This window comes from Phoenix dactylifera, chromosome 11, assembly GCF_009389715.1.
Source record: "Phoenix dactylifera cultivar Barhee BC4 chromosome 11, palm_55x_up_171113_PBpolish2nd_filt_p, whole genome shotgun sequence".
Lineage (NCBI taxonomy): Eukaryota > Viridiplantae > Streptophyta > Magnoliopsida > Arecales > Arecaceae > Phoenix > Phoenix dactylifera.
Window position 1 is genome coordinate 28,307,143 of NC_052402.1, and position 144,179 is coordinate 28,451,321.

The 144,179-nt window shown below is 39.8% G+C and overlaps 2 protein-coding genes and 2 non-coding genes across 9 annotated transcripts; 2 read left to right on the plus strand and 2 right to left on the minus strand.

Moving 5' to 3' along the window:
* Window positions 1-5,414: 5,414 nt before the first annotated feature.
* Window positions 5,415-71,252, minus strand: LOC103719076 (probable pre-mRNA-splicing factor ATP-dependent RNA helicase DEAH4). 6 transcript variants are annotated; one of them, XM_008808148.3, is made up of 16 exons: window positions 70,884-71,248; window positions 69,421-69,513; window positions 69,212-69,316; window positions 66,577-66,794; window positions 58,493-58,545; window positions 57,837-57,953; window positions 52,605-52,696; window positions 50,545-50,631; window positions 37,406-37,620; window positions 37,080-37,172; window positions 35,155-35,278; window positions 15,465-15,612; window positions 9,064-9,133; window positions 7,714-7,874; window positions 6,039-6,214; window positions 5,415-5,821 (listed from the first exon to the last, which is right to left on the minus strand). In XM_008808148.3, the coding sequence occupies exons 1-16, from the start codon at window positions 71,081-71,083 to the stop codon at window positions 5,665-5,667; spliced, it is 2,109 nt and encodes a 702-aa protein (XP_008806370.1). In that variant the 5' UTR covers window positions 71,084-71,248; the 3' UTR covers window positions 5,415-5,664. The 6 variants fall into 6 exon arrangements, 5 of the variants coding, with proteins under 5 accessions (XP_008806370.1, XP_008806369.1, XP_026665051.1 ...); XM_008808147.3 differs by having other exon boundaries at window positions 69,212-69,340; XR_003387888.2 differs by having other exon boundaries at window positions 5,569-5,821; window positions 7,714-7,795; window positions 69,212-69,340; window positions 70,884-71,252.
* Window positions 71,253-103,294: 32,042 nt separating this feature from the next.
* Window positions 103,295-103,400, plus strand: LOC120112682. Its single transcript, XR_005514254.1, has one exon. It is a non-coding gene; the product is annotated as a small nucleolar RNA R71 (small nucleolar RNA).
* A 24,563-nt stretch (window positions 103,401-127,963) lies between these two features.
* On the minus strand, window positions 127,964-128,552 carry LOC120112605. Its single transcript, XM_039132187.1, has 2 exons — window positions 128,349-128,552; window positions 127,964-128,280 (listed from the first exon to the last, which is right to left on the minus strand). The coding sequence occupies exons 1-2, from the start codon at window positions 128,509-128,511 to the stop codon at window positions 128,024-128,026; spliced, it is 420 nt and encodes a 139-aa protein (XP_038988115.1). The 5' UTR covers window positions 128,512-128,552; the 3' UTR covers window positions 127,964-128,023.
* Window positions 128,553-136,916: 8,364 nt separating this feature from the next.
* On the plus strand, window positions 136,917-137,023 carry LOC120112683. Its single transcript, XR_005514255.1, has one exon. It is a non-coding gene; the product is annotated as a small nucleolar RNA R71 (small nucleolar RNA).
* Window positions 137,024-144,179: the final 7,156 nt, after the last annotated feature.

The window sequence follows — 144,179 nt, forward strand, 5'->3', positions numbered from 1 at the left end:
TCGGTAGGCCAACTCTTATTTTTCTCTATTTCAGTTGTTCCCGCCGCCAGTGTGCGTTGTTGGAGTCTTCCCTTGACTCCCCGCAGTTAAGACCCGAGACCCGACCCGCGTAGAACCGATCCGACCTAAATTTTAGGACCCGAGACCCGACCCGCGTAGAACCAATCCGACCTGAATTTTAGGACCCGAGACCCAACCCGCGTAGAACCGATCCGATCTGAATTTTAGGATCCGTGGGTCCGGGTCGGATCCTAAAATTGGATCCGAATCATTTTCTGGGTCGGGTCTGGGTTCACCGAACGGATCCGATCTGACCCGAATAAACCTGAAGAGAGAGAGAGAGAGAGGAAAAGCAAAAGGGAGTCTCTTCTTTTTTTGTGTGTGTGGGTCGTGGTACTATTGGTGGTTTTTAAGTGAATTTTTGGCTGGTTTTCAACGCAGACAGGAAGGAGATAGGTTTCTTAGGAGCTTGTTAGCTTGCTCTCATGGCCTTATTATTCTCTAAGGGATGGGAAATGCCAGCCAATGAGGAGGGAAAGCTTTGTACTAAAATTAATATATATAAAAAAAAAAAAGAAGAAAGGAGTAAAAGCCCTAAGGAGAGTAGGGTTCAAGCGTGGAAGGATAGCAACAAGCATAGGTTCACAGAATCCAAAGGAACCTCGGCCCGTCAGGATTCTCTCTCGATCTATTACACTGTTGATACCTCTAGTGTCTCGGTAGCTGGCTTTTTTTTTTTTCCTTCTGTTTCTTGGTTTTTGTTTCTTTTAACTTTTGAAGCGAAAAGGTGAGGGAACACTGAACTGAATATGGGTCATGCGCCAGTTTTCTGCAATGGAATTGGATTTTGGAAGAAGGTCTGGGATTTTTTTTGTTCTCGTGAGAGGGGAGCTGGGAGACACCAAGTTCCGTCCAATCAGTCATATAGATAAAAAATAGTGTGATATGAAATTTGGCTTGTAGACCGACTTAGTTGGTAAGTCATGGGTCATTTGTTCTGACTGGAGGTCAATTGCAAGCCTTTCAAGTCATGGGTCACCCAGCACCTCATAATTATGATATGACCAAATTAGATTTGCCCAAATTCTTTCCCAAAAGCATAAAGGAAGGGAAAACATTTGATCCGGATCCGACTCGAACCTGACCCGACCCGATCCGATCTTCAACCAGACAGGATCTGGGTCCAAAATTAGGACCCGAACAAAAAACCGGATTGGGTCGGGGTCACTCAGGACCCAACCCGACCCAACCCATTTGCACCCCTACCCGTAGTGATTAGAAGTGATGGTCGGAGTCCCAGCTGCCGGGCCATCTCGATTTCATGGGTTAAGAAGGGTGGAACTCCTATTTTAGGAGAATTTTTCCTCACCACCGGCCGCCAGTTGCCGTTGGCCACTATCCACAGGGGGCGACCATAGGTCCCCTAACCCCAGGCACCACTACAACCATTTTTTTTCTTTCTCTCTTTCTTGGCTAAAGAGAGACTCTATTTCTCCTCTCTCTTGTTTCCTGTCTCTTTTCCTCACATTTCTCTCTCTTATTTCTCTCTACCCAAACTTTCTCTCTACTCTCTCTAGAGATGTTAAGTCTAGTAAGGTATTTCTCCCAGTGATTTTGGATCAATCCTAGTGAAGGGCCCTAATCCATAGTCATCGAGCAGCATGCAACCCCTACCTTGGTCCTTTCTGAATACTGTTAGAAATGGTTATCTCCGATCTCAATTGAACAATTTTTACTCAAGTTTGAGCATGATGAGATGAATTTTATTTTGATCGGGTCAACCGGGATATTGGGTACTCCCGCAAGATTTGCCATATGAGGGTGTTAGAGTTGGAGTTTTATTTTTCAAATAATCATGATAAATTCTAATGAGTATAATTTTTAAATATCAGGATCTAAGGTGGATTCTGAAAATTGATTGAACTGATAGTGTTGATTCGCTCACAAGGTAAGTAATGTTTCACTTTTTCTAAATTAATCGGCAATTATAAAATTATTATATTCATAACTTTTGAATAGTATTATTCATGATGCATGGATTTGATGAGAATTATAATATTACTGAATATGTTTATTTTGGAATATTATGATGACATATAATCTTATTATGGATATGATTGATTGATTTCGATATTGCATGATTTTTGGTATTTTTATCGAATTGAAATATGAAGTCCTAAAGCTATTGAATTTAGACGTGGCTATGTTAAGGACTCCACCAATGGAGGCTAATATGTTGGCATTGATTTATCCTGAAGGTTGTGTCACAAGAAGATACACAATGTTATGACCTTGCCACAGAAAAAATATAGTCAGAACTTAGAGTTGATAAGATAAATTAAATATTTAAAAGAATTAGAATCTATGAAGAAAAATTTAAGTTTTTTAGAAAAATTTGATTTGTATGTTAATACTACATATATGGTTATTTTCTACAAATTATTATTTATTGATTGTGGGCTACCTAGCTCATTAAACTGATCATTGCTTACTGAGATGCCTTGCATGCTTGTGGAAAGAGTTTTCTATGAGTATATGACGGTTGCCATGATCTCCAACTTGCGAACTCGTGTCGGGGCATGGTAGCTTAGCTAACCGAGCTCGAGCTGCTAATGGGTGGCTAGGTTCATTTGCAGTCTTAGCAACATTCATGCATGAACTACTAAAGTACAAATCATTGTACAATTTTTATTGTCATGCCCTTTACCAAAAATCATGAGCCAGAAACATGGCAACTGCCACATACTCATAGGGTACTTTTCTTGTAAGTATACAAGGCTTCCATCATGATATCGATACATAGCGAAATAAAAACAACTAAAATCCAAATTTTAATAATTAATGAATCCAACTTCAAGAGATAACTAGAATTTTATTTATAGGAGTCTTACAACTATTATTCTTCAACTGTTTATTAAAATAAACTTTAATAGCAATTCTAGTTCTAAGCTATATCGGTATGATTAGTTCTCGCTTCTAATGACATGTCCACAATAGTACCCCATTAGCAACTAATCCTCAGAATTTATGAAAAAAAGAAACCAGATAATGAGCTTAACTGCTTAATAAGTAATGAACACCTTAACTAGATAATTTATGTAAAAATATAAATAAGTATATTTACCAAAGATAATCATAAACCCAGAATATTCAGTATTACTCAAATATTGATATTTGTATCATAATTCATGCAATAGCTATTCTTTACAAAAAAAAAAAGCATAAATAAAATTCTTTCACTTAAGCACAAATTCAAAATATCCAGTAATACTAAAATATTCATATTTATATTCATATTCATAAGACTGATTTCAAAACATCATGTTCAACTTTGCATCCTTTAACTATGAGCACACTTGTACCCTATGTCCAAGCTAGAGAACCAGACTTATACCCTGCAAAGCAAGTCAAAGTACCATATTTATACCACATGGCAAGGCTAAAATAATGAGCTAAAAAATAATCGAAGCGCCAATACATAACCCCCAATTGGTAGGGTACAAAACATAGTTTGGCTAAGAGTCCAAATCCGATACATATCAAAGCTCTTTTTACATAATATCAGATATACCATAATTCAATCAAAGTATCCATATTCCATATAAGATCGATAAACAATATAATTATATTGCATAAAATATTATATCGAAATCACATGTTCATCTTCCATTCAAAACACAATTTCACAAAATTTATAAATCACATATAAAATGATTTAAACTTATAATATTATTTAAATTAAAGAAATATAGAAAAGATGAATTATTACTTATCTTGTGAGAACAATTCATAGACAAATCTAACTAATTCTGATAGTTCTCTTTCAAAACCTATTATCCAAAATTATATGTTTATCAAAATATAGCCATTACAAATTTGAAAATAGAACCCTAAGTCTCGACACTTCCGCACAGAATCAAACCCAATAATTAGAGAATATTGCAATAGAAATCAAGGCTTATGGTGGAAAAATATGAGGAAAAGGTGCAGAAAAGATAGGGCCACTAAGACGTTTTAGAATTCTTTTACCAAGATCGATTGAGGTCATAGGGAAGAGACCCTCTAGGGTCCACCCAATATCAAAGGAAGAGTGAGAAAGAGAGAAGAGAGAGAAAGAGAGATAACGAGAGACAGAGGGCAACTGAAATAGGGTCAGGCCACTACTAGGCTGGTCGGCCAATGGACTAAGCTAGGCCACATTGCCGAGCAATGGGCCAGGCCTCACATTTATTTAATAGATGGATTCTCACAAAGTTTTACACCATGTTCATTTCTTTGGCGGTGCCAATTGAACGGTGGCCATCATAGATAAGCCTTGTTCATCGACCACCAAATCTAGCAAGCAAACCATATCCATGGTAATATCCAGATGGGAGATAGTCATTAGTGACAAAGAAATCAATTCTAATCACAACAGATATTGTTGCCTCCAAAACTGGGCTGAGGTCGGAGCATAGCTCAAACAATCCAGGGATCGGCTGGAAACGAGTTAAATAGGCTGACTAAGATGTAGAGAGTGATTCTCCTCCATGCGTGGCCTGCAAAAAATCCGCTTGCTTAAGAATTTCCAACGGAAGACCCTCCAATGCCTAAAAATCGAGAGCCAATGATGTGGAAGGAACAAAAAATTAGTAGAGTGTAAACTCTATGAGTAACATTGCATGCGGGCTGCTCCTTTATATAGAAAAACCTATTTTATCGTTATGCCAGATAATGTAGCATCCATTGATCGTTAGACAACAATCAGTAGTACAGTCAAAGCATGGGTGCCAATTCGCGTAGATGGGCAACAACACAATATGGTGCAGATTGTGGTGCTACTGCAACTGCAGACTGCCAGAACTATCAGTCCTTATCAACACATGTTGATTATTCTTCTCGATTGATAACTTTTCGATTAGAGTCGAGGTCCCTCACTTCAAATGATCCATTGCTCGACTGGGGCTAAGGTCATTTTTCTTGAGGTCCCTCACTTCAAATGATCCATTGCTCGACTGGGGCTAAGGTCATTTTTCTTGATTGACATCCGAAGTCGAGGAGACAAGTCTGGCCCAAGATTGAAGTATCCAATATTTCCCCCAACAGACAGTCCTTCAACCGTTAAGTTCCATGAATGTTCAGAAACTCAAAAACATGTCAATTGGGCGGCTATGATCATGCAAAGAACCACTAAATAGGCACTAGACTGATTGTTGCTCATTTATCCCCATTTAATAGAGATACTAAAGCAAGGTTCCACATATTTGCCATGAGGCCAATCAGCGTGCAGACTGGTTGGCAAAATGCTAGATCCAGGCGACCCTCATAGAGTATGGGATGCTGATCCACAAGATGGCCAAGGTCCATTTGGGGATCTTTCACTTTTTTTATCATCAAAAAATAAAAAATAAATGCAGACGTTACCATTTAAGAGGGATTCCCAATATTGAAAAGAATATTACTGTCCATTATAAACTTGGTTCAGTTTTACAAACGTATGATTGCTTAGTGCATTGAAATTAAGGTTATTAACTGTGAATTTCTCCTATAACTTCAATATAAACATTCTCACTTTCTCGCAAAAAAAAATGAATGCAACTATTTTTAGCACCTTAAAAGTAATAAAAGAAAATACAGAATTATAAAAAAACAAAAGGTTTCCTTTTGCCAAGAAGGATACAGTTGCTATTTCTTTGCTTTTCGAGCAAGATATCGCTCACGAGCTGCCCGAATTTTACTATCCACAGAGTCAGGTTTTTTGCTATCATTTGCCTCTTTCGTGGATGAGTTCATTAGTTTTTCCTTCATGGGTTCACACACCTTTGAAACGCCAGCACCACCACTGGATCATTCAAACATTATCAATGTTAAAAAATGTTGGCATTGGTTTGTCAAGGTAGTTTATCTCCAAAAAGGTGCAAGATATTGATGCAAATAAATCAATCTTACTCTGCTTAGAAAACAAGTTAACAGGCTGAATAACAGAACAAGGAATATTAGATGTAAATAGTTAGTCCCCAAATCTCCATTTCTATTCTAGGATTTTCAGTTTTCATTACCTTAGTCTGTTGGTGTCCATTTTCTCTAGTTTCTTTAACATGGGCAGAACCCATGACATTTCAACTGCACATACATTTCTCATGAAAGGGCGCGAGGTATTTATGAGTTCATGGTACACGACATAGTCTGGCAACTGCCCATCTTCATCAGCTTCTAGAACTGAGGATGGATGTACCTGCAAGATTGTGTAAAAGCCCCTACAGGTAAAATTTCTCTCACTTCATAGATGTAGCCATGTGGTGCAAAGTGGATGCTGAAAATTTGTCCATGTAAAGTGGTAATACATAAAACCAAGACTTTGAAGTGGTAACCATGTTATTCGAAGGACATAAGCTAAAAGCAAAAACCTACAAAAGGATTAACCACAGCATGAGCTCAATTTGTTGGAGAATGAAGTAAACAATCTTGTGAATATGAACATGAAGTGGACATATTTTTTGCCAAAGAAATTTCAAAGGTTTAACTCCCAATTTTATCTCTGATAAATTGCCAAGATGTGATAAGATCCTCAATAAGATTCTATCAGTGTCTGGTAAATGTTTAGCGAATCATCATCCTTCTTAGGTCACAAACACGAACTAGATTACTCAAGATCTGGTATGAAACTAAGGTAGGAGTGGAGGTCTCAAATGCTTGGATTATGTGGAAGTAACATCTAACAGGATGACGCTTGGTCCAGTTTTGAACAGACCAATTGCCAGCTTGACTGGCTAGGCACTGGCTATTTTATATGTCTAGATATCATAACCAAGTTCAACTATAGAGGAAATACTTTTAGTCCTCACCACAAGGTCTGACCCAGAAAATATTTCCTTTTTATATATTAATAGAAGTTGGAAAAACCAGAAAATTGGTGCTGATAAGTTTATTATCACATCCATCACCAAAGCAGCATCTTATTTTGCTCCTCAAGTAATTTTTCTTCCTCTAACTAAATATCCAATAAAAATTAAAAAAAAGGATTTAGCTTTGAATCTGGCCTATATAATGTCACTTTGTTTGGAATCAATTAGTTGAACTCAAATTCTACTGGTTGAGCATAGCTTTAAATAAACCATCCCACACGACTCAAATCGAATTACAGATATGTTCATATACATATAGAATAGGAGGGGCAACTAGAGCTTCTGTACATTTTCGCGAATCCATGAACTAGATATGTGAGGGTGTGTGTGTGTGTGGAGACAGTCGAAAGGGATCGGTAACCACTGGTACTCCCTTGTGCATGTTATTTGAAGATATACATACTGGTTTATGAAATAACAGAAGAAATGATCATCATATTTGAGTTATAAAAGGAAGTTCTTGAGAACTGTTTTAAAAAATAGCCAAAGAAAACCAAAATAACAAGCATAACATGAGGTAATGTGGAGAGAGGGGAAGAGACAGCTAATACAAGGACATCCGAAAGCAAATCTTTTGCACTATCCCTCTTGTAATATTTATAGAATGCGGAGAGAGATAAGGGACATCTCAAACAAGATAATCTCTTCCGCATTAAATCGAGATGCACCTGTTTGATATAGTATTCATCAAACAATTGATAAGTCTTCCTAAGAATTAAGGTAATCTTTTGTTACAAAAACATGTATATTGAATCTATTTAGTGTATTTTTCACCTATGCATGGTATAAATATGATGGCTCAATTCATGTGCTGGAGAGAAAATAATACCTGCACAAGTTGTGACCTGTAACCAAGTGTATGGTAGCCATTGTGATGCAACATTCGCTCAGCCAGCTGATTCCCATAGCCCCTGCATAAAGCTCTCCTCAATTTTTGGTAGTCTTTTTCGCCCTTTTTATATTTTAAGCTTGATTGTACATCCACTGGCCCTAAAATTTGCAAAACCAAAAGTCAAGAAATAAAAACATCCTAACATTATCTTCTAGGTAAATTACAACTAGTACTTTCAAACTAGAGGTTGGCACAACGGTAAGATTGCCCCATTGTGACCTAAATGTCACAAGTTTGAAACACGAAAATAGCATCCCTGCACACCAAGATAAGGCTACATATGTCTAACCCTCCCTAGAGCCCACTATGGAGGTTGCATCGTGCACCGGGCAGCCTATTTTTTATTTTGGATTTTCAATCATATATAGTTGAACTATACTCATTAAAGTTCTTGGGCATATCCATATGTAAACATTGTACATGAGGGCTTATGGAATTTTGAAATGGAAATGTATGCAAATCTTCCAAAGGAGGATTTATTTGTGCCATTTCAACTCTTCACTTTCTTGTCATGTCACATGTAACTGCTCACATGACGAGCAACCAAGCCCTTCTTGGAAACTTCACAAACTTGACATGCAAGATAAGACTCCGTATTGCAAATATATAATGTTGGAACAAAAATTTGAATCACATTTGAGGCACTTCCTCAACATCCTCATCTCACAAGCAGGCTATTAGATCCATCAAAAATTCACCAAAAGAGCTAAATGTTCTCATAAGCTGGTCAAGCCTGTTTCAGCATAAGGGAGTCTTGTATACAAGTAGAACTTGTAATTTGACATTGGTGTATGTTAATCTGATGGGATCATTCCCATGTGATTTAATCAACAGGCAGTTGCAATGGTTGCATTTAACTTTTAGTTTCCCTTATTGGTTGACATGCTACAAGCGTTGCTAACATCATCTTGTGCCCTCTAATACTTGATGCAATATTCTGAAAATCCATTCTCACTATTGGAGCTTGTTGGCATCAGTTCTCCATGCACAAAAAGCATATGAAGTTAATTGGAACGAGTAACCTTTACCTATATAAATCTGCAATATATATTTTAGGATCTTGGAAACACAGGTGTCTAGTTGATTAGGTGATAATTCATATCCTGGTAGAGTAAGTGGATTCTTGAACTTATACATTACAGATTAAATCTATCCAAACATGCCAACAGGCACAGCTGTTAAGTCATAGGCTATTTAATGATAGAAGAAAAGAGATTCTTTTCTGTGAAGGTAATACGTGCATAAAATATTTTCCAGTTAGAAAGCCGTAACAGATTGAATCCTGACCTTTGGCAATCTTCTGTATTATCTGAGATAATTGCTTCCTAACATCCTTGCAGAACTTCATGCTTCGTATCTGCAAAAGAGTCCATACAAAGTTGAATAGCATCTTTTACTATTGGGAAAAAACAACCCACAAAGTCAAAAATATAATGTTAAATGCATATATATGCTGATTCTAACTAATTGAATGGCCTAGCAATTTTTTTTGACTGTAAAAATAAGGGAACTTATAAATAACATTTATTTAAAATTAATACATAATGCTATTTAAAAACTACAAGAATATGAATCAAGGTATACCAAACCGAGCCGTACCGTCCGGTTCAGGTAGAACCAAACCGACCCGGTGCCAAACCAAATAGATTCACTATATAAAAATGGTTCCGGCCCCCTACGGGCTGGAACCTCAATGGCACCGGCCAGAACCGGTCTTTTTGGGCCGAAACCAGCCGAAACCGGACGAAACTGGACAAAACCATCCAGATCGATGCGAACCAGTCGGTTCGCACTGAGTCAAGCAGTGTGGCATTATTGCCACAACGCCTGCATTGGCTTTAAAAGTAGAATGCCAGTAAAGGGAAAGGCCTAAGAAAGCCTTTTCAATGGTCAGTCCATACAGAACCAAGGCTTCCTCATTTCAAAAAATCCATAAACCATCGATTCAGGCTATCAGAAGTAAGAGCAAAGGCTAAATAAGTTGTATTTTTTTTCTCCTATCTTCTTCCTTTTTTGGGAGGGATCGTGAAAAAATACCTCAAAAATTGCAAAATAAGAGATGATATGCCAATTTTTTTGATTTGGGCTTGATTTTTTTATATGTTGTAAATCTATAGACGATGTATATGCTGATATAAAATTTTTTAATTTTTGAATTATATATAATTTTTAAAAATTTAAAATATATTTTTGAATTAAAAAAAGATAAATTTTTAAAAATAAAAACAAAAAACTGTAAAATTAGAAACATATTTAGAGGCATGCAAGCTACTCTTTATAAAAATTTGGTGTCCATGCAATCATACGCAGTAGCCTAAGCTTACATTTGAAAAAAATTAAAAAATAAATAGCCTTTATGCATGCCCGAGGGCCTATAAAAATATGTGTAGCATCCAATGTTGGATTTTATATAGATCTGAGCTGAAATTTATTTTTTAAAATATTAATATCTAAAAGTTATTTTTAAATTTAAAAAATAATTGAAAATAAATAATTAATACAAAAAATTAGTAGTACGTATTACCTACTTCAGAAGTAATTTCTGAGGTAGAAATCATATTTTTCTGAATTTACGATATATAAACATTTTATGAAATTAAAAATTATTAAAAATATATAATTAATACAAAAAATTACAAAAAATTAGTAGTACGTATTACATAATTCAGAAATAATTTCGGAGGTAGAAATTATATTTTTCTGAATTTACGATATATAAATATTTTTTGAAATTAAAAATTGTTAAAAATATATAATTAATATAAAAAATTATGAAAAATTAGTAGTACTTATTACATAATTAATGAGATAAACATACAAGACTACAACGCCGCTTGGCTAGAAAGGTGGGTTGATGTGCCTCTTAATTATATTGATCCGGATATCTACAAGAAGCATCGCCACTCGATCCGATTTTAGATATCAATATGTATGTTGGATTTTAAAAGTATGTAATTAATTGTGTCTTGATTTAAAAATATTTTATGTTGTTCATTTTATAATTTGTATCATTTTAAAACAATAAGATGCATCATCTAGGATAAACCGGATTCATAGAAACATCAAAAAAAATCAAAAAAAATCAAAAAAAAAATCACATTAGACTTAAATTCATAGAAATAGTTTGAAAAAAGAGAGAACTACAAAAAAAGGACATGTCGGTCCGTACTGATTCGGTCGGTTCGGTTCAGCCAAATCGGTACCGAACCGTACCAAGTGTTGACCGGTACCGATTCAGCAAACCTTGATATGAAGTCTACAGTTATGTATATAAAAAATGCATTAATAAAGGATAAGTGAAAAAGGCATGAAGCAAAAGATAAACATATCATTTTATATATTTTGAGACTTGAGGATGTTAAATACAATGGAGCTGACTAGCTTCTTTAGAAGCGCCCAACTCAAGACTACGGAACTAAATCTCAAGCCCAGCCAATATAAAGAGAAAATCCTAGAAGGGCTTCTTGATAGATTGCAGTCTTGCCTACTAATGACTACTTATCAGCAAAAATTTGCATTAGAAACCAAAATAAAACGTAAATAGGGTAGAAAGAAATCCTTACACAGGCAAAAGAAGCCTTACATCGCTTCGAACCACTGTCTGATACTGATGAGTACCTCAGCCCCAACTCCTTATCATTGTCCATTTAGATTCGAGAAGTTCTAGTTATCATATCCCAGATCATGGGAGGTTGTTCGGGAGGCCTGGAGGGTGCCAGTGTGGGAGGAAGCTATGTACGGGGTATCCCGCAAGCTGGAGATTACCAAGCGACAGCTGCGGCAGTGGAATCGGGAGGTGGGGAATATCTTTAGGAAGGTGGCAGTTGAGGAGGTCATAGCTGAGCTGCAACACTAGGACTAGAGGGGGGGATTGACGGAAGTGGAGTTGGGGGAGCTCAGAAGCCAGTTATCTCTGCATGATTCTCTTCTCCGACAGTATGAGGTCCTATGGAAGCAGAAGTCCAGGATACAGTGGATCAGGGAGGGGGACCGGAGCAACAGATTCTTCCATCAGTCGACGATCATCCGGTGGCAGAGGAACAGGATCAGTCGCCGGGGGAGCTAATGGTCAGTGTCTGGAGGACCTGGACGCCATCAGGTGGATCTTTAAGCAGTTCTATTGTGCTAGATAGACGAATTGGGTGAGCAGTGGGAGCCCGCAGGTTGTGCAGCCCCCAACGACCAGGGTCTCAGAGGAGAATGCATCGCTGACTAGGCCGATCATGGCTGAGGAAATTCAAAAGGCGTTTTGGTCCCCTAGATGAGTATAAGGCCCCGAGACTAGATTTTTCCCTCTATCTTCTTCAGTAGGTACTAGCCACTGATCAGACAGAATGTGGGTGAGGCTATTCAGCAGTTCTTTAGCACAACTGCAATGCCAGCATACTAGAAAAGGACGTTCGTCACCCCGATTTCGAAGAGATAGGATGCCACAGAGCCGAGTCACTACCGACCTATTAGTCTGTGCACCACTCTGTACAAAGCCATGGCGAAGGTACTAGTGACCAGATTGAGATGTATCCTGCCAAGACTCATCAGCCCGGAGCAGGAAGCCTTCGTTGGGGGTCGGAGCATCTCCGACAATATTCTCATAGCACAGGAATTTATGCATGATCTCCAAAAAGCCCCAAGCTGGAGCAGCCTCATAGGGATCAAGCTGGACATGGAAAGGGCCTATGACAAGATGTGCTAGAATTTTTTGCAGTGCTCGCTGGTGAGTTTTGGATTTCACGAGGACTAGATTGGCTGGGTAATAAAGTGTGTTAGGTCTCCTTCCTTCGCCATATTGGTTAACGGCTCGCCTACAAACTTTTTTGAGTCTTCTATCAGGCTGCGGCAAGGGTGCCACTCTCTCCACTGCTCTTCATCGTGTTCAGACGCGTTGTCCAAAGCTCTTCGGCATGCTGCAGAGACCTAAGCCCTGGAGGCGTACAGCCTGGGTGCGGCGTCTACTGAGATATCACATCTACTATTTGCTAATGATTGTTTACTTCTAACGCAGGCCACAAGGCAGGCGCGAGAGCTATACGGAGAATTTTAGAAAAGTATTGTGCAGCATCTGGTCAGCAGGTTAACCTAGCCAAGTCGGCGAACAGCTTTAGCCCGAAGACCAAGCCGCAGGTGAAGGCATCTATCAAGAAGATATTGGGAGTGGGAGAATAGAAGGGCACTATGAGGTACTTAGGAGTTTTCATTACAGGTCCACACCTTCGAGGTGGTGATTGTGCTGATGTTGAGCTCAGCATCAGACAGGCTTGAGGGGTGGCAGATGGAAGCACTGTCGATGATGGGCAGGGTAACTTTGGTGCGGTCGGTTCTTAGCTCGATCTTGGTCGATCTGTTAGCGAACCCCATTATGCTAGTATCGCTCTTAAGGTCTATGGAGCAGCAGTTCAAAAAATTTATTTGAGGCAGACAGGAGGGTAGAAGAGGCATTCACTTGATGGCATGGGAGGTGGTCTGCCAGCCGGTTTGTCAGGATGGCCTAGGGATCCGGTCCTTGGTGGCGAGGCGGAAGGCGCCGGTAGCGAGACTATTGGAGCCCGATAGCCTGCGGAGTGCCCTACTAAGAGCCAAGTATGGAGTGCACACAGTGGCGGCGGATTTTCAGGTTAGGCATCGATGCTCCTTCATTTGGAGAGAGATCTGTTCCTATGCACTAATAGTGCTCGCTGCTATCAATGGGCGGTTGGTGATGGGGATCCATTGGTGTCCTGGAGGATAGCTGAGTATTTGAGTAGCAGCTTTGTCGAGTACCGACCCTAGTTGATTCAGCGAGGTTGGAGGGCAGCATAATTAGCGATCTGATCGTCCCGGGTCGAAGCAGGTGGCATGAGTCCCTGATTAGGGAGGTCGTCGGGGAGCAGTTGGCTGAGAGGGTTTTGGCCATTCCATTACCCATAGGGGAGGTGTCGAACAGTTTGGTCTGGGCAGCCACAGGCAGATCCAGGGTGCGTGCCATGGATTTATTGGAGGTGATGAGAGGGGTTGCTACTAGGCAGATAGATGGTAGATGAATTTGGAGGATGCGTGTTTATCCCCGTGTGGCCCTGTTTCTATGAAAAGTGGCATGGGGATGTCTACCAACCAAAAGTGTGTTGGCGAAAAGGGGCGTTAGAATCACTCCATGTTGTGGTTGGCGTTCGAAAGTGGAGAAATCCATCAGTTATGTTTTGCTTGAATGCTCGCGGGCTGCATAGATCTGAAGCAGGGATGTCTTTTCCTGGCCTTAGGCCATCCGATCTGTTGACGACCTCCTACGCTAGATAAGGGAGGCCATGTAGAGCCCGAGGATGGAGTGGGGGAGTGGGGGATCACATGTGCCTACTTGGCATATCACATATAGTTGGACAGGAACATTCAAGTCTTCAAAGACAGGCGGGAGCCATTGAGAAGCGTTGTGGAGAGAGCCTTCCTTCAAGTTGCTGAGATTACCAGGGCCACTGCGGCGACTTCATCTGGCATGGCCAGAGATATCTGGAACCTCCGCTCTGCTGATATAGTACCCAGGCTCGTCCTTGTTTCTTGGGAGCCCCCACCCCCCTACCATCCTAAAGTGAACTTCAATTGTAGTGCTACCAGTGATGGAAACAGAGTAGATGTGGGTTTTGTGATCAAGGGTCATGACTCACAAATGATTGTTGCGGGCGAGCGAAGCATCGATAGATTGACAACTATAAGGAAGGAGCTCAGGGTAGCATGGGAAGGCATCTCCCATGCGAGACGGAGGTTGAGGGCGAGGCGCATCATCCTCGAGAGGGACGGCCACAATGATCGATTGAATACGAAAGGAGGGGCGGAGAGAATGGGAGTCCTCTACTTTACAACATTTGTCGGATGATGAGAGATTGCAGCGCCTTTCAGGCAGTGCATGTATATCGGAAGACGGACAGGGCCCCAAACAGTACCAGGACATATTAGGAGGTCCCTCATTCACCGTTGTACCAGATTGTCACTCTTGATTCTGCTGGCTATACCTACATTAGAGTAGGATGAGCAGCCATTGTACCAAAAAAAAAGGGGGAGGCATATATATGATACTTGGAAAGTTAACATGACAAAAATTGAATCCTTCTCCTTGGCTAAAAGAATAAAAAGGAGCTGCTAGAAGTAGTGTTAATCAACACAGCTATACGAAACATAGGTGGTCATTGGTAGGGAAGGATTACAATGCAGTTGTAGTTGTGCAAGAAATATGTAGTTCAAATTGTGGCAGTGTGAAGAAAAGGACGAGAGAAGAGCATAGTGATTGTTTCAAGTTTTGAGATATATTGTCCATATAAAATTTAAAACCTAAAGAGAATCCATGAATAACTATGGATCAATATCATGTGCAATTAGTCCTGATAATTTTGTTTGCGAAATAGGTATTTAGATGAACTACAAGCTTCAACAGTAAACTGAAACACCTAATTTCACAACCAGGCCACCTGAGACAGACTATCCAGCATCAGCTCTGCTATCAGATACTGATGGTCAAAAGGCAGCAAAACTGATAAATACAGCATCATCATGACTTACTGATCCTAATACCTTCAAATCATGATTTTCATTGTTTTCCATTTCTTATTTTAAATTGCAATATGATTTTGGTAGGAAATCAACTAAAAATTAGTATGGAAATTAAAAAGAGTTATTTGTTTAAACTGTGAGTTTGAACTCTGTGAAACAATAAGCTATAGTGATACCTGCAAGTCATTATCCATACACCAATTCAGATCATAGTCAGCTTGATCCCAGCTCTCATATATTTGAAGCAACTGAATGTGATCACCCCAGCCAGAACCATCAGGAAGGTTTGAGAATGGCTGCTTCCTCTTCCTCTCCTTGGCCTTACTGCATATGTAGTATTTGGTGTAAGAAACATATGTTCGTATGATGTCCATGTGGATGTATTATCAGATAACAAGGAGCCCCATAAATTTCAGAAATGCATGCTATTTTCCAATCCAATGTTATACCATGCATTTCTTCTTATGAGCAAGAAAAGAAAAATATTAAGTGCAGAATGACAGTTTCAATTATTGCAGCTTGTGACATTTAGAGACTCTTTCAAATTCAACAGACAATACAATCCTAACATTGTCAAGCACTCGAACAAAATATACACAACCATTTAAGGAATAGATGCAATATAGCCACAGTCAATCTGGTATTTTCACACTAATAAAATATACATTATCTGTGTTTATCAGCATTACATATTTAAGAATTTAGGTAATATAATGAACTCATTTATACAGCTCTTGCATTGTAAATCATTTTGAAAACGAACTTTCTCTTTTTGGGCTAAAATTTTCAACAAGAATGTTGCTACTGATAAACATAGCATGCATGATAGGACACCCATCACCTAGACATTAACAAATCAAAAATATGATGCATAAATAAGCAGACAAGTTCTTCAAAGTAAAAGTGTCTTCATATCATATGTCAGTATGCAACAAAAGCTCACTTTTGTCCCTATTTGAGTGACCCTCCAATGCAAAGATAGAGATGAGGCAAGGCTAGCTTGAGGCTCATCAAGCCAATTTGGCCAAGGCTTTTCAACCAACATTTTTACATATTTTGGGCAGGTCAAGCCAAAGAACTAAGACCCTAAGGATTTTTAAACCAGGTCTGGCAGCTCATGGCCTGACTTAAGCTCAACAAGAAGCCTGAATACTTACCAGCATCGTCAAAGAAGCTTTTGGCACTGATCTAGGCACTCAACCAAGGCAAGGAAGCCCTTGAGCGCCTCAACAATCCCAGGTGAGACAAGTTTACCAAGGCAATGTCTAGCCTAGCCTGGGACAAACAAGAGGTATTTGGGCAAGCACCTCTCCAATGTCCAGCAGTTTCTTTCCATCCCCTTTTTGCACATTCTTTTAAAAATTTGTTAGTTTTATGTAAAGGGTTATTTTGGTCTAATAGGAGTTCTCATAAAAAAGGGTTATTTTAGAAACATCAGAAATGTTTTGGGAAGTGATATCTTGCTATCATGTTTTAATTTTGAAGCTACTAAAAGATGTCCAATGGTTTATTTTTATTGACTTTTGTTTAAAAATATGATATGGGAAAGACATGAAACATGACATCAAATGTTCAAGGCAATTATGATTTTTAATGTTGAAACTTGAATAACTAACGTTAAAATACTTGCAATATTTTCAGATGCATATAGTAGTTATTTCTAATTTATTGAACTTTTACTATGCTAGCTCCTTGCTTTCTTCAAGTGAGCATCTTTTTGGTGCGCAGAACCTCATGCAATACAGAGGCCCTATTGCCTTAAAGGCACCTTTTTACAACTATGACATTGTTGTTGTTGTTGCTGCTATTAATATTTTTATTATTGAGGGAGACTAGGATCGGATTGACCAGTTTAGAAGTCGGTTCCAAATAGATGAAATCGGAAGACACGGCCTGACATCAATAATTTGGAATAATGACGGTTTACTATCCATAAACTGCCTCCACACCAAAGATCATGTATCTTGGAGATCCCTAGCCTATGAATTAAGTCGTTATAAATGAACAGTTTTAAATAACATGATATAATGCTCATTTGTGACCACTACGGCATAGCCTACGAGTCTCCAAAATACATGATTTTTGATTTTATAGACAGTTTGGATATAGTAGATCGCATTCAAGGGTTTGGATCATTAGTGTTGAACCCACATCTTCTGGTTTCACCTGACTGAATCCAACTTCTAATTCAGTTGACCGAAGCCCAATTCATCTCTATATATTATACTTAGAGGTAATATGTTCTCTATTTTATTTTATTTTATTTTTTCTAGCTATCCAATTGCATCAATGGATGGGTAAGATCAATATCTTTACTAAAATCAAAAGTCAAAAACCCCAATTTGTCTCCCCTCATCCCATTTCGCACCTAATGACTCCCAATTCCTCCAATCCTCTTTATACGTCAATAATTGAAAAGAAAAGGCTTTAGTTAATGACAGTAGTTTATATAACATGTCAATTAGGCTCAGTCATGGAAAGCCATATGGACCACAACATTTTGAAGCTTGGAGAAACATAAAAGAGTTAATTACTCCATTCCCTCCTAATACTATATGATTGATAAATAGTGTTACTTCTCTATCACAACTTTCTAGCAGATGAAAAGGCAACGTACCTTGCAAAGCTTTACTATCATGCAAAGCAAATTATTATCTACTATAATAGGGTCACCTATCTCACCTCATCACCAGCAAACCGGAAAAGGTACTATTCTAAGGAAGGACTAATGACCTCTACACCCATGAAGGCAAGCAATTACCAAGTAGAACCACAAATATTGTACCCAGCCCAAACGTAATTTGCAGCATCAAACTTGATAGGACAGTAGAAGCCATGGTATGCCGAACCGCCCTGAACCGAAGCGGAACCGGGACATTTGGCTCTAATTTTTGAGAAATGTGGAGAACCGCTCCAAACCACCCGGTTCCACCCTAAGTTTCGAGAAATGAGGAAACCTGCTCCGAACGCCTAATTTTCCATAAATGAGGAAAACCGCTCCGAACTGGACAATTTGTAGGGGAAGTGGTGCAAACCACTCGTTTCACATAGATATGAACCTATCTTCCCCCCCCCCCCCCCCCCCTCCGGCTTTCCAATAATAGAGAGGCTTGAGAAGGCCTCCCGAGCCTTCTTATTTTTTTTCCAAAAACCCCTCCTTTCTGCCAAAAAATATGTGGTTTCAACGATTAAAGGCCAGATCCACCACAAACAAGGTAAGGTAGCTCTCCCCCACCTCATTTCTTCCTTTTTTTTTTCTTTTTAATGTTGAAGAATGCTGAAGAAATTGAAAAATAAGAGGTTCAATTTTGGCATAATTTTATGATATGTCATAGATCTAATCCACCCAATGAGACTAAAATCTTTAACTTTCATTAAACCTATAATTTTTTAAGTTCAAAAATATATCTCAGATTAAAAAATTAAAATAAAATAAAATAAAATACAATAAGGGTAAAATTAGAATTTTATTTAAGAGCATGCAAGCTACTCTCGACTTAAATTTGGTGTACATTAGTTCAAGGTTGGAAGCTGATGGAAAAAATATTAGACAACTCGACCTCAGACCGAGCCGACCTCGGTATAAACCAAGGCGAACTTCGGCCCCAGCCAAGGAGCCGACCGAAACGTGCCGACAAGGACTAACAATCCTGGCAATGGGCCATCGTGACAGCGACTGGCCATTCCAACATCTCTGCATTCGACGCATGGTCAGTACCATACGCCGCCCACGTGAACTGGCTCCTCTGCCATGATTGTACTACCGACCGTTGCGAGGCCATCATTGTGCGTCACATTAGCCCAGGTAAACGACAAAACAAGCTCCCCCATATAAAAGGGCAGTCTGGAAGACCTCAGGTACGCATGCAATATTACTCACTGAGACCACACTCTGCTAAAACTCTCCATTTCTACTGTTGCCTCTCTGTCCAGACTTAAGCATTAGAGGGTCTTCCGTCGGAAACTCTCCAACAAGCGGACTTTTGTAGGCCATCTCTGAAAGAGATCAACTTCCACACGTCATCCACCTCGATCTTGCTGATCTCAAGGCCATCCAAGCTGCGCTCCGACCTCAGTCCAGGACTCGGCAGCAACACAAGCGATTATAGCTTTCTACTCCCACACCTATATAAAGAGGGCCAAAGCACCGCAAAAAAAGGGACTCTTGTAGCCAGAGCTCTCGTAACCAGGAGCTCTCATAGCTATGGGCTCCCATAGCTCAAAGCTCTTATGATAAAAGGCCATCAAGCCATTATCCATTATTCTACTCTTTTTTTTGGCAGGTTAGCAGATCTATGAGCCACCAAAGACCAAGGTGAAACCCAAGGCTGAGGTAAAACCCAAGGCCAAGGTGAAGTCCAAGGCGTAGGTGAAGTCCAAGGCCGAGGTGAAACCCAAGGCCAAGGTGAAGTCCAAGCCCGAGATGAAATCCTAGACCGAGGTGAAAAGGCCAAGATCAGCATTTCTCTGCAGATAGACTGGCACCCTCCAAACCTCCATAGTCAGACCGGATTATGTGGCAATAGATTGGCGCTAGAGGAAGGGCCATGCCCCAGCTACAGCAGTATCAAACGAAGGGAGGAATTGTCGGCATGAGGCCACAGAGCACATAGATTGGAGCAACTCGATAGCACTCTGATCCCACATTCGTATCTATTATCAGTAACGCTCGTTGTAGTCCAGACTTATTTTCAAGAAAAAACCTCTTGTTGTATTTGTCTTTCAGATCGAACGACTATGGCAACCGTATTCAACTTGGGGCACCCCAAGGACACCTAGGTCCCCAATAAAGGAGACCCCCGAGGAAACTTAGGGCCTCCCTCAAGCCGAGCTCACTTGGAATCAAGGGAACCTACTGAAGCTCCTCAAGCTGAATCAAAGGAGCCCACGGAAGCTCCTCAAGCCAAGCTCACTCAGAATCAAAGGAGCCCACTGAAGCTCCTCAAGCCAAGTCAAAGGAGCCCACTGAAGCTCCTCAAGCCGAGCTCATTCGAAATCAAAGGAGCCCACTAAAGCTCCTCAAGCCAAGTCAAAGGAGCCCATTGAAGCTCCTCAAGTCAAGCTCACTCGGAATCAAAGGAGCCCACTGAAGCTCCTCAAGCCAAATCAAAGGAGACTACTGAAGCTCAAGCCAAATCAAAGGAGCCCATTAAAGCTCCTCAAGCCGAGCTCACTCGAAATCAAAGGATCTCACTGAAGCTCCTCAAGCCAAGTCAAAGGAGCCCACTGAAGCTCCTCAAGCCGAGCTCACTTGGAAACAAAGGAGCCCACTGAAGCTGCTCAAGTCGAGCCCACTCAGATTTTCTTTAGAAGCCAACCCCAGAAATGCCTCTAAGAGCATACTCCAGAGATGAGAAGGCCGATCACCGCGCAGAAGGCTTGGCGAGTCAACCAACCTCTTCAGGTTGAAAATGGCCCGAGCAGGAAAACTGGCCGCCACGCCGAAGGCTTGGCGAGTCAACCGACCTCTTCAAGTCGAAAATGGCCTGAGCAAGAGAACCGGCCGCCAGGCCAAAGGCTCGGCGAGTCAACCAACCTCTTTAGGTCAAAAATGGCCCGAGCAGAAAAATCAACCGCCGTGCCGAAGGCTTGGCGTGCCAACCGACCTCTTTAGGTCAAAAACGGCCCAAGCAGAAGACCGAGCCTACTCGAATTTTTTCTGGAAGCCAAACCCATAGATGCCTCCAGAAGTATACTCCAGAGATGCCCTTGGAGCAAGACTCCAAGGATGACCAACAAAAAAGGGACCGACCACCCTCCGTTGAGCTCACTCAGAATTCCTCAAGAGCCAAACTTTGGAAAGATCGACCGAGAAGCCCAAGACAAGCCGAAGCCCCCCAAGGGGAAGAGCTCGGCGCAACAACCCAAGCTCAGATTGAGAAGTGGTCAAACACAAGTAAAGGTCGAAGTCAAGTACTTTGAGAATTCCTTTACTTACATTATCTTTTGGTATATATATTGAGCTCAATAGAGCCTGAACGAAAGGAACTACACAAAGGATCAAAGCTTGGGGCAACGACCTGAACTCAAGCAAAAGTAATAGAAAGGATGAAAACGAAAGTCAGATACTTCAAAAAATTTCTTTATTTTCATTGTCTTTCTGCATATGCATTTGACCTTGACAAAAACCGAACAAAAAGAGCAGTAACAAAAGGTCGAAGCTTGGAACGACGACCTGAACTCAAACACAAAAAGCAAACAACAAAGACAAATACCGAAATCGGGTACTTGGAAAATTCTTTGTTTTCATTAAGTTGAGAACTTTCACATTGACCTCCACATAGTACAGGCAAAATAAAAGGTACAATGAGCTCAATTTACCCGAGCAAAAAGAAAAAGGACTTCATTCTTCACCGCCATCATCATCATCGCCTTCGTCACCGACGCATTAAAGGCTCCCTGACAAAAGCTCCGTCCTCGGTCGAAATGACGACATTACTTCCGCCACCCAAACTGGAATGCAATTCGTCCTCGGAAGTGGGAGGCAAGTGAACGCCTCGACCTTGGACCGAACCGACCTCAGTATAAACTGAGGTGAACAACTCATCCCCAAACGAGGAGCCGATCAAAACATGCCGAAAAGGACTGACAGTCCTGGCAATGGGCCGTCGTGACAGCAACTCGCCGTTCCGACAACTCTGCATTGGACGCATGGTCAGTATCGTATGCCGCCCACGCGAACTGGCTTCTCCGCCGTGGTCGTACTACCGACCGTTGCCTGGCCTCATTGTGCGTCACGTCAGCCCAGGTAAACGACAAAACAAGCTCCCCTATATAAAAGGGCAGCCTGGGAGACCTCAGATACGCATGCAATTTTACTCATAGAGACCACACTCTGCTAAAATTCTTCCTTTCTATTGTTGCCTTTATTCGGACTTAGGCATCGAAGCGTCTTCCGCGGAAAACTCTCCGGCAAGCAGACTTCTTGTAGGCCATCTCCGAAGAAGATCAACTTCCAACACCTCGTCTAGCTCAGTTCTTGCTGACCTCAAGACCATCCAAGCTGCGCTCCGACCTCAGTCCAGAACAGCGGCAACATAGGCGATTACAATTTTCTACTCCCACACCTATATAAAGAGGGCCAAAGCACCCCAAAAAAAGAGACTCTAAAAGACAGAGCGGTTTGACCGACGAGCTACGTGGAAAATACGAGATCTAGGCAAGCCGCTACATGTTCTCCCCTTGCCCTTGAACGATGGATAGAAGAACTACTTATCTTCTCTTAGATAGCGGTCGATCGGTTCGCATCTCAATAGGTCTGCGGATCTATTTTCTTCTATACGAAAAATCGCCATCTCGTAGCACCACCACGACACTGACCAGTTAGAAACAAAAATAAATAAGAACATAGTTCCAATAAAGGGAACCCAAGGACCATATTCTTCTCCAATCTGAGTTTTGCATTGTCTAACCATCATTGTGCATCACGCAGCCCGGGTAAAAGACAAAACAAGCTTTCCAATATAAAGGGGCACTCTAGGGAACCTCAGGTACGCATGCAATGTTACTCACAGAGACCATACTACTGAAAGTTTCTTCCTTCCATATTGTTGCTTCTCTTCCTGACTTAGACATTGGAGGGTCCCCCGCTGGAAACTCTCTAACAAGCAAATTTCTTATAGACCATCTTCGAAGGACATCAACTTCCCACACCTCGTCCACCTCGGTTCTTACTGACCTCAAGGCCATTCGAGTTGCGCTCCGACCTCAGTCGGGGACTCAATGGCAACACAGGCGGTTACAGCTTTCTACTCCCACGCTTATATAAAGACGGCCAAAGGACCCCAAAAAAAGAGGCTCTCGTAGCTAGGAGCTCTCGTAACCAAGAGCTCTTGTAGGGCTCCCATAGCTCAAAGCTCTGATGATAAGAGGCTCTCAACCCCTTGTCCATTATTCAACCCTTTTTCGTATTAGCAGGTTAGTAGGTCTATGAGCCGCCAAAGACCGAGGTGAAACCTAAGGGCAAGGTAAAGCCCAAGGCGGAGATGAAATCCAAGGCCGAGGTGAAGTCTAAGGTCGAGATGAAGTCCAAGGCTGAGGTGAAATCCAAGACCGAGGTAAAATCCAAGGCTGAGGTAAAACCCAAGGCCGAGATCAAAATCTATGTGCTGATGATTGGCACCCTCCAAACCTCCATAGTCGGACCGAATTCTGTGGCAACAGACGCACTCATGACAGTGGCCTAAGCAAAAATTTGAATAACATTAAGAAATAAGTAGCCTTTAATACATGCCCACAGGCTAAAATATATATATGTGGCATCTATGATAGGATTATACATGGATGAGCTAAAATTAATTTTCTAAAATTTTTATATTTTAAAATTATTTATTTAATTTAAAAATTAATAAAAATACATAATCAATACAAAAAATAAAAAAAGTTATACAACATATTAGATAATTCAGAAGTATTTTTTGAAGTATAAAATATATTTTTATTAAAATAAAATTTTGCCATCTTTAAATAATTAATAAATAGGCATGTGCCTAATAAACCTGCAGGAATGGATCTGAGGAAAAAAGACCTAGAGCATGATATTAGTTGAGATCTGGAGTTGCAACTGGTGCGACAGTTCGAGAGGTAACCAGATTGAAGCAGCAACTAACGGATGGTTATTCTGATGAATCTATATGCCAGAAATGAACACAGAAGGTATGACAGCCGATGAAGAAGCACTTCATTGATTTCAGAGCAACGGAGGCTTGCCCAGAAGAAAGCAGAGATAGACTGCCGAGCAGTAGAACCACATTTTTATCACTCTAAAGTCAGAGAAGGCTTCCATTCCAGATGAGGAGGCACAGATCCAGGCTGCCATTCAGATGAGCCTGGATGATCAGTGGAAGCAGGATGAGATGGCTAGTCATAACTCATAAGACTCGATTTGGGCCCTCACACTACAAGTCAGGCTCTAGTTCGGGGACCGATGAAGCAAGCCTGGATGATCAGTTGCAGCAGGATGAGATGGTCAGTCATAGGGCTCGATTTGGGCCCTCACACTACGAGTCAAACTCTAGCTTCGAGACTGATAGGGCAGATCCAGAGTTTAGGAGGATCTCCGTCAAGGATGCCGTCAATGGAGGCAATGGCCGTATTGCATCTATGTTGGAGGCTTTTGGTAGCAGTAAAAAGTCATCCAAAGAGATTCCACTAGGAGCCACCATTTCTGATCTAGATCCACATACCTTCCTCAGTAGGGACTCAAAGCAGTAGAGGGTTGACACTATGTTGAAAGATAAGAAGAAGGATATGTGGCAAACTATTGGATCATAGTTCCACTTCAGTCATATCCCGACTAATGCACAAGCAACACGTACTATAGGTCTGCAATTTTATCTATACATGTTGCCGATCTGGATGTAGATTCTCCAAGATCGAAGGACATCTATGATGAGCTTCTTGATAACAATAACAAAAAGGAGCTATAAAAATGGATTACCTCATACTAAAGCAAGTGACCCACATATGGACTGACGGTGATGTGCAATGGTTGGATTGGTCCTACCAGATGTCATCAACTTCTTGACATACTGTGACACGAAGACATTCTTCCAAAAATCAGTTGATGCTTTTGATCAAGTGCGCAACGCCATGTACATCCTCAAATTAATAGAGATGATTGATCAGGTAGGAGAGAAAAATACCGTGCAGGTCATCACTAATAAAAGGCGACACTATAAGGCTGCCGAGAAGATTTGATGGAGCAGTGACTATATTTTTTAGACCCCATATGCTGCATATTATATCGACCTCATATTGATGGAAATGAAAAAGATTCATAGAATGCAGCAGACAGTGGAGATAGCCCAGTCCATCAACAGATTTATTTATAACCACATATGGGTCCTCGCTGATGAGAAAGTACACAGGAGGAAGATCTTGAGACCAGCTGTAACACAGTTTGCTACTACCTACATTGCAATTGTTGGGAATTGTATCCTAAATGTCAATTGTCAGCATGTTGATGATTGAATTTTGTAAATGAATTGACATATTAATAAAGTGTTATTTGGCATTATTCATCATCTCATCTTCAAATGAACTCTTATATGATGAAGTCCTTAGAAATTATGTTATGATAAAGGAGGATTTATGTTGGAGTCCTTAACTTGTTCGCGACCAAATGATATGTTGTTACTAGGACGACAGCATTATCGAGATTAGGTCGTTGTGTGACATATACGTTGGTTGTCCTCTTAACCAAGGAATGTGGAGACACTGGTATGCCACACAGGTGAAGTATAAGAGTACATTTCACTGAACGTAACCAATTTCGGAACGCTCTACTGTCAAGAGATGTTCCGAGTGAATATGGGTATAAGTTTGGCCCTCTGACCTGAGACCACAACCTGTGACTAGCAAGCAACTCACTGTACTTTGGTACCGGACTACCTGAATTTCTAATTCAGTGACGGAAGGTCACTGGGTGCAGTCAAGTACTTGCGTAGTCAGTTGTGAGTCGAGATGGTTGACCCATCCTGAAAACAGGAGATAATATCTTGTGATTAATTTAGCAAAACCTTGGCCAGGGTAATCCCAGTGAGGAGTTACGGAATATCTAAAGTTAATCACATAATGAATGTACTAATTATAAGGTTGACAGTGAGCTCTAAGTCATCCTGGCATTTGGAGTTAAAGGGATTGAATTATACAGTAACCATAATCAAGGTTCCAGAATATTTGCTTCGCATATATTCGGCCTATCCGGACGTCGGGTACCATTGCTAGATGGTCACATCGATTAGTGTAGGAAGACGTTCCTATACTACCGGCTTAGATTCGAACCTATGAGGTCACACGCATAGAAGTTTCCTGATTGATCAAGATGGCTGATAGATGATTGAGAATCATTCAGGAGTAATTTGGTCAATTCGATTGGCAAATTATCCTATAAAATAATTAAAGTAATTATTGGAGGATTAATTAGTAATTAGATTACTAATAAACTCAATTTGATTCAGTAATTGGACTAAAGATGAGCCAAATTGAATTGGATTCAATTTTGGGCTCAATCAGGATTTTTGACCTGATTGGATTAGGTCTGAATCAAGAGGACTTAGGTTGACCAAATTAAATTAGATTAAATTTGTGCTTAATTAGGGATTGACCTAATTGGATTAGGTTCAACCCAAGGTAATTGGACCATCCTAATTGTTAGGATTTAATTTAATTAAATGGGTTTGATCTGAAACTGTTCGGATCTTAAAATCCACATGTCACATATCCATGCATGGCGCCATAAATTGATTTTTTAATATGATTAAAAATTAATTTAATTTATTTAATGGCGCCATGGGACATGTGGCACACATCAGAGACCTCCTTCATCATCAGATGGGATGACATGGAGAGATAAATTCATGAAAAGAATTGGATAAGATCAAATTCTCTCTCTTTATGGCATACGTCATCTTTATCTTTATCTTACTTCTAATTAAGTTTAAATTTCGAATTTAAACACCACAAAATCACCACATGACTCTCTAATCTGGTTGTGGGCACGGAAATTCGAAATTGAAAGAGAGAAGTGACGACATGATGAATGGTTTAGATTAGATCAAGCTTCATCATGTGATGGTGCATGAACTTGAATTTTGAATTCAAAATTCAAAACCCTACTAAATCCTCCCCAAATATGGGATGGTTGGCGTGAAGTTAGAGGGGAGAGCAACATTAAAAGGACCTCCATCAGCCGGTGGTCGAATTCAAGGAAAAAAGAAAGAAAAAAAAAGAAAAAAAAGGGAAGAAGCCTAATGCATGAAAAGAAAAATCAGCCTTCCACTCGCCATTAGTTCATCTACTAAGTTCATGTTGCCATAGCTGTTAGGGATCCCTGATACGAGTCTTTAGATCAGATCTAAGTCCTCTTCAATCCATCTAAACCTTTCCTCCAAGTTCTTCCAAGAAGGCGGATCAAAAGTTGATAGCGTTGGGAAGATCAAATTTCAGCCTCAAGAAATTCTGCGCAAGCTAGCACTTCCGTAGGATTGGATCTCTCCAGAAACTTCACGTGTACTTCTCGTAGAGGCTATTCGTGTGCGTGGCTGCGAAGTCAAGGATCAGATCCACAAGTTTCATCCATCATAAAAGGTATTAATCCCACATCAATCTTTTATTTTGGTGTCAGGATCTAGGTCTGATTCTCCGAGGTTTTATCCTCCTTTGGGGCTCCTCACGGAGTTATCTCCAGAAACCATTCGATGGATATTCGGAGATTAATCGGAATAGAGTGTTTAACTTTTAGATCTGATAGTGAATCATGCATAAAGTTTTAGCATAATTGTTTAAACGATTCCGGCATAATCCTATGTATTCTTACAGTGCTGATTTCTAAATTTGATCTTATAAGCATGCACGAATTAAATTGTTTGATTCGATTTTTCCGCTGCGTTCTTGAAACTTAAAAAGAACTACGTATGGCTTGATCCCCCTTATGAAGGAATACGTAGGCAACCCGATCAGGTTCAGCCATGGTTTAAAAAAAAAAAAAATTCAGCATGCTTAACACCGAAGAACCTAGGATTCACTGTCAACAATTGATAGCCTCTTTAGAAGAAAAGCAAGCCTGCGTCAGATATTTGTCAGTGCCAGGTGGCAAGAGAGCAGATTTGCAGAGGTCGACATTGAGGGGAGCTATGTAGAGAACTTAGAGACGAGGCAAACATTCTAACAACAAATTGAGAAGATAGTGAAGACTATCAAGCCACTACATGAATGTTTCAAGCCATGGACAGTGAGAGCTACCCCCAGATGGGCTTCCAATATCATATGATGAAGGCAACAAATTAGATTAGAAAGGCAGATCTGAAACATGCCCAAGAGTACATCAATATCATTGAGCAAAGGTGGGACTACCAGATAGATAGAAAATTGAATCTAGTAAACAAGCAAGAATATTGAAAATTTGACCGCTCTTGTACTTGCAAAATTTTACTAAAACAATTACAAAGTAAGGATCGCCAAACCGGTCCGGTGGCCGACCGGTTCGGTATCGATTCGGATCGATTCGAACCGATACCAAACCGATACCACTGGTTCGGCCTCTAAAAGTCCAAAAAAAAAAGGGCCTAGCCGACGCGGGCCGGTTCAGACTGATTCGGACTGATTCGGGCCAATACCATTTTTTAACGCCGAACCAAACCAGTCAGAGACTGGACCAGTCCGGTACGGGCTGAACCAGCCAGTACGGGCCGGTTCAGCATTCCTTGTTACAAACTCTATTAGCAACTAACTACCTGAATCCGAAATTCCAATACATCGTACCTAAGATTGATATGGACGAGAAACTTCTGGCAGCTCTACGTAATATGATCTACAAGATGGAGCTTAATCTAGAAGTCGCGGCCCTGTGTCTATAAGAGAAAAGTAAACTTAAGTGACATGCGAAAGTTAACTCATGTCTTCAATCATTAACATATTAAAACACACCTCTTTTTCACAGATAAAAATATTTAGGGAGGGCACTGACAGTTTTGAAGTTTCAACAGTTGTCGTAAGAAAATAATAACTATTATTTGATGTTCTATAGTTACTAATATGCTACTATCTTACATGTAATTTTCTTTAATGCTTTTACAGCTGAATAGTAGATTCATTTTGGTCTATCGATGAGACATCTTAAGTGGCTAGCCATTCCGATCATCTTTTGAACGGTCTTCTCGAGTGGTTATAAGCACAACTAGTCTACTGTCGCTCTTAACCACAGCAAGCAGAGGAACCATCTGACACAGAGGCACCTCAACGATCTCATATATATCCACTATAATCTGAGATTGAGACTGAAGTGCATTCATTAGGAAGTATAACTAAAATACATAAATCCAATCTACAATACTTTTGTTCAAGATAAGGAGATCCCATGATCGGATGACTTGTGAGCTCGATGAGCTAGGATCACCTCTACAATTAGAGACTTTCATAGCGAGGCAGGCTAGAATGGATGCAAAGCAATGGGCAGATCGCAGCATTCCATGCATGCTTCCAACGAATCAGCCACAACAACAGGGGTCGGTGAGGAGCCAAAATCACATGACTAAATATCCAAGACATCCTCGCAAAGATATTGTTGGGATACCATGCATGCCGCAGAAAATTAAAACTGAAATCTACGTTCCTAGAACGTTCATGAGATGAACAACACCGCGCGTCTTTCCGCTGCGATCGTCGCAACGCATGCGGAGGTAATCCGACAGTGGTATCAGAGCTACGTTTAAGGGATTTAGATTAAGATTAATAGGCATGATTAGGATTTAATTTAGATCTGAAATTTTTATATGCTTGCTGAAATTTTAGCATGCAGATTTTTCGTTATAAAATCTTGATCTTGCATGTTGTTCTAATTAAAACAATGAGATTGCAAATAATTAAAACATGTCTTGCATGATCACAATTTCAGTTGATAGCATATCTAAATTTTTCAGATCGAAAATTAGATGCATGAGATGCATTTAATAGAATCAAATTCAGAATTCACGTGAGAAGAGTCGACCCCAAGCATGCTCGAGTCGACTCCAATCCTTTTCGAGTCGACCCCAAGCATACTTGGGTCGACTCCAAGACTAGCCGAGCGACCGAAACACACTGAGTCGACTCCGAGACTAGTCGGGTCGACCCCAAGCATGCTCGAGTCAACTCCAATTATATTCGAGTCAACTCCAATTCTATTCGAGTCGACCTCAAGTATACACGAGTCAACTCTAAGAGACTCAGGAGCTCTCGGATTAACTGAATCCACCCGAGTCGACTCCATGTCAACTCGAGTCGACTCAAGGTTAACTCGAGTCGACTCCAAGCATACATGAGTCGACCCCTGATTGAGGATGTGTTTAAAATGTATGCATGAGATGTATGTATTAGTTAAACAGAATTTATCTGCATAAAACGTAAAAAAAATCCTTAAACAATAGGACATTTACATAAGATGTAAACTGAAACAATTGTCATTTATATAAGATGTAATCACATAATATATGAAAGAGTTTCATATTTACATAGGATGTAAACTTGAACCAATGTGATATTTGCATAAGATGTAATTATATAACATTTGGTTTGGGATAAATTGTTACATTAGATGTAAATCCTTTGAGACCTAAAACCTCCTCAATCAGTCGAGAGTGAACGATACATTAAGCTAGCCATATTTGATTAATTGATCTAATTGGTATCTAGGAAAGCATTAAAGGTGGTTAATTAGGACATTACTCTCTGAGTAAGAGGAGCCTCTCACCTGCTTATCTGGCCAATTGATCTATTACCTCCTATGAATAGCTCAAAGTTGGAATCACTAAGACTAGATTACCCCATAGTCTAGAGATCTTCCACCGTAGTAGAGTTGCTAAGGTATTTCCGACGTTAATTTGTCTCGGCTGGACACATTGGGCAAATTGCATCGGGGGGCTGGACCTCTCTATTAGCATGAGATGTTGTGGGGTAGAGCTGAGGTTGGGTACCAATAACTGTTAGGTGAGGGCCCAATGACGACTTTACTTCTGCGGAAAATACGATGGATCTAACTTAACCAAGGAACGGGACCAATAACTGTTAGGTGAGGTTCTTATGACTTGGAGACCAAGTAGGCTACAACTTGCTTGAGAAGCATTGGTGGGACCGTAGCACCCCACTTGAAACCTAGAGTCGCAGGTTTCTGTTTCTCTACTAGAGTGTAAAAGATCCAAAAAAATAGTGGGAGATGTTTGTTTTAAAAGTTCCTAAAACAAAGAAATTCAAATTCAAGTACAAAACTCTAACTAGAATCTTTACTCTCTGCAGATAAAAATATCAGCCTCTAATCCCTTGACCCGCATCCTTGAGAACAACCGATTGACCGGACCCAATTATAAGGATTGGCTCCGCAACTTGAAAATTATCTTAAGTTGTGAGAAATTAGGGCATGTACTGGACCATGACGCCCCAGTGTTACCAAATCGTCCGAGTGCCAAGCAGCGTGAGACGCATGCTAGGTGGATGGATGAAGACAATAAATTTAGGTGCTATATTTTAGCATCAATGTCCAATGAACTACAATGCCAGCATGAGAACATAAGGACTGCCAGGGACATTGCATCACCTGCAAGAGTTGTATGGTGAGCATAGTCGCACAGCTCGGTTTGAAGTGTCCAAGAGGCTCTTCAAGGCCAAAATATGCGAAGGGCAGTCTGTCCATGATCATGGTCTGACCATGATAAAGAACTTGGAAGAGCTTGAGAAGCTCGGCATGAACATGCATAATGAATTGCAAACTGATTTGATCCTGCAATCCCTTCCTTCATATGGGCAGTTTATTGTAAACTACCACATGAACAAGATTGAATGCACCAAACTGGAATTGTTAAATATGTTGTTAACAACTGAGGGAGCCTTGAAGAGTTCAAGGGGCACAGTTCTCGCTGCCGAGTTGATATCTACTTCCAAGAGAAAGTCTACCTGGAAGAAGCCTGCAAAGAAGCAGAAGACCGAGAAGAAGCCAAAGGATGTTCCAAAGAAAAAGGCTGCAGACAAGGGAAAGTGTTTCCATTGCAACGAAGACGGCCATTAGAAGAACTGTCCAATCTACATGGGGAGCATAAAAGGCAAGGGTGACACGCTTTCTGAAGGTATGTCAGATATGCTCGTAATTGAAACTAATCTAACGGTTTCTTCTACTTCCAGTTGGGTTATAGATTCTGGTTCTAGTGCTCACTTATGCACTACTATGCAGGGTCTAAAGGAAAGTAGAAGACTTACAGAAGGTGCGATAACCCTCCGGGTTGGCAATGGAGCAAAAGTTGCTACTGTTGCTATGGGCACCTACCCTCTGCGATTGCCGTCTGGATTTAGTTTGATATCTAGAGACTGTTATTATGTACCTGCTGCTAACAAAGATGGATCCTATTACCTGCAACTATGGGCAACTTGTACCCATATGGATATGGATATGGTGCGTCAGAGGCATCGTCTTCCAGTGGTACTATCTTACAAAGTCTGAAGCATCTTACAAATCGAATTTTGCTAAAGCAAATTCGAATGACCCCCTCCACAACCATATTATCAACTACATAGCACCTCCCAGAGCCAGAGCTTCAATAAGAGATCCGAAACCAGTTATAACCAAGAGTGCATATCTTATTGGATCAACGTACAGGACTACAATGCTACTTAGAAATGTGGGTTGATGTGTCCTCTGATTATGCTAATGATCATGATATCTGCAAGAGACATCGCCACTCGACAAGATTTTAGATGTCAATATGTATGTTACACTTTAAATACATCTAATTAATTGCAATATTGTCTGTTTTTTATTTCACTAATTGATTTTAGGTGTTTCATGTTGCTTCTTCTGGCATGTGAAGCCAGGATCGCTGGTTTTTTCCTTTCACATTTTGGTTTCGGACTGATGCTCACGCAAAATGTATAGCTGGAGGCAGTAAACCCAATGACATATTTGCCAGTTTTGCCCCTCCAAAGTAGCATTTTTTTCAAAGCAATGCAACAACAATGCAGAAAAATCACTCGAAAACATCAACAAGCATCATTTAAGTTGTACCGAATGATAAAAGCATCAAAAGACATCAAGAAACATTAAATTAGACCTAAAATCATTCAAAAGAATGATTACTTTTTATTAAATCTTCAAAAAATGAAAAACAAAAAAATGGCATGCCGATTTGGAACTAGTATGCCACATTGTACCATATGTTGGTACAATACAAAACTGACACCGTGCCGATAGCCAACCGGTATGGGGCACGGTACTAATTCGACTAACCTTGGCAAAAGCCACTTAGCATTAAGGCTGCAAATGGGTCGGGTCGAGTCGACCCGTGACCCGACCCGACCCGACCCCCGAATTTTAGGACCCGCGGGTTCGGGTCGGGTCCTATAATTGGACCCGAATCATTTTCTAGGTTGGGTCTGGATTTATCGAACGAACCCGACTCGACCCGACTAGACCCGAAGAGAGAGGGGAAAAGCAAAAAAGAGTCTTTCCTTTTCTTTTTTTTCGGTATGTGGGTCGTGATATTATTAGTCATTTTTAAGTGAATTAATGGCGGGTTTTCAAGGCAGATAGGAAGGAGATATAGGTTTCTTAGGAGCTTGTTAGCTTGCTCGCTAAGGGATGGGAAATGCCAGCCAATGAGGAGGGAAAGCTTTGTACCAAAAAAAAAATAAAGAGGAGGAAAAGCCCTAAGGGGAGTAGGGTTCAAGCGTGGAAGGATAGCAACAAGCATAGGTTCACAGAATCCAAAGGAACCTTGGCCCATCAGGATTCTCTCTCGATCTATTAGACTGTTGATACCTCTGGTGTCTCGGTAGCTGGCTTTTTTTTTCCTTCTGTTTTTTGGTTTTTGTTTCTTTTAACTTTTGAAGAGAGAAAGTGAGGGAACACTGAACTGAATATGGGTCATATGCCAGTTTTCTGCAATGGAATTGGATTTTGGAAGGTTTGGGATTTTTTTGTCCTCGTGAGGGGGGAGGGCTGGGAGACACCAAGTTTCGTCCAATCAGTCATATAGATAAAAAGTAGTGTGATATGAAATTTGGCTTGCAGACCGACTTAGTAAGTCATGGGTCATCTGTTTTGACTGGAGGTCAATTGCAAGTCTTTCAAGTCATGGGTCACCTAGCACCTCATAATTATGATATGACCAAATTAGATTTGCCCAAATTCCTTTCCAAAAGCACAAAGAAAGTGGACCCGATTCAGACCCAAACCCGACCCGACCCAGACCCGACCCGACCCAGACCCAAGCCCAACCCGGACCCGATCCGACCCGATCTTCAACCGGGTCGGGTCTGGGTCCAAAATTATGACCCGAACAAAAAACCGGATCAGATCGGGGTCACTCAGAACCCGACCCGGCCCGACCCATTTGCACCCCTACTCAGCATTGATGGATGCTGCTTTAGAAATTTCTAAAAGACAAAGGCGAGTTACACTTTAAGAAACTCTAGTAACAGTCTCATGGAAGCCGGAGCTATTAGTATTCCTAGAATCATTTTTCTCCAAATGGCCCAATAGGTCAAGAACATGAGATTAATGCAACAAGGACCAGTGAAGTCCATCCTGAAGTAGGACAAGCAAATCCTGCATTTGTTATGTTATGCAACTACGTATCATTTGAGTTTTACTATCTCATCAAATTTGCACACTTGAGTTGTGTGGAATGCTAGCTTTCTTCATCCAAGGTGTTCCTATTTCAATTTTTGGACAAATCATTCCCGACCTCTGAAGTGAATGGTTTGTTCAAATTTCAGTCTTTTTTCCAAATATTTTGTGATATAAATATTACTACACATAAGATTATTACAGTTTAGAATAGTTCCTAAAAAAGTTTGGAAATTTTGTTTAAATGATAAAATGATTGGAAATCAAACATAGTTTATATATTAAGCCAGAAAGAAACAACACAACTATTTGGCTTTTTTATTCCAAACATATGAAAATAAAATTAATAGAAAGTATATCTTATAATTGGATCTTTGATATTTGGACAAAATAGCTTCAACTATTCCTCAATCATCCAGCATAATTTGAAAACTTAACAAGAAGACTAGCATTGGCAATGGCACTACAACCATGCGTACCATGTATTAGTAGCAAAACTGATAAGGCATATGGAAATATGGAAGATATTTTGTTGCTCTAAAACCATATTTTAACTGCTTCTAAGGTCAAAATTGACAATGAAATGCATTAGTCAATATGATATTGCATTTTTTCCAGGATTGTTCATATTATAAAATCTAAAATGAGTTTCAGAGTCCAGAAATGAAGACTTATTTTACTGATTTTTCAGCATACGCCAGCAAAAGGATAGAATACAAAGAATTAACAATGGCCCAAGAATAGTCTCAAGAACAAGAACAAGAACATGAAGCCACCTTCTAGTAGGACGAATTGTAATTTCTGCTGATAGAATTGCTGCAACGGTCAAAGCCTGAGACAAACATCCCAGCTCATTTGCCTCAATCAAAGTCCTTGAAAGTGAAGGCTCCAGTGGAAGCTCTGGACAAAATGTACATTAACGGGAACCGCGGTTAGTAATACGAGAATGAACAAAATGGGCAGTTATCAGTTTCAGAATGCAAAAAAAAAAAAAATCTTTTTTTTCTTTCTCTTAGGGGTGGGGGGGAAGGGGAGCAATGGCTTTAAGAAAACACTTCATAGCAATGTATTAATCACAACTTAATATTTTCAATTGCCACCATTCATAAATACAAATCTCTAAATATTTAGTTTTTCATTAGTAATTTATTTTTTTTGAACATATGATTGCACTTTATGTTTTAACCAAGCGTCGATAACCACTTAATGATTTCAGTTTTCAGCAAGCTTCGGATTTCTTACTTTAGGCAGTAGTAGACTAGAAATCAGGACCAGTCCAAAAAAACTCAAGAAAAGATTCCAAAAAGAAAAAAAGAAAAAAAGAAAAGTAACAAAGAAAAGTTATTAAACAATTTTGGAGAATATTGTGCTATATAGGTTCCCAATTGCTATATTGCTCATAGGTTTAGGCGCAGTTAAAAGTAGAATGCATGAAGCAAGTACAAAATCACAACAATTACCAACCAAATATAGTTCCAAAATAAACTATATTGAGACATAAATGCATGCCTATTTTATTATCCTTTCGTTTCATAATATATACCAACAATACACGGTGCCAATACAAACTTTGTCGACACATAATCAAGTCTTCTTTCTGACTATCGTTTCAATTTCATAATATACACATCCAGTGACGAGAGACTTTTATTGAGCATAATTGCGAGTAGACTTTGCAAGGATCTTAAAATTTGGCCATGTTCTTCTCAAATTTGGGATTATGTGGCCACTTAGCTAAATGCATGTAAACATAAAGCATTATACTTTTACATATAAACATTCTTGTTATTGTTTTGATGATCTTTTGCATTTAGTTGTTCATATTGCTCTGTAATATGCACCTCTATGGAGACTGAGGCTTGTTGAGGGATCTTGGCCAGTTTTGATCAAAATTATGGGCCACTTTCAGTAAGCTTCTTTTAATGCAACTGCAAGAAGCAATGCACATTTCATGGGGGTGTCCTTTATCCATTATGATTTACAAGTGACTCTAATTTCTTAGGTCGCACATATAGGTTATGGTTAGTTAAGTTGGATCCATAGGTTTAGCAATGCTAACAGTAACCAAACCCCCCTTGGAAGCTGTTCACTGTCATGACTTACATAACTTCCAACTTGAGTACCATGGAAACAGACGCTAACTAAAACCAAAGAAAACAGCTAAAAACTTTAAATCAAAGGGCTGATAGCTCCGTAATGGCCAAAATAGATCATTTTCAATCAAAATATTAGACCTTAACCCACCATATATTTGCTTCAATTAATTAATCAAATAAATGACCAAAACCATTCAGTATTGTAGTAGATAGACTCAATATGCACAATTAAGAAGACTTATCTTGCGAGCTCTTTTATACATCTACAATTCTGGATCATTATATATTTTATATGTGTACATACATATACATGCATACATAAACATATATTCTAAATAAAAGAAGTCTTTTAATATCGGCATGTTTTGGCTAATCGCATGGAACAAAATGAAATATTTGAAACATTTCAGCCTTAAGTTGGGCCAAAATGTCCTCTGAAACCAAACAAAATGAAATATCTGAAACATTTCAGCCCTTGGTTGGGGCAAAATGTCCTCTGAAACCAAAAGCTAAATCCTTATTATCCAATACTAAAAAAAGAATCTGAAAAAGCATCAAAATATAATTTTCTAAAAAAAGTGAATAAATATATATGAGAATGTTACCAGCCATAGTTCGTCCAATATGAGTTATCTGTCCATTTTCATCAATTGCATCAATGAGGTATAACTGCCTTAAAGCATCTTCTAGCGATTCACCTGTAGAAACATTATGCAGCCTTGGTTATCATGCTGGAATTGTCTGACAGAAATCCAATGCAATATGAAACATCATCTGCGATTTTTTTTAACTAAAAATGATAACATGAAAATATGTAGAAGTACACAGGGTATTCTGGGTTATGTACAACTAGAAGTATCTACTATTGTGTAGCTATTGAAGCAAACAGCCTCATAGAAAATAAATAAAACAAGAATGAAGCTTCTCTTACGTGATGGTGGATCAAGAAAATCAAACTTCAAAATATCAATGTCAGGAAGATCTAGGGATTTCAGGTAGAGAACACTTCCAGCAAGAGATGATCGCTGGATTTCCGGCACTGTTGCATCAAGAAACTCTTCCTGGTAGACAGAGGCAGGGTATAATCGATAGCACTTGCCAGGACGAGTTCTTCCAGCTCGTCCAGCACGCTGATTGGCTTGTACTCTGTAATCATTCACATCAGCAATTCTAACTCATTAGCAATTGAGCTTCAACAACCACATAAACTGATCTCAGAAAGAGTCACAGGGTACAAAAATTTGTCATAGATAACACCTCCAAACACAAACATGAATTAAAATAATATGGATACTCATAATTATATTATATACTCAAAAAAGCATATTGTAGAGAAATCAGAATATCAGGTTCCATCATAATATACTAAAAGTAAAAGATAACAACATTTAACGCCAAAGAAATAGTATACCTACTACTAGACACATCTCTCACATGTGATTTTCTTAATCTCTACACAGAAAGCTATTATGAGTTCCCAATGATTCACATGTATATCTCTAATGAGATTAAAGCACAAAAAATATACAATACGTAATCACCTCCATTGCCATTTATGTGCATAAGTATTTCTGAATCTGTTTGCAGTATACAGCTGATATACAAGGACATAGTATATGGTTCATTATTTCATGTGATCTCACCTTCAACATCATAGGATTCTTGAGAACATGCTAACCAATGGTAATGAATAAGAATACCAGCAATAACATATAATAACCAACACATATCTCACTATGTTTTATGCACATTACAATACCAAGTAGATGCATCCAAACACTTAATTAGTTGCAGAACGACAAAGCCAGTAAAACTAGTGCTCATAAATATGCACATTAGGTGCAACAAAAGAAGAGATAGAACCGTAAGATGCCTAAGAATAGCACCATAAAATTGTTACACTTGCATAAAATGCGCTACAAAAATATATTGTTGAAGGAAAATGGAAATTTTAAATCTCTACCTGCTAAAATGTGCAATCAGATTAAGATTATAACAATAGAGTTGGTAAATGATTTCTTAAGAATCTATAGGTAAGCAGCACATATCTAAAGAAACTTGTCAGTTAAATTTAAGTTTCATGAGTGCATAACCATGTTGACGTCAATGAACAAAAAATATAGTAAGGCTAAGAAACATGTCAGACCAAGGTTTCAAAAAGCACATGGATGAAGGCAGTCAAGGTATATGCAGCCACTTATGTCGGCACCTATGCAATTTGTATTTTAAAACATTACAAAATCAATAAATCCATAGTAATAGATAAAAGAGAAGAAATATAATAAACAGCTCAATAAAAACTAAGAAATATAAAAAAAAATTACAGAAGAGATGGACTGTCACATATTCAAGGCTTGGGATTATGCAAGAAACTTGGGCATAAACCATGCAGTCCATCAAAATCGTAGTTTGAACTTTGAACTGATCACATCATGGGTACCGAGGCATACTAAGTATGTACAGCATCCTGTACTGAGATGTATTGATGAACCCTGAGAAGACAAAGGAGTGTCCTCCAGTACATACAATACTGGTATGCCCCTGCATGCAATATTTCAAACCTTGCACCAAATAAGAGGTGCAGCAAGCTAAAGCCTTTACAGGGTGGTCAGAGAAGTTGGGGGGGCACACATGTGATAAGACAACTGAAGCAATGCAACTAGTATGCCTATCTACATGATAATATTTATGGTAAGATTTTTCTTGAGAGAACAAATTAGCTACGATAAGGATAGGCAAACTAAAGATATAAATAGGGAAGATGAATTAGTATTTTTGTTGAATTTAGATGATTACATTAAGGAAAACTCTTGAATAAAATGGAATTCTATTCTGAGGCAAATAAAATAAAATAAGGTACGAAACACAAGTGGAATTGGCTTGATTTAATTGTGCAGCTTGTTCAGTTTGATCCTAGAAATTTCAAGGAATGGTACACAGTTGCAGAGTTATGACAGATTATAGGAATTAAAGTAATCAAATGAGTTTTTTTTAAATCAAATAGACTATTGAATTAAAAATTTTAGCCATGTGTAGTTATGGAAGAAGATGATGGAATATTGGTTGAAAAAATCAATAAAAACATAAAAAATCTTAAGTAGAATGTTTATATTTCCAATATGACCAACAATACTGTTTTGAACCAAAGTTCGTTGAAACGGTATCGGGACCTATACCGGTCAGCAATCGACACAGTATGGTACGGTCCATACCATGCTGTTTCGGGGTGAACCGTATTTCTTTTTTGAATTTTTCAAATTGCCGTAGGCAACAATACAAAACAAGATCCCCTATTACGAAATGAAATAGAGGATCCTTGTTACAATTAGGGCTTCCGAGCCCTCCCTCCCTCTCTCTCGGCCTCTCTCTCCCCCTCCCTCTCCCTCTGCCTTCCTCCCTCCCTCTCCCTCTCTCTTTTCCTCTCTCCTTCTCCCTCTCCCTCCTTTCAAACCAAGGTAATGAACTGTGCCGATAACCAGCCGTTCCAATTCAATACACCCTAATCGCCCGATTTGGCATGGTTCAACAAACCATGCTTCAGATAAAATATCAGGCAATGAGGTCTAGAAACATAACACGAGCACCACAAAGACGAGAGCAAAGATTGGCCTGTTATAAACTGAGAAGAATGTCTCTTTTCTTTTCTTAGATTGTTATTTCCAGTGGTAAAACCAACATCCCCTTCAGCAGAGTAGAGAGGACTTGGTTCTCCATATGGGGTGGAATCATAACCATGGAGAGAGATAGAGAAAGAGACAATGAACAGACTAAAAAACAGGTTTTAAGAATTGAGGAAACCTGGCATAGGACAGAACCAACACACTATCAATTCCACACATGCCCACCATCATAGACTTTCGATGAAACATGACAAAATGGCCCACCAAAACACATGAGAGGGCATGTGCACTGGTTGGACTTGCATTCGGTCCACCCAAGGACCTGATGGATGAAACTCGAGAGCAATACATGCCCTAATGATCCCAGAGTCCAAGTAACAGACCAATCCAATTCTAGATATAACATATCTGAACATCGCAACATCAACAATCAACTACTGGAGGGACCTGAGAAGGATATAATGCAAACCCAACCTCAATGTTTTGAAAAGGCAGCTATATATGCAGGAAATCAAGGGGTTACATGCACAGGCGCCTATAAGATTAGAATTTTAAAAATAAATAAAATATACTAAATACAACACTAATAGCAATATTATTTACAAATAATAGCAATAATAATAAGAATAACATCTAGTAATTGGTGCTTGCTTCTTACTATTTAATTCTTAGTGGTAATATCTTGAGCAATGATCTATAGTAATAATAAAGATAGCATAATTATTATATTGACATTGTTAATACACATGTATCCAACCTGTTTGAAACCCACATACAACAAATCATTAGCTAGAACCTGTCCCGTTCATATAGGCCTGCACAAGACTGGACAGATATATGGTTGCACAATGCTAAAAGGCCCACATATGCGGTTGCACAATGACAAACAGACGGCATATGCCACTGCAAAATATTAAACCTGGTGTATATGTCCTCAAATGCTATGCAAACTGTGTTTTTGGACCATAATAACCAAAGATTGCACTAAGGCCTATCTAAGCAACACTTTGAGGCTCTCGAGCAAGCAGCAAACTATAACTTAAGCCATAGATAACTAAAACTCTAGGAGACCAACTAGGCCTGGGAGCCTACCTAAGGCTTACATCTGGCTTGGACTCTTTTAAGTTTCAATACCAATAGCTGTAGTGGTATGGCACAATGATTAGGATTAACGTTACAGTTGATATGAAAATTAAAAACACATAACATGATGATGCTATTGCTACTAAAATCATATATATGAAATAATTTTGCGAGCAATAAATGCATTAGTATTGGTATCTAGCATTAATATTATAAAAGAAATAATAAAGCTAGAGGGTTTTATCGCAAAACCAAACCAAAATAAACAAGTACAAAACTCATGAACATGCAACCAAATCCATGAGAATTATTTTAAATGACATACAATTCATCAAAATAATCATATGAAAAATATCAATGTTTCAACTAAGTGGTAACTTCAAAGTAAGGTATTTCATCCACATTATGCCACTGGATTAATGTTGATATAAATTAGACATCCGTGCAGGAATTACTCAAACAGCACTTAAAGGGACCCACTCAAATGTGCTATTCAACTTACTAGTTAAGCTCAATTTGGATTATTCCTGATCACCATCATAAACAATAACTAACCTTTCAATTATCCTGCTAAATTTATAATGAATTCTAATGAAAGCAACTCATTAGGATTAAAAGAAAACTATTAGAACTCCTAATAAAACTTAAGTACTTCAACAGGACTTTTTATTGCATTTACATAACCATTTCAAGGTTCTATGATGCACTCCACCTACAAGCTAAAATTTGGTGACTCCACAAATACCTCATAATCAAGGTTAGCTAAATCGGTACCATGACCCATACAAGTCTCGTATCGGGTCGGGAACGAAAGCTTTCTAATGTGGGTAGAGACTTTAGGCTATCGTTTCAACATGGTATCAGTTTGGTACCGTATCGACACGCAAAAAAAAAATCAATTTTTAATATTTAATGAAAAGTAATAATTTTTTTTGTTTTTTGAATGATTTTAAGTCTTATTTGATATTTCTTAATGTCTTTTGATGTTTTATCGTACATCTTAAGTAATGCTTCTTAATATTTTGGAGTGATTTTTCTGTTTTGAAAAAAAAAACTATCTTAGAGAGGCAAAAACTGGCAAATCTGTGTCATTGGGTTTGTTACCCCAGTTATACATTTTTCATGCCAAAACTAAAATGTAAAGAAAAAAGCTAGTGATCCTAACTTCGCACACCAGGAGAAGCAACATGAAATACCTAAAATCAACTAGTTAAATAAAAAACATATAACGATACAATCAATTAGATATATTTAAAGTATAACATACATATCAATTTCTAAAATCTCATTGAGTAGCGATATCTCTTGTAGATATCGAGATCATTTGAATAATCAGGCGGCACATCAGCCCACCCTTCTAACCAAGCAGCATTGTAATCCTGTGCGTTCATCTCATAAGGTATACACTCTGGGTTATAACTGGTCTCGAATTACTCACTGAAGCTTTGACTCTGAAAGGTATCCTCTAGTTGATAATACAGTCATGGAAAGGCTCATCTGAATATGCCGACAGCAAAATTCGACTTGTAAGGTGCTTTATGCTACGTAGGATAGTAGCCACTGAAAGACAATACCTTAAACGTACCGTATCCATATCTGTATGCATCATAGATTGCCTATAGTTGTAGGTAATATGATCCAACTACGACTCAAAACCTGATACGTCTACAAATTTTACTCCACAAGCGAGGTCATACACAGTTGCATCATGTCCTCTGAACGACCTTACGGAACCCATCTCCTATATGCAATCATATGCTCACGGCCTCTACCATCTCGTGCACCATAATCCTTATCCTGCATAGTATGTGTAAATTAGAACTCACCGGTGAATAGAAAACCGTCATACAACTGTCTCATAAATGGTGGTCTCATATCCTCCACTCTCCTTGACCACCGAATCTATAATCACCAGAACTGTCATCACTGCTCTCCCTGATCTCTAAGTTTGAGTAAACTAACTCATTCACTCTCTCCATTGGAGTTGGAACTGCCTCTCTTTTCTTTCCGACTACGCTGAGCATCCACCTGCTTTTCCTTCGTGTCTCTCTCTGTCCGGCTATGCTAGGAGGATGAATGTCGCTCTCCTAATTGAGTCGACTGGATAGTGTGGTAGCCTCATCTAAGCAAACTCTCGGTCATATATCTCTACAAGGATGTCTTAAATATGGAGTCATATAATGATCGGCTCCCTACTAACCTCTATGGCTGTAATTGATCAATTGGAAGCATGCGAAGAATGTTGCAATCTGCCCATTACTCTACATCCATCCTAGCCTCGATGGTTGTGCAAGTGGCTGTTCGTGGAGGTAATTCTAGCTCATCGAGCTCCAACTCATGTTGCTAGCCCACAAGCCATCCGATCATGGGTCATCCTTATGTTGAATGAAAGTATTGTGGATTGGATCCATGTACTTCAACTCCATTTCCTTCTGAATGCACTTCAGCCTCAACCTCAAATTGTAGCGGACATATACAAGCTCATTGAGACACCTCTATGTCAGATGATTTCTCTGCTTGCTATAGATGAGGACGAATGTGGACTAGTTGTGGTCACAGCCACTCGAGGAAACCGTTTGGAAAAGAATTTGAATGGCTAGCTATTTAACATATCTCGCCAACAGATCAACATGAGTCCACCCTTTAGTTGCAAAAGCATGGAAAAAAATTACATATAAGATATTATTAACTCTAAAACGTCAAGTAATAGTTATTGTTGATATCTAATATACCTAAATTCATAGTTTTTTTACTTACAATAGCCGTAGAGACTCCAAAGCTGTTAGTGCCCACCTAAATATTTTCATCTATGAAAAAAAGACATGTTATAATATGTTAATGTTTGAAGACACGAGTTAACTTATGCATGCCGCTTAAACTAACTTACCTTTTATAGACAAAGGGCCGCGACTTCTAAATCCGACTCCATCTTATAGATCATATTACGCAGGATTACTAAAAAGTTCTCATTCATATCAATCCTAAGTACGGTGTACTAGAACCTCAGGTTCAGGTAGTTAGCTGCCAATAGAATTTGTAATTATTTTAGTAAAATTTTATAAGTATAGAAGCAGTCAAATTTTAAATATTCTTGCTTACCTGCTAGATGCAACTCTCCACCCATGTGGTAGTCCTGCCTCTACTAAATGATATTGTTGTACTCTTGAACATGCTTCGAATCTGCTTCCCTGATCTAATTCTCTGCCTTCTCCATCATATAATATAGGAAGCCCATCTGGAGCTACTTCTCACTGTCCACATTCATTAATGGCTCGATAGCCTTCACTATCTTCTCGATCCACTGCCAAAATGTTTGCCTTATAACGAAGTTCTCCACATGGCTCCCCTTAGTGCAAACCCTCACAAATCTTCTCTCATGTCACTCAGCACTGACAAACATCTGACACAAGCCTATTTTCCTCTCAAGGAGGCTATCAAGTTCAATATAGTTAGTAGCAAGCTGTCACAGTTGGCCTCAAGATCTCCTCCTGCATACCTCCTCATCAGTGATAGAACTCGTGTGGTTATAAATAAATCCGATGATGGATTGGCCTGTCTCTATTGTCTGTTGCACCCTATGGATCTTTCCAATCTCCATCAACATGAAATCGATACGATATATAGCAAATGAGAGCCAAAAAATGTGGCTAGTGCTCCATCAAAATCAACACAGTGGCCTTAAATTGTGGCATGTTATCAGTGATGACCTGCAAAACATTCTCCTCTCCTACCTGATCAATCACCTCTTCCATCAATATGAGGATATACATAGCATTGTGCACCTAATCGAAACATCAACTTCTGGAAGAAAGTCTTCGTATCATAGCATATCAAGAAGATGATGCTCCGCCTGATAGAACCGGTCCAACCATCACACATCACCGTCAGTCCATATGTGGATCACTTGCTATAATATGAGAAAATCCACTTCTATAGCTCCTTGTTATTGTTAAGAAGCTCACCATAGATGTCATTCAGTCCTAAAGGATCTACACCCGACCCAGCATCTTGTATAGAGGAACTACAAACCTATAATACGTGTTGTTTGTCGCATTCGCTGGGATATGGCTGAAGTGGAACTAAGATCCAATAGCTCGCCTCATATCCTTCTTCTTGTCCTTCAGCAAGGTGTCAACCCTCTACTGCTTCAAATTTCTATTAAGGAAGACGTGGATTTTGATCATAGATGGTGGCTCCTAACAAAATCTTTGGAGAACTTCTTCCTGTTGCCAAAAGCCCTTAGTATAGATGCAATACGGCCACTGCCTCTACTAACGGCTTTTCTAATTGAGGAGGTCCTCCTAAACTCTGGATCTGCCTCGCCGATCCCAGAACCAGCGCTTGATTCAGAGTGAGCCCAAATTGAGCTTTATGCCTGGCCACCTCATCCTGATGCCACTAATCATCTAGGCTCGTCTGAATAGCAGCTTGAATCTATGCCTCCGCATCATATAGTTATCTTTCCTCTCTTGAACTCTGTCGCACCAATTATACCTCCAATGGTGCCGATCCAAGAGCATTTGCTCATGATCCCAGCCAATTAGCAAGCACATATCAATTATTAATAGTGAAACTTTGTTATAATGAAAAAATGTTTCTACTTCATAAAATACTTCTAAATTATCTAATACATAGAACTAATATTTCATATTTCTAGTATTATTTATGTATTTTTAATAATTTTTAAATTAAAAAATAATTTTAAATAACAAAAATTCAGAAAATTTTATTTTCTACTTCAAAAAATACTTCAACATATAAAAATAATTTTTTATTTTTATTGAATAGATATTTTTAATAATTTTTAAATTAAAAATAATTTTAAAATATAAAAATTCTAAAAAAATTAATTTAAGCTCAGATCCATGTAGAACCCTATCTTGAATGCCACATATATTTTTCTCAGCTCGCAGGCATGCATCAAAAGCGGCTTATTTTTCAATTTTATTCAAATTTGGGCCTAAGCCATTGTGTGGATGATCACATCTAAATTAAAAAAAGGGCACCAAATTTAGGTTGAGAGTAGGCTGCATGCCCCTAAAAAAGCTTCTAATTACACAATTACTTTTGGAGTTTATTTTATTTTTTAATTTATAATCCAAATATATATTTTTAATGTATAAAATTGCAAATTTAACAAAAATTTAAAATTTTGGTCCTATTGTGTAGATCATCCATAGATCTATAACATATCATAAAATCATGCCAAAATCAAAAATTTTGGCATGACCTTCCTTATTTTCTAATTTTTTTGGTATTTTTTGATGTTATAAAAAAAAGTAGAAGAAATGAAGTGGAAGAGAACCACCTTACCTTGTTTTGGTTTGGATCTAGTGTTTAATCGTTGAAATCAGTCATTTTTTGGTGAAGTAGAGGAGGTTGAAAACAATGAGAAGGCCTAAGAAGGCTCGTGAGGCCATCCTAGGCCACTCTCTACTATTGGAAAGAGAGGGGCCAAACCGGTTCGTCCGATGCAAATTGAGCAATCCGCACCGGTTCTACTCAAAACCATCCAGTTCAAAGAAATTCTCTTTATTTTTCAAAAAATAGGGCCGAGTCGTCCCGATTCCTCCCTAATTCGATTCAATACGCTCCGAATCGAACGGTTTGGGGCTATTCGGCATACCATGCTCGTAATCCTATGTAGCATTTAAGAACAAAATAATTTAAAAAGGACTACCAATTTGTTATTCAAAATCAAATTATGAAGTTAAAACTTCATATACTAAGCCAAATGACCACAAAGTTTATATGTAAAGGCACCTCAAATAGAGACAACTAGTTGAACATTACTTCAAGCCACGATCTAGTGAACCATGTCAATTAGCTGGTTTGAGGCATGCCGAACCACCTAACCAGATCAGTCAAGTACCAGCATGGTTCTGGGGCTCGCTTTGAAATGATAACATTAGGGCTGAAAGTGGGTCGAATTATATCCGACCGTATCCGTTTTCGTATCCGATTTGGGCCAGATTCTGATACTCCGAATACATATTCGGATAGTCAGTTCAAAAATCCCCCAAATACGGATAAGGATGCAGATATACCTGATTTTTTTAGATTCAGATCCGGGTCTAGATATCCGTATATAAGGGTGCAAATGGATCGGGTCGAATCTTAAGTGACCCTGACCCAACCCAGTTTCTTGTTCAGGTCCTAATTTTGGACCCAGACCCAACCCAAATAAAGATTGGGTCAAGTCGGGTCGAGTCTACGGCTACAATTTTTGACCCATCAAGTCATTCGGGTCGGGTCGGGTCCATGTGTAACCCAAACCCGACCCAAAAAATTCGAGTCCAGGTCGGGTCCGGGTCTGTGTCGGGTCCGGGTCCAGAAATTCATCAGGTCCATTCTTACCTCGAGTAAATAATGCCAGCTCCATAGTCAACTTTTTGAGAGGTTTTATTGAAAGGTCCCATCCTACTTTTTGTCCTCTGCTGCAGGCCCCCGTCAAACTTTTTTTAGAGGTTTAATTGAAAGGTTCCATCCTACCTTTTGTCCTCTACTACAGGCCGCCCACCCCCCTCTCTCTGTATTCCCTTCGCAAGGAGGCACTGCAAATAGACAACAGATAGTGAGAGAGCGAGAGCGAGCGAACTCCCAGGGAGAAAGGGACTCAAAGAGAAGAGAGTGAGAGAAAGAGGAGGTATGGGAACGGGATGGGGGAGAGCATTCTGCACATTGATCCGTCGAGATCCGGATACGGCGGCGGTGGAAAGGAGCCCTGACCCCAACCCCCGAAGCTGTGCGAAGTTGAGCTTCTCTGGCAGCGGCAGCGGTAGCAATTCACCGATGCCAAGGTAGCGCAGCCTCCAGTGCCGCACCAAGTCGACACATCCGGAGAGCCCAAAGCTGCAATCCAAGACCGCGATGATGGTAAGCTCGCACACGTCGCCACCACCAACCAGCTCGAAGCGGAGCCCCACTTTCCTCCGCCGAGGTTCCTCCAACACGTCTTCACCCAGATCCCCTTCTGCGTTCGCCATCTTCAAGGCCGCCCTTCACCACTCTAGGTATGCATTTCGTCTGCACAATTCCGGCAAAGGTTCCTCCAACACATCTTTTTTTTTCCTTCATTCCGGATGAAAATACATATTTTCCTCACTCCTCAATCCTCACGGAAAACCGACTGTCGGAGGCTCGGAGCGATTTTTCCTGCGGGCTGCAGCTGCGGCCTGTGGGCCTACGGTCTGTGGCTGCGGCCTATGGGCCTGCGGCCCTAAATGGGTAATCCAGGTTTGGGTCGGGTCGGATCGGATCGTTGGATAAACGATCCAAAATTGACCAAAAAAATGGATCGAGTCAGGTCCGGGTCGGATTGAGATTCAGTAAACCCAGACCCAACACAAAAAACAGAATGGATCCAAATTTAGAGCCCGACCCGAACCCACGGATCCTCTAAAACGGATCGGGTCGGGTCGGGCCATGGGTCAACCCGACCCATTTGCAACATTATCCGTATAGCAAGGGTAAGTGAAAAGAAGTTTAAGTTAAATTACGAAACCAATTAAATGATTAAGCAAACCTAAACTATAAAAAAATCTAGATATCGGATGACCGTCACTTAAGTAACCCGAATATGGAATACCTGATTCGAATAAAATCCTTTAAATCACCCCGCACGCCTGAAAGGCTTAAACCTCTTGTTCGTCTGTTTTGTCCCTCTTTCCTCTTCGTCATCTTCAAGCAACTAGAGTTTCGAAGATCCCGTCCACTTCTTAGTTTCATCCGACAATTGCAATCGCGACAGCCATGTGATACCTTGGAGGCGCCATAAATCCCATCTAGTTCGGTGACGAGCAACCTTGAGCAGTATACCTTTTATTAAATTGTTATTTTTTTATTGATAAATGCTTGTTAAAATTATATTTTTTTAATTGAATCTTTTCTTTATGATTATATCTTTATTGCTAGTTTTCATCATCGAATTTTGCTCAAATTTGATTAATATCCGAAAAAGTATGCGATTTATATCCGTATTCGGATCAAGAAAATATGGATATCTTTAATATCTGATTCGTATTTGTATCCATTTATAACAAATATGAATATACTTAATATCCGATTTGTATCGGTATCCGTTTAGAATAAATATGGATATTAATTTTGATATCCATTTAATATCCATATCCATATTCATTGAAAAATATAGATACAAATATGGATATATCAATATCCGATCCGTTTTCAGCCCTAGATAACCTCCTCCCCCTCCCCATGCATCGAACACTCCCTCACCTCTCTCTCCCCCTCCCACCTCCAACCTCTCTCTCAAGGTTCGCTTGAAGCCCTCATCGCCAAATCCAGCCTCTCTTGTCGCGAAGCCCTCGAAGCACGTCGAAGCCCTCCTCCAAATTCAGTCTCTCCCTCGTCATGAAGACCTTAAAGCCTTCCTCCAAAATCCAACCTCTCTTGTTGTGAAGCCCTCAAAGCCCATCCAAACCCATCGAAGCTCAAGCTAGGTGAGTCCCCTCTCTCCCCCCTTTCTCTCTCCCCCTCCCTCTCCTTCTTCCTCTCCCTCCTATCCCTCTCCTTCTTCCTCTCTAGGCCCCTCTCTCTCCCCCTCCCCGTGGTTCCAATATACCGCAGTTCGGTATGGTACGAACCGTACCGTACCATACTGGTCACCTGTCGTAATCTATTCTGCTTACCTTGCTCTAAGATAGATCACTTCAACATCTAGACACTCAAGGGAAAGAGTTTAAGAATATGTGATCGTCTAAGTATTTTCTGCTATCATAGGCAACTTTTCAACTCTTCTTTATTTTTTAAGTATTCGGCCCATGTTCACGGATTTTCTTATGCTTAAAACTAGAGAGACCTATTTGAGAGACTACCACTTAAGAGAGGCATTACAGTAATTTATCCCTAGTACAATTGCCTTGTTATACATAATATTATGTGGACAAAATAGATAGCCCTTCCAATTTATTCCTTCCCTAATTGCTTTCTCTCGTTCCCTTCCTCTATCTCCCTATCATCCATTTTTATTCTCTTCCACAGCAAAGGCCTGCATGACCAAAAAACAAAAGAAGAGCCCTTTACGGAAGCATTAGTTTATTCTCAATACAAATGCCCTTAAAACTTGATCCTGACATCCATTACATTTAAAATGACTAGGAATTGATTTTTGATGACCAGCTATTGCATTACAGGTGGTCTGTAGTACTTGCAGTTAATAGTCAAGGAAGGACCCACTACATGTCACTTAATTATTTTTTTTATGCAAGTTGCAAGCACACCGGTGCAACATTAGCAATTTTATTTATTATTAAATCATTGTAAACAAGCGAAACACATATACAAAGGAATAAACAAGTAGTCTAGCAAGTACTAATTTATAATTTATAAGGTATATATTATATACCTGCTAATTTGCACAATATCAAGAGAATACATTCCAGTTGATGGGTTGTACTGACGTTGTTTCACATAACCACAATCGATAACATATCTAGCATGAGCATAGAAAGAATGAGATTAAGAAAAATAAAGCAGTAAATGAATACAAAAAGTAGATAAAATGATAGATCCAACAAGAAATAAAGGTGATGACAAGGTTCGCAATCTCGATACCTTATCCCATATCGATAACATCTTGGCACAGTGTCAGTATGCCTAGTATAGGGATCAATTCGGCGTACCAACACTTGGTACACTCCCTGTACCACGTACTGATTTAGTTATGGTACAGTATGGTATGCACCAATACAGAGTAGTACGGCATACCATGGGTGTCAAGTTACGTAATAGTGGTCCATAGATAACATTGATTTTTAAGAGCACCACTGAGTTTGGAAGCCCCAAATTTATGGCGAATTATTTAACTTTTTGTCTTTTTGATTCATTATTTCCAATCAAAGACACCATCATCTACCAATTCAAGCATCTTCAAATCCGTTTGTAACTACAATCGCCCAGAGTTCCTAAGTCTTCCCATGGTATGCCACTAAAATGAATCCCTATAATCAGTCCTATGCGGATAATCATTTCACATTATCATATAATACATTTTAGTACATTACTAGTCACAATTTAAGCTCATGGAACCAAATAGCAACCCTCTGAAATTCTCCTAGACTTTTAAAGCCTAGATAATGGAGGATAACAAGGTTCAATGTAGAAAGCTATCATGCTAAAATCTAAAAGATAAGCTAAGACCAAAGGAAAAATGAAATTAAATATTGTATGTAAATACCTTTCAGAATAACCTTGGATGTACATGCGATTTCTTTTATTCTTTGATGGATTGCGTTCTTGATCAGATATAACATTTTCTTTTATTTTTGGAACATTTGTCAGCAGTTTTTGTAGCAAGGTTTAACTGGGTGGCCCACTTTATAATGAATTAATATGTGAGTTACAAATGGCCTCTGTTGTCAATATCTTGTGATACCAGGAAAGATAGTACGATCTAGATGTCCTGAATTGGGATATGCTAAAAGCATAAGATCTGTATCAACATTATGGATAGTAAGATCTAATTAGATCATGTTATTTACATGTTAACCATGTAGAAAGTCCAATTTATATTACAAGAAATACCATTAAATTATATATAATTGACAAAGTAAAGTTTATTTGGATAGGTTTCTCTTTCTCTAGAATAATTTATATTTCTTTCTAGCAGAAAGTAGGCATGCTTTGAACTTTTAAGCATAAATCTTGATCCCAATAAACATTTTAGCTTCTTAAATCACATAAAAATGAAGATGAAAACTAAAATGTCCTAAGCGTGCACATATTTTACAATATAAGCAAGCAAAAAGAAATTAACAGCAATCATACAGAAAGAATGTGTTGGTTTATATCTCTTATGCAGTATCATAAATTCCCTGAGCAATATCACCTTCAATTCTCCATCAAAAATAGTAACACTTGCTAAAAGCTTAAAGTTTTATTGAACAATTATGTCATTTGTTTTATCTTCATCAATTAAAAGGAGGCCTAGTGCATGAGGCTCCTACCACTGTGGGATTTGAGAAGGGTCAGATGTACGCAATCTTAATTCCACTTTTGGAGAGGTTGTTTCCATGTTTCGTACCCGTGACACTCAAGTCAAGGCTCACCCTCTAAATCAATTAATAATCCCAAATATAGATATTGATAGCACAACCAACATTCACGGCACCGCTGCATGCTGCTCCTACTGGACATACTATACTATACCTAGTATTGAAGTAATACACAATCATACCGAATCGGTTCCTATACCGAGCGTGCCAATATTGTACCAAGATGGTACCAGTATGGGGATCGGTATCGAGATCATGAAGCTTGGCATAATCATACTAGAAAAGGAAAAAAATCCAAGCAGTTGGCACAAGCTATCAACCATAAATTAATTTTAAAATTAAAGAGGCAAAGATAAACATGGAATGAAATGAAATCTAAACCAAGAACAACTGCAAAGCCTAGTTTCCTTACACAACACCATCAACAGTCAAAGAAGTTTCAGCTATATTCGTCGCAACAATAAAGCGCCTACAATTTGGTGGTGCAGGACTGAATACACGTACCTATTTTGAAAAGAAAACAAAAATTCAAAGTATCAGCATAATATTCTATATGATAATTCCTCAGCCTAAATAAAAAATCATGATGCACCAAGCTTGATAACTTGAAAAAAAAAACAAAATTTATAATTAATTATTGGTTTAACTTCATATGATTATAATCATGTATGTGCTACAGTAATGACAGTACATATTTAATGAAAAGGAAAGTAGGGAAGATTAAGAATCTAATGCATAGAGTAAATTGAACAATCAACAAGGAAAAGAATAGGTCCCGCTGAACTCAGTGTCATTCTTAAGCTAAAAGCAGTAATAAAGATAGCAATCAAACAACTGTTTTACTAATACAGCTTGCAGAAACTGCAAATCATGTCCAGAAAAGATGGATGTCACTGGAAAACTAGTCTTCATTCCACAGGAATAGCCCAAGATCTATTTCTTCTTAGACACTGAAGAAAAGTAAGACATGTTTAGAGTACCCACCATATTCTTCTAGGTTGATTGTACAAGTAATTAAGCTTATACTATTGCAACATCATTTTGCGCCATATACCTGTGGTATACACATTGTTAGCTTGACTGATGCAAGAACATTCAAGCGCAGGTTTTGGGAGTTGTAGTCTATAATTTTAGGGGTCATTCAAAGGTCTATGCATTTATCTTAGCTAGTAACAAAGAGTTCCAAGTCCCACATACAGAAGCAATCATCAATTGAAACAAGTAATCCCATTTAAATAAGATTAGTTTGACTTAAGGTGCAGAGTTGAAGCAACCATGCAAAAAGCTTCTGAATTGAATGTAATAATTGCCGGAAAATATGCATGAATGTGAACTAAAAGCTGCTTATTTTTAAGTTTAGATACATAATTCATGATCAGGAATCTTAAGAGGGCCTCTAAACACCTGGAGAATGGAGAGCTACCACTCTTATCACCTTGATGACCCATCAGCATCTTGACAGGATACATCAACCATACAGAACATGGATATCCAGTGCAATTCTCTTTTTCAGAAATGACTTTGTAGCAAAAAAAAAAGTTAGAATAGTAGGAATTCCATTATTTTAACGGTATAAGAGTTCTTTTTCTTCATATTAAGGTCCTAGTAAAAGGTTTGCGAGGCTTTAAGTTTTGGCAGGAATTAATTGCATTCACCAAGATCCAACAAGAATTTGACCATTGATTTTGGGGGTTTAATCAGTTTTGGTTGCTTTTGCAATTTGCAGAAACTGAAATTGATTTATGCAAGCCTTATATGACTCATTTTGGATCCATTCTTATTTCCCTTCTCCATATTGACAAAATGTAAGCTTATATTGGTAGTAGATTGTGAGACTGAACAATGATTTTGTAGGTCGTAAATAAAGTTTCTCAGAGAATTAAGAGAGTTTTTTTTATTTTATTTCCCTAAATTTAGTAGTCAAATAAGTCTTGCATATGTTTATTGGATTCTAAATTCAGGAAACCCTTTTTATAAACTAATTAAGGAAAAAAATTAGGTTATGGATTTCTTTCATGAAATATTCTGAGAACTCGTGAGGTACATATATAGCAACATTTAGACTGTATGATCTTGTTACTTGTCAAAAAAAAATAAATAAATAACAGTATTGTAAAAAATCAATAAAATACTTCACAACTTTTTGTCTCAATGAAAAATTAAATAATTAGAGATATCTTATATCTCAACATGAAACATCTTCAATACTAGTCCCAGACCTGAACGGAAAAGGTAGGAGGGTTGACATTAGATGGACAGTTCGTGGTAAAAGGCATGCAGTTTTTCTCTGATATCTGGTTATAAGAAATGGCCAAACAAGCCATAGGGTACAGTCTTGGGCCTCCTCTCTGCCTCAGCCTCATTTGGCCAAGCAGCTGTGTGAGGCAGGCCTATTGACCAACTTTCTAGTCCAAAGACACAAAACCAAAGAACTACATACCCAAGTTACATCTGAAGCCCACCCAATGTAATATAGTACACCATTAATATAAAAAAGACAACACAATCAAAAAGTTCATCATGAGGGGACGCCAACATCCTGCACCATCCAACACCACCTCTCCTACATCCCCATCATCCAACAATGCCTGAGGGGTTCAGAAAATCCTGCATAATCGGCACTAACCACAAGATATCCATACAAATTGCCCAAAACACAGTCCATCTTGGGGAAGACCTAATGGTTATGTATGATTAGGGTTATATATCAACCATGGGTTGCAGTATCATGTGACAATGGTGCACCAGCCTGGCATTAGCAAAACACGTGTTATACCATGTCGGACTATGCCAATCTTGGCATGCATTAGTATGATAGCATGCAAAATACTAACATGCAGCAGGCACCATGCCAATGTTGCTTGATGGTACAGCACTAAAACAATATGTACGTCCTCATGCAATGTCATGCCAATTAGAATGTAAATCATGATTTCAACATGAATACTTATATTAATGAATTATAACATTCAATTGACTAATGGCAAAAAATATATATATAGTCAATGCTTTGCTTGCACATTACTTTCATAAGTCATATTTGCAGTATCATGTGCCAATGGTGCACCAGCCTGGCATTAGCAAAACACGTGTTATACCATGTCAGACTATGCCAATCTTGGCATGCATTAGTATGATAGCACGCAAAATACTAACATGCAGCAGGCACCATAACAATGTTGCTTGACGGTACAGCACTAAAACAATATGTACGTCCTCATGCAATGTCATGCCAATTAGAATGTAAATCATGATTTCAACATGAATACTTATTAATGAATTATAACATTCAATTGACTAATGGCAAAAAAAAAATATAGTCACTGCTTTGTTTGCACATTACTTTCATAAGCCATATTTGACTTGACACCTTAGCACCCAGACATGGTACTAAGATACCTCAACTATTATATGAGTTTGCTTGTCACCATAAAACATATTTTATTACACACTAGTGTCTAATATTTCTTTTAACTTATTATTACTTTTACAGTTTTCCGAATTCATGCAATTTCAATCTCCATTTTATTTTAAACAACTATGACTATTTGTATGTTTAAAACTAATAGGGTGGATGGTCTTCATCTCTCCTATGCTTATGCATTTCATCTCCACCAACTACATGGATCAATTAGCAGAACAATATGTGTGTACACACATATATGTACATATACATATACATATATAATATTTATACAACATGCATATAATGCATATAGATAGCTCCAAATTACAGAATATTGTCCTATAGATTGTGTCTTCCAACATTTTGGATAAAAACATCCTTGATTTTAAAAAGTTTCCTCTTCTCCGAAACAAGAAAAAAAAGCAATCAAATATCACAATGTATTAGGAAAGAACATGCAATAAAATATCTCAATATATTAGAAAAGATGATATAATTATTATCAAAATACGTTAGGAAAAAGATGCAATCAAATATCAAAATTAGAAACTATTTCTGATTATTTTAATTTTTATTTCATATGCAATTTATTTTTAAATTTTTGACATTCCATTTGCATATAATATAAATCCATCATAACTTCCATAAGTAAAAGAATTAGAAATAATGGCACAATGATCTATAGTCATGTTATTTATATTATTTTTCCAACAGGTGAACCATGCATGCATGTTTGCTTGTGTGTTTGTGTACGTACATATGTGCGTATATGTAAAACAAACTTCTTCGGTGGCCAACCGACTCCACAACTTTCCTTCTCTAAAAAATTTTTGAAAAATTCTCAAATCAATCTATTTGAGAAAACAGTGCCTCTGGGGCATCTTCTTTTGGATTCAAGAGAGTAGAGGAACCCCATTATGTAAGGTTAGTATAGTTTGTTAGTACTAATGATTGCCGAACCAACCCAACTGGAATGTTTGGCCCATATCAAACCGAACCAATGCCAAGTTGAAATGGTCCACAGGGTGCATTCAGTTCAAATAACTCTCCCCTGGTCCCCCTCCTCCCCCACAATTTGATGCTTTGAGAGCCTTCAAGGCTCTATCCTTTGCTCTCTCTCTCACGAGAAAGCTCCAGCAGAGCCAAGATCCACACAAGGGCTTCCACCCCCTTTTCCCTCTTCTCCACCCTCCATGTACCTATCTAATGCCCAGATCCATGCTCGTGAGCATTGAATCGTATGAATCCAAATCAACCCGATGGGATCCAAATCATTCTCTCTTTCCCTTTCTTTTCTTCATCCTAGATCAATGTATGCACGCATTCTAGAACAATCTTAGGATTCGAAGGTCTTCGGAGAATAACGAGAGATCCAGGAGCCGACTAGGATTTAGGGTTTCAAATCAATCTCTCTTCCTCTTCCATGTTCAAAGCCATCCATCAACCACGACGACGACGACAAGTGAGTCTCTCTATCTCTCCCTCTCTCCCGATTGCCCTCCCTCTCTAGAATGATCTCTCTCTCCCTCTCCCCCTCTTCTCGTCTCTCTTTCTCCCCTTCTTCTCTCCGACCCCCGATTTCATAGGGTTAAGGTTAAGGTTAGGGTTAGGGCTTTCTATCCCTCTCCCTCCCTTCCTCTCTCTCCCTCCTCCCTCTTTCTCCCCTTCTTCTCTCCGACCCCCAATTTCATAGTGCTATGCTTAGGGTTAGGGTTAGTGTTTTCTCACCTCCTCCCTCCCTCCCTCCCTCTCCTCCATCCTGCCTCCCTATTTTGGTATGTCTCAAAATGGCACCGTACGAACTCTTACCGTACCGAACTAATTACCGGCCGGTATAAGCTCCAATACTAGTTCAACGAACCTTGGTTAGTACTAATATGATCAAACATGATCTAGCATTTTTTTCATAAATGCGGTATAAAATACCTTTCAGTAAATAATTCAAACATAGAAACAAAATATTATGAATCATAATTTTATAGGAATTCGAAGCACTTAACATGAACAATTGCCATTAAAAGGGGAAAAAATGAGTACAGTAAACAAACAAATGAATATGATATCTTATAAAGATTATATATAGGAGATTAGAATCAACTTCCTAAGCTATTCAATGAAGGATCATGCAATATGATGGAAATGCATCGAGCATCATATAATGAATAAATTGATATTAGCAAACAAGAATTCCTACTCAGGACATCCAAAAAATCAGAACATAAAGGGAAGACGGATTGCCTGCATTTCGGGTGGCAATGAACCATGAAGTGGGAGGACAATAGCATCCATACAAGAACCTTCCTCAAGGTTTTGAATTCTTTCCTCCAATTTTGACACCATTTTGTCAATGTCATCCTAACAACAATCACAGTTTAAGAAGTTTGTAAGGATTTAATCTTACTTTAAACAACAGAGCAAGCAAATAGAAAAGTAAAAAACTAGAACAGTCAAATCCTATTTAGAACAGTGAAATCCTGTTGTCCTATGGTACAACCACCCAGAAACACATGATGTCAGAGAAGTCCGCAATCTCGATACTAAGTACCGTATCAATAAGGTACGGTATGGTATATCTCTATGCTGAAATAGCTCTCTAACCATTTTTTTTAATTTTCATCTCGGTACGCCTCGATACGCACCTCAGTATGCCTCGGTACAGGACAATACGCCTTAGTACGGGCAATACGGGGCTTGCACCGACTTAAGGTGTGTTTCGTATCGATTTTCTTTCAGTGCGGTACAATATGCCCCATACCAGGCAGTATAGAGTAGTATGGCAGACCTTGACGTCAAATATCATACCAAGGAAACTAGGAAGTTTAAACTTTGAGATAGTGTCAACAAACCCAGCCAATATATACAGAAATATGCATCTCCTCGAGCAAATAGCTCACCTGTCCTGTCATGAATATTAAGACATCCCCAGGCGGTTCACGGACGTGTATATCTGTTAAGGCCAATATGAATGGTAAATGCAATAGGTAGAACCAACAAGATTTTCAAATATGGAACTGTGATTCAAAAGTTCCCAATTGACCACATTGAAAGTTGAACTATGATAAAACTAGAGCCTTCTAACCGCACCATTGTTTTATAGATTATGCCATATGAAAAAGGCAAAGTTGCACCATGAAGATATGTAATTTGGACAGAAAAAATTAAACAATAATAAAAGCAATAGCATATCAGGAAATCAACATATAATAGCAGATAAAGCTACTTGTATTTAAGGACCTTGACTTTAAACAACAAGCCTCAAATTGATTTCAGGGCAAATCCACAAAATGCCAAGCCATCAAAATAACTTTCCCTAGCAACCAGATTCAGTCTGCAGGTGGATCTTTAAATACAAAATAATGAATAAAATGAAAATTAGAACGAAAAAGGGGCAAAAGTGAGAATAAAAGACACAGAAACTCAGCAAGTTCAAAGAAATATATGCTGCTACTCCAGTTTTTTTAATACCATTCCAGCATAAGTGGGGGAAAGGAGAATCTCCCTGACGTACATAAATGAAATGTTTTCTTATGTAAACTATGAAATGTTGATTCTCACTAGACCATGAAAAATGAATGAAGTTTTGTATTTAAAGAATGTGGCAAAACTTCCATAATGAAGCATTCATTATGGACTGGAATAGAAGCTATACGAACAGTACCCTGATTGTCACAATAAAAAAAAAGAGATTTTCTCCTCTCCATGCCAAATTATTTCAATAAATTAATCACAAAAACTATCTTACGAGAAGTACAAACCATGGATCTTGCTATAAGATTTTTTCTTATATTCCTAGCCAGAAAGACAACTCAGACATGCTACATGAAGTACAATTTCAGGCTCATGCAGCAGTAATGCTTCGCAGCAACCTGCCCCCCCCCCCCCCCAACCCTCCTCTCCTGTATTTTCCATCATGCAGTCCAAGGTACTTAAGAAGTTGCTAGAACTGCATCAACTAAGAAAAGCATCTTCGTTTTTAGAAATAACATACCTCATTTTTACAACCATCTGACAAGCATGATACTTTTTGGACACAGTAACATCATGTAAAACATCAAGTCGATCAAAAATTTTCTGAAGGGTTAATTTGGTCATTCGATCATGCGAGGTGGTTTAGGTTAGGAACAAAAATGGAGATACAAGCTGTTGTGGTAGCAAATGAACTTAATGACATGGCATGACTGGATTGGTCACGGTTCAAAACTGATGTGGCGTCTATGTGGTCGAGCTAACCCTGCCTTGGTCAAACCTGAAAGACGAGCAGGCTAGGAGCAGCCAACCTTCGGAGCTAAAGTTCTCTTAGCTCAGCCTGACAACTAGTTAGCCCGGTAGTCAACCCGAGCCAAGCAGAACCTCTTCGCAGTGGAGTTGGCTCAGCCTCTGCAGTGCGCCGGTCCAAGCAATTCTGTCTTATGCCAGGCGGTTACAGCACATCCTTAGGTTGTTAGGCCTGCCAGTAGATTGTTACAGCACGACTCCGAGCTTGTTAAGATGCGATTTGTAGAAGATTTGCGATCCCAACTACAAATCAACCTAGAAACCCTCCATGAGGGGTAATCCCTCAATAACCAGAAAAACCCTAGCTGAGCGACTCTCTCTCTCTCTCTGATTCCTTCTTCTTCCCCGTCTCCCACCAAAGAACCTCTATGACTTAAGCAACAGAGAGCCCAGGCCCTGAAAGGATAGGCCAAAGTTGGAGATGATCTGGAGATGATGAACAAGCCTCCCTTTACCAAAGAGATCACGGAGGAGCTCCTGCTGAAGAAATTCAACATGCCATAGTTCGAGTGCCATAATGATATCATAGATACGATGGACCATCTCGAAAGTTTCAAAGAGCTCATATTACTCCAAGGAGCCAATGATACCGTGATGCATCGAGTTTTTCCGGCCACTCTCAAGAAGGTCGCTCGGCTCTGGTACTCGAGCCTTCGACCAAGCTCAATTGGCTCCTTCAACTAGCTCGGCCGCCAATTCGTCAGCCACTTCATTAGCAACAAAAGGCAAAGGAAGACCTCCACTAGCCTATTTGCCATCAAGCAGAAGAGAGATGAATTGCTTCGAAGCTTTATCAGCCGGTTCAACACTGAAGCGTTAGAGGTGCGCTAGATGGACCACTCCATCACTGTAGCCACAACAATGAACAGGCTAAGAAGCTAGCGCTTCAGCTTTTCGCTATAGAAAAGGCCATCCGAAAATCTAGTCGAGCTTCTGTCCTAGGTCGATAAGCACATCAACGTCGAGAAGGCCATAGTGGAGCTGCAGAAAGAAGGATGAGCCAAGGAGAAAGCATAGCCGAGAAGAAAGAATCATCATGCGACCTCGAAGTTCACCTCAAAAGTTTGAGAGGTACGCCCCTCTCAATGCTCTGAGAACACAAATCCTGATGGAGATCCAGGACAATGGCTACATGTACTAGCCTCGAAAGATGAGAACTCCCGCAAAAAAGAGAAACACGTGCAAGTACTGCCAGTTCCACAAAGATCATAGGCACGATACTAAGGAGTGCCAACAGCTGAAAAAGTATATCGAGACCCTCATCCAATGAAGGAACCCTGGCCAATATGTGGACAATGGAGGAACACCGGCCGAGACAGGCGAATCCCTGAAAGGCCAGACAAGGATCGACCACTTGCCGGGGTAATTGCCACTAGCTCTAAAGAGCTCATCACCAAAAATCCAGCCCTTCAACTTACGATCAAACCATCTGAGCTGAAGAACCAGCTATCTGAAAGGATGAAGCTGTAGAGTGAGAAGTACTCATACCAACAGCTGAGCTCAAGAAGCTCGAAAGGGAACTCTTACCCCAGACATGAAAATCCTGACATCCTCAAGGCGTATGATCAGTGAGCATCACAGCACTAGATTTTATATCTTTTATTACTAATCATCAATGAAATTATGTTTCACCTTCTCTCTAAAGATCCAAAGAGCCAAAATGCTATATGTTGTGCATATTTTGCAAGAACTACTGACCTAGAAGGCAAAGATACCTCCGTTCGAAAAAGTCCCAACTTATTATATGCTCGAATGGGAGGAGGCACATCCGGCCTAATCATCCGGATATTAGTTCTCTAGAAGAACCCAAGCAATCAAAGGACAAACGTCCAACCTCAAAGGGACCGTAGTCCACCTCGACAAGATAATGCTAAGAACCAAGGGTAAAGACCTGTTGGCAAGAAATGCTGAACCGGGCCATACCGGCCGGTTCAACCCATACCGAACCGATACCGGCTCTGACCGGTCCGATTTAGCATTAAAAATCGGTACCGGCCCATATCGGCCCGTACCGGTCAATACCGACCCAAACCGGCCAACCGTACATGCCCGTATAGGTTCTAAATTTCTTTTGAGCTTTTAGATACATGAACCAAGCCGAACCAGTGGTACCGATCCAAACCAGTACCGGCGCCAACCGATACGCCTACCGATATCGGTTCGACGATCCTTGCCTGTTGGCCCACTAGAAAATGCTCGTTAACCCATCAAAAAGGCTCATTTGCCCAACAAAAAGGCCTGTTGAACCACCAAAAAGGTCCGATAGCCCTCGAGGATCGATGATTCTGGTCTCAACCTTGGATAGGTACAATAGAGCAAGGCCTAATAACCCCCGAGGATCGACAGCTCCGATCTCGACCTCGGACAAGTACAATAGAGCAAGGCACAATGGCCCTCGAAGATCAAAGTTTATCAACTCGGCCTCCGATAGGTACTCTATATATTATTCTCAAAGCCCGAAGGCCTATGCAGGACTATGGTCTGCTACTCAACCTCTATTCATCTACATGACGATCTCAAGTACTTCAAGCTTGTTCAGGCAATATGGCTTTATTCGGCTTAGTTCTATAAGATTCTGGCTCAAACTCGTTTCATCTTTATGGAATCATTGCTTTTTTGTGGAAGATCTCGATTGCCTCTATGGTATTTTGATAATGGCTTTATCTTACCTCAGCTGACCACTTCAGATAATCTATTCTTATCTTAGCTCATTCTCATATGGACTATGATTATGGCATTATGTCTTCATTTTATCTTATTCTTGAGAGTCTGTTGATTTTATCTCAGCCCACCTTCAAGAGCGTTATGATCTTATCTCAGTCTACTTCTTAAGGCTTTATGATTATGGGTTTTCTTCTCATTTGGTTGTGCTCGGCCGACCTCATGTACTTAAGCTCACTTTTGACCATGCTAGCCTAGTTCATCCGACCCTAGCATCCAATCTTAGCATCTATAAGATGACCTCAAACTTTCGAGATGAGAAATCAAACATTCAGATAAAATACGAGGTACACACAAAAAATGATACTATTTCATTAATATTTACATGTGATAATAAACCAGGTCAAACACTAGACAACATTTCATTGCAAAAAAAAAAGTTAGAACTGGTCGAGCTCTAGTTCTACAAGCTCAACGACTCCGGCAGGGTCACTCGGCTTAGAAAGCCACCCTCCACCTCGTCCTATGCCTCCGCGGTGGCACTAAAAATCGGTTGTGTGCAGTACCACCTCAAGCTCTGCCTCCTAATGCTTGAAAGCCGAGAGGCTTTCATCCACCAGAGTCATGATGTCAGCGCCATGCAAAAGGAGAAAGCTTAGCACCGAAGTTGAACCCTTGAAATTAAATTAGAGGAGAATTGCTCTTTAGTTACTTGGGCCACACACAAACTTGATGGTCCTCGGAGGAGAAGCAAACTAGGCTATCTTCCCCCAAGACTGCGCTCCCATTCAAGAAGCCTCGGCCAGATCCATGGAAATATAGCTCTCAAAGGACAAATTGCCCTCACCAAGATTTTGAGATTCTCCAAGGTAAAGATGATAGGCAACATGCAGTCTTAAAATAGAGCCTTGAACGGCTCAGATCAGCTCAACTAATCAACTTCCGCAACCTATCAGCACGACACATGTTGAATTGGCATCCCCCAGACAATCAGCAGTGCCTTCAAGAATTGGAGCAAAGCAACTCATTCTTTGAAACATTCCCACTGGAAATTTAATATTCTCTTCAAGGCAGCATAAAGTCTGATGATGCAGTTACTTCACCCGAACCAAGACGGCTTGGACTTGGAAGTGGAGAGCAAGTGTTGTGGTGGCAAATGAACTTAATGACATGGTGCGACCAGATTAGTCCAATTCAAAACTGATGTGGCGTCCTACATGGCCAGGCCAACCCCACCTCAATCAAACCTAAAAGACGAGCAGACCAAAAGCAACCGACGTCCAGAGCTGAAGTTCTCTCAGCTCGACAACTAGTTAGCCTGGTAGTCAACCTGAGCCGAGAAGAACCTCTTCGTAGTGGAGTCAACTCGGCCTCTGCACTGAGAGCACGCATGGTCCCAGAAATTCCGTCACATGCCAGACAGTTACAGCATGTCCCTGGGTTGTTACGCCACACCAATATGTTGTAACAGCACAACTCCGAGTTTGTTAGGATACGATTTGCAGAAGATTCGAGATCCCAGCTATAAATCAACCTAAAGACCCTTTATGAGAGGTAATCCATCAAAAACCAGAAAAACCTTAGTTGAACAACACTCTGTCCCTGTAATTCCTTCTTCCCTATCTCCCACAAAGAACCTCTCTAACTTAAGCATCGGAGGGCCCAGCCAGAGTCAATCCAGCAAGCTCTCTAATCTTGTTTGGTATCTTGCAGATCCACGAAAGCAGCCCACATCATCGATCTAGGATCGGCAGTAACACAAGCATATCTCATTAGGACATAAGTGCAAGAAGATATAAATGCTTGTAGAAGCTGAGGTCACAAACTAGTGAGAATACCAAGAAAGAAAAATACACTGTGAAATAACAAAACACTTGTACTTACCATTATCCCAACCAAAAAAAAAAGGATCCCATGTATGTGTGGATGTAACATCCAAGTAAGAATCATTCTGTCAAGAATCATATGTTGTTTAGTGTCATTTCAAACAAAAAGTTTGGAAACAAAGATAGTGAAAATTTTCTTACCAAACCGGTGGGTATTAGTAAATGTTTCGGTATTTAACAAAATTTATGAGCATTTGAGATTTGAGCAAGTCCTTAGCTTTTGTTTTTGGGTGCAATGTCCTTATCATTTAAAAGTACCTATTTTCATCCAACCAAAAAATTTAGAATTTGTACTAAATCTGGAATACTGACCTTTTATTCTTAACAAATTTGAATTTTTAAGTATTTTTATGAAACTCAAATGGGGCATACTTCCCTTATGTACATGCAATATCTTATGTAACTTAAATAATATTCATGTAAATAAGTTGTCTTTAGTAGTTTCTCTTTTCTAGTTTGTTTGTCTATATGTTTTGTGGTATTTAGTCTGCTAAAGCTTTAGATATATTTGACTTAACCTAGGAAATCAACTAAGCAATTGACCTATCTAACTAACCTAATTGACCTAAGTAGGTAGGCTAACACATCTTGACTATAATAAATAGATGAGAAAAGGGTAAGCCAAGGAAAGGAAAAGAAGGGTAGATAGGCCAGACAAATGCATCCGCATGCTTGCAGACACCCACAGGGGAGGGGGAGGGGGAGGGGGAGGAGGAGGAGGGAAACCTGGACAAGGGTTTGATGTCCAACTATCTCTACCATGTGTCTTGTATTCAAGTTATGTTTGTGTTGTTAAATCTCATAGTCACTCTCAAGCCTGTGTGTTGTTTTGAAAATTTTGTTACCTACAGTCCTTTCAGAAATCTATAGTTTTATCTTTAAGAATCCGTTATCATGCATATTCAATTGAGATATATTGAACTGTTGTGTCTCTGAAACATTGATTTTAGAACTTCACTATAAAATGGTTTCACTAAACCTTCACTCAAATCTTTCTAATGATAATTTGGCTTGTGTTACATTAAGGTCATTTACTTTGAATAAAAGCTCAAATTTTTTTGACTATGAAAAGTTTACTTGCTAAACTATGTAGTTTTTTTTTTTTGGTACACAACTATGTAGTTCACTTATTCTATTTTTTAGATTAATTAGTGAGGGATATAGTATATATTTACAAAGAAAGAGACTTGGTGTTCCATAATTGCTTTTGGATCTAGTGACTATTGAAATGACACCAAACAATAGCAGTTTGCATTTTGTTTGTATCTTTGGGGGTATAGTATTATGTAAAACAGACTATGTTTAAGTTTGTAAGTGCATTTCATTTAAAAGTCATGGATTATAATACATTTTTAGTTATGCTATGTTGGATTTAATGGTTTCTTTCCATATTAACACAAACTTTTGATCAGCTAAAACCGTTAACTCTTGGGATTCAAGTAAGTTCGAGAGCTGGGGCATGACAGGATCACACACCAAAATGTATAGGTTGGAAGAAGAAGCACCAAGAACATAAATAGTGCACAATCTCATGAAGAAGTCTGGAATATGAAGCTTTTAATGAGAGACTGTGTGCAGCATAGTTGTCATGAACTAAGTGATAATCAATCTTGATGTGCTTGGCTTTCTTAGAAAAGACCATATTGTTGGCAATTTAAATAGCAATATCTTTGTCGGAATAAAGAAAATAGCTAGAACAATGAAGACCATCTCATCACAAAGCATTTCTCAAAGCCAAACCACCTCACATGCAATATCTGTCACAGCATAGTACTTAACCTCAGCTATGGAACAGGAGATAGTCCATTTGGCCCTATAAGATAATAACAGAGGCATCAAACAACACCACAACCACTGAGCAACCAGCAATCTAATTAGGAAAGTCTTTCATAGAAACTGCATGCCGAGATAACAAACTAGGCAGCTAAGGGATTCAATTTTGGTTACTGATTCGGGTCTTTCTTTGCAAATCCACATACTTTAGGGATTCGTTCTTAGCTGAGAAAAATGTTTACCAAATAAATTCACAGGTTATACTAGGTGTTAGCACATTAGTACCAGAGCTTTTACCATCCTCCTTATCCAATAATCTACCAAAATCAGAAGGTTTGTATATTAAGGCAAACGATGTATTCAGATCAATAACGTAGTCATACCAAGAGCAGTTCTGAGAGAAGATTTGACATAGTTTGTGGTACGCTCGGTGCTGTACAACTTCTCCACAGGAAACAACGTTCCTGGGACATTCAATATAGAACAACCTGAAAAAAATCTTGATACCTTTACACCATCCAAGGTTGCCGAGGTGATAAGAACTTTTAAATTTGAAGAACGTGTCTTGACTAATCGTTTCATCAACCCCAGCAATATGTCACTGCCAAAGCATGGATGGTTAGAAATTGACCACCTCTCATGTAATAGAGACAGACAGGAACTCACTTAAGAAAAGAAACTATAAAATTCTAATTAAATTTACACAATATAAATAACTGATGATCAATGATAAGCAAAGAGTGTCTACATAATGATGTTTTGTTTGCAGAAAAACAAAAACAAAACTAGCCTTGCTTGGCTTTTTGCATGAGTCCACAAGTAAGAGTTCATATTGCAAAGTTCCACAAGTAAAAATCCACAAGTAAAACTGACCTTGCTTGGCATTTTGCATGAGTCCAGCATGAAATGAGAAGAAAAGAAAAAAGTACATATGCAACATAATAGGAGGCAAAGTCAAGTATCACTAAGGACAACATGAACATATATCATGACCAAAAACTAGAATGGAACTTGCAAATGAGTCAAACCAACATAGACCTGAACCATCTAGATAACCTCAAATTAGACATGGCAAGGACAGGATATGTGCATGCGATGAAAGGTTAAGGAGCAAAAAGACTGACAATAGAACCGATCCACTAAACTGAACTCTGTCAAACATGAATACTTTTTAAAGAACTAACAAATAAAATGGCCATAAAAATTCATATTATCATTATCAAGTTTCCATCGAGAATGGATTCCATGTGTATACGATAACTTAAAGTAGTCTGCTAAACTACATAACTGTGGCTTTTAGTAGAAAATTAATCACCTATGAGAGATGATGCACCCCGAGATCAATTTTGTACATGCTATGTGATGTTAAATGTAAAAGCAAAGTACAAAGCTGTCAATAGATAAGAGGCAAAAGGCATGATAACATATGCCCAAAAAGAAGATAAAAACATCTTAAGACCCTTGTATGGTCTTTAAGTATCTTGATTTGGTATAAATGATGAGAAGAGAGTTAAGAAGATGTCTTGGTCCCAGGTACAAAAGGAAAAATCAAAGTAACAGTCAATAAAATCAATTATATAAGTACCTTTAATTTGGTATCAATGAGGAGAGAACAGGACAAAGACAGGTGGAAATAGAATCAATTATATAAGTCAACTGAGCTCTTCTTTTTCCCATCATTACCTACAGCCAATATATATTAGTGAACATGCAGCTTAACACTGCAGTAAATGACTTTCAGTGACCACATTATCACTATTGGACTACTCAAGGAAAATTTTTGATGACCCAATTCATCATGACATTTGTAGTACTTTTAAGTTAATGCTGATCTGTTAAAATGTGACAGTTTTAAACTGATTTAAGTAAACTTTCAATAACCCATAATAATATGACACTTCAAGTACTCTTTTCAGTCATTAATAACCCATGCATCATGACTCTTAAATCACTAACAATGACCAATTAAATTTAAAAGAATGGCATACATATAACATCTCATGTGTATTATCGCCCCCAAAGAATGATATGATCACCTCTTATCACATTAGCACATTGTCACTACTACTTACAAACATAAGAAAATAGTAATGTTACAACCAAACAAATAATGCCCGCTTATAGAGCCAATCCTAAAGACATCATAGCAATTTTCCTTTAGTCAAGAAAAAAAGTCCTTTTGGCAATGCATATGCAAACACTGAATCTCTACAATCATGTTTGTTTAGCATTTTCCCCATTGCAGATATTGAGTTCTCTTTAAACAATAGGAACTAGTTAGGATACCGAGTTATCACAACATGACACTTGGACAACTCCTGATTACTCTTTAGTAAGTCATTATATCACCATTACTAGATTTAGCTTTCATGACTCTTTGTCATCTCGTGACACCATGACTTCTCATCACTCTTGAGAACTTTCAATGATCCATTTACATCATTAACTATCGGACCATTGGTAATGATTGCTTACATTTAGGAAGATGGCATATAATATATCATACAGATGGTTACATCCCAAAAGAGTGTCCTTGGCACATGACACACCATCACTATTAAACACTAATGAATGTAAATAAAATGCTGACACCTAAATATACAAGGACTCAATAAATAGTCAGCCTTAATGGTGTACAACTGACATACCACTTCAAGAGAATGCCCAGTGGGGGCATATAAGAGGTGCAGCTCCATTAGGTAAGTAATTTGTGTACGCATATAGTACATTATATTATACATATATGATAGGTATATGTAACATGCTGGAATAATTTCATCATCTATGTTCCATTCAAAGCTCAAGACAAACATCCATCAATTCTAGAATTTTCTGAAGGAAAAGGTGAAAAGTAAAATCCTTTTTACCAGTTTCAAAATAAAATTACTGACATTGAAAAATATTAAAGCTACAAAGTTGTATGGATATTGAAATGTCCTGATTAAATCAGAAAAAAACAAAAAGGCATTGTCATAAGACAGTAAAAGATAATTAAGGGACAAGTGTGATATGAAATACGTATTCAAACTACGTTCATGGGCTTCATCCAAAATAATGACTGAGTACTGCTCTAACTCCGGATTTGATAGACTCTCGCGAAGTAGACAACCGTCAGTCAAGTACCTGAGTGTTCCATAGCACAAAAGTCTATTCAAAATATGATCCTACATCCAGGATCAATGTTATGAAAAAATGAAGTTTCAAAAGGGCTAACAAAAATTTCTTACTTAATGCAAGTTCTATAAGAAGTTCGATCTTCGAAACGGATTGCATAACCAACTTCTTCACCAAGTTGAACACCAAGTTCAAGCGCAACCCTCCTATGAGCAAAGAAGAGGCAATGCTCAAGTATGTACCCCAATAATATGCCTCAATTCATAAAAATTCTTGATCGCAAACAAATATAGATCCCATTTTCTGGGACTAGTGGCATGGCGCAAGGAATGAAAAAAAGTAAATGACAGAGGCACCGTACAGCTTAATTAAACAATCATTAAAAGTAAGAAATTGTAAGCCATGTCATTTTTTTCCCTCTTCACCCTCATGTTCATATAAGCTTGTTCAAATGAAGTCACTACTTTCTAATTAGCCATATTTTATCTACTAAAGTGGTAAGAAAAGTGAAATGAAAAGACACATATATTGGTTACAAGTAATCTAATTTGTAAAAACAGGACATCCATGATGAACTTTACCAGAAGCATAGTGAGAAATTAAAGTGCTACGACTCTTCATGACTGTATTTGAATGCATAAGAACTTCATATAGCATACATCAGGCAAATAGATGAGGGAGATTATGATATTGTAAATCAGCGGTACCTCTAGGTTGTGTGGAGAAAGAAGGTTTGGACTAATGTCGGATTGGGTGGATGAAGAACATCAAATAATTGCATCAAATTTCCTCCATGTTGGTTGTTTTATCTCTAAAGGATATTTTACAAACCCCACCCCACCCCCCCTTCTCTTTCTGTGTGTTCACTACATATGATTGGCAAATGACATCCTATTGTCTTGCAAAGTTAACCTGCATAAGTTCGTAATAATTCAGCTATCTAATTAAGTGCTTTGAGTAGATGTCCACTTTGAGGGTTAACCATGGTAAGGTTCTTTCTTTATAGTAAATTATTAAGAAAGTTACTGCAAATAGTTGAAGAAGACATTTATCCATGTAAAGTAAGGAACTCTTATTCTAAGTATGTAAGTCTTTCCGCAACGTAAGACAAAGTCATGTTTTAGAATTAAAACCATGTTGAGGGTTGATAAAAAATAAAAGAAGACAACAGCCCGTTGCATTTCAGTTATATTTCAATGAAAGGACTACAGCAATTAAGGCTGTGAAGTCCAAAGTGTCAGTCTTTTTAAGAATTTCATCGATACATTTGTGGACTATAGCAGTGCACATTTTTAAATAATTCTTTGACAACTTCAAGTAGAGGGCTGAAAAGGCAGCACTCTCTTACAGTTTAGTTTAAAGAATCTATACAGGGTATCAAAAAAGATTCAATTTAAGTCTGGAATTATCATTATCAAAACAGAGAGAATAGACCGCATTGAGACTTGGAGGTCCAATCTCCGCCCTAGTATCTTCATCTTCCTCGTTGTAGTCTAGACCTCATTCAATAAAGATATCCCATAAAGCAGTCGAAAGACGCCAACTTTAGACTCAAAGAGAAAGGGAAGCCTCTTACCTAGCGACAGAGACCGCGGCAACCCTGCGAGGCTGGGTGATGGCGATCATCCCAGAACGGGTGTATCCTCTCCGGTGCAAGATCTGGGAGAGTTGAGTGCTCTTCCCCGAGCCCGTCTCCCCGATGATCACCACCACCGGGTTCTCGTCCACGGTCTCCACGATCTTCTCTTCGAATTCAAGAATCGGGAGCACCGCCATGGGTGAGGATAGATGGCTAGGAGGATCGAGCAGCTCGCGGTAGGGGAAGAGAAGAGAGGAAGAGGGAAAGAAGGGAATTAGGGGTTTTGGAGGGGAAGAAGCTTCGGAGGGTTTCTGGGATCCCTCGCTCCCTCTCCTCCCTCTCGAATGGCCGAAAACCGATGGAAATTGTGCGCGGGATAATAAAGGCTGCGTCCGTATCAGATGCTGCTCTCTTTTTTTTTCCTTTTTTTTAATAAATAATTCACACAAATCTAATACGAATATATTAAAAAATTAAAATATAATATATTTTAGAAAACTCGCGCTTTCAAACCCAAAAAGTATCACCAAAATGGTTAGCCACCCGGCCATTCATTCTGTAGCCTTATTAGCCTATCTTCAAACCTGCTTAGCTTAGTAGGCCACCCGTGATAGATTATAGCTCGAATGTTTTCGATCAATGGATGGCACTCATTCATACCGCTAATAATCTATTGGATCCAGCTCATAACCGTAGCCGAATTTTTTTCGAGCAATACCGCACTAGCCTAGGCCAGCCCAGTGATTTTTAAGAAAAAAATTTGCTTAGTGCAATTTACAGATAAAAGGTGATTTTGGGAGGGTGATTTGGAAAGGCAATTAGATTTTAAAAACTAACTGTCGCTATCTCTTCATCACATGACATAACACTTATGTAATAAGTAAGAAATCAATGACCAAGTATTTAGCTATTTTCCAGTCTTGTAATAAACGATATTAAACAATCATCCTTCTCAGCTTCCTACTGAAAATTGGATTACCACGTTGCCAAAAAATTGTTTGTGCATCAAATAAAACCATAACGAGCTATGCCAGCTTGAGTGGACCGAAATTAAAAAATTATTAGATAAAACAGTTTTACTAGACGATCCGATAACAGATCGCCGCATCATCCAATTTTGATTAAGAAAGTCCAGCAATCCTTTTTCTTTCTATAGCTAACCATGGTTATAGACGAACCTTTTTCCTTTCAAAATGTTCAACCAGACGCCAAATTTTGAATCACCGATCACCTGAAATATTTCAGGCGCCCCAAGGACTCCTTCATGCCTAGGAGACTTGGCTTCCTCCATTCCGATCCGCCTTTACGAATAAAATCCTCATCATCTGAAATATTTCACCCAAGCACCCAAGGACTCCGTCACGTTTTGGAGACTTGGCTTCCTCCCTTCCGGTCTGCCTTTATGGATAAAATCCTCGCTCATGGTCCTCTATATTTTTTTTATTTTTAATACATCGGCGCCTCACACTATACGGATGTGAGTGCAGCCAATAAAATTAAAAAAAAAATTGACAAAAAAAGTAAAAAACATCCACTTGATTTTTCCAGAGAAATCCATCAGAATGATGTGCCGCAAAGAAAGCCTTTGCCTCTCGATAAATATGGGTAGTCCGGAAGGAGTCACAACCTCTCGCAAGTCTCCAAATATCGTGGAGCAGAGAATATCTGTCTGCCATAGTATGCCGGCCTCGATCCACTCAATCATGGTAGCCGAGTCGCCCACCAGAAAAATGTAAGCCATACCTAAAGTGTGTCTCGCGTAAGAGATATCTTCCCACACCGCTATATCCTTTAAAAAAAAAAAAAAAAACCCCAACTATTTGTGGTGGAACAAAGCAAGGAGGCGAGTCCTCTTCTCGTCTTTTATGTCCTCAACGCTTTGGAAAAAAAGGGATAAGAGCCGAATGTCAAACTAATTAAAAGCTAATAAGAGAAAAAAAGAGAAATAAGAAGAGTCCCTTGCGATGCACAACAAATCCGGCAGATGGTCGATGGGATCTCCAAGACCAGATGACAATTTTTTTTTTTTACTTCTATCTCTTGTTCTTTTCTGTCTGATGTTTGTATGATATTGGCTTTGAGAGTCATATTAAAAGGGATGGTGAGAGCATGAGATCTTAGTCTCCAAATAGAAGAACATATATAATTTTATATGTTCATATTAAAATTTATAAAGGCCTGAGTTACGGTTCTTTTTCGGCCTTAAATTTTCCTCCGTAGATCTTGTAAAGGTTGATAGGCGTGATGTGCTATGTACTTCATTTTTAGTGAAACTAGTTAGGCCAATTAAAAAACTTACCCATCATGCCTCCTGTAGATCATTATTAGTGATACTAATTAGGCCAAAAAATATAATATCTAAAAAAATATTTTTGATATATCTGGTTGATAATAAAAAAATGGTACATTTCATAGTGGCAAATGTCTGATTAAGCATCTATTTTCTTAAGAAAATTATATGAAATACCAATTGTACCCTTATTAAAGGGAAAGATCTTATCCATTGATTTTAATGGATTAACAGTATTTTTGGGAAAAAAACTACAATTTCTAATTAGTGAGAAAGTAGCTTTTCCATATTCTCTAAAAAAAAATTTTCACGTGAAGCATGAAAATCTTATTCTCATAAAAATACTACTTTTCCATCTCTCTCATTTTAAAACTCCGACCAAACAAGAGACATATCTTTATTTTCTTGTTGACCATAATTTCATCCTTTCTTTTCCTGCAAACTAAATGAGTCCTAAAAGTTTTGCATATGATCAGGCTTAGCCTAGCCCATTTGTATTCTTACTACCACAAAACATCCCACTCATATGTTTGATTGTAAAATGAATGGACAAACTAAGGATGGGGGTTACGATGAATATGTTTTTGATGAGGATTTTTATCCTTCTAATTATTATAGTTGTATTCAAACAATGTAATTGTCCTCCTGAGTAAGAACCCATTGCTCTGTTTGGCTACACAAGTTATGTGTTTGTCTTTTATTCTGATTTCATTATCTGGCTGGATTATTGGTTATTTGTGTGTTTGTTTCCTGACCAATTTGGTGTGGTGTGGTGTAATAGTAACTTCAGTCCTTTTAATTTTATATTTTCTTGCGGGTTTTAAATTGGGAGAAAACAGTAGTCGCATGATACTTTGTTTTCTGATAGGCCCACTAGGCCTCAACGAGCTCGGAGACAAAATTCCCGCTACTTGGTAGCCATTGCCCGCGTCCCACACGCGTGGAACTAGAATCTTTAGAGGGCGACCCAAGTCAAGCAACAAATCCGTTCGTCGGCCATGCACGTAGTTCGAATGAAAGAAGTGGTTCTGCAATCGAGTTGGAAGCAGGAGGCAGTTCATCAACGTTTGTTTAGCTGTAGGCCTGAAGTTTCGCTTGTTTGTTATGCTTTATTAGTATAAATAATAACCCAGGGGTCTTGTTCTCAACCAAAGTAGAGCACTATAATAAAGCGAGTTTCTTTCCGGTTCGACTTTTCTTTTTTCTGGTTGGGATCTACCATCTGGTATCAGAGCCAGGTTATGTCGAACAAAGAGAGGATAGAGTATTTGGAAGCGGAGATGGGCGCTATGTGGGAGGGGTTACGTAGCTTGGAAACGCGAGTGGAAGGGCACTTCACTGAAGTCTTGGAGGCTATTTGCAACCTTCAGACCTCAATTCAGCTCCAACCACTGCCTGAGCCGCCAACTTCGCCTCCTCCGTCTCCACTGGAGGAAGGTCATGGGCGAATAGAGGATTACGTCGGGGGCCAACACCATCCGAGAATGGATTTTCTATGGTTCACCGGGGATGATCCGATCGTATAACTCGATCGAGCAAAGCAATACTTTGACAGTCAAGGCACCCCAGCTAACCAACGAGTATCCACAGCCTCGTTTTACTTGGGCGAGGAAACAAACTACTGGTGGCAATGGTTACGACGAGCATATAGAGATGAGGGAATGGTGATCACCTGGAGGGTGTTTGAGCGAGAGTTACTGGCTCAGTTTGGGCCCAACGAGTACGTAAATTTCAATGAGAAATTATTGTGTATTAAGTAGAAAGGGTCAGTGAGGGAATATCAACAAGAATTCGAAAAACTTGCCAACCGAGTCCGAGGCTTGCCACAAGAAGCCCTCATCGGCACATTCGTTGGAGGACTCAAGGAGGAGATAGCGAAAGAAGTGTGCATGAAGCAACCCCATTTTCTGCAGGAAGCAATCACGATTGCTCACATGAGGTAGGAAAGGTTGGAGCATAAGTGGAACGCCTCACGCAGCGTCGGGCCTCGTATTACCAATGCCCCAAGAGCCCCAACCATGCCAACAAATGTATCACGACTCCCTACTCCAACACCAATCTGATGCATCACATGGGAGGAAATGTAGCAGCATCGGAAGCGAGGACTTTGTTTCAAATGCAATGAGCGGTTCATCCTGGGGCACCTGTGCAAGACCCCTCAAGTCTACCTAATAGAAGCGGATTGAGTAGAAGAGATGGAAGGATCCAGCAGTGGCGAACTCGAGCACTACGGTGAAGACAAGCCCAAAGACAACGCGAACCCAGTGATCTCGCTACATGCACTATCAGGATGAAATGGGTCGAAAATAATGTAGATGACAGCTCACATCTAAGGACAACCACTGATAGTCCTTATTGATAGTGGGTCAACGGATAACTTTGTGAGTGATCGCGTTGCCAAGTTGCTTCAACTGCCTGTAGATGCCACGGTGAAATTGGGGTCCGAGTCGCGAATAGAGAAACCCTCCAATGCCAAGAACTATTTCGGTCTGTGGAGGTTGAGCTACAAGAAAAGAAGTTTCTGGTGACCTTTTATATGCTACCGTTAGTGGGGATGGATGCCATTCTTGGCATACAATGGCTAGAGATGCTTGGTCTGGTGCTTTGCGATTGGAAGTAGCCGATGATGAAGTTCTGGTGGAATGGCCAAGAGTGTGAGCTATTCGAGCAGCCAACACGACCTACCCAAGCTTTAGATCCATGTGAAATGCGGCGAGAGATAAAAGGGAGAATTTAATTATTTGTTGTATTTCTCAAAGACTTGGTCAAACACTAGCCCTTGGCCGAGACAGGAAAGCTGCCCACTGACCTACGAAAGTTGATGGAAAAGTACTCCAATCTTTTTGAGGAACCTCGAGGGCTACAACCGGAGCGAGATTTGTCCACCGGATTCCTTTACAAAGGAAATTCGACTATCAATGTATGACCATATCGGTATGCTTTTTACCAGAAGAATGAGATTGAGCGCCATGTAGTTGACATGCCGAAGACTAAGATTATCAAGGAGAGCCAGAATCCCTTTTCCTTCCTGATTCTGCTAGCGAAGAAGAAAGATGGTACTTGGAGGTTTTGCACGGATTATCGAGCACTCAATATCGTCATCCTCAAGGATAGGTTTCCTATTCCAACTGTCGATGACATGCTCAATGAACTACATAGAGCATGCTATTTTACTAAGCTAGACCTTAGGGCGGGTTATCACCAAATCTGAGTCCACCTTGAAGATATCCATAAAACGACTTTTTGCACACATAACAACCACTTTGAGTACCTTGTCATGCCCTTCGGGTTGTGCAACGCCCCATCGATATTCCAGGCTGCCATAAATTCCATCTTCAGGAGGTATTTGCGTAAATTTATTTTGGTCTTTTTCGATGATATTTTGGTGTATAGTGCAACATGGGAGCTTTATTTGTCTCATATTGACATTACACTCAAGATTCTCGTTGATCACCAATTTTACTTAAAACAATCCAAATGCTTGTTTGGGCAACAACAAGTCTAGTATCTTGGCTACATTGTTTCGGCTAATGGAGTGCAGGTAGATGACAGAAAAATAAAAGGTATGCAGGAATGGCAACGTCCCACTACTGTGACAGAACTATGGGGTTTTCTTGGGCTCACAGGGTATTACCGAAAGTTCGTCAAGGATTACGAAATCATTGCCACACCATTGATAGCGTTGCTGAAGAAAGGACAGTTCTAGTGGAGTTCTCAGGCTGAGCAAGCCTTTCACCTTCTAAAGCAAGCAATGATGACAACCCCCATGCTCACCATTCCAAACTTTTTGGAAATATTTGTGATCAAAACCGATACATCAGACAAAGAAATTGGGGTTGTACTATCACAAAATGGGAAGCCCACAGCTTACATGAGCAAGGCGTTGGGCTCGACTAAGAAGGGGTGGTCCGCTAATGCTAAGAAGATGTTGGCAATCATGGAGGCGGTACGGATGTGGCAACCATATCTGTTGGGAAGGAAGTTCCAAATACGCACGATCAAAAGGGTTTGCGGCACTTTTTGGGGCAACGAGTAAGTACGTCGGAGCAGCAAAAGTGGGTGGCTAAACTCTTGGGGTATGAGCACGAGATTGTCTACAAGCTCAAAAAGAAGAACACCGCAGCGGATGCTTTGTCTTGCCTACCCAAAGAAGCCATGCTCAATGCCCTTAGTCGCCCAGTATTTGACATTTGGGGTGAAATTCGGACTGCCAATAGTGAAAACCCTTATTTGCGATGCAAGATCCAACAATTAGAAGCCATGCTTGATGGAATAAAGAACTAGTAGCTCAAGGGAGGGATCTTGTACTACAAAGACAAGGTCCTAATTCCACCGGGGTCATCGCTTTGTACAAAATTGATGGGAGAGTTCCATAACACAAAAATAGGCGGACATTCGGGTGCACTAAGAACCTACAAACGGGTTTCTCAAGTCTTTCACTGGGAATCGATGAAAAAGGATAGACAGAGATTTGTGGTGGAATTTGTGGTTTGTCAGCACCATAAGTACGAAGTTCAAGCCCTAGCTGGGCTACTACAACTGCTTCCGGTGCCTACTCAAGTATGGGAGGACATTTCCCTTGACTTTATCGAAGGGTTGCTATTGTCCAGAGGAAAAAAATGTGATATTGGTCATCGTTGATCGACTAACCAAATACGCACATTTCTTGGCTCTCTCTCACCCGTATACTGCAAAAGGAGTGGCAGAACTTTTCGTAAGTCAAGTGGCCCACTTGCATGGGATGCCGAGGTCAGTCGTTAATGATCGAGACCCCGTGTTTGTGAGTACCTCTTAGCGTGAGTTCTTCAAACTTGAAGGAACCTCGCTCAACATGAGTTCAGCGTGTCACCCGCAACTTGACAACCAAACTAAAGTCGTTAACATATAGATGCATGGAGCAGTACTTAAGATATTTGTGTAGTCAATTTCCAAAGACATGGGAGCAAAACCTGGCTTGGGCGAAGTATTGGTATAACACTACCTTCCACTCAGCCGCTGGGATGACACTGTTAGATGTATGCCCTAGAAGCCAATCTGGCTGACACATTATTAATTCTAGGGACATAATTTTGTACTTGACTATTTATTATTGAATAAATAAAAGGCATCTTTTCATTCATATTGTTTATGTGTCTATGAATCGTCCAAGAAATTAATAAGATGATGATACATATTCTCAAGAGTTGAGAATTTGAGCCATGTATCATTGGTGATTAATTTCTAAATGCTCCTGATCAATGGATCATCACGAGGACGGTGATCGATCCGATCAGTGCACAGATCACTTTCCTTCTGGATGGACGAGACTTGAGTCCACAGTGTAGGGACACTGAAGTGATAGTGCAGGTGCTTGTTAGAGAACAAGGGTACTGAGCGTGACCAAGACAAGAAGTCACTTGGATGTCTATCCACTCGTCAGTGACTTGCTTGATGTTGCAGTAGTGTGACTGGTCCTTTGACCTGCGGTGCTTCGGCTACTCACAGTGAGGTTATTGTAGTTTGACTGCACACATACATGGTCTCTAGCCATATGGGTCCATGCATTGTAGATTGGCTGCAGTAGGTTCACTGTAGGAGTAGGGTATGCACCTATAAGGAATCTATCGACCTTGATAGAAGAGGAGTGATCCTATGTGATTTGTTAGACTGAGTTCTAAGACCTTGGCCAGGGCAGTAATATAAAGTGGAAAAAGAGTTTTCCACTATCGAACTCAAGTCGAATAAATCTTGACATATGACAGACGATGGGGTTTGACGAGTTGTCCATGACCTCCGTCCTGTAGGGATCCACGATAGTAGGACTGTATCACATGTTAACTGCACCTAGAGGTTCATCATTCCATTCTGCTGGGTAGCCACTACATGCTGCTAGGTGTCACTGGTGGATGGTGGGACTCATAGGGATTATCTTGATGATCGATAAACCCTAATGAGTTGAGTTGGAATCGTTCCAACCCATTGAAAGGAGTTTTCAATGATATTGAGATAGAGATCACAATATATCTCACTACCAGTCAGAATAGAACCTATGGGGTCACACACACTAGAAGTATTGACCGATCCGATGGTTGAAATCGTGATTAGGAATCACAAGAAATCAATTTGATTGATAAGAAGTTGAAGAAGGAAAGGGAATTAATTAATTGGACTTGAAACAAGAATCCTACTTTGGGTAGGATTCCTAGAGTCCTAATTGGATTAGGACTGGGAATCCTAGTTGGAGTAGGACTGGGATTCCTACTTGGAATAGGATTCCTACAATCCTAATGAGATTAGGAACTTTGAATTAAAATTGGATTCCTACTTGGAGTAGGATTCCTAGAAATCCTAATTGGATTAGGACTTCGAATTCAAATAAAGTCCTAATTGGATTAGGACTAAAATTAAACAAATCCTAATTGGATTAGGATTCCTTAAGTCTAAATTAATTATTAATCTAATGAATCAACATGACTCCTAATTGGATTAGGATTGAAGAGTTCAATTAAGTCATGATTCATTCAAGTCCTAATTGGATTAGGACTAGCGTAGATTGAACCCAAATTTGGCTAATCCTAATTAGATTAGGATTAAACCATGAGAGAGGCACCTAATCCTTTTTGGAAGAGGATTGGGTTAACCAAGTAAGAGGGGCATCAGCCCCTCTTCACTTAGTTGGTGCGACATGAAGAGAGAAGGGGGGCCGGCGCCCCCTCTTGGAAAGTAGTCAAGGGCTCCTAACTTGTAGGAGCCCTTCATCCTTATTAAAGGAGGACTAGGGCCGGCGCCCTAGATGGACCTTTCTCCTCTTCATCACGTGGCCACCCCCTCTCCATCTCTCCTTGGTTCAGCCGCCATCAGCAAAGGGAAAAGAAGAGGAGGCGTCTCCCTCCTCTTGGTCTTCTTCCTTGGCTCCAACGCATGGAAAAAGAAGAAGGCTGCAGGGGCTTTTGATCTTCTTCCCATCTTCATCCTTCTTCTTCCTCCTCTCAAGCACAATCAAGGGTTGATTGAAAGAGAGGAGATCAGCCATCAAAAGCTATCTCTGCAAGGGAGCTAGCACCCCGGTGAGATAGAGAGCTTGGATCGGATCCTGCTTCGTGTGGATACCCGTAGAGGCCGGACGTTTGAACGGCTTCAAGCGAACCCTCTTCCAAAACCACGAATTCAGATTTGCGGTGATCATCTACCCGCGCAAGGTGAAGATTTGATCTTCCTAATAGTTTTAAAAGTTTTAATTCTTACCTAATTACGAAAGGTCTAGAAACAACGTTCATGCGATGAACGTCGAACCCGTGCATGCCGATTCCGCTGCCATCTGATTTTTGTTTTGAAATATCAGCGGCATGGGCGGGTTCCCAACAGACACCCTTTCACGTGTTGTATGGGAGAGCACCGCCCTCGATCATTCGGTACATGGAAGAGGTTTCGGCTGTCAATGAGGTCGACAGAAACTTGACCCACCGTGACCAGTTGATGAGAGAGTTGAAAAGTAACTTGGAGAATGCACAATGCCATATGAAATAGCAGGCGGACAACAAGAGGAGGGAGGTTACATTTGCAAAAGGAGAACGGGTGTTTCTGACCCTATCGTATCACCGAGTGCATAGGGCCAGTAGCCTATCGGCTTGCATTACCAAAAACCGTTAAGATTCACCCAATGTTTCATGTATCACTTCTCAAAAAGAGGCTTGGAGATAGGCAAGTTTATTGTACGGAACCACCGCCAATATGTGATGATAGAAAATTAGTGCTGGAGCCTACAATTGTCAAAGACTACTGTTGGGTCAAAAAAGGAAAAAGTTAACAGAAGTCCTCGTGCAATGGCATTCGCTCCTGAAAAAGACGCCACCTAGGAGAATTATGGCCAGCTGAAGAAACAGGACCCAAAGGCAAACCTTGAGGACAAGGTTTTGGCTGAAGGAGGGAAGAATGATAAGCCTACTAGGCCTCAACGAGCTCAGAGACCAAATCCCCACTATTTGGTAGCCATTGACCACGTCCCACACACGTGGAACTCAGTTTTGGAATCTTTAGAGGGCGGGCCAAGTCAAGCGACAGATCCGTTCGTCGGCCATGCACGTAGTTCGTATGAAAGGAATGGTTCCGCTGCAATCGAGTTGGAAGCGAAAGGCAGTTCGTCAACGTTCGCTTAGCTGTAGGCCTGAAGTTTCGTTTGCTTGCTATGCTTTACAGGTATAAATAATAGCCGAGGGGTTTGGGATGAGGAGGCATGAGTTTGAGTTGTTGTTTCTTGATGCATTGTACTGTGGTCCTGTTCTCACCCGAAGTAGAGTACTATAATAAAGTGAGTTTCTTTCCGGTTCGACTTTCACAGAATTGCTATTCAGTTGACCTGCATTAATAATCTTAGGGCTCGTTTGGTTCACAAGAAAAGGAGGGGGGAAAGTGTGGTCAACGGGAAAGTAATGAAATGCCTCTTGTTTGGTTGAAGTTTTCAAAGGAGAGAGATGGGAACGTTGTATTCTCATGGGAATATGATTCCCACATTTCATGGAAAAGTCTTTCCCATGAGAAACATGGGAAAGTTACTTTCCCATGAGGTGGGAATCACTCTTTTTTTATTTTTTCCCAAAAAGACCCTTCAGCATTAAAGAAGCATTAAAGAGGCATTAAACCTAATTTTTATTAAGGGCATAATAGGAATTATACATAACTTTCCTAGGAAAGTGGATGGTCAACCAAACATAAGCACTTTGAAAATTTGTCACTTTCCCATGGTTAACCAAACATGCCAAAAGTACTTTCCTAGGTATCCTCTTCCTAGGAATCTGATTCCCAGGAATCATATTCCTAGGAGGGAAAATACTTCCCGCGAACCAAACGAGCCCTTAGTTTTTAGAGTTTGAATTGAACCTTCAGCTATTGTCCTTGCATCCTCCAACCACCAAGGTGGGTGAACCAAGGAACATACATACCCTCATCTAAAAGGCTTGCCATCTATTGGATTCTGGTAGAAACAGTATTGTTAGCTGCTGAAAATCTCTAAAAATGATGTGCCTTAAAAAGTAGACTCTAGAATTAATTCCTGTTGCTGTTACCTGCAGCAACAATTGAACAACAAATATGAAAAATAAAATTGAATAGCAATTTTGATAAACAAATTACTGGAGTCAAATTACAAAAAGGAATCAACCACCATAAGATTACAAGTGTCATAAACCAGATTACAATGTCATACATCAAGTTACATCATTACAATGAAGCAACCAACCACCACTACATCATCAAAACAAACCATCAAGAGTCTCTATAGCCGCAACATAGCCACAAAAGTAAATTTGTTATAACATTGGAAGTACCAGTTCACAGTACTTGAATTATGGTTTTATTAATATTATTTTCATTCCTCCAGTTATTTAAAAAACTATATATTTTTTTTCTGTGTTATGTCACAAAAGAAGATAAAGGTTCTCATGCCGCAGGTTTTACATATTTGAGTACCATAAAATGGTTTACCTAAACCTCTCATGAAAAGGTAAGCTAGCTTGACTATAAATTCTATGATCTTTGCTAGGGACACTACCAAATATATATATTTGATGCAACACCACTTTTTCATTAAGCGGCACCGGCAGCATTCACAGAAAAATGGAAGAGATAAAAACTTCACTTAGTACACCATAGTTTTTCAAAAAAAAAATGCGAAAAACTTCAAAAACCCCTCCAGGGGAACTGCACGCAATCCAATCAGATGGTGTCTGGTTGCTAATAAAATGGCGATTAGCGGGTGGTTAAGAAGTGATAAGTGGTTTCACCCCCTATGAAACTTATTTCACCCCTGCAGGTGAAAATTCTGTGAATGAAAATTCTGTGAATTCAATAAACATCAACAAGCAGAGAAAACAATTCAAACCTATTTAGAGGAAATAAAGAAAATCCACAACCAATTGGGCATGCAATATGACATAATAAAACTAAGCCTCAGAATGCTCATAATGCAAAGTGGTATTAACAACAGCCCGAGGATGTCAATTCTATCAACAATTTATGTAGACAACCGAGAGATATTACAAACAAAACAGAGAGAAGGAAATGCATATAATCAGAATGATCCATAGGCAGGCATCAACAAGGAACAAATCTAGGTCTGGATGAGACTTTAACATGCAGAATTCTCTTCCCCCTCTTACTTTTTCCCTTTTTTCCATGGCTCACTAACTCTCAAACTTCAACCAAATAGGAGATAATACTAATCCAGAGATACATGATTGGAGAGGGTCCCTTGGGGATAAAAATGTCACCTGGAGTTATAAAAATGAACTGTGGAGAGGATTATGGGGAAGACGGGGGCGGGGGCTGAGCCAAAGGTTGGCGGTGGCGTTGAGATGGTGGGGTTGGCTCCGAAGAGGGAGGAGGCCGGCGAGATGGAGCTGAAGAGAGGATAGTGGAAAGGACGGTGGCAAGGGCCGAGCCAAAGAGTGGCGGTGGCGTCGAGATGGTGAGGTTGGCTTCGAAGAGGGAGGAGGCCCATGAGACGAAGCTGAAGAGAGGATGGTGGAAAGGACGGCGGAAAGGGTTGAACCAAAGATTGGTGGCGTCGAGATGGTGGGGTTAGCTCCGAAGAGGGATCGGAGGCCGGCGAGATGGAGCTAGGGAGAGGACGGTGAGGAGGACCATGCGAGAGCCGAGCGAGAGGTCAGCGGCGACGGCGGGGTAGTGGGGTTGGCTCTGAAGAGGGAGGAGGCCAGCGAAATGGAGCTAGGGAGAGGACAACAGGGAGGACGATGGCGGGGGTCGAGCCAAAGGTCGGCAGTAGCATCAAGGTGGTGGGGTTGGCTCTGAGGAGGGAGGAGGCCTGCAAGATTGAGCTGGGTAGAAGAGGGCGGGGAGAGGGGAGAGGGGAGGGGACCCGGGACGATTATCTATATCTAAATCCCACAACCAATTTCAACTTTTTAATCCCTAAATTCCTTTCTCATTGTCCTAACTAATTTCTCTCTACCAAACTAATTTCCTGCCATCCCCCTCTGACTGTATTATCCATCTCCAATTTCTGTCTCCCTTTTTTATTTTTTATTTTTTATTTTCTATTTTATTAATATTATTTATTATTTATTATTTAATTTGTTCGTTACCAAATGTGCATCATGTATAACTGTATACTAGTATGAGTCCGTTGGCGTATATAAGGGGAGACTTAGTTACACTCAAGCGTAGCCATTCTATAATTATCGTTAACAGCCCTCACCCATAGCATTCAAAAAAAAAAAGCATTACTAGTGTTGGGGAAAAAATGGACCGCACAAAGCATGCGGTCAAATCGTCGGCACTTGACGACAAACGTGACAATAGCTAGCATACTCTCAGAGCGCCCGACCTCAGAGCACCCGACCTCGGAACACTCGGTCCTAACATCGACGACCTCGGAGCACTCGGCCTCGGCCTCGGCACTAGCAGCCCTAGGGCTTAACAACCTCGACCTCGGCAGAGTTAAGCCCGATCAACTTCAAGGCCAAGAAAGACCCAGTCAAAGGAAGAAGCAAACCTTCCCACTCCACCGAAAATCAAGTCCTCCTCCATATCCGGGATCAAATCTCGCGATCTCCGCCTCAACGACTGTCAACGTTTAAATGCACACGATCTCAACGAATCGCCAGCCAGCCCAAAATCTCGGGCCATCTACGGTAACTCAACAATTCACACGATCACATCCAATCACTACGGTAACTCATTAATTCGCACGGTCACGTCCAGTCACAGGTAACCCCTGTGTTGACCCCCTAATGGATTTTGATGAATACAAAATACTAGAGTATAATTCCATTTATCTTAACAATTTACTTGAGGATTTCATGTGTTTAATTAAGAATATTGTTAAGAAATGTCTAGGCAAGTTCCCATAATTTTATGAATTTATTGAAGAATTTTTGAGCTGAAGAAAACAGATCAGGGACAGCCGAGACGTCTTCCGGGTTGTCTCAGAGACGTCTCTGGCACAAACAGGAAGAACTGGCACGACTGGAGACGTCCCCGGCACCTGCCGAGTCGTCCCCGCGATAGCGGAGTCGACTCTCTCAGTAGCGGAGTCGACTCTCTCAGAGGCGGCAGAAAGGCCGATTTCAAGTGATATGCGCGAGTCGTCTCCACAGTAAGCGGAGTCGTCCCCGCAAGTAAAAAGTAAACCTCCCGAGTCATCCCCGAGGTAGCGGAGTCGGCTCTCTCAGGGTTTTCCAGAGGATGTCTTTTTCGGTGTTAAGGCAGCGGAGACATCCCCTGAAAGAGCGGAGTCGACTCTCTCAGAGAATTCCAGAAGACATGTTTTTCGGAGATATAACAGCGGAGTCGACCCCGAAGCAGCGGAGTCGTCCCCATGCAAAAAGCGCAAACAAGCCGAGACGTCCCCATAAAGCGCCGAGTCGACCCCAAACAACGTCAAAAGTAAAATCTTACAGCCGAGACGTCTCGCGTTGAAGCGGAGACGTCTCCGGAGCGCCTGGGACGCGACTGACACCTTTTTGCAGGATGTTTTGAATTTCAAATCTCTTTAACTTTATCTCTAACGGCTATATTTGCTTTTTGGGCTATAAAAGGGACCTCTTAAGTGCTTCTCAACAACTTCTCACCAACCCAACACAAGATCATTCAAGAGAGAAGCAAGAGAGAGAGGTTCAAGGGAGTTAGTGCATTCAAGTGAAGAAATCAAGTGCCTTCAAGCTTCCCAACTGATTTCAAGCTCAACTACTCTCTTCCGCTCGGGATTCAAAGCTCACACTCAAGCCAACGCGATCCACATCGGAAGAACCATCATCTCCCACGCTTCCAACAGCTAAAAGGGTTCTTCCGGGTTCTATTGCTTATCATTGTTATATTTGCTTATTTAGAGCTTTTAAATCCTTGTAAAACTTTTTCAATATTGTGCTTGTTCCAGTCAAGGGACTTGGAACAAGGGAAAGGCGTCCCAAGCCTAGGTTAAATTGGGGGTTATAGGGTTCGTTGTTAGCCCAGTGTAAAACAACGAGTTGGGTAGTGCACTCGCAAAACTACCAGACTGTAATCTTGGATTATAGTGGAAATTCCCAAAGGTGCTTTGGGGAGTGGATGTAGGAGCAGTGGAAGCTCCGAACCACTATAAAACCTCGTGTTTGCGATTGACTGTTCTCATCCCTCCATCTTTACTTTAGTTCATACATCTGCGTGTTTTATTTTTTAAATAGTCAAAAAGTTTTAAAACACCCAATTCACCCCCCTCTTGGGTGACCATCTCTGGGCAACAAGTGGTATCAGAGCAGGTGCTCTGTGTATTTCTTGAAAGACCTAACCGTCTTAGCCAAAGATCTAGATGGCAACACCCTTTAACAATGTTCCTGCTGAGGGGCAGGCAACCAATAGACCTCCACTCTTCAATGGGACAAATTATACCTATTGGAAGACTAGAATGAGGATCTTTATTCAAGCACAAGATTATGCCTTGTGGAGGGTTATAGTCAAGGGACCACAAGAACCATCACACATGGTGAATGGCATTCAAGTTCCCAAACCTGAGGAGGATTGGGATGAGAATGATAATAGGATGGTTCAACTCAATTCTAGAGCCATGAACTCACTATTTTGTGCTCTAGATGTAAATGAGTTTAATAGAGTCTCCACATGTAGTTCCGCTAAGAAAATATGGGATAGGCTTGAAGTTACCCACGAGGGTACAAATCGAGTCAAAGAGTCTAAAGTGAACATTCTTGTTCACAAATATGAGTTGTTTAAGATGGAACCCAATGAAACCATCACATGCATGTTTACACGCTTCACCGATATAATTAATGGTCTAAAGAGTTTGGGTAAATCTTATACTAATCCGGAACTTGTGAGTAAAATTCTCAGGTCTTTGCCGAAAGCATGGGAAGCAAAGGTCACGGCAATCGTAGAAGCCAAAGACCTCAACACCTTGGGACTAGAACAACTGTTGGGCTCATTGATGACGCATGAGCTCACAATGAAGCAACATGAAGAAGAGTTGCCAAAGAAGAAGACAATCGCACTCAAGGCTACCTCGAGTGTGTGTGAAGAAGAAAGTAGTGAGAGTGAAGAGGAAAGCGAAGATGAGGATTTGGGTTTAATAGTAAGGAAGTTTAAGAAATTTATGAGAAGAAAGAAACCCTTCCCAAGAAAGAAATTTGGAGGGAGAAATGATTGGAAAAAGAAAAGGAAAAAGAAAGAGACCCAATCATATGCTATGATTGCAAGAGACCGGGACACATTCGTTCCGAATGCCCTCAACAAAAGAAGTACTTTGGGAAGAAGAAGAAGGCATTAAAGGCAACTTGGGACGATAGTGACACATCCTCCTTCGAGGAAGAGAAGGAAGAGACCGCCAATTTGTGCTTCATGGCGTTCGAAGACGACGAGGTATGTCAAAACTCAACTATAAACTTTACTTTAGAAGAATTGTATGAAGCTTTTCAAGAACTTATGAGTGATTGTAGTATGTTAGGAGCAAAGAATAAAGAATTAAAAGCCTCCAATCTAAAACTAAAGGAAGATATTAAAAATCTATTGATTGAGAAAGAGAGCGTTGAAAATGTTAACACCATTGATCTAGAAAACAAAAATTCAAAACTTAGCATTGAAAATGAAACGGCAAAAATACTAATTAAGGAATTGAATCTAAAAGTTAAATCTCTACTCAATAATAATACCTCACTTGCACAAAATGTTGAATCCCTTAAAAAGGACAAGGAAGAACTAGTTAAAGAAAATTTGAATCTTAAGAATGAGGTACATAAGTACAAACCAATTGTTGAAAAATTTACATAAAGCTCTGAAAAATTAAATCTTATTCTTTCAAATCAAAGAGCTGTTTTTAATAAAGCCGGATTAGGATATAAAACTAACAAGCAACAAAAGTATCTAAAGAATTTCTTTGTGAAAGCAAAAGACGTCAAAACTGAAAAACCTACATGCTTTCATTGTAAAAAAGGTGGACATAAAGCCTACTCTTGTATTCAAAGAAAGATCCAAACTAATAAGAGTACATTTGTAAAAGCTAAAAACATAACTAAAGTATGGGTGCCTAAGGGAACCAACTACACTAACCACGAAGGACCCAAGAAGACTTGGGTACCTAAGAGCCTCACATAATCATTTTGCAGGTATGCCTTGCAGCCGGAAATAAAAAGAGAATGTGGTATCTTGATAGTGGTTGCTCAAGGCATATGACCGGTGACAAGAGTCTCTTCGTCACCTTGAAATCAAAAGAAGGAGGAGTAGTCACATTTGGAGACAATGCTAAAGGTCAAATAATTGGTGTTGGTAAAATCTCCATATCACCCTCCTCTTTTATTGACAATGTATTGTTAGTTAATGGACTAAAACATAATTTATTAAGTATAAGTCAATTTTGTGACAAGGGCTTTAAAGTGTCATTTGAATCATCACTATGCATAATTAGTAGTCCAATTGACAATGAGATCATATTCACAGGACATAGGCATGGAAATGGTTACATGGTAGATCTTGATGATCTCACCATGAAGGATGGCCAATGTCTTGTAGCCATGGATCCCAAAGTCAATGAGACTAGTTGGTTATGGCATCGTAGGTTAGGACATGCTAGCATGGATTTAATTTCTAAATTGATTACAAAAGATCTAGTCAAAGGACTACCAAAGATAGATTTTGAAAAGAACAAAATTTGTGCTGCATGTCAATTAGGAAAACAAACGATAAGCTCTTTCAAGCCTAAAAACATAGTCTCAACAACAAAACCCTTAGAACTAATTCACATGGATTTATTTGGACCCACTAGAACTGCTAGTCTAGGGGGTAAGAGATTTGGTCTTGTAATTGTTGATGATTTTTCACGCTTTACATGGGTTTCATTTCTTACACATAAAGATGAGTCCTTTTTCGCTTTTATCAAGTTTCATAATAGAGTTTCGAATGAACTCAATCTTAAACTAAAAGCAATTAGGAGTGATCATGGTACCGAGTTTGAAAATCAGCACTTTGAAAAGTTTTGTGACGAAAATGGTATCAATCACAATTTCTCGGCTCCTAGGACACCCCAACAAAATGGGGTGGTAGAAAGGAAGAATCGCACACTAGCAGATATGGCTCGTACCATGTTGTGCGAATCGGATCTACCAAAATATTTTTGGGCTGAAGCAATAAATACTGCATGTCACATTTTAAACCGTGCATTAGTTAGATCTATTTTAAAGAAAACACCTTATGAGCTAATAAAAAATAAGAAGCCCAATATAAGTTACCTTCATGTGTTCGGTTGTAGGTGTTTTATTTTAAACAATGGAAAGGACAATCTAAGCAAATTTAGTGCTAAATCAGATGAGGGGATCTTCTTAGGTTATTCCTCATCTAGTAGAGCATACAGGGTCTTCAACAAGAGAACTCTCGTTGTTGAAGAATCCATTCATGTTGTTTTTGATGAAGCTAATGGAGATTCTTCTAGAAAAGAAGAAGATGGTGATGCAGGTATACTTGAAGACCGAATGAAAGAATTCTCCATACAAGACAAACAACATGAGGATGAGATCAAAGAAGATACAATTCAGCAAGATGAAGAAGATCAACCTCCATTGATAAATCAAGATCTTCCTAAGGAATGGAGGTATGCACATGGTCATCCAAAGGATCTAATCCTTGGTGATCCCTCACAAGGGGTAAGGACAAGATCCTCTCTAAGAAATACTAGTAATTATCTTGCTTTCGTTTCACAAATAGAGCCTAAATCACTAGAAGAAGCCGAAAAAGATGATAATTGGATGAATGCTATGCAAGAAGAATTAAACCAATTTGAAAGAAATGAAGTTTGGACTCTAATGAAAAGACCTCCTAATGTTTCAATTATAGGCACCAAGTGGGTGTATAGAAATAAACTAGATGAAGATGGAATAGTTATAAGAAACAAAGCCAGACTAGTTGCCAAAGGCTATAATCAGGAGGAAGGAATAGATTTTGATGAAACTTTTGCTCCTATTGCTAGGTTAGAGGCTATCAGACTACTTTTGGCATATGCATGCTTCATGGATTTTAAACTCTATCAAATGGATGTAAAAAGTGCCTTTTTAAATGGTTATATAATGGAGGAAGTTTATGTAGGACAACCTCCAGGTTTTGAAAATTACTTACATCCAGATTATGTATATAAATTGCATAAAGCATTGTATGGACTTAAGCAAGCCCCTAGAGCATGGTATGAAAGATTAAGTAATTTCCTAATTGAAAATAAATTTAAGAGAGGAAATGTAGACAAAACCCTCTTCATTAAAAGAAAAGGAAATGACTTATTGCTTGTACAAATTTATGTGGATGATATAATTTTTGGTGCTACTAATGATAGTCTTTGTCAAGAGTTTGCCAAGCTTATGCAGGGAGAATTTGAAATGAGCATGATGGGTGAGCTCAACTTCTTCCTTGGGCTACAAATAAAACAATCAGAGGAAGGCATCTTCATCAGTCAGTCCAAATATATCAAGGAAATGTTGGAAAAATTCAAGATGAAGGATGCAAAGGAAATTAGCACACCCATGGGCTCAAGCTGCAAGCTTGACAAAGATGAAAAAGGTAAAAGTATAGACTGCAAATTGTACAGAGGTATGATAGGCTCTTTACTTTACCTTACTGCTAGTAGGCCAGATATATTATTCAGTGTTTGCATGTGTGCTAGATACCAAGCATGTCCTAAGGAATCACATTTGCAAGCTGTTAAAAGAATTTTCAGATATCTAGTAGGGACACCTAATGTAGGCTTATGGTATTCTAAACAATCTGACATAAATTTAATTGCTTACTCCGATGCTGATTTTACCGGGTGCAAACTCGACAGAAAAAGCACAAGTGGCACATGTCAATTCTTGGGTGCTAATTTGGTTTCTTGGTTTAGCAAGAAACAAAATTCAGTTGCCTTGTCCACAGCTGAGGCTGAGTACATTGCAGCTGGAAGCTGTTGTGCCCAAGTTCTTTGGATTAAGCAACAACTTGAAGACTTTGGTATCAAAATGGACAATATACCAATTAGATGTGATAACACAAGCGCAATTAATTTAACGAAAAATCCTGTCCAACACTCAAAATCAAAACATATAGAGATTAGGCATTACTTTATTAGGGATCATGTGCTGGAAAAATGATGTGATGATTGAATATGTATGTACTGAAAATCAATTGGCCGATATCTTTACAAAACCCCTTTGTAAAGATAGGTTCAACTTCTTAAGGAATGCCTTGAGCTTGTATGATCCTAGCAAATAAATTCAACTTGTATTGCAATACTTTGCTACTCAAGCTAGTAATCCACCTCAAGGTCAACATAAGTGAAAGCATGAATCCATCTAAGCTAAATGACGAACTGTTTGACTTTCCGGAGGATGGTTACCCTCCCTTGGACTCTTCGTGGAGATATTTTCAGAGCCTATTTCATAGATACTCGAAATTTGGTCAAACATTCCTCATTTCAATATTAATGATTCAAAAATCATTATCAAACTTTTATAGGATGTATTATTAAGGGGGAGGATCACAAACAAACTCACTCTGTATTCACAAAAAGAAATCATGTTGATTAAATTGATTAAATGAAACAAATTGGGAAAAGATAAAAAACAGTCTGAAATTTTTTAGTGCTGGAGACGTCTCTGGCAAATCGCAGAGACGTCCCCCCGGCGAGACGTCTCGCATTAGTCGCGGAGACGTCTCGGGGACCGAACGAGGTTTTTTTTTAAATAAGTCGAAACAGCTCGAGCCGACCCGAGCTATACCTTTCATCCCCGACAAAAACAAAAACCCTAGCCTCCATTTTCTCTCCAACACAAACCCTAGCCTCTTTCTCCTCATTTCCCTAGGATTTCCATTCAATGGCACCTAAAAGAGCTAGGAGGACTGGTGGGAGGCGTCCTAGGGCAGCGACCGATGGTGAGGAACGGAGGGAAGAGCCTTCCGCGCCGTCTCCTCCGGTTGCTCCGCCAACCATGACCATTTCCTGTGCGAATCGCACAGTAACCACTGGGAGGTACATAGATTTCCATTTTCTAGATAGTGAGGGGTTCTCTATTGGAGAGAGACTCCGTGCCCAAGAGTGGGAATATCTTTGTACACTCAATACTTCAACCTACCCCGGCCTAGTTAGAGAACTATTTAGCACTATGGCCTTAGGGGACTTAGGGTACACTGCATATGTTCGGGGGACGTTGGTAGAAATTAATGAAGATGTCCTATCTAGCGTCTTGCAAATCCCTAAGGACGGTGAGGCTCCGACCTCACATCCCCAAAGGGAAATAGCCCTAAACTTGCTTTTAGGACGAGAGGACTGCAGCCCTCTCGATGTGGTTAACTCCCAAGACCTAAATGCCGAGATGAGACTCCTTTTGAGTATTGTCAACCGAGTCTTATTCCCTAAAACCGGCCGCTTCGATTTTGTTTCGGAGCGAGACCTAGTTATCATGCACCACATCCTACTAGGGATTCCCCTAAACCTCCCTAGACTTATGTTGAACTACATTGCTACATGTCATAGGTATTCTAGGTTTAGCATACCTTATGGGATGATCCTTACCCTACTCTTCAAACATTTCAAAGTACCCATTCCAGAAAATGAGCCTGCAAAACCCTTGAGAAACACCGACTATTATAATGAGAGCACAATGCGTAGAATGGAGTTTCACAAGGTAGATGGGTCATGGGTCAAGGTACCAAAGAGAAAAGCTCAAACCCTAGAGCCTGAGATCCCACTTCAGGAGCCTGACCACCACTCTCCTCCACATAGCCACATGGACTTTCCTGATGTACCCTCCAGCTCAGCTGGACCTTCCACATCCATGCCACCACCTCCTCCAGTCAGTGGGCCCTACTCCCTATCAGAAGACCAGATGCGCACTTTAGCATCTGTAATTTGCTAGCAGATGAGGGAGGAGATGAGATCGATGATCTCTACTGAGTTGGCCCCCATCAGAGCCTCACATGAAGGGATTCTACAAGAGCTGAAGGAAATTAGAGCTCAGATAGAAGCTACAGCGCAAGAACTAGTTAGTGTGAATGCCACCCAAACCTTCAGATCAATTGAGCTACAAGACAGCTTGAGGACCATTTCAAATAGCCTTCAAGAATTGACAAGCCCTGGAGGCAATGTGGGCACTTTGGTTGCCCAACTTAGAGGAAGAATTGATAGGGCAAGCATTGAATTTGAAGCACTAGTGGCAGCCTTTCATCAGTCACAGGGAGATCAATTCAGAACACTGCTAGATTCCATCAATGCTTTTATAGATGCAGCTGCCAGAGTTTATGAGCAACGTCGCCGATGAGGGACACCTTGTAGACAACTAGGGTTCTTCTTTTTGTAAACCCTAGGCTCATTTTGAAACACTTTTTGTATTAGAAATCAATACTTGTAATGATTTCCTCTTTTAACTTTGTAATGACTTCAAAGGTTTACAATGATACATAAATGACATACAATTTCTTTTGAAACCTTGTGTACATTGTTGCTAACTCTGTGTATGTGATTCTGTGATTGTGTATGTGATTCTGTGATGTGCCATAAAAATCTCATAACATACCTTAAATGTTCAAATTTGACATAATTTATCAATGCATATAAAACAGGGGGAGAAAAGAGGAGTCTGAAATGAATTCCAAAACAAAGGGGGAGTAAAATGAATGCAGAATTCATTAATAGAAATAACTTGAATATCCTTGAGTGGTTCATGGTAATATGCTGAATTTTACTAGAACTTGAGTTTTAAGTACCTAAGGATAATTTGTCCCCTTCATTGTTGATGACAAAAAGGGGAAGTAGAACCAATATGGATATTGGATATATTGGAATGCAAAATTTTGCCCTTCTGGAAAAGAAAGGGGGAGTCAAAAAGAATTTAGCTTTCAATTATCTTGAACATCAATATTTCATTTTAACTTGATTCAAATTCAGTTGATATGCTAAAATTGCTTAAGAGCTATTAAGATCAATCTTATGCATAAGGATAGAAATGAAAGTTGACTATTTTGAATTATGCACACTGTATCTAGCTCTAATCAAAACATTATACTTGTACATCTGATCAAATACTGTGTATATGTTTAAATTTCGAATTTTGCATATACTCAGTGTTTTGTCATCATCAAAAAGGGGGAGATTGTTGACCCCCTAATGGATTTTGATGAATACAAAACACTAGAGTATAATTCCATTTATCTTAACAATTTACTTGAGGATTTCATGTGTTTAATTAAGAATATTGTTAAGAAATGTCTAGGCAAGTTTCCATAATTTTATGAATTTATTGAAGAATTTTTGAGCTGAAGAAAACAGATCAGGGACAGCCAAGACGTCTCCGGGTTGTCTCAGAGACGTCTCTGGCACAAACAGGAAGAACTGGCACGACTGGAGACGTCCCCGGCACCTGCCGAGTCGTCCCCGCGATAGCGGAGTCGACTCTCTCAGTAGCGGAGTCGACTCTCTCAGAGGCGGCAGAAAGGCCGATTTCAAGTAATATGCGCGAGTCGTCTCCACAGTAAGCGGAGTCGTCCCCGCAAGTAAAAAGTAAACCTCCCGAGTCGTCCCCGAGGTAGCGGAGTCGGCTCTCTCAGGGTTTTCCAGAGGATGTCTTTTTCGGTGTTAAGGCAGCGGAGACATCCCCTGAAAGAGCGGAGTCGACTCTCTCAGAGAATTCCACAAGACATGTTTTTCGGAGATATAACAGCGGAGTCGACCCTGAAGCAGCGGAGTCGTCCCCATGCAAAAAGCGCAAACAAGCCGAGACGTCCCCATAAAGCGCCGAGTCGACCCCAAACAATGTCAAAAGTAAAATCTTACAGCCGAGACGTCTCCGGAGCGCCTGGGACGCGACTGACACCTTTTTGCAGGATGTTTTGAATTTCAAATCTCTTTAACTTTATCTCTAACGGCTATATTTGCTTTTTGGGCTATAAAAGGGACCTCTTAAGTGCTTCTCAACAACTTCTCACCAACCCAACACAAGATCATTCAAGAGAGAAGCGAGAGAGAGAGGTTCAAGGGAGTTAGTGCATTCAAGTGAAGAAATCAAGTGCCTTCAAGCTTCCCAACTGATTTCAAGCTCAACTACTCTCTTCCGCTCGGGATTCAAAGCTCACACTCAAGCCAACGCGATCCACATCGGAAGAACCATCATCTCCCACGCTTCCAACAGCTAAAAGGGTTCTTCCGGGTTCTATTGCTTATCATTATTATATTTGCTTATTTAGAGCTTTTAAATCCTTGTAAAACTTTTTCAATATTGTGCTTGTTCCAGTCAAGGGACTTGGAACAAGGGAAAGGCGTCCCAAGCCTAGGTTAAATTGGGGGTTATAGGGTTTGTTGTTAGCCCGGTGTAAAACAACGAGTTGGGTAGTGCACTCGCAAAACTACCGGACTGTAATCTTGGATTATAGTGGAAATTCCCAAAGGTGCTTTGGGGAGTGGATGTAGGAGCAGTGGAAGCTCCGAACCACTATAAAACCTCGTGTTTTCGATTGACTGTTCTCATCCCTCCATCTTTACTTTAGTTCATACATCTGCGTGTTTTATTTTTTAAATAGTCAAAAAGTTTTAAAACACCCAATTCACCCCCCTCTTGGGTGACCATCTCTGGGCAACACCCTGCACCCCCTCGTATAAAAAGGAGGGGATCTCGAGGCAAGGAGGCTCCTTCTTCTCCTTCCTCTGGACATTCTTACGTGCTCTCTCTATTACTCTTCTCCACAAAAAAAACCCTCTCTGACTTAAGCATTGGAGGGCCGGCGCCGGAACCCCTGGCCACTGGCTTCTTGTAGGTCCCCCGGAGGAAGCTGTCCGCTGCTGCACCATCTGCCAGAGCTCCTCCTCTTCTGTCCGCGGTCACCTCCGGGTCCAAATTCCAGCAACGGTCGGCGCTAGAGGAAGGGCCCGAGTCGTGATCATGAGACTCAAAAGCAGAGGAGCCTCTAAAGCCTCCCGGCATCGAGCACCAAGTCCTGGCCACTCAGTCCATAACCCGCCACCAAGACCTCCAGCGGATCAAGTTCCTCAGGTCTAGCCAGAGCAATTCAACACGCTGGTGCAACAAGTCCAAGCCCTGGCAGCAGCAGTCCAAGGCCTGCAACGAGTGGAGGCCCCTCGTGTGCCGCCTCCACAGGTCTAGGTCCAATCGACGCTCTTTCTACATGGACCGGTGTTCCAAGGCTGAGATCCCCATGACTCTTCGAGGGTCAACAATGGAGAACGGCGGTGTCACCAGGGTTCAACCCAAGCGTCTCCCTAGAGAGAGCCGCTAGGGAAGAACCAGGGTAGAAGGCCACAACTTTCGGAGGCCGAATCGACCCCGGGTCCATCAGTACCGGAACAGACCACTATGGCAATCTCCCAAAGCGGAGAACTCGACAAGAAGGTCGAGTGACTCGAGCGGCAGATCGAGTTCACCACCAAGTCACCTTTCTCCCGCCAGATCGAGGATGAACAGGTCCCACCGAGGTTCAAAATATCTCAAATAGAGCCCTACAACGGGACCACTGACCCTCTGAACCACTTGGAGAGTTAACGAGCCCTCATGGTGTTGCAGGGATCCTCGGAGGCTGTGCTCTGCAAGGCTTTCCCTGCAACTCTCCGAGGAACGGCTCGGCTTTAGTTCTCCGGTCGAAAGCCGAGCACCGTGTCTTTCTTCGAGCAGCTTTGCAGGCAGTTTGCTGCCAATTTCGCCGCCAGCCGACACCAGCGGCGAACGTCAGATTCTCTCCTCGACATCAAGCAAAATAAAGGAGAGTCCCTCAAAGACTACATTGACCGTTTTACCGCCGCAACTTGGAAGGTTCGTGAGCTCGATCAGTCAATCGCCATGTTCGCGCTGAAGACAGGAGCTCGGTCCTACAGGTTTCTTTTCTCCATTGAGAAGAATTTTTCCGCCGACTTCACCGAGATGCTGACCCGAGCTCGAAAATATACAAAGGTCGAGGAGGCTATCGCCTCCCGGCAAGGCGCAGCTGAGCATGCCTTAAAGGGACAGAAAAGGCATCGCGTGGAGCGCGGCCGCCCAAGAAGTCGGTCTCCCCGCCGAGAGAAGAACCTACCTTATTTGAGGAGTCCGCCTCGTCAGCGGGTGCAGCCCCGATCGAGGTCTCCACCTCGGCCGAGATCCCCGCCTTGGCCGAGAATGCCCCCGGGGAGGTATGGGAACTACACTCCCCTCAATGCAACTCGGGTAGAGATCCACATGGAAATAGAAGGCCGAGACTATTTCCGACCTCCGCCTCCGATGCGGAAGTCAGAAACTCGACAGCGCTCTAGGAAGTATTGCCGCTTCCATCGAGACTACGGCCACGATACAGAGGAGTGCTTTCGACTCCGAGACGAGATTGAAGCACTCATCCGCCGTGGGGTGCTCAACCAGTTCGTGCAGAACCGGCGTGATGAAAGAAGGCCGGCGGAGAATGCCGCACCGTCTGAAAATCAAAATGACTATAGGCCCATCGCTGGTACCATCAACACCATAGGGAGAGGCCCGACCGAAGGGTGCTCAGCTGAAGAACCGACCGAGAGGAAAGTCCCTCGGAAGCGTCAGCGCACCTCTGAAGCCATCTCGTTCTTGTTAAATATATGCCCTAGAAGCCAATCTGGCGGACACATTATTAATTCTGGGACATAAATTTGTACTTGACTTTATTATTATTGAATAATAAATGGGCATCTTTTCATTCATATTGTTTATGTGTCTATGAATCGTCCAAAAAATTAATAAGATAATGATACATATTCTCAAGAGTTGAGAATTTGAGCCATGCATCATTGGTGATTAATTTCTAAATGCTCCTGGTCAATAGATCATCACGAGGACGGTCCGATCAGTGCACAGATCGCTTTCCTTATGGATGGACGAGACTCGAGTCCACAGTGTAGAGACACTGAAGTGATAGTGTAGGTGCTTGTTAGAGAACAAGGGTACTGAGCGTGACCAAGATAATAAGTCACTTGGATGTCTATCCACTCGTCAGTGACTTGTTTGATGTTGCAGTAGTGTGACTGTGATCGGTTCTTTCAATTTCAAAAGTAAACCACGCAATAGCACGTATCCTGTAGGATAGTGATTACGGGTGTCGGTCCACAGGAATTGAAGAATAAGTTATTTTTCTTTTAAAAATAAATCAAGAAGAAGGATTTACTAACTTGATTTAACTAAATTAATCTATGAATACGAATTGAAATTTATCAAAGTAGATAGATATAGGGTTTGGAATCTACCGCATAGCATTGCATTAGGGACTGTGTTCTTAATTTTTATCTTTTGGAGAGGCATGCAAATTGGCTACAAGCCTTCTAAAATAAAAACATAAAGAGTGTTAGGAAGATCCATCTTCGGTGTAGCATGAAGTGTCTACCTAAGTATGCTAATCTAGGATGCAGCACACTTCATCTTCCTAGGCATGAACCATCTTAGACTACTTTAGCAAACATGATTAGTAACTAGCATGCTCAAAGTTTAAATATCATAAAGGAATATTTCATTGAAAATAAAAATTTAAACAAGCTCCAAAATAATAATAAAAATAAGAACTACAATGCCCTGATACATTGCTAGGGCTTCATCCAGCCCTAGACTAGGTGTTCAGCCGCGCATGGTGGCCGGATGTCCTTCCATCTTCAAATGAAAGCCTTCACCTCCCATTCTTCCAAAAATAACACAACTATTCTCTTTCCCCCCTTTTTCTCTCTTTTTTTTTATTTCTTTTACTCTCTTTTCTCTCGGCTGGTGGCTTCTTCTCTTCACCGAAATAGGGGTCTCCCCTGTTTTTTTTTCTTCTCAATCGAGCTCCCCTCTCCCCTCTTCTTCGTCTTCCTCTTATAGATCGCCGAAGACCAGCGATGGATCCCGAGAGAGGAGGAGGGCGTGATGCTGGGAGAATGGCTGGATCTCGGGCGACGATGGGGATGGAGCTCGAAACGGGTGCCGATCCGGAAGGAGCTGGGTTACCGGCTCGTTGAATGCAGTTGGCTGGGATCGCGGTGAAGGCTGAATCACAGGGATTGGAGCTGGGAATCGATGGGATCTCTTCTTGGAATGAATCCGGGTGAAGCTCGGGATGGCTGGAATGCTTGGAGGAAATGGCTGATTTCCGGCTGCTGGGAGGTGGAACGGGCGGCGGATGGCACGCGGTTGATGCGGCTGGCACGGAGCTGATGCGGTGGTGCTGGATCTCGGCTGAAGACGCGGGAAGCGATGGCAAAGGGGCTGGATCTCCGCTGCTGGGAAGAGTCGACCGTACGGGCACGGTGGGCACGCGGCTGATTGCGGCCGACTGGAATCACAGAGGACTGGTCGCCGGCGGATTTGATCGCGGGATCGTCGGGAGGAAGCCGCGGACGGTGGGCGGCCGCAGGATCAACGGGAAGACACCGCGGGGGACCGTCGGTGGGCTGTGCGTGAGATGTTCATCGGGGGAGGAAGAAGATGAACAGTGGCTGAGTCATTTTTTATATTTTTTTTTGTAACACTGTTCATATGAATAGTGTTTTCACGGAACACTGTTCATATGAACAGTGTTTTCAGCATTTGGGGAAAAACTCTTTTTCTTGCTCTATTTTAACGTGAAAATGGGCATATATGGATTTAAAGAGGTCTCCCTTATTTTGCTTAGTTTGGAAACATGATGCGGAGACGGGAATTTCTGAACCGTTGGATCACTTGGGGAGCCACGGACGGTGGACAGTGCTTGGGTGCATGCATGTCAGTTGGGCATTGGGCTCGAACCCAGTGTTATTGAACTGAAACGTGCTGACTGGTATGGAAGGCGAGGACATGTGAATTATTTATTTCTTATCATATTTTAAATTTATTTTAAAGATTGTTCTATTTTGTAGTAAAATAAGTAGTTATCCGTTTAAAAACGTTGACATGTGCTGGAAAAAGAATATTAAATTATAGATTAATCAGCACTTATCACACCCCCAAACCTACATTTTGCTAGTCCTCGAGCAAAATAAAACTAGAAAAGAAAAATTCTAACTCACTTTCGCAGGCATCGCGATTGCATTTACCATATGCAACAAGGCATTAAACCCCTAGGTTACCCTAGTGGACGAGTTATAGTCTCGTGAGGGTTTCCAGTGAAGATACCCACAAACTTCAATATTAAAATAAATCATTTATGATTATTATTATTATTATTATTATTATTATTATTTAGTCGATTGATCTATAAAGTGAAAATCAAATTCCAAATGCATACTAGCTAAGAATTTCAAAAACTCTCTTTTTTTTATTATTATTAAAATCTAATTTAAGATACATAAATGATAAGAATTTCAAAGCACAGACGGTTTTATTTACTCAGTCAGCCCAAATTCTAGGTTAGTATGCAATCTAAGTTAAAGTCATTAAGTTTCCGTTTAGGGAGTTGTAAGACTTATTTATACTGGAGTGCTCGGTGAAATCTGGACCGTACACAAGCTAAGGGTTCGGATCTCCAAAATATTGTTAATACTAGTAGTTTCCAAAGATTGGTCGAAAAGACCTGCTCACTGATTCAAAATCATCATATCTGCAGGATTTCGAGAGTTGTGGATGTTTACTTTAGTACCTCACGGGCTTTATCTGTAATATTCCAGTTTACTCGAATTTTTACAACGACGGCTTTCACACTATTGTCTTTTTCAAGGTCAATACAGAACTTTTTTTTTTTTTTGAAGATGTATACTTTTTTTTTTTGAAAGATGTATAATTGTGTACTTTTACTCTTGTGGTGATTTCTCCGGGTAACGAGCAATCAGTCGACAACTCTCACACCAGTTGGCACAAGGTGTCAGGCATCAAGACTCCCCTACGGACTTATGCTCGGAGTCCTCATCACAAGCCCACTTAACCTTTGACAATAGGTAGCCCTTTTCGATGTTCCTGACTAAATCCATTTTTATTGATGATTTTTTTTTTTTTTTTGGATTGGATAAGTATGCTTCATCAGGGTCCAAGGTTGCTACTATACTATCAACATAATGTCGAGCCTAGACCTTAGAAGGGTCGGCCAGTGTGTAGTGAAATTCCAAAGTATTAATTAGCTTACAACTCCCTAAGAGAGACTTAATAAAAAGAACTTAAATTTGTATTACTTCCGACTAGTCATTGGGCTTTTTAGATTTTATATACCTTGTGTATTTATCATTCTCGCATAAATGTATAGAAATTAGGTTTTTTTTTTTAAAAAAAAACTTTTTTTTATTATTTTTAATTTTTTTTTGATGAAAATCAAGATGAATACCTCCAAACCTAAACCTGACATTGTGAAGTGAAAACGAATGCAAGAGATGCAAACAAAACCAAAAATTCTTAAAAATACTCAAAAATACCCTCAAACCTAAACCTAATATTGTCCTCAATGTTAAAGAAATCTAAGAGAATTGGGTTGCCTCCCAACAAGCGCTAAGTTTATTATCTTCAGCCAGACATAGTGAGGTAGTTTTTTGCATCTCCTTTTATGAGGTCATCTATTTTGTCTATCATAAAACACTCAACTTTCCTCGCGGGTTGGTCGGCCGCATTGAACACATTTAATTTTACCTTCATGTTCCCAAATGCACGCATTGGCTGTTGCTAAAAAGGGGCGCCCAAGGATCACGGGGATTTGTTTCTTAGGATTAGGTTCATGTTCCATATCAAGGACGATGAAATCTACTGGAAAATAGAATTTATCTACCTTGACAAGAACATCTTCAATTATCCCACGTAGTGTTTTTACAGATCGATCAGCCAATTGAAGGGATACTGAGGTTGGTTTTAACTCACCTAACCCAAGCTTCTCATAAACTGAGTAAGATAAAAGGTTGACACTTGCTCCTAGATCTAAGAGTGCTCGATCAATAAAATTATTTCCTAAGACACAGGAGATGGTAGGAGCACCAGGATCTTTGAATTTTGGAGGGGTGTTGTGTTGGAGAATAGAACTCACTTGCTCAGTTAGGAAGACCTTTCTAGGCACATGTGTCCTAGATTTTCGCTTTTGGGTGCACAGGTCTTTAAGAAATTTGGCATAGGAGGGAACTTGTCTAATAGCATCAAGAAGTGGAAGGTTGATCTTCACTTGTTTGAAAACCTCCATCATCTCCTCTAGTGAAGTTCTCTTTTTGCCAAATGGAGAGGGTGAAGTAAGAGCTTCAGGAAATGGGGCCTTTGGGATGTGAGTTTTGGCAGAAGATGGACTAGCCGAAGAAGAAGAAGAAGGTTTTAGATTTTCTTTTGACACATTTCTATCCTCTTCTTCACCTTTCTTATTGTTGTCCTCCCCAATCTTATTGTCTATTATACGTCCACTCCTTAGGGTAGTCAAAGCATTGGCTTGTTCATGATGAATTGCATTTAATTGATTTTCTTGAGCTATGTATTGTCCCCTAGGATTACTTAGCGGTTGGCTTGGAAGCTTTCCTTCCTCTCGCTTGTTCAGTGCATTAGCTAGTTGCCCCATCTGGAATTCTAGCTTGGCGATTGATTGCGTGTGAGAGTGCATCAATTGTGTAATAGTTTCCAAACCTTGAAGGGCGTTCAACACTTTCTCCTCAAAGGCTGTGTTTCTTTGGGGTGGAGGAGAAGTATGTTGAAATTGAGTCGAGGGACGGTAGGGATGAATACTTTGTTGGGTTTGAAAATTCTGAGGATTTTGAAAATTTTGGGAATAGGGTTGGGCTGTGTTCGAAGCTTGCTGCTTCCAAGAAAAGTTTGGATGATTTCACCATCCCGGATTATATGTATTGGAAAATGGGTCATTACCCGGTCTGGGCTGTGTTTGAGCAGCATTGATGTGTTCTTGCACGAGTTCGGGGAATTGGGGCGCTGAGGGGCACTCATGAATAGGGTGGGATGGGCTAGAACAAATAGTACACACTTGTGCTTGGGAAGAGTTCATGTAATGCCCACCTATCATCAGTTGGTCAATCTTATAGGACAATGCATCTACCTTGCTAGACAGGTCCATAGAATGACTTATTCCACAAATGGCCCCTTTTCTTTGAAAATTCGGGGGTGCTTGACGAGAACATGAAGCATGGTGGAGGGAGTTTTCATTAAGATTTTCAAATAGTTGCCATGCTTCATGCTCATTTCGAAGCATGAAAGTCTCCCCGCATGTGGCATCAATCATCTGACGGTTTCGTTCAGTCAATCCGTCATAGAAACATTGCACTAGCTGCCACTTAGGTATTTGATGATGAGGGCATTTACGGATTAGGTCTCGAAATCTCTCCCAAGTTTCATGAAGTTCTTCTCCCTCAGTTTGGGAGAAGCTTGTAATGGCACGTCTAAACTGGTTCGTTCTTCCTATGGAAAAGTATTTTTTAAGGAATTCTTGTTGCATTTGATCCCAAGAACGAATCGAGTTGGCTTCTAAAGAATTCAGCCATTGTTTGGCTCTATCTTTAAGGGAGAAGGGAAATAATCTAAGTTTCAGAGCATCATCAGTGAAGTTCTGAATCTTGACAGTGGTGCAAATCTCAAGGAATTCATCTAGGTGTTTATATGGGTCTTCATTGGTGAGCCCATAAAAAGATGGGAGCATTTGGATCACACTAGACTTTATTTCATATTGTACCGCTGCTACTTCAGGTAATTGAATGCAAGATGGGGAAGTGTAAATGGTGGGAGTAAAGTACTCTCTCAGGAGTTTGGGTTGTTCTTCAGCCATCTTAAGAGGTGGGGATGATCCTAATGTTTTGATCTTAGCTCGAATGTTTCTAAGGGTTCGTTCTATTTCAGGGTCAAAGGGTAATAGGTTTCGTACTCTAGAACGACTACGTTGCATACACTAGTCCTTGATCAATCGAGCATGCAATAAAAGAGAAAAACATATCAATCCTAGTCTTTGTCCTAAAACCACTAGACAGCTCCTAACTGGTTTGAAGAGGGCACCTAAGCCTCCAATCCGGTCTAATGAACCGAGTTGACCAGATAAGCTCCCAGGTAAGTGGAGGGGTTGTTCGTCCTTTCCTGTCTACCTAAAAATATGCTAGACAGATCGTTGTTAGAATCGACGAACAAAGTTTAAATTTAATTCTACTCTTACCTTTCCTACTCGAAGAATAGCGGTTGTAAGAGGTCGATCCACAGGGAGGCGATTGGAGTTGCATAAAAATTAGAACGTTCACTCGGATTTGAAATCGATTTTTGAATGATAAAAGGAAAACATTATTTTGAGGATGTTGAATGTTTTCTAATTGAAATTAACTAAAAGATAGGTACTTAGATTCGAAAAGCATGTATTTAATTAATCAAAAAAAAGAGTTTTGGCATAAATTAAAATAGACGACACTAAGAAGATTGAAGCCTGAAACATAAATTTCATAAAAGAAAATTAAATATATTGCATCAAAGAAAAATTAAAAGATTGCATAAAAAAATAGAAATTAATTTGAATCTAGAACAGGGATTGCATGAAAGAAAATTGATGGATTTCATAAAAGGGAAAACTGATTACAAATAAAAATGGAGATTAGAGGCCTAATTCTCCTTCTATTTTGCAAATCAAATAAAGAAAGAAAAATAAAAAAAACAAATTACTTCTCTTTTCCCTCTCTCTCTCTTTCTCACGGTGGAACATAAAATACTAATTCCCCTTTTTTTTTTCTTTCTTCTTCCCAAAAGAACAGAGCATCCCCTGTTCTTTTCTTTCTCTCTTCTCTCCCAAGCCGATGGCCTCCCTCCTCCCTGGTTCTTAGCCTCCACCGAGCACACCTCTCTTCTCTTTCTCTTTCTCCTTTTATAGCCGCGGACGGGCGCTTGATGCGGAAGGGAGATGGCAGACGCGGTGAGGACGCGGGTAGGAGTCGATCACGGAATGCTTGCAGTCGGACGCGGGGATCACGGGATGCTGTGATCACGGCTTGAAATCGGAAGGGAGGAGATGCAGTGGGCGGACGGGATGCTTGCAGCGCGTGAAGAACGCGGGCGTTGCTGGCACGGTGGCTGGCATGGAAGGTGGCGACGCGGATCCGGGCTTGACGGCTGGCAGCGACTGTGAGATCACGGCTGGGATCTGCCTTGCTGGGAGGCTGCTGGGTTTCCGGATCGCGGAAGGAAGGCGGGGATCACGGGATGGGCGCACAGCTGGGATTGGGTCGCGGGGATCTTGAATCCGGGAGAGGGGATTCCAGGCGTGGCTGGCACGGTGAAAGCGGAAGGAGGAGACGCGCGCTGAGGAGGAGGGGCTGCAGTCTTGATCGTGGAAGAGCTGCGGGAGTGCATCACGGGATGGATCGCGGAGAATGCGGACGGCCTGGAATCGGAAGGTGGGAACTGAATGCGAAAGGAGCTGATGGTGATCCGTGGACGGCTGGGAGGAGAAACGGGCATTGCTTCATCACGGAAGATCTGGATGTTGTGGGACCGCTGGAAGCATGATCGACGGGGTGGCTTGGAGGAGCTGATCTGCCGTGGATCCGGGAAGAGTTGGACTTGAATTGAGCTTGGGCTGCTGCGCATTGGACTCAAACCCAATGTTATTGGGTCTTTTGGACTCCTTGCACTCAAACACAAATACAATGTTAATTAATTAATTTTATTATTAAAAATTAACTATAATACTAATTATGGTGGTACGATGATTGCACTTTTGTGCTCTCATCACACCCCCCAACTAGCTTATTGCTAGTCTCTAGCAATTTAGTGCGAAAATAAGAGTGCAAAAGTGTTATTTATTATATAAATATACTAAGATAAATACTCACTTTCGTAGAGCATCACGATTGCACTTAGCATGTGCAACAAGCCGTTAAACCCCTAGGTTACCCTAGCGGACGAGTGTTGTCTCGTGAGGGTTTGCAGTGAAGTTACCCACAAACTTCATTAGTCAGGGATTTCCAAATTTTAACTCGAAATTTGAACAAGTATTACTGTATGAAACTAGAATTGCAAGGACAATAGAGACTTGTTGTTATCATATTTAAACAGACTCTAACTCAAATTTCATTACACCCCATCTATCTGCTAACAAGTCAAGAATGTAGTGAGGTGCAAGATAGTATCATATAAATGAGTGGCTTTTACTTTACTTCCAACATGATTACTTTAGTTTTCAAGACTTTCTAGAGTTAAATGGTAATGAACACCCCGGATTTATTTATTCATTTTTTTTTTCAGACTGAAGTGCTAAGAAGAATGACTTGTGCAATATCTAGCCTTATTAAGCTTTCTAGCTAACCCATGTAGCGAGTGTTAGGCCAATGACTCCCGATCCAGATGGCTCAGGGCACTAGGTGTAGAGACACCCTAACAGGCTTAATAACTCAGGTTAACTAGGCTTCAAGGCCAAATTAGTCACTCAGAGTTTAATCTCAATCATCCTCACCTTTTTACGCGAACACTCGCTGCTTGCCAGGCAGGAGGCCCGGTTACTCAGTGAGAAGACTTAAATTAAACTCATTATTTTATTTTATTTTATCTCTCTTTTTTTTTCTTCTTTTTTTTTTTTTGGTTAGGCTAGGGTGTTCATCACACATATAACTCTAAATTATCCCAAAAATTAAAAGTATTCATATTAGTCGTAAGTTTACATACCTCACTATTCATGTGCTTACGTGTAGGTGCTAACTCATCTTGTATCATGTTAGCAGAAGATAGGTGGGATGAAAACTTAAGCTAGAACTGCTATCATATTTCTTAACTCAAAGCTATTGTCAGAGCAATTCGTAGTTTGTACAGCCAAAAAGATTAGAGTTTGAGTTAAAAATTTGAAATTCCTTTTTTTTTATTATTTTTTGAAATTTTAATAATTTTTTTTTAAATTTTTTTTAATTGCATAAAAAAATCAAAAATATTCTCTCCTTTTTTTTTTTTCAAAAATATTCTCACCCCCATACCTAAATCTAACATTGTCCTCAATGTTAAAGAAAATTTAAAGCAGTAAGAGGACAGAGGAGAAGGTACCTGATATGGGCGGGTAAATTGGGGCAAAATACCCCCAAACCTGCATTTTTTTTTTTTGAGAATATTTACATGTTGGGTTGCCTCCCAAGAGCGCTAAGTTTTATGTCTTCAGCCAGACAATTCTAATTCATTCATGATAAACAGGGTCGGTCAGAAGTGTCTCCTCAACATCTGGACTCAGATATTCAAGGTATGGTTTTAAACGATGTCCATTGACTTGAAAGGACCTACCATCCTTGGTATTGCATATTACTACTGCACCATGCGGGTGCACTTTCTCTACTGTGTATGGGCCAGTCCAGCGAGATTTATGTTTTTCAGGGAATAGATGTAATCGAGAATCATATAGAAGGACTTTTTGTCCTTGGTGAAATTCCTTACGAATGATCATTTTATCATGCATGATCTTCATGCGATCTTTGTACTTTTTGGCACACTCGTAAGCATCGTTTCTAATTTCTTCAAGCTCATCGAGTTGAAGCTTCCTATGTTCTCCTGCTTTGTCAAGATCGAAATTTAAATGTTTAATAGCCCAATAGGCCTTGTGCTCTAACTCAACAGGTAAATGGCAGGCCTTGCCATAGACAGTTCTATATGGAGACATTCCAATTGGTGTTTTGTAAGCCGTCCGATATGCCCACAGTGCATCTGTTAGCCTAAGAGACCAATCCTTCCGAGATGTATGAACAGTTTTTTCAAGGATGGTCTTGATCTCCCGATTGGAAATTTCGACTTGTCCACTTGTTTGTGGATGATATGGTGTACTGACCTTATGATTAATGTTGTACTTTCTCATAAGGGCTTTAAAGATTTTATTACAAAAATGTTTCCCCCCATCACTAATGATAGCACGAGGGGTGCCAAAACGAGCAAAGATAGATTCTTTAAGGAACTTGATCACCACTTTGTGATCATTGGTCTTACACGCGATAGCCTCAATCCATTTTGATACATAGTCAACTGCCACAAGAATGTACTGATGCCCAAACGACATAGGAAAAGGACCCATAAAATCAATACCCCAAACATCGAAAATTTCTATAATTAAGATAGGGTTCAGGGGCATCTCATTCTTTCTCGAAAGTTTTCCTAATCGTTGACATCGATCGCAAGATTTACAATAGTCATGCGCATCTCGAAAAAGTGTGGGCCAATAAAATCCGCACTGCAAAACTTTTACAGCAGTTTTCTTCCCACTAAAATGACCACTACAAGCATGGTCATGACAAAAGAAAAGGACATTTCTTTGATCGTGTTCAGGGATGCATCGTCTAATGATTTGATCAGGACAGTATTTGAACAAGTATGGTTCATCCCAAAAATACCACTTCACACGAGCTAGGAAGCGAAATTGTTCCTGTTTGGTCCAAGAGCTGGGCATTTGTTCAGTAACAAGGTAGTTGACTATGTCAGCATACCATGGAACATTGGTGTGGGAAATCATCATTAGTTGTTCATCCGGAAAAGTTTCGGATACAGGTAAGGATTTCGCAGATGACTCAACAATCAGTCTGGACAAGTGGTCAGCTACTACATTTTCGGATCCCTTTTTATCTCGAATTTCGAGATCAAATTCCTAGAGCAATAGGATCCAACGAATGAGCCTCGCCTTAGCATCCTTCTTTGTGAGAAGGTACTTAAGGGCGGCATGATCAGAATAAATAAGGACCTTGGATCCTATTAGATAGGGACGAAATTTGTCTAGAGCAAAGACAACAGCCAACAACTCTTTTTCAGTGGTAGAATAGTTAAGTTGGGCATCATTCAGAGTTTTGCTCGCATAGTGTGCATGGGGAAGCTTCCCCACTCGTTGACCTAGGACGGCACCTATTGCATAATCGGATGCGTCACACATGATTTCAAATGGCAGACTCCAATCAGGGGACCTTATGATGGGTGCTGAGGTTAGTTCAGACTTTAGTCTTTCGAAAGCAGTTATACAAATTGGCGAAAAATTAAAAGTAGCATCTTTCGCCAACAAATCGCATAAGGGTTTCGACAATTTATTGAAATCCTTGATAAAGCGGCGGTAAAAACCCGCATGCCCTAAAAAGGATCTGACTTCCCTAACAGTCTTAGGAGGTGGCAATTTAGCAATTAATTCTACTTTGGCTTTATCCACCTCAATTCCTCTTTGTGACACAATGTGTCCCAAAACAATACCTGATTGGACCATAAAATGACATTTTTCCCAGTTAAGAACTAAATTTTTCTCTTTACATCGTTCTACAACCAGGGTCAAGTGATGCAAACATTCATTAAAGTTAGATCCGAATACAGAAAAGTCATCCATAAAAACTTCTAAAAATTTCTCCACCATGTCGGAGAAAATACTCATTATATACCGCTGGAATGTAGCCGGTGCATTACATAACCCAAAAGGCATGCGACGATAGGCAAAAGTACCATAAGGACAGGTGAATGTGGTTTTCTCTTGATCCTCACGTGCAATTGGTACTTGGTTATATCCAGAATAACCATCAAGAAAACAGTAATGAGAGTGGCCAGCTAGACGTTCTAACATTTGATCAATGAAGGGTAGTGGGAAGTGGTCTTTCCTAGTCATGGCGTTAAGCTTCCTATAGTCGATGCATACTCGCCATCCCGTTTGGACTCGAGTAGGGACTAACTCATTGTGATCATTTTTCACCACAGTGATGCCAGACTTTTTAGGTACGACTTGAACTGGGCTTACCCACTGACTATCAGAAATAGGATATATAATCCCTGCATCTAACAGCTTGATGACCTCGGCTCGAACTACGTCCTTCATGATTGGATTAAGTCGCCTTTGTGGTTCTCTAGAGATTTTTGCATCTTCTTCTAGATGGATTTTATGTTGGACCACAGAGGACTAATCCCCTTAATATCCGCTATAGACCAGCCGATCGCTTCTTGATTTTTCTGAAGGATATTTAACAACTTCTCTTCTTGTTCTTCAGTTAAATTTGATGCAATAATAACAGGTAAGGTGTTGTTGTCCCCTAGAAATGCATATTTTAAGTTTTCAGGCAGATCTTTAAGTTCGAGCTGGGGAGGTTTGACACTTGAAGGTACTAGCTGGGATTCAAGTATAGGTAATGATTCAAATTTAGTAGCCCATCTGCTAGTATCCATTACAGGAATAGAATCTAGTAATGCATTAACCTCCTGATTCGACTCTCCTTCCTCACAATCTTGACTGAATTGGGCCAAACATCTTTCTAGTGGATCAGAATAACTTGATTCCTCGAAGGACTTGCTGATTATGTTTTCAATCATGTGAATTTCTTCTAAATCGTCCATCTCAGATGGTTGATTACTACTGTGAAAGACATTGAGTTGGACGGTCAAGTTTCCAAATGCTAAGGTCATTATCCCATTTCGGCAACTGATCACAGCATTTGAAGTGGCCAAAAATGGTCTACCAAGGATTACCGGGATGTGACTACCTGGGTTTTTCACTGGTTCAGTTTCGAGGACTACAAAATCCACAGGGTAGTAAAACTCATTTACCTTTACAATTACATCCTCTACAATTCCCTTAGGATACTTTACAGTCCTATCTGCAAATGACAAAGTAATGTTTGTGGGCTTTAATTCCCCCAAACCTAGTTCGGTGTAGACAGAATAGGGTAATAGGTTTACACTTGCTCCTAAGTCTAATAGGGCTCTTCGAATGATGGTTTCTCCTATTTTAATTTCAACAGTGGGGCAACCAGGGTCCTTGTATTTTGGGGCAATCTGTTGTTGAATAAGAGATGAGGCTTGTGCCGCCATCACAGCTTGCCTAGGAATACTGGTTTTCCTTTTCACCGTGGTCAAGTCTTTTAAGAATTTTGTATAGGAGGGGATCTGTTTGATTGCATCTAGGAAGGGTAAATTTATTTGAACATTTTTAAAGACCTCCATGATTTCATCGTACTGAGATTTTTTCTTTGAGTCTTGTAGTCTACTAGGAAAGGGAGCCTTGGGTGTGTATGTCTCTATTGGTTTCTCCTCTACTCCTTGTGTTCCTTGTTCTTGTGCCTTTTTCTGAGTGGGATTTGGTTCATGCTTTTCTTCTTTTTCTTGCACAGGAAGTTGGACTTTATTGTCCACTTGCTTGCCAGGCCGTAAAGTGGTAATTGCCTGGACTTCATGGGTGGGGTTTCCATTAGAATCAATCTGAAACTGGCCTCTCGGCCCTTGATTCTGTTGTCTACTAGGGTTAGGTACTGGCTGACTGGGCAATTCACCTCTCTTCCTATCCCCTAGAGAGTTAGCTATTTGGCTCAGACTAACCTCAAGTTTTGCAATCGCTTGCGCATGGAATTGATTAGTCTGGGTTTGAGCTATGTTGGTCTGTTGTTGCTGTTGGATGAAGTCTTGTTGCTGCTTCATCATGTTAGCCATCATGGCTTCTAATGATGTAGTTTGCTGAGGGATAGGGGCACTATAAGTAGGAATAGGTGGAGCCAATGATTGGTTTATTTGTGATGGACCTATCCTAGGAAAATTCTTCTGAAAACCTGGTGGACCACCTTGATGCTGAATAGGTTCATTTTGCTTGTATGAAAAATTTGGGTGGAACCTATTATCAGGGTGGTAGACTGGGCTGAATGAATTGGGAGTGGGCTTTTTGAAGGCACTATATGAGTTAAGAGCATTTGCCTGTTCAGCCTTAATGTTGGGTAAACTAGGACAACACTCCACTAGATGCTCAGAACTATTACACAAGATACATAAACTATGTGACTCGTGATCCACTTTCATGATGGGATTTAACTCTTTATATGAACTCGGACTAGTGGAAACAGTGAAAGCATCAAACTTTTTGCTTAAGTTGTTCATTCCAGTCACCAGATTGGACATGACATTTTTTAGTTCTGAGTCTGCTTTCATTTCATAATTATCCGGTTTTCTAGACCCGAACTCATCTATATTTGTTTCCTCACCATAGCTACTCCAATTTTGGGCGTTCTCGGCTAAGTCAACAAGAAATTCATAGGCTTGATCCGGGGTTTGGTTCATGAACCTACCCTTGTGCATGGACTCAATCATGTTTCTATGTGCCGGAGTTAGTCTTTTATAAAAGAAATGTACAAGATCAGCCTTGTCAAGCCCATGGTGCGGGCACTTGACTAACAGATCATGGAATCTTTCCCAAAGTTGGAAAAATTCCTCCTCAGATTTTTCTCTAAAAGTTCTGATGGCATCCTTAATTTTTTCAGTTTTTACCATGGGATAGAACTTAGCCATGAACTTCCTAGACAACTGTTCCCATGATGTGATGGAATTTGAAGCAAGGGAATACAGCCATGCAGCAGCACGATCTTCTAAAGTCATGGGAAAAATCTTAATTTAATACCCTCTTCATCTAAGTTTTGATTTCTAAATGTTTGACAGATTGTCAAAAACTTGTTTAGATGAATATAGGGTTGTTCACTCTCGAACCCATGAAACTTGGGTAACATGTTTATTGTTGCAGCCCGAATCTCGAATTGGGCTGCATTATTAATTGGTAATACTATGCAAGTAGGGGGACTAGCAGACGCGGGTGCGAACAACTCATTCAAAGTTCTAATGTGTTCACCCATTGTAGAGATTGACAGTTGGTTTACAGTTCGCAAGTTGTGATGTAAAGTTTTGTCAATCTCAGGATCAAATGGGGTTAACTTATCCCTTAATGACCTTCTACCATGCATACATTATCAACTATTCATTAGGTTTGTCTCCTACAATGAACGAAATCCTAAGAGAAGAGAAGGGCTAGACACAGATGACCACAACCAACACCACACAACAATTTGACCCTATTAGTCTTAGAACTAAGTGAGGTTTAGTAGCTTCTTAAATCTAGTTGCACAGAGATGTATTAGGTTAAAAAGTTCCTGAAATTCTCTCCTAGATTAGACAGCTCCTAATCTCCCTTTCAGATTAAGCTTGAGCTTACCAGTTAAGCAATCCAGTAATCAGTGACCAGGAAAGTCTCGGGGTGTGTGGTGGTGCCAGAAGGGATACACCAATACCACAATACCCGTAACAGTTCTCACTGTTGTAAAACTTTCCTAGACATCACCAATTACTAAATTCTCACTGGAGTGGCTTTCAGCCGCTTCTTTCCAAGAGCCTAATTGAGCTCGAAAACCCTAAGGCCAACGTCTAATTTGATTTTAATTTAATTTGGCTTAGGATAAGTATGCAAGGTGGTGATTTTTGGGCTAAGGACAGGTAATGACTTCCCGACCTTATCTTTTTAATGGGTTTTGCCCTTAATTACTTTATGCAAATGCTTAATACTAAATGCAGCAAATAATCAATATTTTTTTAAAGTTTATGCAATGTCATTAGGTTGTACTGATTAAATGAGCAAGCAATTTTTTTTTTCTTTTATTTTTTTTAGCAATAACTTGAATGTAAACTAAACACAATCCTTATGCGTCAGTCAATCTCCGAATGCCCGTTGAATAAGCTCTGGAGATTACTCCGTGAGGAGCCCCAATAAAGGTATGATAACCTCGGAGGATTGCACCTTATCAATTACTAGCAAAAATAATATTTTTTTGAATTTTTTAATTTAATTAATTTTTTTTTAACTTTTTTTTTTGAATTTCAAATTTCGAATCACAGAATTCAAATTTTGAATTTAAATTTTTGAATTTTTGAATTTTTGAATTTTGAAATATATTTTTTTTCATTTTTTTTGAATTTTTTTTTTGAATTTCAAATTTCAGAATTTAATAACTACGAAATTATTAACTGAAAATAATAAAAATAAAAACTTACTACCGGAGTGCGTTCACTCCGGGCATCCAAAATCCAATTTGATCTTCGTGATCGTTCTTGCTTCTCGATTTGCCTCCCCGGCAACGGCGCCAAAATTCTGTTCGTCCTTTCCTGTCTACCTAAAAATATGCTAGACAGATCGTTGTTAGAATCGACGAACAAAGTTTAAATTTAATTCTACTCTTACCTTTCCTACTCGAAGAATAGCGGTTGTAAGAGGTCGATACATAGGGAGGCGATTGGAGTTGCATAAAAATTAGAACGTTCACTCGGATTTGAAATCGATTTTTGAATGATAAAAGGAAAACATTATTTTGAGGATGTTGAATGTTTTCTAATTGAAATTAACTAAAAGATAGGTACTTAGATTCGAAAAGCATGTATTTAATTAATCAAAAAAAGAGTTTTGGCATAAATTAAAATAGACGACACTAAGAAGATTGAAGCCTGAAACATAAATTTCATAAAAGAAAATTAAATATATTGCATCAAAGAAAAATTAAAAGATTGCATAAAAAAATAGAAATTAATTTGAATCTAGAACAGGGATTGCATGAAAGAAAATTGATGGATTTCATAAAAGGGAAAACTGATTACAAATAAAAATGGAGATTAGAGGCCTAATTCTCCTTCTATTTTGCAAATCAAATAAAGAAAGAAAAATAAAAAAAAACAAATTACTTCTCTTTTCCCTCTCTCTCTCTTTCTCACGGTGGAACATAAAATACTAATTCCCCTTTTTTTTTCTTTCTTCTTCCCAAAAGAATAGAGCATCCCCTGTTCTTTTCTTTCTCTCTTCTCTCCCAAGCCGATGGCCTCCCTCCTCCCTGGTTCTTAGCCTCCACCGAGCACACCTCTCTTCTCTTCCTCCTTCTCCTTTTATAGCCGCGGACGGGCGCTTGATGCGGAAGGGAGATGGCAGACGCGGTGAGGATGCGGGTAGGAGTCGATCACGGAATGCTTGCAGTCGGACGCGGGGATCACGGGATGCTGTGATCACGGCTTGAAATCGGAAGGGAGGAGATGCAGTGGGCGGACGGGATGCTTGCAGCGCGTGAAGAACGCGGGCGTTGCTGGCACGGTGGCTGGCATGGAAGGTGGCGACGCGGATCCGGGCTTGACGGCTGGCAGCGACTGTGAGATCACGGCTGGGATCTGCCTTGCTGGGAGGCTGCTGGGTTTCCGGATCGCGGAAGGAAGGCGGGGATCACGGGATGGGCGCACAGCTGGGATTGGGTCGCGGGGATCTTGAATCCGGGAGAGGGGATTCCGGGCGTTGCTGGCACGGTGGCTGGCACGGTGAAAGCGGAAGGAGGAGACGCGCGCTGAGGAGGAGGGGCTGCAGTCTTGATCGTGGAAGAGCTGCGGGAGTGCATCACGGGATGGATCGCGGAGAATGCGGACGGCCTGGAATCGGAAGGTGGGAACTGAATGCGGAAGGAGCTGATGGTGATCCGTGGACGGCTGGGAGGAGAAACGGGCATTGCTTCATCACGGAAGATCTGGATGTTGTGGGACCGCTGGAAGCATGATCGACGGGGTGGCTTGGAGGAGCTGATCTGCCGTGGATCCGGGAAGAGTTGGACTTGAATTGAGCTTGGGCTGCTGCGCATTGGACTCAAACCCAATGTTATTGGGTCTTTTGGACTCCTTGCACTCAAACACAAATACAATGTTAATTAATTAATTTTATTATTAAAAATTAACTATAATACTAATTATGGTGGTACGATGATTGCACTTTTGTGCTCTCATCACACCCCCCAACTAGCTTATTGCTAGTCTCTAGCAATTTAGTGCGAAAATAAGAGTGCAAAAGTGTTATTTATTATTTAAATATACTAAGATAAATACTCACTTTCGTAGAGCATCACGATTGCACTTAGCATGTGCAACAAGCCGTTAAACCCCTAGGTTACCCTAGCGGACGAGTGTTGTCTCGTAAGGGTTTACAGTGAAGTTACCCACAAACTTCATTAGTCAGGGATTTCCAAATTTTAACTCGAAATTTGAACAAGTATTACTGTATGAAACTAGAATTGCAAGGACAATAGAGACTTGTTGTTATCATATTTAAACAGACTCTAACTTAAATTTCATTACACCCCATCTATCTGCTAACAAGTCAAGAATGTAGTGAGGTGCAAGATAGTATCATATAAATGAGTGGCTTTTACTTTACTTCCAACATGATTACTTTAGTTTTCAAGACTTTCTAGAGTTAAATGGTAATGAACACCCCGGATTTATTTATTCATTTTTTTTTTTCAGACTGAAGTGCTAAGAAGAATGACTTGTGCAATATCTAGCCTTATTAAGCTTTCTAGCTAACCCATGTAGCGAGTGTTAGGCCAATGACTCCCGATCCAGATGGCTCAGGGCACTAGGTGTAGAGACACCCTAACAGGCTTAATAACTCAGGTTAACTAGGCTTCAAGGCCAAATTAGTCACTCAGAGTTTAATCTCAATCATCCTCACCTTTTTACGCGAACACTCGCTGCTTGCCAGACAGGAGGCCCGGTTACTCAGTGAGAAGACTTAAATTAAACTCATTATTTTATTTTATTTTATCTCTCTTTTTTTTTCTTCTTTTTTTTTTTTTTTGGTTAGGCTAGGGTGTTCATCACACATATAACTCTAAATTATCCCAAAAATTAAAAGTATTCATATTAGTCGTAAGTTTACATACCCCACTATTCATGTGCTTACGTGTATGTGCTAACTCATCTTGTATCATGTTAGCAGAAGATAGGTGGGATGAAAACTTAAGCTAGAACTGCTATCATATTTCTTAACTCAAAGCTATTGTCAGAGCAATTCATAGTTTGTACAGCCAAAAAGATTAGAGTTTGAGTTAAAAATTTGAAATTCCTTTTTTTTAATTATTTTTTGAAATTTTAATATTTTTTTTAATTTTTTTTTAATTGCATAAAAAAATCAAAAATATTCTCTCCTTTTTTTTTTTCAAAAATATTCTCACCCCCATACCTAAATCTAACATTGTCCTCAATGTTAAAGAAAATTTAAAGCAGTAAGAGGACAGAGGAGAAGGTACCTGATATGGGCGGGTAAATTGGGGCAAAATACCCCCAAACCTGCATTTTTTTTTTTTGAGAATATTTACATGTTGGGTTGCCTCCCAAGAGCGCTAAGTTTTATGTCTTCAGCCAGACAATTCTAATTCATTCATGATAAACAGGGTTGGTCAGAAGTGTCTCCTCAACTTCTGGACTCAGATATTCAAGGATGATAAGGAACTCATCCTTATCTCTTAAGGAATTAAAATGGAGGAGGGATTTCGGCCCCTCCTCTCATGTTTTTCCTTGGCTTTCATGGCAGCAAACCTCCCCTCCCATTCCTCCTTTCAGCCGCAAGAACAAGGGAAGAAAACAAAGGGTGGCGTGGCCTCCTTCCTCCTCTTCTATTGGTTCTAGCGCAAGGAAAAGAAAAGGTTGCGAAGAGCCTTGTTTTCTTCTTCCTAGATCCCTCCTTCTTCTTCCTCCTCTCAAAGAAATCAAAGGTTGATTCAAAGGAGAGGACTTCAGCCATCTAAAGCCATCTCTGTAAGGGAGCTGGCACCCCGGGGAGATCCAAAGGCTTCGATCGAATCACTACTTCGTGTGGATACCTGTAGAGGCCGGACGTGTGTGCGGCTTCCACTGAACCTTCATCAAATACCACATAAATCAGATTTCGGAGACCATCTACCCGCACAAGGTGAAGATCTGATCTTCTTAATCATAATTTTAAAATGATTTAATAAGAATTTAATCCTGATCTATTTACAAAAGGTTTTAAAATATGTTCATGCGATGAACGGGATATGCACATGTCTTTCCGTTGCGTATCTGAAATTTTTTTTGAATTTTTAGCGGCATGTGACAGATCCTAACAGTGGTATCAGAGCCAGGTTATGTAGATTAAGATTAGGATTAAATTTTTGAAGGTATTTTAGATCTGAAATTTAAGGGATTATGCTTGCTGAAATTTATGTATGCAGAATTTTCAACTTGCTGATTTTTCTGCATACTAATTTTTAGATGCTTAGATTAATGATTCTAATGCTTTGATAATGTGATTACAAATATTTAGAATCAAATCTAGCATGATCAGCAAGTCATGAGAAGGAATAATCAATTAAATTACAGATCTGAAAATAATTTTTATGCATGTGATGCGTATGGTGATGATCATGGATGGACCCTTTGAATGTACTAAAATGTTCTGCGATGTTCTGTGATGCATGTAATTTTAATTTTTCAGATGCCTGCGTGCATCTTAAATTCATGTATTAAAGACCTGTGTGTCTCATTAAAAAGGGTTGTAATTTATTATTTTTATTTTTATTTAATTTTTAAAGCTATCTGGGATGTAATCTGTGATATGTGTTGCACGTCGATGGTTGATCGATATGTACATCAACAAGCTCAACATGCGTGGATCGAGATCAAGGGTTGATTGGAGATGGATCAAGAAGTTGATCACAATTGGACCTAAGGGATCAAGATCAAGTCAAGAGTTGAAGATGATCTAACCAATTGACGTGCATATGCTTGTAAAATGATCCCATCCTGGATCCATGATCATCACCATTTAATTTTATTTTTGATAAATGCCTGGATGTTTAATGTTTATGCGGGTAGATTTATATTTGCATGAGATGTGAATACGCGATCAAGTGAGACCTAATTATAAACCTCCCTAATCAGTCGAGGGTGAACCAACATGATTTAGTTATATTAGATTAATTGATCTAATTGGTGTCTAGGCAAGCCTAAAAGGTGGTTACTTAATTAGGACCTTACTCTCCGAGTAAGGGGAGCCTCCCACCTGCTTACCTGGCCAATTGTTCGATTACCTCTTATGAAGAACTCAAGTTGCAAACACTAAGACATGATTATGCAATATTAAGTCCATAGGTCTTCCACCGTAGTAGAGCTACTAAGGTCTTTCCGGTGTTGATTTGTCTTGGCTGGACATAGTGGGCAAGTTGCATCGGGGGACTGGACCTCTCTATTAGACATGAGATGTTGTGGGGTAAAGGTGGGGTTGGGCACCAATAACTATTAGGTGAGAACCCAATGACGACTTTATTTCTGCGGTTATACGGTGGGTCTGACTTAACTAAGTAATGGGGCCAATAACTGTTAGGTGAGATCTTCATCACTTAGAGACCAAGTACCACTGCAATTTGCTTAAGAAGCATTGTACAAGAGTTGTACACTCATCCATTTATATGTCACCAATAACTGTTAGATGAGGCGGCATATAAATCGGTGAGAACGCAGTACCCACTAGAAATCCTAGTTGCGTAGGATTTTCGTTTCTCCATCAGGGGAGTATGAGAGATTCGAGAAAATAGTGGGAGCATATTTGTTTTAAAAGTTCCTAGAACAAATTAAGTTCAAGTACAAAGTCTAACTAGAATCTTTACTCTCTACAGATTACAATGTCAGCTTCGAACCCTTTGACCCGTATCCTTGAGACCAACCGACTGACCGGAACCAATTCAAAGACTGGCTTAGAAACCTAAAAATTGTTCTGAATTGTGAGAAATTAGGGTATGTACTCGAGAATGACATTCCCAGGTTACAAGCACGTCCTACTGATGATCAGCGTGAGACGCATCAAAAGTGGACAGATGATGATATTAGGGTCAAGTGCTACATCATGGCATCCATGACTAATGAACTTCAATGTCAGCATGAGAACATGAAGACTGCTAGGGAAATACTGGCTCACCTGCAAGAGTTGTATGGTGAGCAAAGCCGTACTGCACGCTTTGAAGTGTCCAAGAGGCTCTTCAAGGCAAAAATGCGCGAGGGGCAGTCTGTCCACGATCACTGTTTAACTATGATCAAGGACCTAAAGGAGCTTGAGAAGCTCGGTATGACCATGTATAAGGAACTGCAGATAAATCTGAATCCCTTCCTGATTCATTTGGGCAGTTTATAGTAAACTACCATATGAATAAAATTGAATGCACTAAGACCGAACTATTGAAAATGTTGGTAACTGCTGAGGGGGCCTTGAAAGGTTCAAGAGGCTCTGTTCTGGCTGCTGAGCTGACTTCTGGTTCCAAGAGAAAGTCTACTTGGAAGAAAAAAAAGCCTGTAAAGAAGCAGAAGAAAGACAAGAAGCCAAAGAAGGAAGTTCACAAGAAAAAGACTAATGACAAGGGAAAATATTTCCACTACAACGTCGACGACCACTGGAAAAGGAACTGCCCTTCATACCTTGAGAGCCTGAAGAACAAAAAGACAGACACACCTTCTGAAGGTATATTAGACTTGCTCGTAATTGAAACTATCTTACAGTTTCTTCTACTTCTAGTTGGGTTATAGATTCTGGTTCTAGTGCTCATTTGTGCACTACTATGTAGGGTCTAAAGAAAAGTAGGAGGTCGGCGGAAGGTGCAGTAACCCTTCGGGTTGGCAATGGGGCAAGAGTTGCTGCTGTAGCTGTGGGCACCTATCCTCTGCGATTACCGTCTAGATTTAGTTTATTGCTTAAAGACTATTATTATGTCCCTGCTGCTAGCAGGAATTTGATTTCTGTTTCATGTTTAGCACAGGATGGTCATGTTTTGACATTTGACAAAGACTACTGTTCTATTTATTTCAGAAATAAATTAGTTGCACGTGGTTTCATGATCGATGGTCTCTATCACTTGCATATTATGTGTCTGTAAATGTGTCTGAGCAAGTAGTGAATGCCATAGGATCTAAAAGATCCAGAGATGAGATAAACCAGAAGTCAATGGGTCGAGAAGCCCATTTTTTTAAGGAAAAATAGCTAGATTGCCCTTTGTAGGACATGGGGAGAGGACCACTGAAATACTTATCCTGGTACACACTGATGTGTGTGGCCCATGTGATGTGTCAGCCAGGGATCGTTATTCGTACTTCATTACCTTTACCGATGACTATTCACGATATGGGTATGTGTATCTTATGAGATACAAATCTGAATCTTTTGAAAAGTTCAAAGAATTCAGAAATGAAGTAGAAAAACAGACTGGAAAAACTCTTAAGGTTCTTCGATCAGATCGAGGAGGAGAATACCTTAGTAGGGAACTATCTCAAAGAGAATGGCATAGTCTCACAATGGACGCCTTCGGGTACACCTCAACTCAACGGGGGTGTCAGAAAGGAGGAATCGGACTCTATTGGATATGGTCCGATCCATGATGAGCTTCACAGATCTGCCTATGTTTCTTGGGTGAGATGCCTTATTATCCGCGATTTATTTATTGAATAGAGTTCTCTCTAAATCCGTTCCTACCACACCGTATGAGATATGGTATGGTAAGAAGTCGAGTCTTGGTCATCTCAAGATTTGGGGATGTCCTGCCCACGTCAAGCGACAACAGGCGGACAAGTTAGAGCCTAGGACTATAAGTGCTCGTTTCATAGGATATCCTAAAGAGTCATTAGGATACAATTTTTACGTCTCTGAGGATCACAATGTGTTTGTGAGCCGACATGCCATCTTCTTGGAAAAATAGTTTATCCTTGATAGAGGCAGTGGGAGGAAAATTGAGCTTGAAGAGAGAGTCTCTGAAAAGCAACGAGTAATGGATCCTATAGAACCTATTCATATAGAGCCAATACACATAGTACCTCCTCCACCCCGTAGATCAAGTAGGATCTCCCATCCTCCTGACAGATACTTAGGTATACTAGTAGAGGACACCGAGAAAATATTTTTCATGGGAGATAGGGAACATGTACAGGATCCCAATACCTACAACGAGGCGATATCTGATATCGATTCCGAGAAATGGCTGGAAGCCATGAAGTCAGAGATAGACTCCATGTATTCCAACCAAGTCTGGACCTTAGTAGATCCACTAAAAGGTATAGTACCTATTGGATGCAAATGGATCTATAAAAGAAAAATAGGTTCGGATGGAAAGGTAGAGACCTATAAGGCAAGGCTAGTGGCGAAAGGGTATAGTCAGCGCGAAGGCATTGACTATCAAGAGACATTTTCACCTGTAACCATGCTGAAATCCATTCGAACATTGCTTGCCATTGCAGCATTTCATGATTATGAAATATGGCAGATGGATGTGAAAACTACTTTTCTGAATGGATATCTCGATGAAGATATTTATATGGAGCAGCCTTTGGGTTTCACTTCCAGTGATGGTGATCACAAGGTCTGCAAGCTGCAAAGGTCCATCTTTGGACTAAAGCAAGCATCTCGGAGTTGGAACACTCGTTTTAATGATGCGATCAAATCGTTTGATTTCATCAAGAACGAAGAGGAACCGTGTGTTTACAAGAAAGTTAGTGGGAGTGCTGTCGTGTTCCTCGTACTGTACGTGGACGACATCCTCCTAATTGGGAATGATATTCCTATGCTAACCTCGGTCAAGGTCTGGTTATCAAAAGAATTCTCCATGAAAGACCTTGGGGAAGCATCCTACATTTTGAGGATTAAGGTCTATAGAGATAGATCTAAAAGGATGCTTGGCCTATCATAGAAGATGTACATAGAGGAGGTACTGAAGAGGTTCAGTATGGAAAACTCCAAGAGGGGTCTATTACCCCTAAGGCATGGGATTCATCTCTCCAAGAAGATGTGCCCCAACACATCTGAAGAGATTCAACGCATGAGCAGGATTCCTTATGCTTCTGCAATAGGAAGCCTCATGTATGCCATGCTGTGTACACGACCTGATATAGCTCTTGCTGTGAGTGTTACTAGCAGATATCAGTTGAATCCAGGCGAAGAGCACTGGACAGCTATGAAGAACATTCTTAAGTACTTGAGAAGAACTAAAGATTTGTTCTTAGTTTTTGGAGGATTATCAGAGTTAAAAGTAGAAGGATACACAGATTAAGACTTAATGACTGATATTGATGATAGAAAGTCTACATCTGAATATGTGTTCTTGTGCAATGGTGGTACGGTAAATTGGAAGAGTTCCAAACAACCGATCATTGCTGATTCTACCATGGAAGCTGAGTATATCGCCGCCTCTGAAGCTGCAAAGGAAGCCTTCTGGTTCAAAAAATTCATTGCAGAGCTAGATGTAATGCGATCAGATGTCATCATACTCTACTGCGATAATAATGGCGCCATAGCTCTTGCTAAGGAGCCAAGGTCTCATCAGAAGTCGAAGCACATAGAGCGGCGCTTTCACCTCATATGCGACTACCTCGAACAGAAATATGTCGAGGTGCAGAGAGTAGACTCCGCGGACAATGTGGCGGACCCGCTCACTAAGCAGTTAAATCAACAGAAGACTGAAGCCCACCTTGAGAAGATGGGATTTAGATATACGTTTGATTGGCTTTAGTGCAAGTGGAAGATTGTTAGATGTATGCCTTAGAAGCCAATCTGACGGACACATTATTAATTCTAGGACATAAATTTATACTTGACTTTATTATTATTGAATAATAAATGGGCATCTTTTCATTCATATTGTTTATGTGTCTATAAATCGTCCAAGGAATTAATAAGATGATGATACATATTCTCAAGAGTTGAGAATTTGAGCCATGTATCATTGGTGATTAATTTCTAAATGCTCTTGGTCAATGGATCATCACGAGGATGGTGATCAAGCCGATCAGTGCACAGATCGCTTTCCTTATGGATGGACGAGACTCGAGTCTACAGTGTAGAGACACTGAAGTGATAGTACAGGTGCTTGTTAGAGAACAAGGGTACTGAGCGTGATCAAGATAAGAAGTCACTTGGATGTCTATCCACTCGTCAGTGACTTGCTTGATGTTGCAGTAGTGTGACTGGTTCTTTGACCTGCGGTGCTTCGGCTACTCACAGTGAGGTTATTGTAGTTTGACTACACGTATACATGGTCTCTAGTCATATGGGTCCCTGTAGTGTAGATTGGCTGCAGTAGGTTCACTGTAGGAGTAGGGTATACACTCACATGGAATCTATCAATCTTGATAGAAGAGGAGTGATCCTATGTGATTTATTAGACTGAGTTCTAAGACCTTGGCCAGGGCAGTAATATACAGTGGGGATAGAGTTTTCCACTATCGGACTCAAGTCAAATAAATCTAGACATATGACAGACGACGAGATTTGACGAGTTATCCATGACCTTCGGTCTGTAGGGATCCACGATAGAAGGACTGTATCATACGATAACTACACCTAGAGGTTCATCATTCTATTCTGCTGGGTAGCCACTACATACTGTTAGGTGTCACTGGTGGATGGTGAGACTCATAGGGATCATCTCGATGGTCGATAATCCCTGGTGAGTTGAGTTGAAATTGTTTCAACCTATTGAAAGGAGTTTTCAATGATATTGTGAAAGAGATCGCAATATATCTCACTACTAGACAGAATAGAACCTATGGGGTCACACACATTAGAGGTATTGACCGATCCGATGGTTGAATTGTGATTAAGAATCATATATGATCAATTAGATTGATAAATGGTTAACCCGCTAAGAGTTAGTGGTTAGAAGAAGGAATAATTGCAATCAGATTGCAATTTAATTTAATTAATTGAATTCAATTAATTGGACTTGATCATGAGTCCTACTTGGAGTGGGATTCATTAAGTCCTAATTGGATTAGAATTTCTAATTAAATTAGAGTCCTACTTGGAGTGTGATTCATGAAGTCCTAATTGGATTTCTAAAGTCCTAGTTGTCTTAGGGCTGAAATTTAAACAAGTCCTGATTAGATTAGGATTTTCTTAAGTCCTGATTAATTTTAATTTTAATCTAATTAATTAAATGACTTCTAATTGGATTAGGATTGAAGAGTTCAATAGAGTCATGGTTCAATTGAATCCTAATTTGATTAGGATTTGGAATGAAAGGAAATGGGTGCACCTAATTCTATTTGGAATAGAATTGAACCCATGCATTGGACCCAAACCAAATAGCCAATTAATATGATTAAGTGGCTAATTAAAAGGGATAAGAGGGAGGGGCATATGCCCCTCCCTTACTGCCGTATGTGGAGAGAAAAGGAGGGGTGTACGCCCCTCCTAACTAGCCAAAAGAAGAGATAAAGATGAGTTCCTAGAAAATAGGAACTTATCCTAGTTGAGCAATATGGGTCAGCATCTTAAGACCACCAAGTGCAAGTGCCAGAAAGTTGATCGTCAAGTGGTGCTGTTAAGGCTCGAATAGAGGCCGAGAAAATTCGCCATGACGCCAAGCAACAGGTGAGGGAGGCCGAGTCTCAGGCTGCTGCTGTAAAAGTCTTGGCTCCTAAGGCATAAGGGAACCTTGCGGCTGATAGAAATTTTGCTGATGATGAGTTCTGCCGAATTAAGGGATTGTTGGTGAAGTCGCATTAATGATGCCGAAAAGAAGATCTTGGAACTTGAGGAACAAAATGTTAATCTTCAACAAAAGGTAGATCTGACCGAGAAAAAGGCTGCTTCTGCCAAAGAGAAGATTACCCGAGTTGAGGAAAGGGCTGCCAAGGCTGAGAAGAAGGTGACTGAAGCCAAGGATCATGCTCGTCGGGCAGCTGATGACTTCAAAGCTCTTGAAGGGAGAGCTACCGAGGCTGAAAAGAAGGCAGATAAAGATGAGGAGATCGCTCGTATGGCAGTCAATAATTTTAAAGCCTCTGCAAAATTCCGTCAGGAGATGATGGTAGTCGCTGCTAACTCTTTTGAAAAGGGTTTTATAGAGTGTAGAATTAGTGACGTTGCTCGGCTGCACCCAAAGGGGGCGTTTGGTAACCCCAACAGGATCACCACGGTGATCTAAGATCTCCGGTGATCCGAATGCTGGGATAATTTGATCCCAAGTGATCTAAGATCGATGTGTTTGGTATGCCATGGTCCAGTAATTAAAAATCTCTGGATATCTATGAGTAACTTATTTGGTATGGTATGGAGATCCAAGATCACCGACCACATAATACCACAAATACTCTTGATATATCTTAGATGAATTTTTTATGTATTTTTAATTCTCATGAATCAAAAATATAAGTCAATATGCTAATTCCTATAATGGATCCATAATTTTGTCACATATTCTACTTTTAGTAGCCCTTATTATATATTTATTAATCATATAAAATATATTATAATAAAATATTAATATATTTATCAATATATTAATTATTAATATATTCTATAAAAATATATTTATTACTCCTATAAATTATTAATCTTATAAAAATATGTTATTTTTATTTATACTTATAATAGATTTTTTAATACTAATAATTATTTTGATTAGGAAAATAAGGTAAATAGGAGTAATATATTAAATATTTTCATTATATAAATATAAAATATAATAATATATTTTTACTATAATTTAAAATTATCCTTCAATAATAATAGGATAATAATATAATTAGTAATTATTATAATATAATATATATATCATTAATATAATATATAATATCAATATAAATTATATATATATATAACATTGACATAACACTACAAGAAAAATAGTTTTTCCCGACGTTTGTTTTGGCCTTTACTGACGCTAAATAGCGTCGGAAAAAACCCCGCCGACGCAAAGCAAAGCGTCGCAAAAGCGTCGATTATACCTGAGTGGGAAAAGTTTTTACCGACGCTTAAGGAAAGCATCGGCAAAACCTATGCTTTACCGACGCTTCTGAAGCGTCGGCGTATGAGCTTTTGCCGACGCACAAAAGCGTCGGCTTAAACTGCTAATTCGGCGTGTAGGCTGGGTTTTTACCGACGCTTATTTAGCGTCGTCTAAATCCTATTTTTACGACACTTTGAAAGCGTCGGCGATAGCGTGCCGAAGGGTGTTTTTGACGACGCTTTATAGCATCGGGAGTGGATTTTTTTTAAAAAAAAGAAAAACAAACATATTAAGAAATATATTATAGCAATATGAACCTGCATTACATTTACATCAAGACAAATATACAGATCATTTGAAACATTCATATTGTCATATAAGATTAAATTTACATAAGTTTAGAATTACAATGTATCTTGAAAAATATAAGAAAGATACATATAAAACTCCTTAGATAACAGTCTCAAAAATATCAATGACCGGATTCAGTACCATCATCATCTCTACGAGCTGTTGAAGTATCAGAAATCTACAAAAAAAAAGAGAAACTTTAGAAGTTATGAAAATTATTAACTCATGAAAATAAGTGATAATTATGTAAAGTCATCAAATATATATAGTTATTTACCTGAGGGAGGAGAAATCGCCGCAACATAGATGAAATATGGTCAAGCTGAGACTGCAAAGTTTGTTGGTTCTGCTTCAGCTCTGCCAACTCTGCCTGATGGCGATCCTTCATATCTTCAATTGTTGCCCGAAGTCTACTAACTTCTGCATTGCTGCTACCTTCTCCAACATTTTTGTATACATTCCCACTGCAGACAACTGAGTGGGGGTAACTCCAATGCCATAACCCCTCACTCGATCATAACGCTCTGGGCCCAATAATTCGGCGAGCACCGAGCTTCGACATGACTGGTCGCGTCGGATGATGATGACTCCCCGACACGCTCTGAAATAAGAGTTGTTGCCCTGTCCTATAATGCACAAAAGAAAAAGTCATATTAATGTATGGCAATAATAGAACTAATAATAATATCGTTGAAAGATTCAAAGATGAATACATACAACTATATCTCTTGCCTCCTCCCGAACAAAATTACCATCTCGGTGGGTGTGAGTCATCTTATAAAACTCCACCTTACCAGGCTCCCTCCCATTATCATCTATCTACAACAAAAAGTATATTGACAAACTAGTTATCATGATACATGCTATATGATAGAATATTTTAAAATAGTTTCAAAGAGTTTCAAAATAACTTACAAATTCAGCTCTACGCCTAGCATAACTCATCGAGCATGAAGTATGAGGAACAGTCTGAGAGGCTCGTGCAGCTCTTCCAATGTTGAAATATGTCTTCCCAAAAAAAGAATAAACAATATAATATATTTAATGTATAAATTTGTAATCTATATTATTAGTAAATACAATCTAAGGAATTGAAAAAATATACACAACCTGAGCTTTCTCTGAAAACCAGTAGTGGACAAGCTCCCTCCAATGATGAGGGATTACATCAGGAGGACAAACACGAGCCACCTCCTCTTCAGTCATGCCCACGTGCTTCCAGTCCGCCTTTAGTTTCGCTTTATATCTTTTCATTTGCGGTTGACGGACTTCAGCACCCAATCATGGCTATTTGCAGGAAGGATAAACTTTTTCTACACCAAAGTCAAGAATATTATAACAATGATAAATTAAAAAATAAAATTGTGATAGTAAGCAAATTCAATTCTTTACCTCAATAACTTTAAGAAGCTCAACCTTATACGAAGGAAGCATTTCATTCCATTTCGTATAGTTGAGCGGACACAACTGACCCTTCCGCGCAACCGATCCTAGAAAAGTCGATAAAATGCTTGCAGCCCTCTTGATAGGCTGCCCCAGTTCATTGCATTGGACGATGATTTTCTCATCCTCACGTAGGCTCCACACGTCCTGTGCTCGAGTGGGTCCTCGTGTCCTCCTCACTCTCCCCAGTCCATCTATAAAAATAAAATAAAATATCCATGGATTGTAAAAAAAATAATATAAAAAATGTAAATCAAATTACCCTGGATGTGCACGTCATCCATGTCTGGACAATCAACAGGTGGCACGTGCGCAGACTGAGACTCGTGCTGCTGGGGCTCGTCGGGCTGTTTGGACTGATCGGAAGAAGATCCCACGGATGTGTGCTGAAACTCAACATCTCTGAATCGTTTTCCTCGCGGCATGTTGTTACCTCGTATGCACAAAAAGAATCAATATTAGTTAAATAATAAATAAAATCTAAATGAATTGCAATAGAATATGTCTGTTTGACCGGGTTGTTTCTTGTGTTTTAAACATTGTAAGACCGCAAGATTCTTTTCAAACATTTATGAATAGTTGAACCAAGTCAATGCTCTTTTCTTGATTCTAATCATGATGTAAATCCACTTCAGGCATTTCTTTTCTGTTGCCTTATTAGTTTCGAAAACTTTTATTAACTTCCCCTCTCACTGAACTTTCTCAAGTAAATGCCAGTAAACTTTCTCGAGTCCTGTGTTTTATCACTCTTGCTGAAAACCCCCTCCAACCCCTTCTTTTGTGTGCACTCGAATATATAAACTCTCTCTGTGGTATGAAATGTCTCATATCTCTAGACCAGTAGCTAGTTTTTCTGAACATACATACAGTTGTTGAGGCAGTTGTTACTTAAATTATCATGTTAAGCAAATTTCAAGTGGTTGGCTGCTACGATTTTAATCTTGCTCTTTTTAAAAGCAAAATTAAACGTAGGATACCCCAAGTATAGGGTGTAGCAAAGTAATATTCTCGGTGAGTCCGAGATCGAATCCACAGGGATTTGACAGTGAACAAAAACTAAAGGCTAAATAATATTAGAATTGACAAGGATATAACTAAGGCGTTAGGATTCAGCCTAGCACTTCATCATTCTTTTCTTAAAATCATCTATTAATCATAATAAAATAGATTTAGTTTTATGGGCAGCATTACAGTAATTCTATTTTAAACTACAGGGATTTCTAAGCATCTGTTATACCCAGGGGAAATAACAAATCAAAGAAAATATATAAGTTTGAAATAATTTCTATCAATCTACTGCACGATAAATCAAATCAAAAACGTTAAAATCCCATTGATGATTAAAGGAAATACATGAAGAAAATGCTAGGCTTTTTCCTAGCCTTAGCTAAAAGAGATTTAGCTATCCATATGAGATGCAAGCATTTTTATAAAAGGATTAGCAAAGAATAACTTAAAATAAACATAAATCCCCTTTTTTTTTCTTCTTTCTTTGGTTGAGAAAACGGAGTGCTCTATTTTCTCTTCTCTCTCGCCTCTCCTCCTTCGTGCGGCTGACTTTCCTTCCGTGGCCTCTCCTCCTCCGTGCCAACTCCCAGGGGAATGTAGTCGGTTGGAGAGAAAAAAATGAAAGGCCTCCTCTCTTCCGTCTGCCTCCACCGTGGTCTCCTCTCCCTTGCTCCGTGTCCTCCTGTCTCCACCAGATGTAAGATCAATCCCCTCACCTCTTCTTCACCTGGGTCCTTTTATAGGCTGCGGTTGCTTGGGACGGTTTTGAACGCTGATGAGACGCGGCTTGGAGATGGGAAGTTGCTGGAAAACCACGGGTGTTGGGAAGACTCCCAGATGGCTGGAATTTATTCACTGGGAAGGGAGTGGAGGACTCGGCTGGATGAAACGATCGAATGCCACGACGCTTGGGATGCTCTTCATGGCTGGGACGGTTCTCTGTTGCTTGGAAGCCAAAAGAGCTTGGGGAGTTGCTTCACGGATGAAAGAAAGAGCCGGTTTGGCTTTGGATTTCCCTCGCTGCCGTTGGAAATTTGAAGATGAAACGATTGGATGCCACGATCGCTTGGGATGCCACGAAGGTGTCGAAGGGACTTTGGGAGATCACAGAAGCTGGAACGCTCAATCCGGTTGCATGCTGCCACGGACGGTTGGAAAATGCTGGGAAGAAACGCTTGGAGATGACGAATGCTGGGAAGCTCCTCACGGATGAATCCTGCTCTGTTCATTGGAAAGTTGCTTCACGGATGAAAGAGCCGGTTTGGGAGTTTGGGAGACAGGAAGCCATGCGGAAGCTGAGTGGTCACAAACCGAACGGAAGGGGAGCTTTGAATGAGGCGGGTTGTAGACGTTTGATGCCACAATGCGGGCACTTATGCTAGCTGAAGCATCTGGATAATGTGAAATGGATTGCATGCGGATGACGGGCGGCGTGAGGCTCAGATGAGATGCTAAGGATTTGTTGAGCTCGGAACGCCAAGCATTGGGCTCAAACCCAGCATTATTGGATCTTTTGAATTACTTGCACTCAAACACAAATAAAACATTAATTAATCAATTTTATTAATAAAGATTAGCTCTAATATTAATTATGATAGTATGAAAATTTTACTTTTGTACTCTCATCACACCCTCCAACTAGCTTATTGCTAGTCTCTAGCAATTTAGTGTAAAAATGATAAAATAAGGGTGCAAAAGTATTGTTTATTTTATTAATATATATCAATATGCATGAATTAAAATAAATACTCACTTTCGTAGAGCATTACGATTGCACTTAGCATGTGCAACAAGCCGTTAAACCCCTAGGTTACCCTAGTGGACGAGTGTTGTCTCGTGAGGGTTTGCAGCGATGTTACCCACAAACATCGTTTTTAAGTTAGAAGATACTTTAAAACATAGCAACCCTTAAGGCAAATGTAAATGTGACGTCTCAGAATATCTATACCTCCACCACAATTGGGTACCCTTTGAGTTCTAGGTGCTTACTCAAATTCACAAGTGTTAACTATCATTTGTTAGCTCCCGACCCACTGAATTTTCCGAATATCACATATTATTTGTCCAGAATGGTTCGAATATGAAAATGAAGCTATCAATCCCAACTAGACATCCCAGGTACACAGAGTTCTAAAACAATGGAGTCAAACCAGTCATCCACATGTCACTTGGTTTTAGTTTAACTAACCCACTCTTTTTTTTTTTTTTACAGTGATTACAACAGTCTAACTCCATTAGGCTCTAGTAAGGTCCATGTAACGAGCTTTGGGTCAATGACTCTTGATCCAGTTGGCTCAAGGCATTAGGTGAAACACCCCTCGGACTTAATTACTCAAACCAGGCTACGCCACGAGGCCAGACTAGTCACTTATTTCAGTCATTTTCACCTTTTTACGCGAACACTCGCTGCTTTGTAGGCAAGAGGCCCGGTTACTTAGTGAAGACAAACTGTATTATTTCTCTCTTTTTTTTTTATTTAATGTGACTGTATTGTGACTATAGGTAAACCAAGGTCAGAACATAAGGCACCCAGGTGATCTAGCCGGGAATTTCAAACTCTATCTTTATGTGAAAACCAAATCATGAACTTTAGGACAAGGACACTCGTACTTCTCTTGCGAATAAGGTCAACAAACAAATAGGTAACACAAGTGAACTTCTGAGGCCTTCCTATTATCATTGAATACTTGTGTGGGGATCTAATAATAGGTCTCTAATAAGTCATAATGTGCTCCTTGTCTTAATAGCTGCACATGTTTAATTCTATGAAAAAAATATTATTATATATATATATATTTTAATAGATTTTTTTTTGAAAGATACGACAATTGGTATAATATATAGAAAAATACAGTAATATCTCCCCCCAACTTAATTTCAACATTGTCTCCAATGTTGCAACATGAATGCATGAAATATGGCATTAATGATTGTATGAAGGATAATAAGGCTGAAGGTGAGAATTTACCTGATAGAATGACTGCATACTGTTGTTGCTCTCCAATTGTCATATTAACAGAAAATGAAAGAAAGACAAATTATGATACAAACAGAGGATCTCTAGCAGATATAGAGATCAATCCTGATAAACAGGATCTCCCAGATTGGTCGATTCAACCTCTGGGGTAAAGTTTTCCAAAAATAACTTCAAATGTTGGCCATTTACTTTGAAAATATTACCGGTGTTTGGATTTTCTATCTCAACAGTTCCATACGGATAAACAGTTTTAACTATAAACGGGCCGGTCCACCTAGATCTCAATTTTTCTGGAAGTAAATGAAGTCTTGAATTATACAATAGAATTTTCTGGGAAGGCTCAAATATTTTCCTTATAATATTTCTATCATGAAAGACTTTCATTTTGTTCTTATAAATTCGAGCATTCTCATATGCTGCATTCCTGATTTCCTCTAGTTCATTAAGTTGAAGTTTGCATAGTGAACTAGCCTTATCCATGTCAAAATTAAATCTTTTAATAGCCCAGTAGGCCCTATGCTCCAATTCCACAGGTAAGTGACACGGTTTGCCAAAAATAAGACGGTACGGAGACATACCAATCGGGCTTTTAAAAGCAGTACGATAAGCCCAAAGTGCATCAGTTAAACGCAAAGACCAGTCTTTGCGATTTGGGTTAACCGTTTTTTTCAGAATATTCTTAATTGATCGATTGAATACTTCAACTTGTCCACTTGTTTGTGGATGATAAGGGGTGGCGACTTTATGGGTGATCCCATATTTTCGCATTAAAGCCTCAAAAGGCTTATTACAGAAGTGTGAACCCCCATCACTGATGATGGCTCGAGGCGTTCCAAATCTGGAAAGAATATTTTCTTTTAAAAATTTTAAAACAGTTTTTTGGTCATTATGTTTGCAAGGAATTGCCTCAATCCATTTGGAGACATAATCTACAGCTACTAAGATGTAAAAATTTTCGAATGAAGGAGGAAATGGACCCATAAAATCTATTCCCCAACAATCAAATATTTTGATAATTAAAATTGGGTTGAGGGGCATCATATTTCTACGAGTTATCTCACCTAACTTTTGACAACGCTCGCAAGCTTTGCAAAAGTTATGGAAATCTTTGAACAAGGTGGGCCAATAAAAACTGCACTGTAAAATTTTTGCAGCCGTTTTCTTAGTAGAAAAATGACCACCGCAAGCTTCAGAATGACAAAAGGAAATGACACTAATAAATTCGTCATTAGGTACACATCTCCTAAAAATTTGGTCTGGACAGTATTTGAAAAGATAAGGATCATCCTAGAAGAAATTTTTTATTTCGGTCAGAAATTTTTGTTTGTCCTGTTTATTCCAATGAATCGGGAGTTCATCCGTGACAAGAAAATTTGCAATGTCTGCAAACCAGGGTGACGACTGGATCTCAAAGAGTTGCTCATCAGGGAAAGTGTCTCTTATGGGTGAATTGTCTATGGAATCTGGAAGAGTGAGCGGGACAAGTGATCAGCTACTACGTTCTCTACCCCCTTTTATCTCTTATTTCCAGAAAAAATTCTTGGAGCAGAAGGATCCACCTAAGCAAACGTGCCTTAGCATCCTTTTTTGAAAGAAGGTACTTAAGGGCAGCGTGGTCAATATAGATAATGATTTTGGATCCAATCAAGTAAGACCTAAATTTGTCTAGTGCAAATACTACGGCGAGTAGTTCTTTTTCCGTAGTGGTGTAATTTATTTGTGCACTATTTAAAGTCTTACTTGCATAGTAGATAACATAAGGTTTCCTTTCTTTTCTTTGCCCTAGAACTACCCCAACTGCATATTCACTAGCATCACACATAATTTCAAAAGGAAGCGACCAGTCGGGTGGTTGCATGATGGGACCAGAGGTCAGCAAGCTTTTAAGTTTATCAAAAGCTCTTTGACATTTTTCAAACCACACAAATTGGGTTTCCTTTTGAAGGAGATTACATAAGGGTATAGATATTGAGCTAAAATCTTTTATGAATCTCCTATAAAATCCTGCATGACCCAAAAATGAGCGTATATCTTTGATAGTTTTTGGGTTGGGTAAATTAGCAATTAAGTCAATTTTAGCCTTGTCTACTTCAATTCCTTCAGATGAAATGACATGCCCGAGAACAATCCCCCTAGTTACCATGAAATGGCACTTTTCCCAATTTAAGATTAGATTTTTCTCCTCACACCGAATTAAGACTAGCTTTAAATGGTCCACACAGTTTTCAAAAGAGGAGCCGAAAACCGAAAAATCATCCATGAAGACTTCCAAAAAGCGCTCAACCATGTCAGAGAAAATACTGAGCATGCATCTTTGGAAGGTTGCAGGAGCATTACATAATCCAAAAGGCATTCTCTTGTAAGCAAATGTGCCGAAAGGACATGTAAAAGTGGTCTTTTCCTGATCTTCAGGATCAATTGCAATTTGGTTGTAACCTGAATAGCCATCTAGGAAGCAATAAAATTTATGACCTGCCAACCTTTCTAAGATTTGATCAATAAAAGGTAGAGGAAAGTGATCCTTCCTTGTGACAGAATTAATTTTTCTATAGTCAATGCATACACGCCAACTAGTGGGGACCCTAGTTGGAACTAATTCATTGTTGGCATTTTTGACTACAGTAACACCAGATTTTTTTGGGACTACTTGGGTTGGACTTACCCATTTACTATCTGAAATTGGGTAGATCATACCCGCATCCAGAAGTTTCAGAACTTCTGCCCTAACCACATCCTTCATGTTTGGGTTTAATCGACGTTGAGGTTGACGAGAAGGTTTGGCATCAGCTTCTAGGTAGATTCTATGAGTGCAAATTGAGGGACTAATTCCCTTGATATCAGCAATTGTCCACCCTATTGCTCCCTTATGCTCTTTGAGAATTTCTAATAATTTTAGTTCTTGACTTTGCTCGAGTTGGGATGATATGATCACAGGAAAAGTCTCTTCTTGACCAAGGTATGCGTACTTGAGCTCAGATGGCAAAGGCTTTAACTCAAGTTTAGGTGCTTGAACACTAGATGGTAAAGGACTATTGTTGCGTGTGGGCAATTCTTCAAAACGAGATTTTCACCTATCTGTATCCAACAAAGGAGCTGAATCTAATATAGCACTGATTTCACTAAAGTTTTGGTTGATATCTGTATTTCCGAAATGAGTTAGGCATGTTTCTAAAGGATCAGAAGAAAGAGATGGGATAAGAGCATCTTCTACAATGGAGTCGATTAGATTAACTCCATGAATTTCATCATTTTTGTTGTCATTATCGGGTTGTTTACAAATGTTAAATATATTAAAATCTATAGTCATATTTCCGAATGACATTTTCATTATTTCATTTCGACAGTTGATCAAAGCATTGGAAGTAGCTAGAAATGGGCGGCCTAAGATGACAGGTATTGGAGTGGTACAGTTCATGACAGGCTGGGTATCTAATATTATGAAGTCGACTGGAAATAGAATTTATCAATTTGGACAAGTACATCCTCGACTACTTCTCTTGGTATCTTTATAGATCGATCAGCAAGTTGGAGAGTAACCTTGGTGGGTTTTAATTCACCAAGTCCTAACTGTTCATAAACTGAATAGGGCAGTAAGTTAACACTTGCACCTAAATCCAGAAGGGCTCGTTGTATCCTGAAGTTTCCTATGATGCAAGATATGGTAGGACAACCAGGATCTTTATATTTAGGTGGGGTGTTGTGTTTGAGAATAGCACTCACCTGTTCAGTTAGAAAAGCTTTCTTTTGTACGTAAAGCTTCCGCTTTATGGTACAAAGATCTTTTAAAAATTTGGCATAAGATGGGATCTGCTTAATGGCATCTAATAAAGGAATATTAATCTCTACTTGTTTAAAGATTTTCAGAATTTCTTGGTCAGGTATTCCCTTTTTAGCTGCAAGCAAGCGCTGAGGAAATGGAGCAACTATCTTGTGATGCAGTATTGGATCATCTTGTTCATTATCATCTTCATCCTTCTTTCAATAGATTTTTCAGGTTTGTCATCTTTTGTCGGAATTTTTTTGTTAATTATTTTTCCGCTACGAAGGGTTGTGACAGACTTAACTTGCTCAAATTTAGGTTGGGATGAACTTGCTTCATGGACCTCATGTTGACCCTTTGGGTTAGATTGAGGTTGGGCTGGAAATGTCCCTTTTTCCCTAATATTGAGTTGAGCCTCAATTCTACCTACAGAATTTTTAAGTTCTTGGAGTGATTGCATTGTATTCTGATTTATTTGAGTCTGCCCTTGCATGAAGGTTTGCAAAGTATCTTCAAGGGATTTCCTATGTGGTGGCACATAAGGAGTAGGAACAGAATTTCCTTGAGATTCATTGGCAGTGGGTCCATGTCTCCAGCTAAAGTTAGGATGGTTTCGCCAATTAGGATTATATGTTTCTGGAAATGGTCTTTTATAAGTATTGGTGAAATTTGCTTGATCATGCAACACTTCTTGAAAAGCAGGGATTGTAGGACAATCCTTGGTCACATGTGCATTACTCTCGCAAATTCCACATATACTTTCAACAATAGTTTGTGCTTTTCCTATATTGGCTTTGCTTAATTCCATGGCTTCAACCTTCCTGGTCAGATTAGCAATTTTTACATTGACATCATTATCATCTTTAATAAGATATATTCCTCCTTTTGCATTAGGTGCTATTTTAGAATTTTCATTTTTATCTGTTGTATCCCAAGCTTGTGCATTTTCTGCTAAAAGATCAAAATAATCCCAGGCTTCATTTGGTTCCTTACTCATGAATTCACCATTACACATCATTTCTACAAATTGTCTCATATTGGAGGACAAACCATCATAAAAGAAACTAATGGCCCTCCAAATTTCATATCCATGATGTGGGCAAGTAAGCAGAAGGTCCTTAAATCTTTTCCAACACTGAAAAAATGTTTCTCCATCTTTTTGTGCAAAGTTCATGATATTTCTTCTAAGTGTGTTTGTTTTATGTGTTGGAAAGAATTTCTTTAAAAATTCTCATGTCATTTCTTGCCAGGTAGCTATGGTCCTAGGCCTTAGGGAGTGTAACCATGACTTAGCTTTTTCCTTTAAAGAAAAAGGAAATAACTTAAGCTTAACTACCTCTTCAGTGACATCATTGAAATGAAGTGTTGAACACGCTTCATCAAATTCTTTTAGGTGCAAGTAGGGACTTTCAGAATCAAGTCCGTGAAACTTTGGGAGTAATTGGATTATTCCTGATTTCATGTCAAAAGCTCCCGCAGCAGTAGGAATAACCATACAGGATGGGGTACTGGTCCTAGTGGGTTGTAGATAATCACGAAGCGTTCTAATAGGTAAGTCATCTTGAAATTCATTATCTCCCTGATTACTACCATTATCTTCCATTTGATTATTTGAATTTTGAACAATTAAATTTTTATCTCTTGATTCAACTCGAAATAATCTATTCGTTTTATCTCTCTCCCACAACAGCATATACTAAAATTTTATTTATTTATTTATTTATTTATTTATATATATATATATATTTTTTTTTGCTGGTACAAGTACCACCTAAAGAGATCTAAACAAACACCTTCAAAAATTTAATTAAAATTAAACATCCCCCAATAATTTCTAATGTTTTCCTAAAAATTCTAGACAGCTCCTAACTGGTTTGAAGAGGACACCTAAGCCTCCAATCCGGTCTAGTAACCTTAGTCGACCAGATAAGCTCCCAGGTAAGTGGAGGGGTCACGATGCGTGTAGCAAAGGTCCCACTTAAAATCCACTTTTCTCGAATAGAAACTGTCTCCCTTCAATCACTTGGAGGGACAAAGCTTGCCTAGACATCGACCTGGGCCATAGAGCGAAATTGGTGCAACTTTTAGTGGTCTTCGTCCTATTGAGCTCGAATATCCTTAGGGGCCAACGTTTAGTTGATTTTAATTAGGCTTAGGATATTTATGCACTGGGATGATTTTTGGGCTAAGGACGAGTGATGAAATTCCGACCTTATCTTTTTAATGAGTTCAGCCCTTAGATTATTTTATGCAAATGCTTTATACTATATGCAACAATCAAGAAGATTTTTAACATTTTATGTCATGACATTAAATTGCATTTGAATAGTTGATCAAGCAAACTAGCTAAATTTTTTTTTCCTTTTTATTTATTTATTTTCTTTTTATTTTATTATTTTAATTAATAATTTTTATTTTTAAACAAGAGTAAAATTCTAATCTAGGAAAAACAGAACTAGTATGAACAAAATAGGAAAATTAATTTAAATACTCACGGCCGGAGTTCGTTCACTCCGAAAATCCAAAAATGTGATCTTGATCTTCCTCGTTACTGTTTCCACTTTGTGTCGTCCTTGAATCTGTAAAGATTTGAAATTTCAGCCGTATTAAAAATAAAAAAAAATTGAAGAACTAGAAATTAAAAATTAAAATTTGCAGCCTTGTTCTCGTTCGCACTTTGCAAATCCCCGGCAACGGCGCCGAAAACTTGCTACGATTCTGATCTTGCTCTTTTTAAAAGCGAAATTAAACGTAGGATACCCCAAGTATAGGGTGTAGCAAAGTAATATTCTCGGTGAGTCCGAGATCGAATCCACACGGATTTGACAGTGAACAAAAACTAAAGGCTAAATAATATTAGAATTGACAAGGATATAACTAAGGCGTTAGGATTCAGCCTAGCACTTCATCATTCTTTTCTTAAAATTATCTATTAATCATAATAAGATAGATTTAGTTTTATGGGCAGCATTACAGTAATTCTATTTTAAACTACAGGGATTTCTAAGCATCTGTTATACCCAGGGAAAATAACAAATCAAAGAAAATACATAAGTTTGAAATAATTTCTATCAATCTACTGCACGATAAATCAAATCAAAAACGTTAAAATCCCATTGATGATTAAAGGAAATACATGAAGAAAATGCTAGGCTTTTTCCTAGCCTTAGCTAAAAGAGATTTAGCTATCCATATGAGATGCAAGCATTTTTATAAAAGGATTAGCAAAGAATAACTTAAAATAAACATAAATCCCTTTTTTTTTTTCTTCTTTCTTTGGTTGAGAAAACGGAGTGCCCTGTTTTCTCTTCTCTCTCGCCTCTCCTCCTTCGTGCGGCTGACTTTCCTTTCGTGGCCTCTCCTCCTCCGTGCCAACTCCCAGGGGAATGTAGTCGGTTGGAGAGAAAAAAATGAAAGGCCTCCTCTCTTCCGTCTGCCTCCACTGTGGTCTCCTCTCCCTTGCTCCGTGTCCTCCTGTCTCCACCGGATGTAAGATCAATCCCCTCACCTCTTCTTCACCTGGGTCCTTTTATAGGTTGCAGTTGCTTGGGACAGTTTTGAACACTGATGAGACGCGGCTTGGAGATGGGAAGTTTGTTAGATGTATGCCCTAGAAGCCAATCTGGCTGACACATTGTTAATTCTAGGGACATAATTTTGTACTTGACTATTTATTATTGAATAAATAAAAGGCATCTTTTCATTCATATTATTTATGTGTCTATGAATCGTCCAAGAAATTAATAAGATGATGATGCATATTCTCAAGAGTTGAGAATTTGAGCCATGTATCATTGGTGATTAATTTCTAAATGCTCCTGATCAATGGATCATCACGAGGACGGTGATCGATCCGATCAGTGCACAGATCACTTTCTTTCTGGATGGACGAGACTTGAGTCCACAGTGTAGGGACACTGAAGTGATAGTACAGGTGCTTGTTAGAGAACAAGGGTACTGAGCGTGACCAAGACAAGAAGTCACTTGGATGTCTATCCATTTGTCAGTGACTTGCTTGATGTTGCAGTAATATGACTGGTCCTTTGATCTGCGGTGCTTCAGCTACTCACAGTGAGGTTATTGTAGTTTAACTACACGTATACATGGTCTCTAGTCATATGGGTCCTTGTAGTGTAGATTGGCTGCAGTAAGTTCACTATAGGAGTAGGGTATGCACTCACATGGAATCTATCGACCTTGATAGAAGAGGAGTGATCCTATGTGATTTGTTAGACTGAGTTCTAAGACCTTGGCCAGGGCAGTAATATAAAGTGGAGAAAAAGTTTTCCACTAACGAACTCGAGTCGAATAAATCTTGACATATGACAGACGAAGGGGTTTGACGAGTTATCCATGACCTCCGTTCTGTAGGGATCCACGATAGTAGGACTGTATCACACGATAACTGCACCTAGAAGTTCATCATTCTATTCTACTGGGTAGCCACTACATGCTGCTAGGTGTCACTGGTGGATGGTGGGACTCACAGGGATTATCTCGATGATCGATAAACCCTAATGAGTAGAGTTGGAATCGTTCCAATCCATTGAAAAGAGTTTTCAATGATATTGTGATAGAGATCATAATATATCTCACTACCAGTCAGAGTAGAACCTATGGGGTCACACACACTAGAAGTATTGACCGATCCGATGGATGAATTGTGATTAGAAATCACAAGTAATCAATTCGATTGATAAAAAGTTGAAGAAGGAACAAAGGGAATTAATTAATTGGACTTAGAACAAGAGTCCTACTTAGAGTAGGATTCCTAGAATCCTAATTGGATTAGGACTAGGAATCCTACTTGGACTGGGATTCCTACTTGGACTAGGAATCCTATTTGGAGTAGGACTAGGATTCCTACTTGGAGTAGGATTCCTATAGTCCTAATTAGATTAGGAGTTTTGAATTAAGTTTGGATTCCTACTTGGAGTAGGATTCCTAGAGTCCTAATCGGATTAGGACTTCGAATTCAAATTAGAGTCCTAATTGGATTAGGACTAGAATTAAACAAATCCTAATTGGATTAGGATTTCTCAAGTCCTAATTAATTATTAATCTAATGAATCAACATAACTCCTAATTGGGTTAGGATTGAAGAGTTCAATTGAGTCATGGTTCATTCAAGTTCTAACTGGATTAGGACTAGCATAGATTGAATCCGATTGATTCATGATTTGGTTAATCCTAATTAGATTAGGACTAAACCATGAGAGGGGCACCTAATCCTCTTTGGAAGAGGATTAGGTTAACCAAGTAAGAGGGGCATCAGCCCCTCTCCACTTAGTTAGGGCGACATGAAGAGAGGGGGCCGGCGCCCCCTCTTGGAAATAACTCAAGGGCTCCTAATTGTTAGGAGCCCTTCATACTTATTAAAAGGGGAGCTAGGGCCGGCGCCCAAGAAAGAGTTTTTTCCTCTTCCCTTAGAGCCGTGGCCACCCTCTCCCTCCTTTGGTTCAGCCGCCAGCAAGAAGAAGAAAAGAAGAAGCCATGGCGTCCTCCTCTTCCTCCTTTCCTCCTTCCAACGCAGGGAAAAGAAAGTAGGCTGCAGGGGCTTTGCTTCTTCCTTTTCTTCATCCTTCTTCTTCCTCCTCTCAAGTACATTCAAGAGTTGAAAGAAAGAGAGGAGATCAGCCATCAAAAGTTATCTCTGCAAGGGAGCTAGCACCCCGGTGAGATAGAGAGCTTAGATCGGATCCTGCTTCGTGTGGATACCCATAGAGGCCGGGCACTTGAACGGCTTCAAGCGAACCTTCATCCTAAACCACGAACTTCAGTTTGCGGTGATCATCTACCCGTACAAGGTGAAGATCTGATCTTCTAATGTTTTTAAAAAGTTTTTAATTCTTGCCTAACTACGAACGGTTCATGAAACAACGTTCATGAGATGAACGTCGATCCCGCTTATGCCTCTTCCGCTGCCATCTGATTTTTTTGAAATATCAGCGGTATGGGCGGGTTCCTAACAGTGGTATCAGAGCCTAGGCTTCGTAGATTAAGGTAAGAATTAATTATCTAAAGGCTTATTAGATCTGAAAATTGAATGATCATGCATGCTGAAAATTTCTGCATGCAGATTTTTCAGGGTGCTGATTTTTGCATGCTGATTTTTATGTGATAAGATGATGATTCTAATTGCATTGTTAATGAGATTACAAAGTTTAGAATCATGATTAGCATGATCAGCAACCTATGTCATGATATAATCAGTTAGTTTTCAGATCTGAAAATTATAATTGTTGCATGTGGTGATGATCATAGGATTCAAACCCTTTTGGTGTCAAATGTAATGACCTGCGATGTGATCTGTGATGTCATGTAATTTTTCAGATGCTTGCATGCATCTTATTTGATGTTTTGAGAGGCCTGTGTGCCTCCTAAAAGGAGATGTAATTTATTTTTATTTTTATTTTACATCTGGTTGTATTTCTGTGATGTGATGTACGTCAACGATCAAGTCGAAGATGATGCATGAGATGAGCAGGGGTCTAAGCGATTGATGGCGATTGGATCAAGAGTTGGTCAAGGATCGGATCAAGGAGGCTTGGAACCAATTCAAGAGTTGAAGACCAGTTGATCGATTGACGTGCATGTGCTTGTAATACGACCTAACTAGAATCCATGATCATCACCTATTTAAAGTTTAGCTTTAATTATTGCTGCGATTATAACTGCCTGCAATGTGCCGTTTGCATGTGATGTGAATGTGAGTCGGGTAGATAGGTTTACATGTGATGTAGCAAACCCAATTGAGACCTAAATCAAAACCTCCTCAATCAAGTCGAGAGTGAACCGACATGAGCAAGTCATATTAGATTAATTGATCTAATTGGTGTCTAGGAAAGCATGAAAGGTGGTTACTTAATTAGGACCTTACTCTCTGAGTAAGGGGAGCCTCCCACCTGCTTACCTGGCCAATTGTTCGATTACCTCTTATAAAGAGCTCAAGTTGCAAACACTAAGACCTGATTAACCAATATTAAGTCAATAGGTCTTCCACTGTAGTAGAGTTGCTAAGGCCTTTCTGATGTTGATTTGTCTCGGCTGGATACAGTGGTCAAGTTGCATCGAGGGGCTGGACCTCTCTATAGACATGAGATGTTGTAGGGTAAAGGTGGGGTTGGGCACCAATAACTGTTAGGTGAGGACCCAATAACGACTTTATTCCTACGGTTATACGGTGGGTCTGACTTAACTAAGAAATGGGACCAATAACTGTTAGGTGAGGTCTTCATGGCTTAGAGACCAAGTTACACTGCAACATGCTTAAGAAGCATTGTACAAGAGTTGTACATTCATCAATCTATGTGTCACCAATAACTGTTAGGTGAGGTGGCATGTAAATCGGTGGGACCGCAGTACCCACTAGAAACCCTAGTCGTATGGAATTTCTGTTTTTCTACCAGGGGAGTGTGAGGAATTCGAGAAAATAGTGGGAGTTACATTTGTTCTAAAAGACCTTAGAACAGATTAGGATCAAGTACAAAAGTCTAACTAGAATCTTTACTCTCTGAGGATTATAAAGTCAGCTTCTAGACTCTTAACTCATATCCTATAGAACAACCGTTTGACCAAATCCAATTATAAAGATTGGCTCAGCAAATTTCAAAATTAGTTTTGAATTGTGAGAAATTCGGGTATATGCTAGACCATGGAATCCCCATGATACCAATCCGTCCGATCACTGATCAGCGTAAGACGCTTGTTAAGTGGACGAACAATGACAATAAAGTTAGGTGCTGCACAATGGCATCCATGTCCAATGAATTACAATGCCAGCATGAGAACATGAAGACTGCCAGGAACATATTAAATCACCTGCAAGAGTTGTATGGCGATCAGAGTCGCGCAGCATATTTTGAAGTGTCCAAGAGGCTCTTCAAGGCAAAGATGCGCGATGGGCAGTCTGTCCATGTTCATGGTTTGACCATGATAAAGGACTCAAAGAAGCTTGAGAAGCTCGGCATGACCATGCACAAGGAATTGCAAACGGATTTGATCCCACAATTCCTTCTAGCTTCATATGAACAGTTTATAGTAAATTACCATATGAACAAGATTGTATGCACCAAAATAGAATTGTTGAATAAATTGGTAACTAACTTAGGGACCTTGAAGAAGTTCAAGGGGCATCATTTTTGCTGTCAAGTTGGTTTCTACTTTCAAGAGAGAGTCTATTTGGAAGAAGAAGAAGCCTGCGAAGAAGCAGAAGACTAAGAAAACACCAAGTTAGGAAGTTCCAAGGAAAAGGCCAATTGCAAGGAAAAGTGTTTCCATTGCATCATGGACGGCCATTGGGAGAGAAACTGTCCTACGTACATGGGAAGCATAAAGAACATGAAGGG

Excerpts from the sequence above, each read along its gene's own strand:
- LOC103719076 (XM_008808147.3), bottom strand. The coding sequence starts at position 71,083 with ATGGCGGTGCTCCCGATTCTTGAATTCGAAGAGAAGATCGTGGAGACC. Across the intron at positions 57,954-58,492 it reads TAATATTCATGACAGGACAG|GATGACATTGACAAAATGGT; the intron begins GTGAGCTATTTG and ends GATTGTTGTTAG. Across the intron at positions 52,697-57,836 it reads CATTGCCACCCGAAATGCAG|GTACGTGTATTCAGTCCTGC; the intron begins GCAATCCGTCTT and ends TTTTCAAAATAG.
- LOC120112605 (XM_039132187.1), bottom strand. The coding sequence starts at position 128,511 with ATGCCGCGAGGAAAACGATTCAGAGATGTTGAGTTTCAGCACACATCC. Across the intron at positions 128,281-128,348 it reads GGATGACGTGCACATCCAGG|ATGGACTGGGGAGAGTGAGG; the intron begins GTAATTTGATTT and ends TTATTTTTATAG.